The 134,744-nt window shown below is 55.3% G+C and overlaps 52 non-coding genes across 52 annotated transcripts; all 52 read left to right on the top strand.

Moving 5' to 3' along the window:
• The first annotated feature begins 34,591 nt into the window (after window positions 1-34,591).
• Window positions 34,592-34,665, top strand: TRNAI-AAU (transfer RNA isoleucine (anticodon AAU)). Its single transcript has one exon. It is a non-coding gene; the product is annotated as a tRNA-Ile (tRNA).
• Window positions 34,666-36,218: 1,553 nt separating this feature from the next.
• TRNAI-AAU (transfer RNA isoleucine (anticodon AAU)) lies at window positions 36,219-36,292 on the top strand. Its single transcript has one exon. It is a non-coding gene; the product is annotated as a tRNA-Ile (tRNA).
• Window positions 36,293-37,865: 1,573 nt separating this feature from the next.
• TRNAI-AAU (transfer RNA isoleucine (anticodon AAU)) lies at window positions 37,866-37,939 on the top strand. Its single transcript has one exon. It is a non-coding gene; the product is annotated as a tRNA-Ile (tRNA).
• A 1,554-nt stretch (window positions 37,940-39,493) lies between these two features.
• Window positions 39,494-39,567, top strand: TRNAI-AAU (transfer RNA isoleucine (anticodon AAU)). The gene has a single exon. It is a non-coding gene; the product is annotated as a tRNA-Ile (tRNA).
• Window positions 39,568-41,120: 1,553 nt separating this feature from the next.
• On the top strand, window positions 41,121-41,194 carry TRNAI-AAU (transfer RNA isoleucine (anticodon AAU)). The gene has a single exon. It is a non-coding gene; the product is annotated as a tRNA-Ile (tRNA).
• Window positions 41,195-42,752: 1,558 nt separating this feature from the next.
• On the top strand, window positions 42,753-42,826 carry TRNAI-AAU (transfer RNA isoleucine (anticodon AAU)). Its single transcript has one exon. It is a non-coding gene; the product is annotated as a tRNA-Ile (tRNA).
• A 1,554-nt stretch (window positions 42,827-44,380) lies between these two features.
• On the top strand, window positions 44,381-44,454 carry TRNAI-AAU (transfer RNA isoleucine (anticodon AAU)). Its single transcript has one exon. It is a non-coding gene; the product is annotated as a tRNA-Ile (tRNA).
• A 1,563-nt stretch (window positions 44,455-46,017) lies between these two features.
• Window positions 46,018-46,091, top strand: TRNAI-AAU (transfer RNA isoleucine (anticodon AAU)). Its single transcript has one exon. It is a non-coding gene; the product is annotated as a tRNA-Ile (tRNA).
• A 1,546-nt stretch (window positions 46,092-47,637) lies between these two features.
• Window positions 47,638-47,711, top strand: TRNAI-AAU (transfer RNA isoleucine (anticodon AAU)). The gene has a single exon. It is a non-coding gene; the product is annotated as a tRNA-Ile (tRNA).
• Window positions 47,712-49,274: 1,563 nt separating this feature from the next.
• TRNAI-AAU (transfer RNA isoleucine (anticodon AAU)) lies at window positions 49,275-49,348 on the top strand. The gene has a single exon. It is a non-coding gene; the product is annotated as a tRNA-Ile (tRNA).
• Window positions 49,349-50,907: 1,559 nt separating this feature from the next.
• Window positions 50,908-50,981, top strand: TRNAI-AAU (transfer RNA isoleucine (anticodon AAU)). Its single transcript has one exon. It is a non-coding gene; the product is annotated as a tRNA-Ile (tRNA).
• A 1,549-nt stretch (window positions 50,982-52,530) lies between these two features.
• TRNAI-AAU (transfer RNA isoleucine (anticodon AAU)) lies at window positions 52,531-52,604 on the top strand. Its single transcript has one exon. It is a non-coding gene; the product is annotated as a tRNA-Ile (tRNA).
• A 1,563-nt stretch (window positions 52,605-54,167) lies between these two features.
• TRNAI-AAU (transfer RNA isoleucine (anticodon AAU)) lies at window positions 54,168-54,241 on the top strand. Its single transcript has one exon. It is a non-coding gene; the product is annotated as a tRNA-Ile (tRNA).
• Window positions 54,242-55,800: 1,559 nt separating this feature from the next.
• On the top strand, window positions 55,801-55,874 carry TRNAI-AAU (transfer RNA isoleucine (anticodon AAU)). The gene has a single exon. It is a non-coding gene; the product is annotated as a tRNA-Ile (tRNA).
• A 1,549-nt stretch (window positions 55,875-57,423) lies between these two features.
• Window positions 57,424-57,497, top strand: TRNAI-AAU (transfer RNA isoleucine (anticodon AAU)). The gene has a single exon. It is a non-coding gene; the product is annotated as a tRNA-Ile (tRNA).
• Window positions 57,498-59,060: 1,563 nt separating this feature from the next.
• Window positions 59,061-59,134, top strand: TRNAI-AAU (transfer RNA isoleucine (anticodon AAU)). The gene has a single exon. It is a non-coding gene; the product is annotated as a tRNA-Ile (tRNA).
• Window positions 59,135-60,697: 1,563 nt separating this feature from the next.
• Window positions 60,698-60,771, top strand: TRNAI-AAU (transfer RNA isoleucine (anticodon AAU)). The gene has a single exon. It is a non-coding gene; the product is annotated as a tRNA-Ile (tRNA).
• Window positions 60,772-62,329: 1,558 nt separating this feature from the next.
• TRNAI-AAU (transfer RNA isoleucine (anticodon AAU)) lies at window positions 62,330-62,403 on the top strand. The gene has a single exon. It is a non-coding gene; the product is annotated as a tRNA-Ile (tRNA).
• Window positions 62,404-63,952: 1,549 nt separating this feature from the next.
• Window positions 63,953-64,026, top strand: TRNAI-AAU (transfer RNA isoleucine (anticodon AAU)). The gene has a single exon. It is a non-coding gene; the product is annotated as a tRNA-Ile (tRNA).
• A 1,539-nt stretch (window positions 64,027-65,565) lies between these two features.
• Window positions 65,566-65,639, top strand: TRNAI-AAU (transfer RNA isoleucine (anticodon AAU)). Its single transcript has one exon. It is a non-coding gene; the product is annotated as a tRNA-Ile (tRNA).
• Window positions 65,640-67,202: 1,563 nt separating this feature from the next.
• On the top strand, window positions 67,203-67,276 carry TRNAI-AAU (transfer RNA isoleucine (anticodon AAU)). The gene has a single exon. It is a non-coding gene; the product is annotated as a tRNA-Ile (tRNA).
• Window positions 67,277-68,844: 1,568 nt separating this feature from the next.
• On the top strand, window positions 68,845-68,918 carry TRNAI-AAU (transfer RNA isoleucine (anticodon AAU)). The gene has a single exon. It is a non-coding gene; the product is annotated as a tRNA-Ile (tRNA).
• A 1,549-nt stretch (window positions 68,919-70,467) lies between these two features.
• On the top strand, window positions 70,468-70,541 carry TRNAI-AAU (transfer RNA isoleucine (anticodon AAU)). Its single transcript has one exon. It is a non-coding gene; the product is annotated as a tRNA-Ile (tRNA).
• A 1,563-nt stretch (window positions 70,542-72,104) lies between these two features.
• TRNAI-AAU (transfer RNA isoleucine (anticodon AAU)) lies at window positions 72,105-72,178 on the top strand. Its single transcript has one exon. It is a non-coding gene; the product is annotated as a tRNA-Ile (tRNA).
• Window positions 72,179-73,722: 1,544 nt separating this feature from the next.
• Window positions 73,723-73,796, top strand: TRNAI-AAU (transfer RNA isoleucine (anticodon AAU)). The gene has a single exon. It is a non-coding gene; the product is annotated as a tRNA-Ile (tRNA).
• A 1,568-nt stretch (window positions 73,797-75,364) lies between these two features.
• TRNAI-AAU (transfer RNA isoleucine (anticodon AAU)) lies at window positions 75,365-75,438 on the top strand. The gene has a single exon. It is a non-coding gene; the product is annotated as a tRNA-Ile (tRNA).
• Window positions 75,439-76,996: 1,558 nt separating this feature from the next.
• Window positions 76,997-77,070, top strand: TRNAI-AAU (transfer RNA isoleucine (anticodon AAU)). The gene has a single exon. It is a non-coding gene; the product is annotated as a tRNA-Ile (tRNA).
• A 1,563-nt stretch (window positions 77,071-78,633) lies between these two features.
• Window positions 78,634-78,707, top strand: TRNAI-AAU (transfer RNA isoleucine (anticodon AAU)). Its single transcript has one exon. It is a non-coding gene; the product is annotated as a tRNA-Ile (tRNA).
• Window positions 78,708-80,251: 1,544 nt separating this feature from the next.
• Window positions 80,252-80,325, top strand: TRNAI-AAU (transfer RNA isoleucine (anticodon AAU)). Its single transcript has one exon. It is a non-coding gene; the product is annotated as a tRNA-Ile (tRNA).
• Window positions 80,326-81,893: 1,568 nt separating this feature from the next.
• On the top strand, window positions 81,894-81,967 carry TRNAI-AAU (transfer RNA isoleucine (anticodon AAU)). The gene has a single exon. It is a non-coding gene; the product is annotated as a tRNA-Ile (tRNA).
• Window positions 81,968-83,525: 1,558 nt separating this feature from the next.
• On the top strand, window positions 83,526-83,599 carry TRNAI-AAU (transfer RNA isoleucine (anticodon AAU)). Its single transcript has one exon. It is a non-coding gene; the product is annotated as a tRNA-Ile (tRNA).
• Window positions 83,600-85,157: 1,558 nt separating this feature from the next.
• Window positions 85,158-85,231, top strand: TRNAI-AAU (transfer RNA isoleucine (anticodon AAU)). Its single transcript has one exon. It is a non-coding gene; the product is annotated as a tRNA-Ile (tRNA).
• A 1,554-nt stretch (window positions 85,232-86,785) lies between these two features.
• Window positions 86,786-86,859, top strand: TRNAI-AAU (transfer RNA isoleucine (anticodon AAU)). Its single transcript has one exon. It is a non-coding gene; the product is annotated as a tRNA-Ile (tRNA).
• Window positions 86,860-88,427: 1,568 nt separating this feature from the next.
• TRNAI-AAU (transfer RNA isoleucine (anticodon AAU)) lies at window positions 88,428-88,501 on the top strand. Its single transcript has one exon. It is a non-coding gene; the product is annotated as a tRNA-Ile (tRNA).
• A 1,544-nt stretch (window positions 88,502-90,045) lies between these two features.
• Window positions 90,046-90,119, top strand: TRNAI-AAU (transfer RNA isoleucine (anticodon AAU)). Its single transcript has one exon. It is a non-coding gene; the product is annotated as a tRNA-Ile (tRNA).
• A 1,568-nt stretch (window positions 90,120-91,687) lies between these two features.
• TRNAI-AAU (transfer RNA isoleucine (anticodon AAU)) lies at window positions 91,688-91,761 on the top strand. The gene has a single exon. It is a non-coding gene; the product is annotated as a tRNA-Ile (tRNA).
• Window positions 91,762-93,329: 1,568 nt separating this feature from the next.
• Window positions 93,330-93,403, top strand: TRNAI-AAU (transfer RNA isoleucine (anticodon AAU)). The gene has a single exon. It is a non-coding gene; the product is annotated as a tRNA-Ile (tRNA).
• Window positions 93,404-94,957: 1,554 nt separating this feature from the next.
• On the top strand, window positions 94,958-95,031 carry TRNAI-AAU (transfer RNA isoleucine (anticodon AAU)). Its single transcript has one exon. It is a non-coding gene; the product is annotated as a tRNA-Ile (tRNA).
• Window positions 95,032-96,594: 1,563 nt separating this feature from the next.
• Window positions 96,595-96,668, top strand: TRNAI-AAU (transfer RNA isoleucine (anticodon AAU)). The gene has a single exon. It is a non-coding gene; the product is annotated as a tRNA-Ile (tRNA).
• Window positions 96,669-98,207: 1,539 nt separating this feature from the next.
• On the top strand, window positions 98,208-98,281 carry TRNAI-AAU (transfer RNA isoleucine (anticodon AAU)). Its single transcript has one exon. It is a non-coding gene; the product is annotated as a tRNA-Ile (tRNA).
• Window positions 98,282-99,844: 1,563 nt separating this feature from the next.
• On the top strand, window positions 99,845-99,918 carry TRNAI-AAU (transfer RNA isoleucine (anticodon AAU)). Its single transcript has one exon. It is a non-coding gene; the product is annotated as a tRNA-Ile (tRNA).
• Window positions 99,919-101,491: 1,573 nt separating this feature from the next.
• On the top strand, window positions 101,492-101,565 carry TRNAI-AAU (transfer RNA isoleucine (anticodon AAU)). The gene has a single exon. It is a non-coding gene; the product is annotated as a tRNA-Ile (tRNA).
• Window positions 101,566-103,114: 1,549 nt separating this feature from the next.
• On the top strand, window positions 103,115-103,188 carry TRNAI-AAU (transfer RNA isoleucine (anticodon AAU)). The gene has a single exon. It is a non-coding gene; the product is annotated as a tRNA-Ile (tRNA).
• Window positions 103,189-104,751: 1,563 nt separating this feature from the next.
• Window positions 104,752-104,825, top strand: TRNAI-AAU (transfer RNA isoleucine (anticodon AAU)). The gene has a single exon. It is a non-coding gene; the product is annotated as a tRNA-Ile (tRNA).
• A 1,553-nt stretch (window positions 104,826-106,378) lies between these two features.
• Window positions 106,379-106,452, top strand: TRNAI-AAU (transfer RNA isoleucine (anticodon AAU)). Its single transcript has one exon. It is a non-coding gene; the product is annotated as a tRNA-Ile (tRNA).
• Window positions 106,453-108,020: 1,568 nt separating this feature from the next.
• Window positions 108,021-108,094, top strand: TRNAI-AAU (transfer RNA isoleucine (anticodon AAU)). Its single transcript has one exon. It is a non-coding gene; the product is annotated as a tRNA-Ile (tRNA).
• Window positions 108,095-109,662: 1,568 nt separating this feature from the next.
• Window positions 109,663-109,736, top strand: TRNAI-AAU (transfer RNA isoleucine (anticodon AAU)). Its single transcript has one exon. It is a non-coding gene; the product is annotated as a tRNA-Ile (tRNA).
• Window positions 109,737-111,275: 1,539 nt separating this feature from the next.
• Window positions 111,276-111,349, top strand: TRNAI-AAU (transfer RNA isoleucine (anticodon AAU)). Its single transcript has one exon. It is a non-coding gene; the product is annotated as a tRNA-Ile (tRNA).
• Window positions 111,350-112,902: 1,553 nt separating this feature from the next.
• TRNAI-AAU (transfer RNA isoleucine (anticodon AAU)) lies at window positions 112,903-112,976 on the top strand. Its single transcript has one exon. It is a non-coding gene; the product is annotated as a tRNA-Ile (tRNA).
• Window positions 112,977-114,539: 1,563 nt separating this feature from the next.
• Window positions 114,540-114,613, top strand: TRNAI-AAU (transfer RNA isoleucine (anticodon AAU)). The gene has a single exon. It is a non-coding gene; the product is annotated as a tRNA-Ile (tRNA).
• Window positions 114,614-116,176: 1,563 nt separating this feature from the next.
• On the top strand, window positions 116,177-116,250 carry TRNAI-AAU (transfer RNA isoleucine (anticodon AAU)). Its single transcript has one exon. It is a non-coding gene; the product is annotated as a tRNA-Ile (tRNA).
• A 1,538-nt stretch (window positions 116,251-117,788) lies between these two features.
• TRNAT-AGU (transfer RNA threonine (anticodon AGU)) lies at window positions 117,789-117,862 on the top strand. Its single transcript has one exon. It is a non-coding gene; the product is annotated as a tRNA-Thr (tRNA).
• The last annotated feature ends 16,882 nt before the right edge of the window (window positions 117,863-134,744 follow it).

The raw sequence follows: 134,744 nt of genomic DNA, 5'->3' as shown, positions 1-134,744 counted from the left end.
AAGAATTCGCTTGCTATGGTCATCAACCAGACCTTGGAGCACAATGGATCATAGAAACCACAGGATCATAGGAAGCTAGGGCTGGAAGAGACCTCACAAGGTCATCTAGTTCAGATTCCTGTTCATCCCTGACTAAGCCATCCCCACCAAGTGTCTATCTAACCTGCTCTTCAAAAGTTTCTAAGGACAGAGCTTCCACAACTTCTCTAGGTACCTTGTTCCAATCTTTGACTACTCTCATTACCAGAAAGTTCCTCTTAATCTCCAACCTAAACTTCCCCTGCAGCAGCTTGAGGCCCTGTAGCAGCCTGAGGCCATTGCTTCTATTCATGTCCATACAACCAAAGCAAAAAGCCTGGATCCATCTGTATAGTTGCCCTTCAGGTACTTGAAGACTGATATCAAATCCCCCCTCAGTCTTCTCTCCTTCAGGCTAAATAACCCTAGTTCTTTCAGACTTCCCTCGTAAGTATGGTCTTCAAGTCCCTTAAGCATTTTTGTTGCTCTGTGCTGGACTTTTCCCAAACTATACATTTTGGGGAGGCCCAAAACTAAGGCCTCACCAGTGCTAAACAGAGCAGAAGAATCTCTTCCCTTGATTTGCAAACAACACTCTTGTTAATACAACAAGTATGATTTTGGCTTTCTTCTTCCCCCCAACCCCCCCAACAAGAGTACACAGTTGACTCATATTCAGCTTATGGTCCACTGTGACTTCCAGGTACTTCTCTGCAGTACTGAAGCCTACCCATTTATTCTCCAGCCTGCATTTGTGCATGCAGTTATTCCATCCCAAGTGCAGATCTCTGCACTTGAATCTTATCCAATTGATTGTGGACCATTGCTGTAGTCTATACAAGTCATTCTGGATTGTAGCCCGAGCCTCCAGAGTATCTGCAGCTCCACCCAACTTGTTGTCATCCACAACTTTGCTAAAAGTGCACTTGATCCCATCATACTAATCGTTAACGAAGAGGGTGAACAATATCAGACTCAGAACAGACACCTGGGAAACCCCTCTTCATACCTCCTCCCAACTAGACACTGAGCCATTGACAATCCAACCAGTTATGTATCCACCTTAGAGTTCTCTCATCTAATCTGTATTTGCTTATTAATGAGAATGTCAAGGAAAACAGTGGAGAAGTACCTCTCTATTTGTGAATGTCACGGCTTTATTGGAGGTGAGAGTAGGTCCAGCTTCCATTAGCTGTTCTAATGCAGCTGGAGACCCCAGGATACAAAGCCTGCAGTTGCCACCTGAGGATTTGAGACCTATAAGTGCATGAAGAAACTACTTATTTAATGGCAATGCTCACCTTCTGCACAACAGCCGCAATGATAAATTTGTCTATGCCAAAGTGGTTTGCAACTAGAGGTAACAGTCAAGGGTGGCAAGCTCCAGATGGCTATCGCTGTATTGATTTTGATGGAGAAGGGATGTCTTATATTGATATTTCCAGAAATGTACCCTTAGTCATCCTGAAGTTCTTCTGCCTCTGCTGGTTATCTCAGATTTGATGCAGAATCCTCTCTCTATCACTAGCTCATGCTTGTTCATCAGGTCCAGAAGCAGCAATCTAAAGTGTATAGATTTTCCAGGAACAGTCCTACTACCAAGATGCTTATGATAAAAATGAGGAGGAGGTAAATGACTTTTGTCCTTCTGCCAAACTAGGTTCAGATAATAGTCATGTCATAAGAAGTATCTGCATCAAAATATTTTTTCCTGCTGGCATTACATACATGCTGTCACAGCTGTACATTATCACACTGGAGAGATTCCCAAGTGGCAGCAGAATGCCATGAACACCAGTACAATCCACTGCATGATCTTGGTGCAATTGTGTCAAAATAGTTGCATCAGATACTAAAAAAAGTTTTGATGTTCATCTCAAAGAACTGTTATACAGCTGTTTAGAATAGCTTTTTCCTAGTTGACTTTTTAGTTAGTTTGTCCTGAGCGAATTACAGGTTTTCACTGAAACCCAAAATTCACATGCACTAAAAAGGCAAATACTGGGCATGCCTACAGGAGACATTTACCATGGAGTAGACTAATTAGCTCCATAGTAAAGATCTTGCATTTACACCTGCGGCCTTATTAGGCCATAGGAAATAAATGAACTCCTGGGAGCACTTGACAGAACACACGTTACCATCCTAAACCGATTCCAGGACAACCATTCATTCATAAACAGAAAGGGGCCTCCTTCTGTGATTCTCCAAGCTGTCATGGACCACAGAGGCAGATTTACAAACATTTACAAGGGATAGGCAGGAAGCACACATGATGCTCTTGTGTTTTGAAACTCGCCGCTGCCTAAGATGATGGACAAGGGCCAATATGCCCCAGGACTGGAGGAGGTTGTTGTCTGAGGTGTTTCAGTGCCCCACCTGATACTAGCTGATATTGCCTACCCACTCCTGCCATTGCTCATGAAGCCATATGTGGGACAAGTGAGTGATCCAGAGGAACTGCTGCTCAGCCAGCAGCTAAGCAACTGCCGCATGAGCATAGACTGTGCATTTGGGCACTTGAAAGCCCGTTGGAGTTCACCAGTGGCGACGCGTAGGTCGCGCACGGGGATGCACATGCACCCCTTAAGAGCACTGGTGCATCCCAACAGGCTGCATTCCCCACTTAGGCAATGGGGGGCGGGGGGGAGGCAGGAGCGCCAGTGCCCCCCCCTCCCCCCATGAGTGCCAGCTGGGGAGTGCCATCTGGGAGTGCCAGGTGAAGCACTGTGGCCACGTCCAGAAGCACTGCGGCTGCTTCCTGGTTGGTGAGATTGGCTGCGGGGGCAACCCCCTCTCGGTCGCTGACTGGTCATTGTGGGGGCTTGTACCCCCCCCAACTAAGGTGGCACCAGTTGCCCATGGAGAGCACTCAATTACAGGCTAGAAGTTCATGCTGACAACATTACCCCTTATGTAGTGGCAGCATGCGTCCTGCATAATATCTGTGAAACCAGGGGCAAGGTCTTCAGTGACACTTGGAGAGATCAGTTAAGATAATTGACACAAGCCACGACCTTCACTAGCAGAGAAGCAGTTGAGCGTGGGGAGCTAGAGATACAGGCAAATAGTGGGAAGGGTGCTATGATCAGAAATTGTCTGGCTGCACACATAGGTGCTGTTCTGTGGGGGGAATGTGCTCTGTAATTGTGTAAATTGATCTTTTTTATCTTTAATGTTCCATTTCATATTAATTTCTCCTTGAAAAAAGTCTGTCTGATAACAAGTTGTCCCATCCTGCATCCCACACAGAGACCTCAGGGAGGTCTCTGTGTGGGATGCAGGATGGAAGGGAGGGGGTGCGTTGGGTGGGTGGCAGGGGGGATGGGTTTGTGGTGGTGGGTGACATGAGAAGATAAGCAGGGCCTAAAACCAGTTTGGGGACATGACTGCAAACTGTAATAGGATTCACATGCAAATATACTAATTGATTCAGCAATAACCTGGTAACCACCACTCCCCTCCCCCACAGTGCAGCCTCTTGATTCTGGTCACTGTGTATGTGGTGATTGAAGGGGAAAGGGAGGAAATTCATTATGCCTGGCTAGTTTTTTCTTTCTTCACCTCGGTGGGAGTGTTAGGTCATGCTGGCCATTTGTGTTGATTGCAGGGGGGGAGGGGGAGGGGGAGGGGGAGTTGAAGGAGACTGATCGCGGCCCCCAACACCTCTTTGGGGGCAGTTGTCCTGGGCAGGGGGATCCCCAGTAACCAAGGAATATTGATGTTCCTTGAAAACAACCTCTGCCCAACCACTACAAAAATTCTTTACAGTTTGACACAATACAAATGAGAGAAGACACAGGATTCTTTCTGTTTACATACAAATTTACATAGTACTGTTTCCATTGAGGCTTTAGATAAACCATGAGTTACTTTTGTACATTTACATTTTTGCATTACATTTTTATAAGTCCAAGCATTGACAATTATGTTTTTTACATACATGGGGGAAGCAGCAGGGGGAAGAGGCTAGGAGGGCCTGTCCAAGGAGGAGAGGGCATGTAGGCCAGTGTAAGAGCCTGGAGGGCACTCACTGGGGGTGTACCCCCAGCCAGGGACATGAACCACCTCACGCAGCAACGTCTATTCTACGGCGAGAACTCCCAATCTGCACCGGCACAACTTTACCTCCACATCAGGTGAACCAACTTGGGGCCAATCCGCAGCACAGGCTATATCCAGAGGCCGGGGGTGGACCCAAAAGAGGGTTGAAGGAGCAGGGGCAAGTAGCCGAGGAACCAGAAGCATGAGTAAGCTGCTGGGCTGAGGCTGAAGAGGCTGTGGCACCCTCACCGCAGGAGTGAAGCGGAGGGTGGAAGAGGTCAGGCACTGGAGGGGAATCTGGGGATAGCCCCTGGGGGCAGCGAAGGTGGTGGATCTACCTGTACCACCCACGTTGGTGGGGTTTTTTTCTCTTTTTCTTTTGCCTCCCGTGGACATTCCGCAGCCGGTCAGAGAGTTCCAACCAAGGCCAGGCGCCTGCCCAAGGGAAAAGGGGAGCAGGGCTCACCCCCCCAGAAGCCTTCATAGCTGAGGCTGGGCAGGCAAGATCCTGAGCTGCAAAGACTGCATCCGCCTCAGCTTATTACGTCCGAGGGAATCCCCTGCCGCTTGAGTGGCACAGGCTCCCTGCAGTGCAATTTGCAAGTCCCGGGGGAGAGACCTGGGCAGGGAAGGCGGGTCATGGAAGAGTCTGGGGCAGCAGCCCCAGGCAAGAGAGCACCAGACCTTGAAGACCCCTGAGGAAGAGAGGAACAAAGGTCAAGGGCTTTTTAAAAATAAATAAATAAAAGGAGAAGAGGGCATTAGAAAGTTGGCTCCAAGCTAGTCCTTCCTTCACTCTCAGATTTGGGCAGCCCATTGTGACTGAGCTGGGCAGGAGACAGGAAGTCACCACCTCCCTTTTACAGCTCTCTTATATCATCAAAGTCATGGCAGGCAGGAAAAGAAGGGGTGGCAGACCTCACCCAGCTCAGCCATAGGGGCACAGCCACCCTGAGGGGCCGGTGAATGTCAGCAGGACATCAGGGTGTATGCCTTCACACGGTGACTGCCTGACAGCCAGCACCAACCAGTGGTGCTAAGAGAGAGCCCCCCCAGCCATGGGGGAAACAGCTGTTGGTATTCAAATGGTGAAGCTGGCTGAAAAACTTTTTTATTTGTGAAGAGAATAATATTATATCACAAAGCTGTTTATATATATATAAAATCACAAATATATCACAAAGTTGTTATATTATATTACATCACAGACAGAGCCCCAGACAGAGCCCCAGCCAGGAGGCAAGAGGCAGGGAGAAAGCTTGTCAATTGCCAACTGCTCCTGTAAGGAGTGACCTAGAAACCACTACTCAGAGATGAAGCAAAAGAGAATGTTATGTGACAAATGCCCATCTGCAATGATAAGGAGGAGACAGTCTTAGATAAAGGAGGCTTGAAAACAAAATAAGAAACAGAATACTGGGTTATAGGGCTCATTAAAATACTAAAAATCACGCCCCTAGGTGGGGAAGAAGTATGCTAATGAAACATACATGTATGTAAATGAGATACATGGCTAAAACACAGGTATAGAGACATGCTCAGTAAAGAACTCCTTGCGTCACTCCTTTATAACCAATCAGCAAACAAGGATGCTTATGAAGGTTCAAAAACTTCTGTATAAAAGATGCTTAGAAATAGTAATCTAGCGTGCTTGTTACGTGAAATTATTCCGCTCGCACCTTTTATTGCTAGCAATAAACTTTCTTTGTACTTTCACCCCTGGTATCTTTATTGGCCTTTGCATACCGGGCACGATCCCAGACTCAACACTCCCAGGAAAGTTAATACACTATGATGTGGAGAAGCTGAGTCAGAACAAGCTGCCCAGCTTGAACTCCTACATCAACAGGACTGGCTGAGTGTGTGTGGGTGGGTGGGTGGGTGCTTGGTTGTATTGGAAGGTGCATCATGGAGTGGGGAAGCTTGGATGCCCTTGGGAGTGAAAAACTGTCTGAAAAACTTTTTTTTTGTGAAAAAAATAACTTTCTATCACCAAGTTTACTTTCAACTAACACTCTTCAAACCTGCATGTAATCTTGGTCTTGATTTTTAGAGAAAACCTTTTTTTTAGATTTTACCCCAAAAAAATTAAAAAGAAAGCTGCTCTCTGTACTGAAAGAACTGAGCATTTTTAGCACCCATTTTTCATCAGCATGAAACAAGGTGGGGTGTGTGTGTGTGTGTGTGTGTGTGTAAGCTGGGATGCCTTTGGTCTACAACTGGTGAAGCACAGGCAAGATGAGGGAGGGAGGCTATTAAGCTTTAGGCATCTATTCTATTCCCACCCACCACACTGGCAGGCAGCAGATGCCCTTTCATCCGGGACACTGAAACTGGCTCCAGGACTATATTTCAGTTCACCATTCTTGCTTTGTAAATAGCATGCAAGTGTGTGTGCGTGCACGTGTGCGTGTTAGTGAAAAACTGGCTGAAAATCTTTTTTGTGTGTGTGATTTTGCAGGAAGAAGACCTAAGTAATATTTTCATTACAGCAGAAAGTGTGCTAGACACAATGAAAAATTAAATCATGAATGTTGTAATCCTAAAGCCTGAAGCCCCTAGCCGTGGGGTATGGAGGGTGGGGGAAAGACTATTTTCCCCAAGAAGCCCCCTGGCCATGGGGGAAAGTGTGTGGAAAGACTATATTGCCCCAGAAGCCCCCCAGATATTGAGGAAGGTGTGTGGAAAGAGTATTTTCCCCTAGAAGCCACCACCGTGAGGCAGTGAAGGTGTGTAGAAAGACTATTTTGCCCAAGAAGCCCCAGCAGGGCAGAATTTTACCACAGCCAACAAACTGCCCAGTTTGAACTCCTACATCAACAGGACTGGCTAGATTTATCAAGCCTTTTTTTTTTTAAAAAAGGGCTCTATCTAAAAAGCCACCATGCCACAGGTAAGACTCAGGGAGAGAGGAAAGGTGGGGTGGGGGGGGGGGGTATATGTGGATGGAGAGTACACAAGTAAGGTAAAAATATTGGGGCTACATAGTTTCATAGTTCATAGTTTCATAGTAGCTAGGGTCAGGAGGGACCTGAACAGATCATCTAGCCTGACCCCCTGCCACAGGCAGGAATGAATGCTGGGTTCACAAGACCCCAGACAGGTGATCATCCAACCACCTCTTGAATTTGCCCAAGGTAAGGGCTCTGCCTATTTGCTGTTGATCTCCCCTGATGAGCTTCTAGGCAGCCACCAGGTCCCCCCTCAGGCTGTTCAGCCTCTTGCTGAAGCTGAACAGGTTCAGGTCCTTCAGTCTCTCCTCATAGGGCCTGTCCTGCTGCCCTCTCACCAAGTGGGTGGCCCTCCTCTGAACCCTCTCCAGGCCAGCCACATCCCTTTTGAAGTGTGGCGCCCAGTACTGGACGCAGTACTCCAACTGCGGCCTGACCAAAGTCACATAGAGGGGAAGTATCACTTCTCTGGACCGGCTTGAGATGCACTTTTGGATGCATGACAAGGTATGGCTGGCCTTGCTGCCTGTGGTCTGGCATTGGCGGCTCATGTTCATCTTGGAGTCAATAATGACTCCAAGATCCCTTTCCACCTTTGTTCTTTCTAGAGGGGTACTCCCCAGCCTGTATGTATGCTGTGGATTCCTTCTCCCAAGGTGCAGCACCCTGCATTTGTCTACGTTGAACCCCATCCTATTCTCATCTGCCCACTTTTGTAGTCTGTCTAAATCTATTTGAAGCCTCTCTCTCCCTTCAAGTGTGTCCACCTTGCCCCACATCTTAGTGTCATCAGCAAATTTGGACAGCGTGCTTTCCACCCCCTCCAAGTCGCTAATGAAGATGTTAAACAGTGCGGGCCTGAGGACCAAGCCCTGGGGTACCCCACTGCTCACATCTCGCCAGGTTGAGTACAACCCGCTCAAGGGGAAGAGCTAGACCGGGAATTCTTAAGTCAGCTCACGGAGGTAGTTAGGTCAAAAGATGTGGTCAGCATGGGTGACCTGAACTTTTCAGACATCTTCTGGGAAGAGCAGTCAGCCAGGTCTGACCTCTCACGTAGGTTCCTAGCCGAGATACAGGACCTCCATCTAACTCAGGAGGTGCACAGCCCCACCAGGGGAGACGCCTTGTTGGATCTGGTGCTGGCCACAGGTGATGACCTCATGAGGGGGCTGCAGGTGCTCAACCACCTGAGTGACAGCGATCATCGCCTGCTGGAATTCACCATCCAGTGCAAGGTGGCAAAAGCCTGCAGCAAACCAGTAGCCCTGGACTTCAGGAGGGCAGATTTCAGTGAGGTAAGAAGAATAGTTGGGGAAGTACTGAGGTCCCAGAGGGGAGGGGAGTCAGTTGTCCAAGAAGAGTGGTCGTTCCTTAAGGAGATGATCTTCTGTGCCCAAAGGAAGGTAACCCCAACAAGGATCAAAGGGGACAAGAGGGCGCCAAAGCCCCTATGGCTCACCAAAAGCATACGGGAACATCTCCTAGCTAAAAGGGAGGCGTACACCCAATGGAAGGGAGGGACCATCACCAGGGAGGACTATACCTCAGTTGCTTGGGGCTGCAGGGTGGTGGTCAGGAAGGCCAAGGAGGAGATGGAACTGGGACTAGCTACCCAGATCAAGGACAACAAGAAGTCCTTTTTTAAATACATAGGGGGAAAACAGAAGGTACCGGGTAATGTGGGGCCTCTGCAAGACACGCTAGGAAATCTGGTTGTCGCACCAGACAACAAGGCTAACCTATTTAATGATTTCTTTGCCCCCATTTTCCTGAGCAGGGACCAGATCAGTCCGTCCGCCGGGACCCCCTCAGGCCCCGAGGGAAGCACACCCAGGCCTAGGGTCAGTGAGGATCTAGTCAGGGAACTTCTGGAGGGACTGGATGTATTTAAATCAGCTGGTCCTGACGACCTCCACCCCAGAGTGCTGAGGGAATTAGCAGAGGTCATTGCGGGACCCTTGGCACAGCTTTATGAGCACTCGTGGTGCTCTGGTGTGGTGCCAGAGAACTGGAAAAGGGCCAATGTGGTTCCCATTTTCAAAAAAGGGAGGAAGGAGGACCCAGGGAACTATAGGCCAGTTAGTCTTACCTCGATCCTGGGTAAGCTTTTTGAGATAATTATCGTGGCGCATGTCCACGAGGGGCCAGCAGGGGAGGTTATGCTTAGGGGCAACCAACATGTGTTCATTAGAGACAGGTCCTGTCAGACCAATCTGGTGGCCTTCTATGACCAGGTCACAAAATCCTTAGACGCAGGGGTAGCAGTGGACGTAGTCTTTCTGGACTTCAGGAAGGCCTTCAACACTGTCTCTCACCCCATTCTCATTAAAAAACTAGGGGACTGTGGTGTCGACACCTACACAGTCAAATGGGTTGCTAACTGGCTGGAGGGCTGCACCCAGAGAGTGGTGATGGATGGGTTGTTTTTGACCTGGAGAGATGTGGGCAGTGGGGTCCCCCAGGGCTTGGTCCTCGGACTCACGCTGTTCAACATCTTCATCAGTGACTTGGATGAGGGGGTAAAAAGCACCCTATTTAAATTTGCTGATGACACTAAGACATGGGGGGATGTGGGCACACTAGAAGGGAGGAATAGACGCAATTGGACCTGGACAGGTTACAGGGGTGGGTAGATGAGAACAGGATGGGTTTCAACACTGACAAATGCAAGGTGCTGCACCTGGGGAGGAAGAACCAGCAGCATACCTACAGGCTGGGGAACTCCCTTCTTGTCAGTGCAGAAGCAGAAAAGGATCTTGAAATCATTATTGATGCCAAAATGAACATGGGCCGACAGTGTGGGGGAAGGCCAACCACACCTTGCCATGCATCCACAGATGCATCTTGAGCAGGTCCAAGGAGGTGATCCTCCCCCTCTATGAGACACTGGTCAGGCCGCAGTTGGAGTACTGCATCCCGTTCTGGGTACCACACTTCAGGAGAGACGTGGACAGCATTGAGAGGGTCCAGAGGAGGGCCACCCACATGATCAGGGGGCAGCAGGGCAGGCCCTATGAGGAGAGGCTAAGGGACCTGAACCTGTTCAGCCTCCACAAGAGAAGGCTGAGGGGGGATCTAGTGGCCTGTTACAAACTAGTCAGAGTGGACCAGCAGGTATTGGGGGAATCCCTGTTTCCCTGAGCACTACCAGGAGTGACTAGAAATAATGGTCACAGGCTGGCAGAGGGTAGATTCACACTAGACATCAGGAGGCACTACTTCACAGTCAGGGAAGCTAGGACCTGGAACCAACTTCCAAGCGAAGTGGTGCTGGCTCCTATCCTGGGGGTCTTTAAGAGGAGGTTAGACGAACACCTTGCTGGGGTCGTTTGACCCCAGTACTTTTTCCTGTCATGGCAGGGGGTCAGATTTGATGATCTGCCTCCAAGAGCTGACATGAACAAAGACAAACAGCAGGTCTACAAACAGCAGCTTGTAGAATGGTGTCTACGAGGAGTACTGCTAGGGCCTCTGCCCAGGGGGACAAGGCTACCAGGGGCAGGTCTGAGGCCTCCACCCAGACCGAGCCCATGGGGGAGCCGGTGTCCCCCTACCTCCTGGCCTGTGGGGTATCCCCAGCAGGGCCGGGGGGAGCAGAGATTGGGGGCCCCCACACCTGTCCAGCAGGTGCCTGTCTTAGGGCCCTGGAGGCGCAGGTGAGGGAGCTCCGGGAGGAGGTTAGCAGGCTGAGGGGGATCAGGGAGGCGGAGGATGAAATTGACAGTTATTTCCTTTCCCTGCAGGCCCAGGCACCCAAGGAAGAAGCACCCCGGGGAATACCCTCCACAGCAGAGTGGCAGACGGTCACAGCCAGGACCGGAGCGGCACGCAGTGAACCGGTACCAGCTTCTCCAGTCCGACTGGTGAACAGGTACGAGGCCCTGGCGACCCTGCAGGAGATGGAAGGGGAGGAGGACACCCTTGGGCAAGAAGAAACACCACGTTCTTCACACTCCAAACAGATCAAGAGATCCACGATGACCCAGAGGAGGAGGCGACGAGTGCTCGTCATAGGAGACTCCATCCTGAGAGGTACGGAAGGACCCATCTGTCGCCAAGACCCCTCGGCACGAGAGGTATGCTGCCTCCCTGGAGCAAAGATTCGGGATGTGACAGAGGTAATCCAGGCCAGGATCAAGCCCACCGATTATTACCCCATGGTCCTAGTCCATGTGGGTACTAATGATGCGGCCAGGAGAACCCCTGATCACTTGATGGCGGACTACTGTGCTCTGGGCGGCGTGCTGAAGGAGTTCGGTGCCCAGGTGGTTTTCTCTTTCATCCTACCAGTGACCGGACGAGGAAGACGGCAGGAGAACTGCATCAGAGAGACCAACTGGCGGCTTCGGCAGTGGTGTCTCGAGGCAGGCTTCGGCTTCCTGGACCATGACCCGCACATCACGACGAGGGACATGCTCAGCTGGGATGGGCTTCACCTGTCCCCCAAAGGTAAGCGTGTGTTTTCTTCTAGGTTGGCGGATCTCCTCCGGCGGGCTTTAAACTAGGCTCGTCGGGGGGAGGGGAGTACGAGGGCAGGGGAAGCTGTGGACCACCAAACCATGTGGCACCCACAAGGACAGCCCAGCCTGAAGAAGGAGAACATTGGGAACCTGAAAGCCATGGGGAGGCCAGCACAACAGAACAGGTAAGGAACAAGAAGGTAAGAAACAATGGGCCCCATGGGACTGGGAGTGGGGGGGCAGCAAAGGCGCCAGTCGCAGGGCTCAAGTGCCTATATACTAATGCAAGGAGCATGGGGAACAAGCAGGATGAACTAGCGCTCCTGCTTGCACTAAACACCTATGACTTAGTGGGGCTAACAGAGACCTGGTGGGATTCATCCCATGACTGGGCGGTACATATTGAGGGCTATAGATTGTATAGAAAGGACAGGTCGGGGAAGAAAGGGGGGGGGGTTGCACTTTATGTCAGTGAGCAATATACATCAGCCCTCATCAAGACAGAATCCGAGGCTGAGGAAGTAGAAGGATTGTGGGTTAGGCTACATGGGGGGCAAGGAGAAAGGGATTTGGTGGTAGGGGTCTGTTACAGACCCCCACACCAAGGGGAAGAAATAGATGCGGGGCTCCTGAGGCAACTCTCGGAGACCATAAAAGCTAAAGAGGTGGTAGTCATGGGGGACCTAAACTACCCGGACATCTGCTGGGAGACGCAGACAGCAAGGTCCCATCGCTCACGCAAGTTTCTAACCTGTATACAGGACCTCCACCTGACACAGGAGGTGCATGGTCCCACTAGGGGGAATGCCATACTGGATCTGGTATTGGCAACGGGAGATGACATGATAGGGGACTTCCAGATCGGTAGCTATCTGGGAGACAGTGATCACCTTATAATAGAATTCAACATAAGACGGCGAGTGGGTAAGGTAACTAGTAGGGTAAAAGTGCTAGACTTTAGGAAAGCTGATCTCATTGCACTCAGGCGATTAGTCAAGGAAGCACTGCAGAGTAGGAGTTTTGATGGGATGGGTGCCCAAGAAGGGTGGCTGTGCCTAAAGGAAACGATCCTTTGGGCACAAAGCAAGACGATCCCCGAGCTAGGCAAAAGAGGGAAAGGGGCCAGGAGGCTTCCATGGCTGACCAGAGAAATCCAGGGCAGCCTAAGGGCCAAAAGGGGAGCACATAAAAAGTGGAAACAGGGTGAGATCACTAAAGATGAATATACCTCCTCTGCTCGTGCTTGTAGGGAGGCAGTTAGGCGGGCCAAAGCTACCATGGAGCTGAGGATGGCAACCCAAGTAAAGGACAACAAGAAATTGTTTTTTAGATATATAGGGAGTAAAAGGAAGGCCCAGGGAGGAATAGGACCCCTGCTAAATGGGCAGAAGCAATTGGTGACAGATAGGGGGGACAAGGCTGAACTCCTCAACGAGTTCTTTGCCTCAGTGTTCCTAAGTGAGGGGCACGACAAGTCTCTCACTGGGGTTGTAGAGAGGCAGCAGCAAGGCGCCAGACTTCCATGCGTAGATCCTGAGGTGGTGCAGAGTCACTTGGAAGAACTGGATGCCTTTAAGTTGGCAGGCCCGGATGGGCTCCATCCGAGGGTGCTGAAGGCACTGGCCGACATCATTGCAGAGCCACTGGCGGGAATATTCGAATGCTCGTGGAGCACAGGCCAAGTCCCGGAGGACTGGAAAAGGGCTAACGTGGTCCCCATTTTCAAAAAGGGGAGGAAGGAGGACCCGGGCAACTATAGGCCGGTCAGTCTCACCTCCATCCTTGGTAAAGTATTTGAAAAAATTATCAAGGCTCACATTTGTGAGAGCCCGGCAGGACAAATTATGCTGAGGGGAAACCAGCATGGGTTTGTGGCGGGCAGATCGTGCCTGACCAACCTAGTCTCTTTCTATGACCAGGTTACGAAACGCCTGGACACAGGAGGAGGGGTGGATGTCGTATACTTGGACTTCAGGAAGACCTTCGATACGGTATCCCACCCCATACTGGTGAACAAATTAAGAGGCTGTGATGTGGATGACTGCACAGTCCGGTGGGTGGCGAATTGGCTAGAGGGTCGCACCCAAAGAGTCGTGGTAGATGGGTCGGTCTCGACCTGGAAGGGTGTGGGCAGTGGGGTCCCGCAGGGTTCGGTCCTTGGACCGATACTCTTTAATGTCTTCATCAGCGACTTGGACGTGGGAGTGAAATGTACTCTGTCCAAGTTTGCAGATGACACAAAGCTATGGGGAGAAGTGGACACGCCGGAGGGCAGGGAACAGCTGCAGGCAGACCTGGATAGGCTGGACAAGTGGGCAGAAAACAACAGGATGCAGTTCAACAAGGAGAAATGCAAAGTGCTGCACCTAGGGAGGAAAAATGTCCAGCACACCTACAGCCTAGGGAATGACCTGCTGGGTGGCACAGAGGTGGAAAGGGATCTTGGAGTCCTAGTGGACTCCAAGATGAACATGAGCCGGCAGTGTGACGAAGCCATCAGAAAAGCCAATGGCACTTTATCGTGCATCAGCAGATGCATGACAAATAGGTCCAGGGAGGTGATACTTCCCCTCTATAGGGCGTTGGTCAGACCACAGTTGGAGTACTGCGTGCAATTCTGGGCGCCACGCTTCAAGAAGGATGCGGATAACCTGGAGAGGGTACAGCGAAGGGCAACTCGTATGGTCAAGGGCCTGCAGACCAAGCCCTACGAGGAGAGACTAGAGAAACTGGACCTTTTCAGCCTCCGCAAGAGAAGGTTGAGAGGCGACCTTGTGGCTGCCTATAAGTTCATCACGGGGGCACAGAAGGGAATTGGTGAGGATTTATTCACCAAGGCGCCCCCAGGGGTTACAAGAAACAATGGCCACAAGCTAGCAGAGAGCAGATTTAGACTGGACATTAGGAAGAACTTCTTCACAGTTCGAGTGGCCAAGGTCTGGAATGGGCTCCCAAGGGAGGTGGTGCTCTCCCCTACCCTGGGGGTCTTCAAGAGGAGGTTAGATGAGTATCTAGCTGGGGTCATCTAGACCCAGCACTCTTTCCTGCTTATGCAGGGGGTCGGACTTGATGATCTATTGAGGTCCCTTCCGACCCTAACATCTATGAATCTATGAATCTATAAAACAAAGAAAAAGGGTGCTGTGCATGCACGGAAGCTGGGAAGCCATTAATCTACAAGTGGTGAAATATAGGCAAGAGGGAGGGAAGCTATTAAGCATTAGGCATCTATTCTGTTCCCACCCACCACACTGGCAGGCAGCAGACACCTTTTCATCCCAGACATTGAAACTGACTCCAGGACTATATTTCAGTTCAGCACTGTTGCTATTGTAAATAGTGTGTGCGTGTGTGTGTGTGTGTGTGTGTTGCTCTTGGTAGCAAAAACCTGGCTGAAAAACTTTTTTTGTGAAAAGAATAACATTATATCACAAAGTTTACTTTCAACCAACACTGTTCAAACCTGCATGTAGCCTTGGTCTGGATTTTTAGGGAAACTACCCCCCCCTTTTTATTACCCCAAAAAACAAAAAGAAAGCTGCTCTCTGCAGTGAAAAAACTGAGCATTTTTAGCACCCACTAAGCAGAGTGCTCTGTGTGTGTGGGTGTCTGCAGCTAGAGGAAGAGGAAGTGAGACCCTTTCCTGACAGAGATTTACTAGGCTTCAGACCTGAGGAAAGCATTTCTTGCAGTGCAAGAAAGCATGTGTGTGTGTGTGCACACAAGCTGGGATGCTGTTGGTCTACAAGTGGTGAAGCATAGGCAAGAGGGAGGGGGAGGGAGGGAGGTAGCACCTGTAGCCCACAAGTTAACCTTCCTGGTGGAATAGAGCCAAGTCTACCACTCTAGGCCCATGCCTATATAGGCAGGGGACCTTTTAAAAACAATGATAATAGCATGTATGTATGAATGTATATATATGTGTGTGTGTGTAAATGTATGTGTTAGAATAAATAAATACCTGGTAGTCAAGTGGTTAGGAGGCTTGGAGGGACTGTGCAAGTTGTGTTCCAAGTTGTTGGAAAAACTGCACTGTAGCAGCAGTGAGAGGAGAGGGCACATCAGCCAGCACCAAGCAGGAGTGCTGAGAGGGAGCCACCAGCCATGGGGAAAGCACCCGGGGGAATAAGCTAGAATGGGTGTTCTTAAAGAAGCTGCACTATAGCAAGAGTGAGGGGAGGCATGAAGGCCAGCACCAACCAGGGGTGCTGAAAGGGAGCCACCAGCCATGGGAAAAGCATAATTATTTGAGATAATTAGCTGGTCTACATGAAAAGTCAAACAAAGAAAAAGGAACATTACATACATGACCCTTGAAATGAGCTAATGAAACATATTTCAGTAAGTAGCTGCTTGGAATAGTTTGATCATTTGTAAGTTTTTTGCATTTTTCAATCTTGCACACTGCACTGCAGACCAGGGCACGTAGAATCAGCAGGCAAAGCAGGAGGAAGGAGGGAAGGCTGGAAGCAGGGCAAAAAAGGGACAAAAAAGATATTCCTTGGTAAATACTGGCATATTCATATATGAAACAGAAATATTAATTTTTAAATTATGATGGGATTATTTAAAATGCAAGCTTAGATGCTCATGTATTCACACAATACGAAGACTTGTCTACAGTGAGGCAGAGAGAGGTTAATGGTGAATTCCCATAGACTTTTTTTGGAGTCTAAAAAGATATTAACAGTATTGAATAGGCACTGGGCAGTGACATTGCCATCCTTTTTTTGGAGACAAAAGTGGCATCAGGCAACTTTCCCAGGCTTGTGTTCTTCTCTTCTGCCTGCTGTGCCTGACGGTAGTAGCAGAATATAAAGCACAGCATTCAGGAACTAGAAATAGGAGGGAGGGAGAAGTTAAGAGCATAAAAATTTGTATTATAAAATCACTATGCAGTGCCTCCAGCTCTGAAATGGGGGTAGCCCTCCTGTGCATGAGTGGGGGAGCAGGGGGGGGTGGAGAAAGGCAGCTGAGGGGTGAGGAAGGGTAATGAGAAGGTTTTCCCACCCCCACCTCAAGAATTGCCCTGCTACTACAGGATGCTGTCAGATACGGATACCTAGCAACTTCCTTCACGGCAATTAAACTCCATTTACATGAAAGATAAAGTAAACAATGCAAGCCACCCTCCATCAGGGCACAGCCAAGTGCTTATTCTCATTTACCTATGCATAAACATCCCGTTTGGTTGTGAAATAAGCCAAGGTGTCCTTTCAAGTGTCACAAAAACCTGTCTCACCCTGCATGGAAAGGCAATACTGCATGTGACATGAGCAGCAAGCAGCAGGCTGCACTCTTATGGAAAAGGTGCTGTGCCACCCAGGAGCAAGCATCCCGCAGGGCTGAGTCCTTGTGCCTCTGGTGTGTTGCCATATCTCATACACCTCAAAAGCCTACAGCATATGCACCCCAGTCAGTCACTGCTCCACGAATTTATAGGTACTCAAGGGGATAGACACCCACCACCACCACCACCTGCCTTGTTCTGGTGTAAAAAAACCCAGACAGTCTGGCCTGGTGAGTATGCAAAAATTTCACATCAAAACATGTGGAGCTTTGCATGGAAAGGTTTGGTGCCAAAAAAAAGTGCCCAAGTGCCCCGTGCAACTTGCATCCAGGGAAAGCGAAGGGCACTGGGGTAGAGCAAGGAGTGATGCCCTTTGGGACCCCGGAGCCAGGGAAGAGACAACGCTTTGAGCACACTTGGGGATAGCGGGAAGGGTACCCCACACCCAGTGCCCTGTGGAAACAGTGTGCCGCCTGAAGGTTGCCCCGCCTTCACTGAGCCTTGGGAGATGCTTGTATATACCTTGGGAGCCCTGCGGGGCTTTGCACAGAAAGGTTTGGCGCCAAAAAAAAAAGCGCCCAAGCACCCCGTGCTTGGGGGTTAGCTTTGCATGGAAAGATTTCGTGCTTCAGCCCCACAAGCGCCCCATGCAACTTGCACCCAGGAAAAGAGAGTGGCAGAAGTGCTGCAGCTGGGCATTTCTTGTCCTAAAGTGCCGCCTGGCAGTAAGGGAGGACTGAAAGGCCATGAGGGTAAAATTGTTCTGACATGCCCTCTAGCGGTTTTTACTAGTCATAGCATAATAAGCCCTTACGTGGTAAATCACGTCCACGTTACTTATTTAGCCATCTTAAACTAAGAAAGAAAAAGTAAACCAGGAACATTTTTAGCGACTAAATGCCAAGTACGTGTACAAGGGCTCCAAGAGACCAGGGAGAACAGGCAGATTTCCCCAGTTGCAGGGTAGCTGTCACATTTTGTTGCATTGGCCAGGAAATTGGCTAAACCAAGACTGACACAAATAGAAGACAGCGGAACCTTCCACCCATGGGACAATAACAGCGAGATGGACCCAGACAAGTTGCTACAGTTGTTGGTGCAACAGCAAGAAGTCAACCAACATATGCAAAATTTGATGGTCCAATTAATTCAGGGACAACAGACAAAAGCTCCCAAGAGTTTCTCCTGGGGGAACGTCTGTACATGCTGAGAGTCAGCACCTCCAGGATACGTTTTGTGGAAAGCAGCTGCAAATGTGTCTTTGCTTATTTCTGATGTTCTGTTTTGTTTGGCTTTTTTACATTTTAACAATGCCCTTAGGAAATATGGGTGTAGTTTTAAAATGTGCTCAGCATAAACCTAAATCTGTTCCTGTCAAAAAAAAAAAGGAAATCTTTCCATTCACTATGATGGAGCAGGTGCTTTTGAAAATATTAACCTGCATCAGGGGCATATTTTAAAAATCATGGGACACTGGCAGATTGGCAGAAGGATGGCAGAAGTGTTGTTTCATTTTTTTAAGTATTCATGCTTTACAAGATTTCAGCATCAGCATTTCTGAAGATTAAGTGATAAAAGAGTGACTGCTGAACAGCAGCCTGTTTCCTGAAAGTAATGATATGTGTGGGTCTACAACATATTTCCTATCTGCACAAAATTGTTTCATTTGACCTTTAGCTTAAATTATGCTACTAATAAATCATTCAGTACAATCTTGTTTATGCATGAATCCCTGATGAAGCTGGGATCTTTGCAGGCAGATTTGCTATACAGTACATGTGTAGGAAATAGTAATTCATTTTATTTCTGTGTGATTGATGGCTGTTTAATGCTACAGCCAATTAGGGCAATTTTTAAGCAGAGACATCTTATAGCTGTTTTATAAAGTCCTGATGACGGAATCTGGTAGAGACAAATAAACCAAAGTTAGAGCTGACTTGGACAGCATGTGTCATCTACTAGCCAACTTTATGATGGGAAGTTACAGGGAATATTTATATTTTTACAGACAACTAAGGCTGTATAGGAAGTCTGATGAATGAGAATATTCTGACAGAGGTGCCTGAAGTGTATATAGTGCAATGGTTTTTCAAACCGTGTTCTGCAGAATCCTGGGATCCCACAATAAGTCTTTAGGGATTCCACAAAGAATGGGCCGGGAAGTGGTGCACAGCCATTTTTGGGCCAGGTTGCCTGGCTCTGCATCACCTCACAGCATAGGGGTCAGGGTTCTGTGACAAAAGTGATATGAAAGGAAGTTTGAAAGCCACTGATATAGTAGATACAGCACACATGAGTATGTTACCAATTTGTTTAACTTGTTAAAGATTCTGATACCAAGAACTGGGGCAAACGTGCATTGAAAATTTATTAAAACTGACCACCCGCATGTATAGGCAGTAAAAAGGACACTAAAGCAGGATTTCTACAGTACTAAAATCCTGGCCCCATTTAAATTGGTATTATACATCTAAACATTGCAGCCTTAAGAATGCTTACATCAGTAGGACAACTGTTGCAACATGTATAGTCTTCTGCAAGCAGTAAATCTCAACAGCATTATATACTGCACTTGGTAACTATAGAGAGCACATCAGAAACTAGGGCTGTGCAAAGCTTCAGTCCCTGATTCAATTTGGCCTCATTGGGTGGCCAAATCTCCAAATTCAGATTGAATCAGGAGACCCTTTAATCTCTCTGAATCGAATCAGAACCCTCCAAATCAATTCAGAGAGATTTGGAAAGATTTGGCGATTTGAACATAGACACAGCTTTAAATGTTTTTTCTACATACCTCAAGGTACCAGGTGCAGGTCATGTGGCACACTCCATCTGCCCCAGCATCACAGCATTCACGAGGCATACTAGTACCTCAAGGTATGTGGAAAAAACATTTGAAGCTGAGTCTATGACCAAATCAATGATTGTCTGAATCAGTATCCAATATTCAGATTCGGATTCGGCCAAATCAAATCGGGGACACTGATCGAAATCAATTAATCAAATCACTGTCCCTGATTCAAGCCAAATCTGAATCCGAACCAAATAGGGCCCATTTCACACAGCCCTATCAGAAAGCCATCTAATCGATCAGTAGGATTCTCCTACCACTTAGGATAGAAAGGAAGTAGGAAAACCCAAACCTACCCTACTCCAGTAGGTTCCAGCCTAGGACCCTACCTGTCTGGGGATATCACCACACCAGCCACCTCCAACAAGTTCCATACTTGACTCATTCCAATATGCAGGTCCTTCTTTCTACTTCTGCTCACTGTCTCAAACTGGAAAGACCTTCAGGAAATCAGGCTCCCCAGCACTGCAAGTCTCTAGCTGCTGGAAGCAGTCCATTACCTCGGAGTGTTCTTTACCTACTTTACTGCTACCCTCAAGTACTGTAATTTAAGGAGGGTTAGGGGAAACTCCTAACATGAAGGTTAAAGGGTTTGAAGGTGTACTGGTTGAAGGCAGAGGTACAAATTAACAATGTGGTGTAAGAACATATTTATGTGCCTTCTATTTTGTCCTGTGACCAGGACCATACTGTCAGTTTTATACAGTAGTGTATACAATTCTATCATGTACCTGAATGCCCCTTATATTTTCTAAGACAAGGTCCTTTCTTCCAGAAGTTGTGCCACAACACCAAGAAATGACCTAATCTGATGTTACTGTATGCAGGTGCATGAGGCAGAAAAAGGGCAAAGTACATTTATATATGTGGGAAAGAAAAAAATAAATCACTAACAATTAATACACTAAAGAGTTGACATCTGATCCCCAGTACTCTTTTGCAGGAATGAGATGACTGATAACCATGGATCCAGGTTTTCCATTTCCCATGGAAAAATGGGGTAAAACCCAGATTTTCTCATTTTAAGAGGGGTGAGGGGGCTGGATCCCCACCACTGCACATACTCCTGGCAGGGCATGGGGAGCACATGCCCCCCTATTTGTGCATGGGGTGGGGGTAGTCTGCCCACTGTGGGCTCAGGCTTCCCACCCTGCTGCCCACCCCTGGGGCCTCCAGGGCCAAACGGGTGGGACCCGGCACAGCAGGGCAGAATGGGGCTGGGTGGGGAAGCTTGGTGCCACCACTGGGAGCTCCACTTGGCTATGGCGAGGTGCCCCCTGCCTGCCCTGCAGCAGCAGGGGTGGCAGCCTGGAGTTGTGACCCATGCTGCTGCCAGGTGGGCAGAGGGAGACTCACCATGGTGATGTGGAGTTCTCAGCCGCACCGAGGTTTCCCACCCAGCCCCGCACTGCCCTGCTGTGCCACATTCTGCATGCTGGGCTGCAGAGGCCCCAAGGCCAAGGCAGCATGGCGGGGAGCCCAAGCCCTCAATGGGCAGCCTACTTCTGCCCTACCCCCCTTGATGGGCTCTGCTCCAGCCATGCTGTCTGTCTGCGAGGGAGTGGGGAGCCAGGCTCCACCCTCCCACAGCAGCCAACACGTGCCATGGGCAGTAGCTGGGGCTCAGATGCTGCTGCGAGGGGCAGGGGGCTGAGGACCCAGGTCCCTGGCCTTGTAGCCCTGGCAGCTAGGGGCCAGCCCCCTCTGGTAGGGCTTGGAAAGGCAGAAGGCTGTAGGTGGGGAGTGAGGGGCCTGGACCTGCATCCTGGCGAGCAAAAGAGGCAAGGGGGCACTCTGATTTTCCATGATAACCCAAAATCAAATGCCACAATGTACAGGTATTTAGAATGTATTTGATTATAGTGATTGAGGCACTGGTAGTCTTCCAAATTGCTTTAGAATAGTAAACATATCAATAAAACATTGTGTTCAACTGATACCTATATATATAGATATAGATATATAGATAGTGGGGTTTCATTTTAATCACAGATTTTGGCTGTTTTTAATCAGAGAATTTGTGATTTTTAAACAGAGGAAGTCAGGGCCCCTGCTGATAACTGAATCTTAATATCCAGAAGAGCTCAAGAGAAAGCAGCAGCAGATGTTTATGAAGGACTTTGTAACCAAGCATAAAAGTCAATTTTTGTATTGTTTTAAAGCTTTAGTAGGAAATAAGTCATCCATTATATTTCAACTTAATGAGACCATATCTTGCCATGTCAGTGGCTGACATGTTGAAAATGCTAGAATCAATATGCACAGTGGCAAGCTAAATCCACTATGACGTTCCAAGCTATACAATGCAGTAGTTAAATTTTTTTAAAAGATATTGGTGTTTTGATCATCTTTTATGAGTGTGATTTCCTTTGCTTATATTCGCATGACGATTTAAAGAGAGGCAGGAAATACCAAAGAATGATTCTGTTCTGGGACTAAAATGATGTCATAGATACACCTTTTCTGTAAAAGCAACAATGTCCAAATCTTAATTTTCTTAAAGTCCTAGACTGTTTCCTATGGATCTTAATTGCTTTCCCATGTATATCAAACATTTGATAAATATGTTTTAAGCAAACATAGCTAAAAATAATGTCAGCTGACTAAAACATTTAATTTAAACTGTCTTCCTTAATAAAAAATGTAGGTGTATCAAAACTGAAACTTGTCCGAGTGTGTCAATTTTTCAATGACATTTTTAAAGGAAGGTTCCCAAACAAACCATTTCAACTTTCTCATTTCAGTTACATCAGTGTTTTGTTAATTGCATCATTTGATTTCATTTTCTTTCAGTTTTTATACTATGCTATCATATTCATGTTAAGATCATTAGCTGTACATTTTATATTTAACATTGCTTTAAAATGTTTAAATATTAAACATGAAATGTCTTGAATGTAGTGAAACCAAATACTTCTTTAACTCTAAAGGGACCCTACTATCTGCATGGAGATCTGTTTGGAATATTTGGAGATGTGACAACACACAAAACCCCCCCAGCAATTCCTCTTACCCTGGACTAGAAGAGAAGATCCACCAATAGACTCTCTACTCCATGTATGTACATAGAGAATGAACTCCAGGCTAAAACAAGAAGTTTCCCTTGATTTCATTTGTGAAAGTCTTTTCTTCTTCTTCTTCTTTTTTTAAATCAAAAAGACTATTTTCTAGTATTCAGGGATGTATTTGGTAGCCATGTTGGTCTGAAACAAAAAGAAATGCAAAATTCTAGAGCTCTTGGTTCAGAGGCGATACCTTTTATTAGACCAACTAAGAAATCACCCAAAACTGGACGCAGTACTCCAACTGTGGTCTGACCAATGCCACATAGAGGGGAAGTATCACCTCCTCGGTTCTATTTGTCATGCATCTGCTGATGCGTGATAAAGTGCGGTTAACTTTGCTGATGATTTCGTCACACTGACGACTCACGTTCATCTTGGAGTCCACTATAACTCTGAGACCCCTTTCTGCTTCTATGCTGCTGAGAGGGTCACTTCCTAGCCAGTAGGTGTGCTGGATATTTTTGTGCCCTAGGTGAAACACTCTGCACTTGTCCTTGTTGTACTGCATCCTATTGTGTACTGCCCACTTTTCTAACCTGTTCAGGTCTGCTTGCAATCGTTCCCTACCCTCTGGAGTGTGCACTTCACTCCACAATTTAGTATTGTCCACAAACTTGGACAGAGTACACTTCACACCCACATCCAAGTCACTGATGAAGATACTGAAGAGTACAGGTCCAAGGACTGAACCCTGTGGGACCCCACTACCCACATCCTTCCAGGTCAATACTGACCCGTCTACTACTGCTCTCTGGGTGCAACCACTAAGCCTATTTGCCACTCACTGGACCATGTAAACATCTCTGTCACAGCCTCTTAATTTATTTATGAGAATGGGATGAGATACCTTATCAAAGGCCTTGCTAAAATCCAAGAAAACAACATCCACCTCTACTCCTGCATCTAAGCGTTTTGTGACCCTGTCATAAAATGAAACCAGATTGGTCAGGCATGATCTACCTGTTATGAATCCATGCTGGTTGCCCAGTGTAACAGCACCGTAGCTGCGACACGGTTACTAAAAGAGAGGTAACAGCTGCCGGGAATGAAGACAGCCAGGAAATTGATGGATAACCCCGGGCAGCCAATACAAAGCCTGAAAAGCATAATAAAAAGGGGAGGAAACTTACCAAGGGCGCCTTCGGGCATGCAGTCATGGAAAGTAACCAGAAGGGACACTCCAAGATGGAAATAGGAGTTTTGAGGGGAATTGAGACTTCCTTCCCCGGATCGCGTCCTATCTGATAGAAGACAGTCTCGGCAGTGAGTTATCCACGGAGCGGTGTCGCGGGAGCCACCCACAGCTCCAAGGGGGCTCAGCGTGGGAATTCCCCAAGTGACGGTGGGGAGAAGAGAAAAGAAGAGACAGAGAGAAAAGTGTGAAGAAGCCCTGGCCGTGTCCTGTAGCCCCGGTAACTCCAGGCTCTCTCCAGAGGAAAAAGGGGAAGCCGAGATGGCAGAAAGTGAAAGGAAAAGAAATTGACGAAGCTGGGCTTTAGAAGCCGGCACAAGCTGAGGCCGGGGGGGAATCCCGGTATCGGCGTCAATCAGCCATTAATTGCCTTGTTAACGGCTGATTATTGCAGAAGAGGATAGGAAATTGACTAAGCCGGGCTTTAGAAGCCGGCACAAGCCGCGGCCGAGGGAAATCCTGATGTCAGCGGCAAACAGCCGTTAATTGGCCTTGTTAAGGACTGGTTATTGAGTAACAAGCAAACCAGTGACCCTGCGTTACTCCCAGACGGCAGACCATGGGAACCCCGCGGCAAGACCAAGGAATCCAAGTCAAAAGAAAGAGAGAGAAAGGCAGATTAACTTTAATAAAGCACTTGCAATGAAGATCTGACCCGCGTGGTTATTACCGGGGTACTGGTATCTAACAACTATTCCTCCCCTCCCCCCTCCCCCCAAAATCTCATTTAGATCAAGTCGTGGCAGGCGGGAATTGGGGGGGAGTTACCTGAAAACCGGATACCCAGGACGGGCACACGCTCACACCCTGCTGCATTATTTTTTCCGCTGGACTCTCACCAGAGCTGCTGTTTGCCCTGGGCTGGTATTCAAATCCAAAACTAGTCTCTTTCCCACATGTTGAACGGAGGAAGAAAACCTCATCTTGGATTTGAGTAAATAGAGTTCATAGCATGGTTTTACCATGCATTATCAGCTATGCGACTTTCCTAGACTCTTTTGTCTTGGTGTAACAATACCTGGCACTGTAAAGTATTACTATATACAAAAATATAGAACATATAGAAAAATATTATATGATCATGCAATTGGACAGGGCTCCACACCATTTTTCTCCAGCTCCTTAGAAATAAACAGGGAGATCAGAGAATAAAGATTAAGTTCAAACTGGCATTATGTTACTTTCCTGATGGATTTGTTTAATATTAAATTCAATATTAACTACTCCCCATTAATACACTTTTAAAAAACATGAATCTAAAATGTCTTCTATCACTTTTCCTGGCATGTTGCTTTTCCTCTCCCTTCTCTGTTGGATACAGTGGAGCCCTCATGGCTTCTGTTTTCCATTCATGTTCTTGTTTTTCTGTCAGCTACCATAAGAATGTCACGCTATCCTATAGCTCTTAGACTATGCTACCTCTGCTGAATGGCTCTACATTTGCAGAACCAGAATTCTGTAACACTGTAGGAACAGCGGGTGGCTTTTTATCTGTTTATGAAAGAGCATCCTCACACTTTTACTGCCTTCAGCAAATTGTATCAGAGTGATCCTTGGTGTGCATGTATATCAGTGGTTTGGATAAGACTTAAATATCTGATGCCAGTACCTGTGCTAACCATACATAATTTCAAAAGCCATCACCATTAGTTTTTTGCTTAAGGCATTTCTCCTTCAAAACTGCTAAAATATAAAGTTCACTTCGTGAATATACTGCATGCTTCAAAACGAAATATATTAGATACAGAGGGAAATGGGGGAAGTGTATGATAAGTATAAGTATATACGGGGTGTACATCAGGATCTGAGGGAACACCTGTTCACCAGAGTGCCCCATGGGATGACAAGGTCAAATGGTCACAAATTTCTCCAAGACTGTTTCAGGCTGGACATCAGGAAGAACTTCTTTATAGTCTGAGCCCCCAAGACCTAGAACAGACTGCCACCAGAGGAGGTGCTAGCACCTACTCTGGACTCCTTTTAGAGTCAATTGGATGTTTATCTTGCTGGGATCCTGTGACCCTAGCTGACTTCCTGCCCCTGGGGCAGGGAGCTCAACTCCAAGGTCCCTTCTAGCCTTAATGTCTATGAAACCTATGAAATATGATCCTTCATAACCTTTTCAAAGACTTTTCCAAGGATGGAAGTGAGACTGACTGGACTATAATTACTTGGATCCTCCTTCCTCCCCTTCTCGAAAATAGTGACCACATTAGCCCTTTTCCAGTGCTCTGGGACCTGACCCAAGCACCACGAGTGCTCAAACAGCCATGCCAGTGGTTCTGCTATGACACCAGCCAATTCCTTCAGTACTCTCAGATGCAGCTCATCCGGGCCTGCTGACTTAGACACATCCAGTCCTTGCAAGTGACTCTGCATCAACAGTTGGTGGGCTGGTGTCCCTCTACTGTCCATCTAAGATTAGGAGGCTTATCTTGACCCCTGTTCAAGAACACTGAGGCAAAAAACTCATTGAATAGCTCAGCCTTGTCCCCCCTGTTTGTTACTAATTGCTCCTTCTTGTTCAGTACGGGTTCTATGCTGCCCTGCGCCTTCCTTTTACTCCCTACATACCTAAAAAATACCACACATACCTGGTGTCAGATGGCAGACAGACAGGGAGATGTACAGCCTAAAAGCTTGCACAAAAAGACAACTTTTTTGCGATTTCTTAGTTAGTCTAAAGAAGGTATCATCTTTGAACACTAAATCTTAGGTCCCTGCCACATGTTACATATATCACGCAGTTGAATGGTAAATCACTCAATAAATTTAGACTGGCCATCCCCTGTGAAAAGGCACCACCAACACTGTCAGCGGCACCTGTGAGCAGTGGCCACTCGCCGTCCAACCCCCTCACCAGCTGACACTGCTGGCTGCATCTGCAGGCGGTCCACGATTGCCACTAGCCACTGCCAACACTGCTGGCAGTGTCTGCAGGTGGTCTCCAACCACTAGTCGGCACTTGCCACTCCCACACTGCAGCAGCTCCCCACTTGCCTCCACAACGCTCTCACCACTGACAGGGCCGCTGCTGCCTGCTGGAGCTTGCCATGCCCCCCAGCCTCTGGGGGCACATAGCACTCATGGCCACACCTACAAAATAATTACCACACCATAAAAAGTGTCCATTCAGCTGTAAAAAGAGCCAACCAGCAACAAAGTTAGTGCTTAAAAGTATGTAACAACTTTAAAGCTGGATTGAAACCAGCTTTCATTTGAACATGTGGCAGGGCCCTTAGAAAAAGCCATTTGTGTTCTTCTGTACTTTGAACCCTGAACTTTGAACAAACAAAAGAAAAAGAATTAATCTACCCATCACTCAAAAAGATACAATCTACCAATACTCCAAGACTTTCAATAAAGCTAAAATATACAAGAAAGGCAAGAAAATCATGACCTTGTTTAATTCAGCAAGTATTTAAACATGCACCCACCCCCATAGAATTACAGGGCAATTAGTACAGCAGTTCTATTCAAGTTAAGGAGAAGAAAATATTAAAAATGCATTCATGCCACACTTAAACAGCGGGTAATGTTCAATTAAAGAGTCTGAGTCTGCCATCATTTATGCTACTTTAGGACTTCCCCTTCTCTTTATATATGCTGTCAGTTTCCGGATCAGAACACATCTGCAAGTTGGTAACAGGATCAGTAAGATCTACTTTACTCAGACTGAATGCCCTGCACTTCTCTGGATTTTCTGGAATAGGGAAATCTGTACATTGGCAAGCAAAACAGAGAGTCTGAGTTCTTCAGGAAGAAAACCATGGCCTTATAGGAGTCCTTCCCTTTGCCTTCAGGAAGCATTTGTAAAACCAGATGTAAATTAATTTTGGGTTTTGTTGGGGTGGGGGTTGTTTGTTTGGGATTTTTACACTAAATGTGACTTATTAATTTACCTACTCTGTTGTTTGTTCAATGGATATTCCAGAGCCTTTCCAATATTAAGAGTCTTTCTTTATCTTGAATCTTCCTAGTGTCCCGGGTGCTTTTAAAGCACTTGGAGATTGAGCTACTTAAGAGACATGAAAGCTTCTCTTGTCCACAGGTCCCGTAGAAGCAGGCATGGGGAGAGGGAACTCCCCCTACCCCCATATACACACACACCCACATACCCATTTCCACTGCTGGCACTGTGGCTGTTCCCAGTGGGTGGAGCAGCTTTGAAGCTTCCCCTGCCCCAAGAACAGCAGGGAAATCAGCAGCAAACAAAAGAATAGGGAGGGGAGGGGAGGGGAGGGGATACGCCTTTGAGCATGGAGTGGAAGGTGGAGGGATTTTTACCTGCTTTGGGAACTAAAAGCTCCTGTGGCAGGGTCTGCCTCTACTGCTGGGTGCAAGGAGGTAGAGGCTGAAATGAGGGAAGCTCTTCTTCCCCTTTTGCCAAATCCTGGACTCACTATGTCATGGTCAGCAAGTCATATTTTTGTTTACTTTTCTGTCACTATAGCTACCCAGGTATCTAGCCTGCAGGCGTGTTGCCAAGATGAATGAATAAGTAGTTAAGTGCCAGGGGCTTTACCCTTGAAAATGGTATATATTTCCATGAAATGTCAGACATGAAGCACTTCAAGGCTGCTAAACTATTTTCACTAGCAAGCCCCATAAACCATTCATTCTAAATCTCATTATTATTGCCAATAGGAATTCCGTACAACTGTATCCAATAAAGTTTAGACACAAAGGGTGCATCCAGACGAGCGTGCACGTGCCTCCTGCCCCATCACAAACTCCATTGAGATGGGTTAAGAGGCACGTGTGGGAACAAAAAAACGTTCCCCGTGCCGCAAGTTTGTAGTGCAGGGGCAAAATTAGACCCCTGAATATCCAGGGCTCTAAAAAAATTAAGTTAAAAAAGGCGGTGCAGGACACAGTCCCGGACTGTGCCCAGAGGCAACTGGAGGCTGGGTCCTCCACAGAGACACTGACTGCCAGAGCATCTCTGTGGTTGGCCCTTGTCCTGGTGCTGAAGCACTCTGCCTGACAGGCACCATGCTTCAGCACCAGGACTCCAGTGCTGGTAAGTAAGGGGTCAGGGGGGCTGGAGGAGGGGGGAGAGGACCCCTGCTAGCCCTGCCCACTCCCTCAACCCCCCATCCCTTTCCTACCCAGCCCCATCCCCAGCCTGCCCCCAGACCCCTCCCCCAATCCCTTCCTTGCCCAGCCCCAGCCTCCCCAGTCCCCCAAAGCCCCCAATCCCTGCCCCACCACCCCAGCATACCCACAGTAAAAAAACCACACAAAAAAACCTCCCCTGCACTTACCAGCAGTCTAGCAGCTGTCTCTGTATCACTGGGACCCCACCCGCACAGCACAGGGCAGAGGGACAGCCCCAGCAGCCCCAGCACCGGGTCTTCCTGACCCACACTGCCCTGTGCTGCCCGGGGAGGCTCTGCCAGGAGGCCCTGGAGCCCCCACAGCCCCTGATTCTAGAGTAAGTAGAGGCTTTTTTGGCTTTTTTCTTTTTTTGTTGGGTTTTTTTTTAAGTGATGGTACCTGGGGTTGGGGAGGCAGGTGGGGGTGGAAATGGGGGCTGGGGCCAGGTGGGGCAGCAATCAGGGGGCTGGGGTGGGGCATGTGGGCCTTGCGGGGGGAGGTAGCCCCTGCAGAAGGCCATTTGGCCCCTGTTGGGGGGCTGTAGCCTCTGTGTGGGGGCTGTAGCCCCCGTGGGGGGGCACCAAGATATATATTCATGTATCTATGATTTCATGAAACATGTATTTAGAGTTCACTTTATAATTGTGAGTTCACTATATAATTTATAATAGAGACACTGGTAGGCTTCCACATTGCTTTAACACTGTAGATATATCAATAAAACATTGCCCAACTGATCACTGTCTCTGTCTCACTCTCTCTCTCTCTTTATAGAGGTCTTTTGTTTTACTTGTGGAGGCACATGGATTTGGGATATTTTACAGAGTGACTTCGGGATTTTTTAGTTTTCCAATAGGGAACACCAGAATTCCTGCTAGGGAGGCCAGTGGCAGAACCCTGCCTGCTCAGAGCTAGCATCTTGGACCCAGCTGGCTGTGGCTGCTCTCCTGGCCAAATGGCACCAGGAGGACAGTTCAAAGCAGGCCACCACACTGGGAACATCTGGGCGATAGCTGCCCAGATGGCTGGGCAGGGGGCACACATGGCAGTAGTGCCACACAGAAGCCAACTCTGCAGCCACTGCCCACTGGCAGATGGTCCAGAGGGACAGATGCCTCTACTGGCTGTGCAGTCCCCATCCAGGTCTGGCAGATGTGCAGCAGGTCACGGCCAGGCAGCAGCCCCCACAGCCAGACTGCTGCAGTGGGTAGAGGGTGCAGGGAGCTCTCAGGGCTGCTTCAGTAGTCCAGCTGGCACAAGGGGTAGTGTCCCCAGGTGCCAAGTGGCTGGGCCTCAGAAGCTCCTGAGAGTGAGTAGCCCTGAGCTACTTTCCAGGGCAGCTTTTTGTACTGATGGGGCCAGGACAGGGCAGCTTTTTATACTGCTAGGGACAGCACAGGTGCTGGCCCTGGGGTCTAGCTCCCCCTGGCGGCAGATCTGGGAGGAGCCAGGCAGGGTTATTTTGCCCCAAGTGGCACAATTTGCTCCACAACAAAGTGCATGTCCAAGCATGTGTGCTGAGGTAAAAAGTCCCGGCTCAAATTTGCACTGCTTCTATTTGAGCTGCGGCAAGTGCACATGCTTGCATGTGTGGACGCACCCAAAGAATCCCCAGATGCCCCTCTTCTGCAAATCATTCTCTGCTTCTCAGAAGGAAAGAGGTATCCCTCCAGGGTTAAGATGCTTTTAATTACTAATGAGTCACAAAAGATAATTATCAGCTTTGGTACTCATGGATATTTGTATCAACCTATTTTTGTCACTAGTTTTAAGAGGAAACACTCAAAACAAAGATCAGTGTCTTTGTACAATGGTTCATTTGATGCAACTGGAGCAACTGTTATATTCATAGTTCATGCTAAAAAAAAAAAAAAAACCCCAAAAAACAACCCAAGTGTTGTGCTAGTGTATGTTCACATTTCTATTGGAAGTGTGCTGTGAGGTCATCTTTTCCTTGGCGAAAGAACTTATACATTACTTTTATACCAAATAAATGATGCTTTTTAGAGAAAACAGTGCACATCCATGAAAGCAAGGTGTCTGTCTGTCTATGCAGCCCTTTTGAAAGTCAGGAGACTGACCTTCTTTAGCTAGAGATACAACTGAGACCAGGTGTGAGTTTATACAATTTATTAAAGTTTACATTAAAAAAAATACAGCTAGATAAAAGTAAAATAATGCAAGAGGATGATAGGGCAGTCATAAATTTAATCTTCTGAATTCTGCAACATATGCAATGTTATATTCCAAACTGGAACAGGGTGAGCTATTGAAACATCATATTTCCTGGAAATAACTTATGAAATGAATAAACTAATAAAAATTTCTCTGTGCAGAATAGAATTCACTACACGTTTCAACCTTTTAATTCAGGTCAGTGTTCAACACTTGATTGCCTGATTGAAAAGCTAACACTTGTTTACAACGTGCACATTTATAAAGGTGAGTGAGGTTTATGGAGTGTTGGGCTACAGAGATGCTCAACTCCTTTGAAAAGACTCTTATCTCAGAATTAGAAATAAAAATACAAACTGAGGTAAGCAGCTGGACCCCCATGGGCTAACTGAGCTTAATATTTAAACCTTAATGCTTTCAACATCCCCCCCTCAACTAAATTGATTTTCATCCCAACCAAATTGCATAAGCAACCTCAACTTGCCTTCTAACTTCTATTTCATAAGGGACATGCACCAAGTCACCTGCCATGTTCAACAATTCACACTAACCTAATGCCTCAAAAACTGCAATCACCACAATCTACTACACTTCTACCCTAATATCATTGCTAATTAATTCGACAGAGATCATTGCTGGACAGAGAAATAGCTGTATGTGACTTCCATAACATAAGATTCATCAACATGTGCTTAATTCATCAAACATCCAAACCTGTAAAAACACTTCTGGCAATATGCATAGATGTTTAAAAAAAAAAAAACAAAAAAAAACCCCAACCCCTGAGTGTTCAAATGCAAGTGCAAAGTTAAAATTAAAATGTAGTATAATTTCCCTGGTGTGAAGAACATTTGATATTCTGGAAACAATTAAAGTCCAAATAACATTTCACCTTGTTTTCACAAGGGTGACCAATACTTAACCTTAAAAGTTACATATTATCTGGTGAGAGTGATAAAAATATTTCATTCTTAATTCTTGAAATAGTTTACCCAAAATTAAAAGAAGCTTAGTGCCACATGACATGATGGCTATTGCACTCTGCTGATATCAGAAGAGAATTTCCTTGAGGGTCAAGAGATAGGTAAGAGGATTAATAGCATCTCATGGCTAGAATTTTTTTAGTAGGTTCTTCAAGATGGCCACCACATACTGGTGTTTTTCTTGTACACTTTCCAAATGTTTTTTCTGCCTTTAGCTTCCTCCAGCCAGGAAAGAAGGTGCTTGAGAACTATTCTATCCTGAGAAGTTAAGTGGAGATTCTGATATCTACCCTGCATTAAGGATATGTCGTACAGAGCTTGAACAGAACAGTTGCTGCATGATCAGGCTGGGGCCAGAGCAACCACATACTCTGTGCCCCAGGATGAAGCTGAGGCTGAAGCCATGCTGGAGCCAGAGGGTAAGTGGTGTAGGGTAGGCAAGGGAGGGCAGAGGTTGTGAGAGCAGAAGTGGTGGCAGAGGGGGGCAAGCACTGGTACGGGAAAATATCTGGGTGTGCAGGCGTGGGGGAAAAAGTAGCAGGAGAAAGATGGCAGGCACCATCGAGTAAGGGGCAGGTGCTCTGGTGTGCAGATACTTAGGGGGCAGACTGTGGGGGGACAGGAAGCAAGGGGACAGGCAACTGTCCTTAAAAAAAAAAAAAAAATCACACCTCCCAGGACACATCCTTGTTACATTCACTGGAGGATTGAGAGGGGGAAGAGATCTCACTATTAAGTAATCCATAAGGGCTTTCCTATCATTCCATAAAACCCAGTAATTCTTACATGGTTAGAAGGATCCCCAGTGAAACAGATCTCACATTACAGATCCATTTACAAATACAATTCCATGTCTTATCATTTCTACTATGAATCAGTTCTTCTTCCTTCCTCCCACAGAAGTTACAAAAAAGATGGAGGAAAGGGGCTCAAAAAAACTGTGGTGCATGTTGCATAAGAGTTTAACTACCAGAATCATAGCAAAAATACAAATGCAAAGAAAACCCACATCATTTTTCTAAAACACCACATGCCCCTCTGTGAAGGATTTCCATCCCCGCCTCACCCATTGCTCTTGTACCAGTTTTTTCCTCTTCCTCATTGTCTTCTTACCTGCCTAACACCTCGGGTGCTCTGCCACCAGCTCCGCCAAAGTGAGCTGGCCCAGTTGAGAGGGGGGCGGGGCCCCACATCACTTCATCGTTTTAAGCACGGAGCTCATGGCAGAGGGGCAGGCGCTCGAGAGCTGTCACTCTCTGGGGTGACGGGCGATGCTTTAGAGATTGGTTGCTTAGCCTTCAACAACATCTGCCCTGATTGGACCTGGAAGGTGTGGTGAGAAAAATGGATTGGAGAGCCCCTTCCTCCTGGAGGGGAGAGTGCCATTAGGGGGAACATGTGAGTACGTGAGCATGCAGAGAGTTGGGGATCTCTCTGGAAACTCACTGACACACCACGGACTGCGGGCCTCCACAAGAAAGCCTCAGCCGCCTCTGGATGATGTTTGTGACTACAAGTGACCTAAAAACTACCGAGGTATACAGCTCACTCTGCTACAGATGCGTGCTCAGCGGCTACTTAGGCGCACGGTTTGGTCTTAGGTTGTTCTTTGATTCTCCTGGAACCCGGAGCATTCCCCAGGCCTTCCGTCTTGAAGCAAGAAAGCTGTCCAGCGTGATTAGGGTGGTGGACTGTCTGGGAGAGGGACTGGGCTATGCCTGGGTGCCCCCTTGGTCCGGCTGATTAAGGCAGGCTACTTTTTGTGTTTTGGGCTAAAGGAAGCGCCCCCAGTATTCGCAGCAGAGTAAGCAGCCTCCAGGTGTACGAGGCATGCGTGCCCCAGGGGGCACAAGGACAAAGACAAACCAGAGGGCCAGGGGCGGCGGTACCCCCAGGCTTGAGGGTGTGCTGTGCAAGGGGGTCGGCCGGAGGTGAGGCACCCCCGGGGAGGCACTTGGCGCTTGGCAGGTGGTGGGGCACGCTGAGGTGGGTGGCTCAGAACAGGACCGCTCCCTACTGCTCCGCCACACCTACGACCTGGGCTAGCCTTGGCCCGGAAGCACTAGTCCCACAAGCGGGGCAGACACTACTCTGCCTCTGGAAGGCGAAACTTGCCATCCAGGCCCCGGTAGTACCTCCAGAGGCCACACGAGGCCTGGAAAGCAGCCGTGCTGGGGCTGCGGCCAGGCCACCGTCTCAGCCAAAAGGAGCCAGCAGCCCAGGCCACCCTGGAGAACGCAGGCAACCATCCCGCTACCTCTCGCATGCTAAGCGAGCGCTCTACCACTTCAGCTAGTCTCCCCCTGCTGCTGTGGCTTCTGCTGCTCTTGCTGCTGCTGCTGCTGTGGCTGGGTGGCTAGCCTGCTGCTGCAGTCCAGGAGTCTCATGGGGTGGTGAGTACCTTGCCTGACTTGGGCTGGTCGGAACTGGCTGCAGCGAAGGATCGAGGCTGCGCCCTCGGCCGGCTAGCTCAGCTGGTTAGAGCGTGGTGCTAATAACGCCAAGGCCGTGGGTTCGATCCCCACGCTGGCCACCTTGGGCTTTTACTACTTCAGTTGCCACCGCAGCCAGGCAGGACTGCCCCGCCCCGCCCCGCCCCTGTGAAGCACGCTTGCAAGAAGAGAGTGTCAATCCCTCCTGCAGCCGACTTCTTCAGCGGCTTGCCCTCTCTGTAGGATTTCCATCCCCGCCTCACCCACGTCTCTTGTACCACTTTTTTCTTCTTCCTCATTGTCTTCTTACCTGCCTATCAACTCGGGTGCTCTGCCACCAGCTCGCCTACGTGAGCTGGCCCAGTTGAGACGGGGGCGGGGCCCCACATCACTTCATCATTTTAAGCACGGAGCTCATGGCAGAGGGGCAGGCGCTCGAGAGCTGTCACTCTCTGGGGTGACGGACCACGCTTTAGAGATTGGTTGCTTAACCTTCAACAACACCTGCCCTGATTGGACCTGGAAGGTGTGGTGAGAAAAATGGATTGGAGAGCCCCTTCCTCCTGGAGGGGAGAGTGCCATTAGGGGGAACATGTGAGTACGTGAGCAGGCAGAGAGTTGGGGATCTCTCTGGAAACTCACTGACACACCACGGACTGCCTGCCTCCACAAGAAAGCGTCAGCTGCCTCTGGATGATGTTTGTGACTACAAGTGACCTAAAATCTACCGAGGTATACAGCTCACTGTGCTACAGATGCGTGCTCAGCGGCTACTTAGGCGCACGGTTTGGTCTTAGGTTGTTCTTTGATTCTCCTGGAACCCGGAGCATTCCCCAGGCCTTCCGTCTTGAAGCAAGAAAGCTGTCCAGCGTGATTAGGGTGGTGGACTGGCTGGGAGATGTACTGGGCTATGCCTGGGTGTCCCCTTGGTCTGGCTGACTAAGGCAGGCTACTTTTTGTGCTTTGGGCTAAAGGAAGCGCCCCCAGTATTCGCAGCAGAGTAAGCAGCCTCCAGGTGTACGAGGCCTGCGTGCCCCAGGGGGCACAAGGCCAAAGACAAACCAGATGGCCAGGGGCGGCGGTACCCCCAGGCTTGCGGCTGTGCTGTGCAAGGGGGTCGTCCGGAGGTGAGGCACGCCCGGGGAGGCACTTGGCGCTTGGCAGGTGGTGGGGCACGCTGAGGTGGGTGGCTCAGCCCAGGACCGCCCCCTACTGCTCCGCCACACCTACGACCTGGGCTAGCCTTGCCCTGGAAGCACTAGTCCCACAAGAGGGGCAGACACTACTCTGCCTCTGGCAGGCGAAACTTGCCATCCAGGCCCCAGTAGTACCTCCAGAGGCCACGCGGGGCCTGGAAAGCAGCCGTGCTGGGGCTCTGGCCAGGCCACCGCCTCGGCCAAAAGGAGCCAGTAGCCCAGGCCACCCTGGAGAACGCAGGCATCGATCCCGCTACCTCTCGCATGCTAAGCGAGCGCTCTACCACTTGAGCTAGTCCCCCCTGCTGCTGTGGCTGCTGCTGCTCTTGCTGATGCTGCTGCTGTGGCTGGGTGGCTAGCCTGCTGCTGCAGTCCAGGAGTCTCATGGGGTGGTGAGTACCTTGCCTGACTTGGGCTGGTCGGAACTGGCTGCAGCGAAGGATCGAGGCTGCGCCCTCGGCCGGCTAGCTCAGCTGGTTAGAGCGTGGTGCTAATAACGCCAAGGCCGTGGGTTCGATCCCCACGCTGGCCACCTTGGGCTTTTACTACTTCAGTTGCCACCGCAGCCAGGCAGGACTGCCCCGCCCCGCCCCGCCCCGCCCCGCCCCGCCCCGCCCCTGTGAAGCACGCTTGCAAGAAGAGAGTGTCAATCCCTCCTGCAGCCGACTTCTTCAGCGGCTTGCCCTCTCTGTAGGATTTCCATCCCCGCCTCACCCACGTCTCTTGTACCACTTTTTTCTTCTTCCTCATTGTCTTCTTACCTGCCTATCAACTCGGGTGCTCTGCCACCAGCTCGCCTACGTGAGCTGGCCCAGTTGAGACGGGGGCGGGGCCCCACATCACTTCATCATTTTAAGCACGGAGCTCATGGCAGAGGGGCAGGCGCTCGAGAGCTGTCACTCTCTGGGGTGACGGACCACGCTTTAGAGATTGGTTGCTTAACCTTCAACAACACCTGCCCTGATTGGACCTGGAAGGTGTGGTGAGAAAAATGGATTGGAGAGCCCCTTCCTCCTGGAGGGGAGAGTGCCATTAGGGGGAACATGTGAGTACGTGAGCAGGCAGAGAGTTGGGGATCTCTCTGGAAACTCACTGACACACCACGGACTGCCTGCCTCCACAAGAAAGCGTCAGCTGCCTCTGGATGATGTTTGTGACTACAAGTGACCTAAAATCTACCGAGGTATACAGCTCACTGTGCTACAGATGCGTGCTCAGCGGCTACTTAGGCGCACGGTTTGGTCTTAGGTTGTTCTTTGATTCTCCTGGAACCCGGAGCATTCCCCAGGCCTTCCGTCTTGAAGCAAGAAAGCTGTCCAGCGTGATTAGGGTGGTGGACTGGCTGGGAGATGTACTGGGCTATGCCTGGGTGTCCCCTTGGTCTGGCTGACTAAGGCAGGCTACTTTTTGTGCTTTGGGCTAAAGGAAGCGCCCCCAGTATTCGCAGCAGAGTAAGCAGCCTCCAGGTGTACGAGGCCTGCGTGCCCCAGGGGGCACAAGGCCAAAGACAAACCAGATGGCCAGGGGCGGCGGTACCCCCAGGCTTGCGGCTGTGCTGTGCAAGGGGGTCGTCCGGAGGTGAGGCACGCCCGGGGAGGCACTTGGCGCTTGGCAGGTGGTGGGGCACGCTGAGGTGGGTGGCTCAGCCCAGGACCGCCCCCTACTGCTCCGCCACACCTACGACCTGGGCTAGCCTTGCCCTGGAAGCACTAGTCCCACAAGAGGGGCAGACACTACTCTGCCTCTGGCAGGCGAAACTTGCCATCCAGGCCCCAGTAGTACCTCCAGAGGCCACGCGGGGCCTGGAAAGCAGCCGTGCTGGGGCTCTGGCCAGGCCACCGCCTCGGCCAAAAGGAGCCAGTAGCCCAGGCCACCCTGGAGAACGCAGGCATCGATCCCGCTACCTCTCGCATGCTAAGCGAGCGCTCTACCACTTGAGCTAGTCCCCCCTGCTGCTGTGGCTGCTGCTGCTCTTGCTGATGCTGCTGCTGTGGCTGGGTGGCTAGCCTGCTGCTGCAGTCCAGGAGTCTCATGGGGTGGTGAGTACCTTGCCTGACTTGGGCTGGTCGGAACTGGCTGCAGCGAAGGATCGAGGCTGCGCCCTCGGCCGGCTAGCTCAGCTGGTTAGAGCGTGGTGCTAATAACGCCAAGGCCGTGGGTTCGATCCCCACGCTGGCCACCTTGGGCTTTTACTACTTCAGTTGCCACCGCAGCCAGGCAGGACTGCCCCGCCCCGCCCCGCCCCGCCCCGCCCCGCCCCTGTGAAGCACGCTTGCAAGAAGAGAGTGTCAATCCCTCCTGCAGCCGACTTCTTCAGCGGCTTGCCCTCTCTGTAGGATTTCCATCCCCGCCTCACCCACGTCTCTTGTACCACTTTTTTCTTCTTCCTCATTGTCTTCTTACCTGCCTATCAACTCGGGTGCTCTGCCACCAGCTCGCCTACGTGAGCTGGCCCAGTTGAGACGGGGGCGGGGCCCCACATCACTTCATCATTTTAAGCACGGAGCTCATGGCAGAGGGGCAGGCGCTCGAGAGCTGTCACTCTCTGGGGTGACGGGCGACGCTTTAGAGATTGGTTGCTTAGCCTTCAACAACACCTGCCCTGATTGGACCTGGAAGGTGTGGTGAGAAAAATGGATTGGAGAGCCCCTTCCTCCTGGAGGGGAGAGTGCCATTTGGGAGAACATGTGAGTACTTGAGCAGGCAGAGAGTTGGGGATCTCTCTGGAAACTCACTGACACACCACGGACTGCCTGCCTCCACAAGAAAGCGTCAGCTGCCTCTGGATGATGTTTGTGACTACAAGTGACCTAAAATCTACCGAGGTATACAGCTCACTGTGCTACAGATGCGTGCTCAGCGGCTACTTAGGCGCACGGTTTGGTCTTAGGTTGTTCTTTGATTCTCCTGGAACCCGGAGCATTCCCCAGGCCTTCCGTCTTGAAGCAAGAAAGCTGTCCAGTGTGATTAGGGTGGTGGACTGGCTGGGAGATGTACTGGGCTATGCCTGGGTGTCCCCTTGGTCTGGCTGACTAAGGCAGGCTACTTTTTGTGCTTTGGGCTAAAGGAAGCGCCCCCAGTATTCGCAGCAGAGTAAGCAGCCTCCAGGTGTACGAGGCCTGCGTGCCCAAGGGGGCACAAGGCCAAAGACAAACCAGATGGCCAGGGGCGGCGGTACCCCCAGGCTTGAGGGTGTGCTGTGCAAGGGGGTCATCCGGAGGTGAGGCACCTGGCGCTTGGCAGGTGGTGGGGCACGCTGAGGTGGGTGGCTCAGCCCAGGACCGCCCCCTACTGCTCCGCCACACCTACGACCTGGGCTAGCCTTGCCCTGGAAGCACTAGTCCCACAAGAGGGGCAGACACTACTCTGCCTCTGGCAGGCAAAACTTGCCATCCAGGCCCCTGTAGTACCTCCAGAGGCCACGCGGGGCCTGGAAAGCAGCCGTGCTGGGGCTCTGGCCAGGCCACCGCCTCGGCCAAAAGGAGCCAGTAGCCCAGGCCACCCTGGAGAACGCAGGCATCGATCCCGCTACCTCTCGCATGCTAAGCGAGCGCTCTACCACTTGAGCTAGTCCCCCCTGCTGCTGTGCCTGCTGCTGCTCTTGCTGATGCTGCTGCTGTGGCTGGGTGGCTAGCCTGCTGCTGCAGTCCAGGAGTCTCATGGGGTGGTGAGTACCTTGCCTGACTTGGGCTGGTCGGAACTGGCTGCAGCGAAGGATCGAGGCTGCGCCCTCGGCCGGCTAGCTCAGCTGGTTAGAGCGTGGTGCTAATAACGCCAAGGCCGTGGGTTCGATCCCCACGCTGGCCACCTTGGGCTTTTACTACTTCAGTTGCCACCGCAGCCAGGCAGGACTGCCCCGCCCCGCCCCGCCCCTGTGAAGCACGCTTGCAAGAAGAGAGTGTCAATCCCTCCTGCAGCCGACTTCTTCAGCGGCTTGCCCTCTCTGTAGGATTTCCATCCCCGCCTCACCCACGTCTCTTGTACCACTTTTTTCTTCTTCCTCATTGTCTTCTTACCTGCCTATCAACTCGGGTGCTCTGCCACCAGCTCGCCTACGTGAGCTGGCCCAGTTGAGACGGGGGCGGGGCCCCACATCACTTCATCATTTTAAGCACGGAGCTCATGGCAGAGGGGCAGGCGCTCGAGAGCTGTCACTCTCTGGGGTGACGGACCACGCTTTAGAGATTGGTTGCTTAACCTTCAACAACACCTGCCCTGATTGGACCTGGAAGGTGTGGTGAGAAAAATGGATTGGAGAGCCCCTTCCTCCTGGAGGGGAGAGTGCCATTAGGGGGAACATGTGAGTACGTGAGCAGGCAGAGAGTTGGGGATCTCTCTGGAAACTCACTGACACACCACGGACTGCCTGCCTCCACAAGAAAGCGTCAGCTGCCTCTGGATGATGTTTGTGACTACAAGTGACCTAAAATCTACCGAGGTATACAGCTCACTGTGCTACAGATGCGTGCTCAGCGGCTACTTAGGCGCACGGTTTGGTCTTAGGTTGTTCTTTGATTCTCCTGGAACCCGGAGCATTCCCCAGGCCTTCCGTCTTGAAGCAAGAAAGCTGTCCAGCGTGATTAGGGTGGTGGACTGGCTGGGAGATGTACTGGGCTATGCCTGGGTGTCCCCTTGGTCTGGCTGACTAAGGCAGGCTACTTTTTGTGCTTTGGGCTAAAGGAAGCGCCCCCAGTATTCGCAGCAGAGTAAGCAGCCTCCAGGTGTACGAGGCCTGCGTGCCCCAGGGGGCACAAGGCCAAAGACAAACCAGATGGCCAGGGGCGGCGGTACCCCCAGGCTTGCGGCTGTGCTGTGCAAGGGGGTCGTCCGGAGGTGAGGCACGCCCGGGGAGGCACTTGGCGCTTGGCAGGTGGTGGGGCACGCTGAGGTGGGTGGCTCAGCCCAGGACCGCCCCCTACTGCTCCGCCACACCTACGACCTGGGCTAGCCTTGCCCTGGAAGCACTAGTCCCACAAGAGGGGCAGACACTACTCTGCCTCTGGCAGGCGAAACTTGCCATCCAGGCCCCAGTAGTACCTCCAGAGGCCACGCGGGGCCTGGAAAGCAGCCGTGCTGGGGCTCTGGCCAGGCCACCGCCTCGGCCAAAAGGAGCCAGTAGCCCAGGCCACCCTGGAGAACGCAGGCATCGATCCCGCTACCTCTCGCATGCTAAGCGAGCGCTCTACCACTTGAGCTAGTCCCCCCTGCTGCTGTGGCTGCTGCTGCTCTTGCTGATGCTGCTGCTGTGGCTGGGTGGCTAGCCTGCTGCTGCAGTCCAGGAGTCTCATGGGGTGGTGAGTACCTTGCCTGACTTGGGCTGGTCGGAACTGGCTGCAGCGAAGGATCGAGGCTGCGCCCTCGGCCGGCTAGCTCAGCTGGTTAGAGCGTGGTGCTAATAACGCCAAGGCCGTGGGTTCGATCCCCACGCTGGCCACCTTGGGCTTTTACTACTTCAGTTGCCACCGCAGCCAGGCAGGACTGCCCCGCCCCGCCCCGCCCCGCCCCTGTGAAGCACGCTTGCAAGAAGAGAGTGTCAATCCCTCCTGCAGCCGACTTCTTCAGCGGCTTGCCCTCTCTGTAGGATTTCCATCCCCGCCTCACCCACGTCTCTTGTACCACTTTTTTCTTCTTCCTCATTGTCTTCTTACCTGCCTATCAACTCGGGTGCTCTGCCACCAGCTCGCCTACGTGAGCTGGCCCAGTTGAGACGGGGGCGGGGCCCCACATCACTTCATCATTTTAAGCACGGAGCTCATGGCAGAGGGGCAGGCGCTCGAGAGCTGTCACTCTCTGGGGTGACGGACCACGCTTTAGAGATTGGTTGCTTAACCTTCAACAACACCTGCCCTGATTGGACCTGGAAGGTGTGGTGAGAAAAATGGATTGGAGAGCCCCTTCCTCCTGGAGGGGAGAGTGCCATTAGGGGGAACATGTGAGTACGTGAGCAGGCAGAGAGTTGGGGATCTCTCTGGAAACTCACTGACACACCACGGACTGCCTGCCTCCACAAGAAAGCGTCAGCTGCCTCTGGATGATGTTTGTGACTACAAGTGACCTAAAATCTACCGAGGTATACAGCTCACTGTGCTACAGATGCGTGCTCAGCGGCTACTTAGGCGCACGGTTTGGTCTTAGGTTGTTCTTTGATTCTCCTGGAACCCGGAGCATTCCCCAGGCCTTCCGTCTTGAAGCAAGAAAGCTGTCCAGCGTGATTAGGGTGGTGGACTGGCTGGGAGATGTACTGGGCTATGCCTGGGTGTCCCCTTGGTCTGGCTGACTAAGGCAGGCTACTTTTTGTGCTTTGGGCTAAAGGAAGCGCCCCCAGTATTCGCAGCAGAGTAAGCAGCCTCCAGGTGTACGAGGCCTGCGTGCCCCAGGGGGCACAAGGCCAAAGACAAACCAGATGGCCAGGGGCGGCGGTACCCCCAGGCTTGCGGCTGTGCTGTGCAAGGGGGTCGTCCGGAGGTGAGGCACGCCCGGGGAGGCACTTGGCGCTTGGCAGGTGGTGGGGCACGCTGAGGTGGGTGGCTCAGCCCAGGACCGCCCCCTACTGCTCCGCCACACCTACGACCTGGGCTAGCCTTGCCCTGGAAGCACTAGTCCCACAAGAGGGGCAGACACTACTCTGCCTCTGGCAGGCGAAACTTGCCATCCAGGCCCCAGTAGTACCTCCAGAGGCCACGCGGGGCCTGGAAAGCAGCCGTGCTGGGGCTCTGGCCAGGCCACCGCCTCGGCCAAAAGGAGCCAGTAGCCCAGGCCACCCTGGAGAACGCAGGCATCGATCCCGCTACCTCTCGCATGCTAAGCGAGCGCTCTACCACTTGAGCTAGTCCCCCCTGCTGCTGTGCCTGCTGCTGCTCTTGCTGATGCTGCTGCTGTGGCTGGGTGGCTAGCCTGCTGCTGCAGTCCAGGAGTCTCATGGGGTGGTGAGTACCTTGCCTGACTTGGGCTGGTCGGAACTGGCTGCAGCGAAGGATCGAGGCTGCGCCCTCGGCCGGCTAGCTCAGCTGGTTAGAGCGTGGTGCTAATAACGCCAAGGCCGTGGGTTCGATCCCCACGCTGGCCACCTTGGGCTTTTACTACTTCAGTTGCCACCGCAGCCAGGCAGGACTGCCCCGCCCCGCCCCGCCCCGCCCCGCCCCGCCCCTGTGAAGCACGCTTGCAAGAAGAGAGTGTCAATCCCTCCTGCAGCCGACTTCTTCAGCGCCTTGCCCTCTCTGTAGGATTTCCATCCCCGCCTCACCCACGTCTCTTGTACCACTTTTTTCTTCTTCCTCATTGTCTTCTTACCTGCCTATCAACTCGGGTGCTCTGCCACCAGCTCGCCTACGTGAGCTGGCCCAGTTGAGAGTGGGGCGGGGCGCCACCTCACTTCATCATTTTAAGCACGGAGCTCATGGCAGAGGGGCAGGCGCTCGAGAGCTGTCACTCTCTGGGGTGACGGGCGACGCTTTAGAGATTGGTTGCTTAGCCTTCAACAACACCTGCCCTGATTGGACCTGGAAGGTGTGGTGAGAAAAATGGATTGGAGAGCCCCTTCCTCCTGGAGGGGAGAGTGCCATTTGGGAGAACATGTGAGTACTTGAGCAGGCAGAGAGTTGGGGATCTCTCTGGAAACTCACTGACACACCACGGACTGCCTGCCTCCACAAGAAAGCGTCAGCTGCCTCTGGATGATGTTTGTGACTACAAGTGACCTAAAATCTACCGAGGTATACAGCTCACTGTGCTACAGATGCGTGCTCAGCGGCTACTTAGGCGCACGGTTTGGTCTTAGGTTGTTCTTTGATTCTCCTGGAACCCGGAGCATTCCCCAGGCCTTCCGTCTTGAAGCAAGAAAGCTGTCCAGTGTGATTAGGGTGGTGGACTGGCTGGGAGATGTACTGGGCTATGCCTGGGTGTCCCCTTGGTCTGGCTGACTAAGGCAGGCTACTTTTTGTGCTTTGGGCTAAAGGAAGCGCCCCCAGTATTCGCAGCAGAGTAAGCAGCCTCCAGGTGTACGAGGCCTGCGTGCCCAAGGGGGCACAAGGCCAAAGACAAACCAGATGGCCAGGGGCGGCGGTACCCCCAGGCTTGAGGGTGTGCTGTGCAAGGGGGTCATCCGGAGGTGAGGCACCTGGCGCTTGGCAGGTGGTGGGGCACGCTGAGGTGGGTGGCTCAGCCCAGGACCGCCCCCTACTGCTCCGCCACACCTACGACCTGGGCTAGCCTTGCCCTGGAAGCACTAGTCCCACAAGAGGGGCAGACACTACTCTGCCTCTGGCAGGCGAAACTTGCCATCCAGGCCCCAGTAGTACCTCCAGAGGCCACGCGGGGCCTGGAAAGCAGCCGTGCTGGGGCTCTGGCCAGGCCACCGCCTCGGCCAAAAGGAGCCAGTAGCCCAGGCCACCCTGGAGAACGCAGGCATCGATCCCGCTACCTCTCGCATGCTAAGCGAGCGCTCTACCACTTGAGCTAGTCCCCCCTGCTGCTGTGGCTGCTGCTGCTCTTGCTGATGCTGCTGCTGTGGCTGGGTGGCTAGCCTGCTGCTGCAGTCCAGGAGTCTCATGGGGTGGTGAGTACCTTGCCTGACTTGGGCTGGTCGGAACTGGCTGCAGCGAAGGATCGAGGCTGCGCCCTCGGCCAGCTAGCTCAGCTGGTTAGAGCGTGGTGCTAATAACGCCAAGGCTGTGGGTTCGATCCCCACGCTGGCCACCTTGGGCTTTTACTACTTCAGTTGCCACCGCAGCCAGGCAGGACTGCCCCGCCCCGCCCCGCCCCGCCCCGCCCCTGTGAAGCACGCTTGCAAGAAGAGAGTGTCAATCCCTCCTGCAGCCGACTTCTTCAGCGGCTTGCCCTCTCTGTAGGATTTCCATCCCCGCCTCACCCACGTCTCTTGTACCACTTTTTTCTTCTTCCTCATTGTCTTCTTACCTGCCTATCAACTCGGGTGCTCTGCCACCAGCTCGCCTACGTGAGCTGGCCCAGTTGAGACGGGGGCGGGGCCCCACATCACTTCATCATTTTAAGCACGGAGCTCATGGCAGAGGGGCAGGCGCTCGAGAGCTGTCACTCTCTGGGGTGATGGACCACGCTTTAGAGATTGGTTGCTTAACCTTCAACAACACCTGCCCTGATTGGACCTGGAAGGTGTGGTGAGAAAAATGGATTGGAGAGCCCCTTCCTCCTGGAGGGGAGAGTGCCATTAGGGGGAACATGTGAGTACGTGAGCAGGCAGAGAGTTGGGGATCTCTCTGGAAACTCACTGACACACCACGGACTGCCTGCCTCCACAAGAAAGCGTCAGCTGCCTCTGGATGATGTTTGTGACTACAAGTGACCTAAAATCTACCGAGGTATACAGCTCACTGTGCTACAGATGCGTGCTCAGCGGCTACTTAGGCGCACGGTTTGGTCTTAGGTTGTTCTTTGATTCTCCTGGAACCCGGAGCATTCCCCAGGCCTTCCGTCTTGAAGCAAGAAAGCTGTCCAGCGTGATTAGGGTGGTGGACTGGCTGGGAGATGTACTGGGCTATGCCTGGGTGTCCCCTTGGTCTGGCTGACTAAGGCAGGCTACTTTTTGTGCTTTGGGCTAAAGGAAGCGCCCCCAGTATTCGCAGCAGAGTAAGCAGCCTCCAGGTGTACGAGGCCTGCGTGCCCCAGGGGGCACAAGGCCAAAGACAAACCAGATGGCCAGGGGCGGCGGTACCCCCAGGCTTGCGGCTGTGCTGTGCAAGGGGGTCGTCCGGAGGTGAGGCACGCCCGGGGAGGCACTTGGCGCTTGGCAGGTGGTGGGGCACGCTGAGGTGGGTGGCTCAGCCCAGGACCGCCCCCTACTGCTCCGCCACACCTACGACCTGGGCTAGCCTTGCCCTGGAAGCACTAGTCCCACAAGAGGGGCAGACACTACTCTGCCTCTGGCAGGCGAAACTTGCCATCCAGGCCCCAGTAGTACCTCCAGAGGCCACGCGGGGCCTGGAAAGCAGCCGTGCTGGGGCTCTGGCCAGGCCACCGCCTCGGCCAAAAGGAGCCAGTAGCCCAGGCCACCCTGGAGAACGCAGGCATCGATCCCGCTACCTCTCGCATGCTAAGCGAGCGCTCTACCACTTGAGCTAGTCCCCCCTGCTGCTGTGCCTGCTGCTGCTCTTGCTGATGCTGCTGCTGTGGCTGGGTGGCTAGCCTGCTGCTGCAGTCCAGGAGTCTCATGGGGTGGTGAGTACCTTGCCTGACTTGGGCTGGTCGGAACTGGCTGCAGCGAAGGATCGAGGCTGCGCCCTCGGCCGGCTAGCTCAGCTGGTTAGAGCGTGGTGCTAATAACGCCAAGGCCGTGGGTTCGATCCCCACGCTGGCCACCTTGGGCTTTTACTACTTCAGTTGCCACCGCAGCCAGGCAGGACTGCCCCGCCCCGCCCCGCCCCTGTGAAGCACGCTTGCAAGAAGAGAGTGTCAATCCCTCCTGCAGCCGACTTCTTCAGCGGCTTGCCCTCTCTGTAGGATTTCCATCCCCGCCTCACCCACGTCTCTTGTACCACTTTTTTCTTCTTCCTCATTGTCTTCTTACCTGCCTATCAACTCGGGTGCTCTGCCACCAGCTCGCCTACGTGAGCTGGCCCAGTTGAGACGGGGGCGGGGCCCCACATCACTTCATCATTTTAAGCACGGAGCTCATGGCAGAGGGGCAGGCGCTCGAGAGCTGTCACTCTCTGGGGTGACGGACCACGCTTTAGAGATTGGTTGCTTAACCTTCAACAACACCTGCCCTGATTGGACCTGGAAGGTGTGGTGAGAAAAATGGATTGGAGAGCCCCTTCCTCCTGGAGGGGAGAGTGCCATTAGGGGGAACATGTGAGTACGTGAGCAGGCAGAGAGTTGGGGATCTCTCTGGAAACTCACTGACACACCACGGACTGCCTGCCTCCACAAGAAAGCGTCAGCTGCCTCTGGATGATGTTTGTGACTACAAGTGACCTAAAATCTACCGAGGTATACAGCTCACTGTGCTACAGATGCGTGCTCAGCGGCTACTTAGGCGCACGGTTTGGTCTTAGGTTGTTCTTTGATTCTCCTGGAACCCGGAGCATTCCCCAGGCCTTCCGTCTTGAAGCAAGAAAGCTGTCCAGCGTGATTAGGGTGGTGGACTGGCTGGGAGATGTACTGGGCTATGCCTGGGTGTCCCCTTGGTCTGGCTGACTAAGGCAGGCTACTTTTTGTGCTTTGGGCTAAAGGAAGCGCCCCCAGTATTCGCAGCAGAGTAAGCAGCCTCCAGGTGTACGAGGCCTGCGTGCCCCAGGGGGCACAAGGCCAAAGACAAACCAGATGGCCAGGGGCGGCGGTACCCCCAGGCTTGCGGCTGTGCTGTGCAAGGGGGTCGTCCGGAGGTGAGGCACGCCCGGGGAGGCACTTGGCAGGTGGTGGGGCACGCTGAGGTGGGTGGCTCAGCCCAGGACCGCCCCCTACTGCTCCGCCACACCTACGACCTGGGCTAGCCTTGCCCTGGAAGCACTAGTCCCACAAGAGGGGCAGACACTACTCTGCCTCTGGCAGGCGAAACTTGCCATTCAGGCCCCAGTAGTACCTCCAGAGGCCACGCGGGGCCTGGAAAGCAGCCGTGCTGGGGCTCTGGCCAGGCCACCGCCTCGGCCAAAAGGAGCCAGTAGCCCAGGCCACCCTGGAGAACGCAGGCATCGATCCCGCTACCTCTCGCATGCTAAGCGAGCGCTCTACCACTTGAGCTAGTCCCCCCTGCTGCTGTGGCTGCTGCTGCTCTTGCTGATGCTGCTGCTGTGGCTGGGTGGCTAGCCTGCTGCTGCAGTCCAGGAGTCTCATGGGGTGGTGAGTACCTTGCCTGACTTGGGCTGGTCGGAACTGGCTGCAGCGAAGGATCGAGGCTGCGCCCTCGGCCGGCTAGCTCAGCTGGTTAGAGCGTGGTGCTAATAACGCCAAGGCCGTGGGTTCGATCCCCACGCTGGCCACCTTGGGCTTTTACTACTTCAGTTGCCACCGCAGCCAGGCAGGACTGCCCCGCCCCGCCCCGCCCCGCCCCGCCCCTGTGAAGCACGCTTGCAAGAAGAGAGTGTCAATCCCTCCTGCAGCCGACTTCTTCAGCGGCTTGCCCTCTCTGTAGGATTTCCATCCCCGCCTCACCCACGTCTCTTGTACCACTTTTTTCTTCTTCCTCATTGTCTTCTTACCTGCCTATCAACTCGGGTGCTCTGCCACCAGCTCGCCTACGTGAGCTGGCCCAGTTGAGACGGGGGCGGGGCCCCACATCACTTCATCATTTTAAGCACGGAGCTCATGGCAGAGGGGCAGGCGCTCGAGAGCTGTCACTCTCTGGGGTGACGGACCACGCTTTAGAGATTGGTTGCTTAACCTTCAACAACACCTGCCCTGATTGGACCTGGAAGGTGTGGTGAGAAAAATGGATTGGAGAGCCCCTTCCTCCTGGAGGGGAGAGTGCCATTAGGGGGAACATGTGAGTACGTGAGCAGGCAGAGAGTTGGGGATCTCTCTGGAAACTCACTGACACACCACGGACTGCCTGCCTCCACAAGAAAGCGTCAGCTGCCTCTGGATGATGTTTGTGACTACAAGTGACCTAAAATCTACCGAGGTATACAGCTCACTGTGCTACAGATGCGTGCTCAGCGGCTACTTAGGCGCACGGTTTGGTCTTAGGTTGTTCTTTGATTCTCCTGGAACCCGGAGCATTCCCCAGGCCTTCCGTCTTGAAGCAAGAAAGCTGTCCAGCGTGATTAGGGTGGTGGACTGGCTGGGAGATGTACTGGGCTATGCCTGGGTGTCCCCTTGGTCTGGCTGACTAAGGCAGGCTACTTTTTGTGCTTTGGGCTAAAGGAAGCGCCCCCAGTATTCGCAGCAGAGTAAGCAGCCTCCAGGTGTACGAGGCCTGCGTGCCCCAGGGGGCACAAGGCCAAAGACAAACCAGATGGCCAGGGGCGGCGGTACCCCCAGGCTTGCGGCTGTGCTGTGCAAGGGGGTCGTCCGGAGGTGAGGCACGCCCGGGGAGGCACTTGGCGCTTGGCAGGTGGTGGGGCACGCTGAGGTGGGTGGCTCAGCCCAGGACCGCCCCCTACTGCTCCGCCACACCTACGACCTGGGCTAGCCTTGCCCTGGAAGCACTAGTCCCACAAGAGGGGCAGACACTACTCTGCCTCTGGCAGGCGAAACTTGCCATCCAGGCCCCAGTAGTACCTCCAGAGGCCACGCGGGGCCTGGAAAGCAGCCGTGCTGGGGCTCTGGCCAGGCCACCGCCTCGGCCAAAAGGAGCCAGTAGCCCAGGCCACCCTGGAGAACGCAGGCATCGATCCCGCTACCTCTCGCATGCTAAGCGAGCGCTCTACCACTTGAGCTAGTCCCCCCTGCTGCTGTGCCTGCTGCTGCTCTTGCTGATGCTGCTGCTGTGGCTGGGTGGCTAGCCTGCTGCTGCAGTCCAGGAGTCTCATGGGGTGGTGAGTACCTTGCCTGACTTGGGCTGGTCGGAACTGGCTGCAGCGAAGGATCGAGGCTGCGCCCTCGGCCGGCTAGCTCAGCTGGTTAGAGCGTGGTGCTAATAACGCCAAGGCCGTGGGTTCGATCCCCACGCTGGCCACCTTGGGCTTTTACTACTTCAGTTGCCACCGCAGCCAGGCAGGACTGCCCCGCCCCGCCCCGCCCCGCCCCGCCCCGCCCCGCCCCTGTGAAGCACGCTTGCAAGAAGAGAGTGTCAATCCCTCCTGCAGCCGACTTCTTCAGCGGCTTGCCCTCTCTGTAGGATTTCCATCCCCGCCTCACCCACGTCTCTTGTACCACTTTTTTCTTCTTCCTCATTGTCTTCTTACCTGCCTATCAACTCGGGTGCTCTGCCACCAGCTCGCCTACGTGAGCTGGCCCAGTTGAGACGGGGGCGGGGCCCCACATCACTTCATCATTTTAAGCACGGAGCTCATGGCAGAGGGGCAGGCGCTCGAGAGCTGTCACTCTCTGGGGTGACGGACCACGCTTTAGAGATTGGTTGCTTAACCTTCAACAACACCTGCCCTGATTGGACCTGGAAGGTGTGGTGAGAAAAATGGATTGGAGAGCCCCTTCCTCCTGGAGGGGAGAGTGCCATTAGGGGGAACATGTGAGTACGTGAGCAGGCAGAGAGTTGGGGATCTCTCTGGAAACTCACTGACACACCACGGACTGCCTGCCTCCACAAGAAAGCGTCAGCTGCCTCTGGATGATGTTTGTGACTACAAGTGACCTAAAATCTACCGAGGTATACAGCTCACTGTGCTACAGATGCGTGCTCAGCGGCTACTTAGGCGCACGGTTTGGTCTTAGGTTGTTCTTTGATTCTCCTGGAACCCGGAGCATTCCCCAGGCCTTCCGTCTTGAAGCAAGAAAGCTGTCCAGCGTGATTAGGGTGGTGGACTGGCTGGGAGATGTACTGGGCTATGCCTGGGTGTCCCCTTGGTCTGGCTGACTAAGGCAGGCTACTTTTTGTGCTTTGGGCTAAAGGAAGCGCCCCCAGTATTCGCAGCAGAGTAAGCAGCCTCCAGGTGTACGAGGCCTGCGTGCCCAAGGGGGCACAAGGCCAAAGACAAACCAGATGGCCAGGGGCGGCGGTACCCCCAGGCTTGAGGGTGTGCTGTGCAAGGGGGTCATCCGGAGGTGAGGCACCTGGCGCTTGGCAGGTGGTGGGGCACGCTGAGGTGGGTGGCTCAGCCCAGGACCGCCCCCTACTGCTCCGCCACACCTACGACCTGGGCTAGCCTTGCCCTGGAAGCACTAGTCCCACAAGAGGGGCAGACACTACTCTGCCTCTGGCAGGCGAAACTTGCCATCCAGGCCCCAGTAGTACCTCCAGAGGCCACGCGGGGCCTGGAAAGCAGCCGTGCTGGGGCTCTGGCCAGGCCACCGCCTCGGCCAAAAGGAGCCAGTAGCCCAGGCCACCCTGGAGAACGCAGGCATCGATCCCGCTACCTCTCGCATGCTAAGCGAGCGCTCTACCACTTGAGCTAGTCCCCCCTGCTGCTGTGCCTGCTGCTGCTCTTGCTGATGCTGCTGCTGTGGCTGGGTGGCTAGCCTGCTGCTGCAGTCCAGGAGTCTCATGGGGTGGTGAGTACCTTGCCTGACTTGGGCTGGTCGGAACTGGCTGCAGCGAAGGATCGAGGCTGCGCCCTCGGCCGGCTAGCTCAGCTGGTTAGAGCGTGGTGCTAATAACGCCAAGGCCGTGGGTTCGATCCCCACGCTGGCCACCTTGGGCTTTTACTACTTCAGTTGCCACCGCAGCCAGGCAGGACTGCCCCGCCCCGCCCCGCCCCGCCCCGCCCCTGTGAAGCACGCTTGCAAGAAGAGAGTGTCAATCCCTCCTGCAGCCGACTTCTTCAGCGGCTTGCCCTCTCTGTAGGATTTCCATCCCCGCCTCACCCACGTCTCTTGTACCACTTTTTTCTTCTTCCTCATTGTCTTCTTACCTGCCTATCAACTCGGGTGCTCTGCCACCAGCTCGCCTACGTGAGCTGGCCCAGTTGAGAGTGGGGCGGGGCCCCACATCACTTCATCATTTTAAGCACGGAGCTCATGGCAGAGGGGCAGGCGCTCGAGAGCTGTCACTCTCTGGGGTGACGGGCGACGCTTTAGAGATTGGTTGCTTAGCCTTCAACAACACCTGCCCTGATTGGACCTGGAAGGTGTGGTGAGAAAAATGGATTGGAGAGCCCCTTCCTCCTGGAGGGGAGAGTGCCATTTGGGAGAACATGTGAGTACTTGAGCAGGCAGAGAGTTGGGGATCTCTCTGGAAACTCACTGACACACCACGGACTGCCTGCCTCCACAAGAAAGCGTCAGCTGCCTCTGGATGATGTTTGTGACTACAAGTGACCTAAAATCTACCGAGGTATACAGCTCACTGTGCTACAGATGCGTGCTCAGCGGCTACTTAGGCGCACGGTTTGGTCTTAGGTTGTTCTTTGATTCTCCTGGAACCCGGAGCATTCCCCAGGCCTTCCGTCTTGAAGCAAGAAAGCTGTCCAGTGTGATTAGGGTGGTGGACTGGCTGGGAGATGTACTGGGCTATGCCTGGGTGTCCCCTTGGTCTGGCTGACTAAGGCAGGCTACTTTTTGTGCTTTGGGCTAAAGGAAGCGCCCCCAGTATTCGCAGCAGAGTAAGCAGCCTCCAGGTGTACGAGGCCTGCGTGCCCAAGGGGGCACAAGGCCAAAGACAAACCAGATGGCCAGGGGCGGCGGTACCCCCAGGCTTGAGGGTGTGCTGTGCAAGGGGGTCATCCGGAGGTGAGGCACCTGGCGCTTGGCAGGTGGTGGGGCACGCTGAGGTGGGTGGCTCAGCCCAGGACCGCCCCCTACTGCTCCGCCACACCTACGACCTGGGCTAGCCTTGCCCTGGAAGCACTAGTCCCACAAGAGGGGCAGACACTACTCTGCCTCTGGCAGGCGAAACTTGCCATCCAGGCCCCAGTAGTACCTCCAGAGGCCACGCGGGGCCTGGAAAGCAGCCGTGCTGGGGCTCTGGCCAGGCCACCGCCTCGGCCAAAAGGAGCCAGTAGCCCAGGCCACCCTGGAGAACGCAGGCATCGATCCCGCTACCTCTCGCATGCTAAGCGAGCGCTCTACCACTTGAGCTAGTCCCCCCTGCTGCTGTGGCTGCTGCTGCTCTTGCTGATGCTGCTGCTGTGGCTGGGTGGCTAGCCTGCTGCTGCAGTCCAGGAGTCTCATGGGGTGGTGAGTACCTTGCCTGACTTGGGCTGGTCGGAACTGGCTGCAGCGAAGGATCGAGGCTGCGCCCTCGGCCGGCTAGCTCAGCTGGTTAGAGCGTGGTGCTAATAACGCCAAGGCCGTGGGTTCGATCCCCACGCTGGCCACCTTGGGCTTTTACTACTTCAGTTGCCACCGCAGCCAGGCAGGACTGCCCCGCCCCGCCCCGCCCCGCCCCGCCCCTGTGAAGCACGCTTGCAAGAAGAGAGTGTCAATCCCTCCTGCAGCCGACTTCTTCAGCGGCTTGCCCTCTCTGTAGGATTTCCATCCCCGCCTCACCCACGTCTCTTGTACCACTTTTTTCTTCTTCCTCATTGTCTTCTTACCTGCCTATCAACTCGGGTGCTCTGCCACCAGCTCGCCTACGTGAGCTGGCCCAGTTGAGACGGGGGCGGGGCCCCACATCACTTCATCATTTTAAGCACGGAGCTCATGGCAGAGGGGCAGGCGCTCGAGAGCTGTCACTCTCTGGGGTGACGGACCACGCTTTAGAGATTGGTTGCTTAACCTTCAACAACACCTGCCCTGATTGGACCTGGAAGGTGTGGTGAGAAAAATGGATTGGAGAGCCCCTTCCTCCTGGAGGGGAGAGTGCCATTAGGGGGAACATGTGAGTACGTGAGCAGGCAGAGAGTTGGGGATCTCTCTGGAAACTCACTGACACACCACGGACTGCCTGCCTCCACAAGAAAGCGTCAGCTGCCTCTGGATGATGTTTGTGACTACAAGTGACCTAAAATCTACCGAGGTATACAGCTCACTGTGCTACAGATGCGTGCTCAGCGGCTACTTAGGCGCACGGTTTGGTCTTAGGTTGTTCTTTGATTCTCCTGGAACCCGGAGCATTCCCCAGGCCTTCCGTCTTGAAGCAAGAAAGCTGTCCAGCGTGATTAGGGTGGTGGACTGGCTGGGAGATGTACTGGGCTATGCCTGGGTGTCCCCTTGGTCTGGCTGACTAAGGCAGGCTACTTTTTGTGCTTTGGGCTAAAGGAAGCGCCCCCAGTATTCGCAGCAGAGTAAGCAGCCTCCAGGTGTACGAGGCCTGCGTGCCCCAGGGGGCACAAGGCCAAAGACAAACCAGATGGCCAGGGGCGGCGGTACCCCCAGGCTTGCGGCTGTGCTGTGCAAGGGGGTCGTCCGGAGGTGAGGCACGCCCGGGGAGGCACTTGGCGCTTGGCAGGTGGTGGGGCACGCTGAGGTGGGTGGCTCAGCCCAGGACCGCCCCCTACTGCTCCGCCACACCTACGACCTGGGCTAGCCTTGCCCTGGAAGCACTAGTCCCACAAGAGGGGCAGACACTACTCTGCCTCTGGCAGGCGAAACTTGCCATCCAGGCCCCAGTAGTACCTCCAGAGGCCACGCGGGGCCTGGAAAGCAGCCGTGCTGGGGCTCTGGCCAGGCCACCGCCTCGGCCAAAAGGAGCCAGTAGCCCAGGCCACCCTGGAGAACGCAGGCATCGATCCCGCTACCTCTCGCATGCTAAGCGAGCGCTCTACCACTTGAGCTAGTCCCCCCTGCTGCTGTGGCTGCTGCTGCTCTTGCTGATGCTGCTGCTGTGGCTGGGTGGCTAGCCTGCTGCTGCAGTCCAGGAGTCTCATGGGGTGGTGAGTACCTTGCCTGACTTGGGCTGGTCGGAACTGGCTGCAGCGAAGGATCGAGGCTGCGCCCTCGGCCGGCTAGCTCAGCTGGTTAGAGCGTGGTGCTAATAACGCCAAGGCCGTGGGTTCGATCCCCACGCTGGCCACCTTGGGCTTTTACTACTTCAGTTGCCACCGCAGCCAGGCAGGACTGCCCCGCCCCGCCCCGCCCCGCCCCGCCCCGCCCCGCCCCTGTGAAGCACGCTTGCAAGAAGAGAGTGTCAATCCCTCCTGCAGCCGACTTCTTCAGCGGCTTGCCCTCTCTGTAGGATTTCCATCCCCGCCTCACCCACGTCTCTTGTACCACTTTTTTCTTCTTCCTCATTGTCTTCTTACCTGCCTATCAACTCGGGTGCTCTGCCACCAGCTCGCCTACGTGAGCTGGCCCAGTTGAGACGGGGGCGGGGCCCCACATCACTTCATCATTTTAAGCACGGAGCTCATGGCAGAGGGGCAGGCGCTCGAGAGCTGTCACTCTCTGGGGTGACGGACCACGCTTTAGAGATTGGTTGCTTAACCTTCAACAACACCTGCCCTGATTGGACCTGGAAGGTGTGGTGAGAAAAATGGATTGGAGAGCCCCTTCCTCCTGGAGGGGAGAGTGCCATTAGGGGGAACATGTGAGTACGTGAGCAGGCAGAGAGTTGGGGATCTCTCTGGAAACTCACTGACACACCACGGACTGCCTGCCTCCACAAGAAAGCGTCAGCTGCCTCTGGATGATGTTTGTGACTACAAGTGACCTAAAATCTACCGAGGTATACAGCTCACTGTGCTACAGATGCGTGCTCAGCGGCTACTTAGGCGCACGGTTTGGTCTTAGGTTGTTCTTTGATTCTCCTGGAACCCGGAGCATTCCCCAGGCCTTCCGTCTTGAAGCAAGAAAGCTGTCCAGCGTGATTAGGGTGGTGGACTGGCTGGGAGATGTACTGGGCTATGCCTGGGTGTCCCCTTGGTCTGGCTGACTAAGGCAGGCTACTTTTTGTGCTTTGGGCTAAAGGAAGCGCCCCCAGTATTCGCAGCAGAGTAAGCAGCCTCCAGGTGTACGAGGCCTGCGTGCCCAAGGGGGCACAAGGCCAAAGACAAACCAGATGGCCAGGGGCGGCGGTACCCCCAGGCTTGAGGGTGTGCTGTGCAAGGGGGTCATCCGGAGGTGAGGCACCTGGCGCTTGGCAGGTGGTGGGGCACGCTGAGGTGGGTGGCTCAGCCCAGGACCGCCCCCTACTGCTCCGCCACACCTACGACCTGGGCTAGCCTTGCCCTGGAAGCACTAGTCCCACAAGAGGGGCAGACACTACTCTGCCTCTGGCAGGCGAAACTTGCCATCCAGGCCCCAGTAGTACCTCCAGAGGCCACGCGGGGCCTGGAAAGCAGCCGTGCTGGGGCTCTGGCCAGGCCACCGCCTCGGCCAAAAGGAGCCAGTAGCCCAGGCCACCCTGGAGAACGCAGGCATCGATCCCGCTACCTCTCGCATGCTAAGCGAGCGCTCTACCACTTGAGCTAGTCCCCCCTGCTGCTGTGCCTGCTGCTGCTCTTGCTGATGCTGCTGCTGTGGCTGGGTGGCTAGCCTGCTGCTGCAGTCCAGGAGTCTCATGGGGTGGTGAGTACCTTGCCTGACTTGGGCTGGTCGGAACTGGCTGCAGCGAAGGATCGAGGCTGCGCCCTCGGCCGGCTAGCTCAGCTGGTTAGAGCGTGGTGCTAATAACGCCAAGGCCGTGGGTTCGATCCCCACGCTGGCCACCTTGGGCTTTTACTACTTCAGTTGCCACCGCAGCCAGGCAGGACTGCCCCGCCCCGCCCCGCCCCGCCCCGCCCCTGTGAAGCACGCTTGCAAGAAGAGAGTGTCAATCCCTCCTGCAGACGACTTCTTCAGCGGCTTGCCCTCTCTGTAGGATTTCCATCCCCGCCTCACCCACGTCTCTTGTACCACTTTTTTCTTCTTCCTCATTGTCTTCTTACCTGCCTATCAACTCGGGTGCTCTGCCACCAGCTCGCCTACGTGAGCTGGCCCAGTTGAGAGTGGGGCGGGGCCCCACATCACTTCATCATTTTAAGCACGGAGCTCATGGCAGAGGGGCAGGCGCTCGAGAGCTGTCACTCTCTGGGGTGACGGGCGACGCTTTAGAGATTGGTTGCTTAGCCTTCAACAACACCTGCCCTGATTGGACCTGGAAGGTGTGGTGAGAAAAATGGATTGGAGAGCCCCTTCCTCCTGGAGGGGAGAGTGCCATTTGGGAGAACATGTGAGTACTTGAGCAGGCAGAGAGTTGGGGATCTCTCTGGAAACTCACTGACACACCACGGACTGCCTGCCTCCACAAGAAAGCGTCAGCTGCCTCTGGATGATGTTTGTGACTACAAGTGACCTAAAATCTACCGAGGTATACAGCTCACTGTGCTACAGATGCGTGCTCAGCGGCTACTTAGGCGCACGGTTTGGTCTTAGGTTGTTCTTTGATTCTCCTGGAACCCGGAGCATTCCCCAGGCCTTCCGTCTTGAAGCAAGAAAGCTGTCCAGTGTGATTAGGGTGGTGGACTGGCTGGGAGATGTACTGGGCTATGCCTGGGTGTCCCCTTGGTCTGGCTGACTAAGGCAGGCTACTTTTTGTGCTTTGGGCTAAAGGAAGCGCCCCCAGTATTCGCAGCAGAGTAAGCAGCCTCCAGGTGTACGAGGCCTGCGTGCCCAAGGGGGCACAAGGCCAAAGACAAACCAGATGGCCAGGGGCGGCGGTACCCCCAGGCTTGAGGGTGTGCTGTGCAAGGGGGTCATCCGGAGGTGAGGCACCTGGCGCTTGGCAGGTGGTGGGGCACGCTGAGGTGGGTGGCTCAGCCCAGGACCGCCCCCTACTGCTCCGCCACACCTACGACCTGGGCTAGCCTTGCCCTGGAAGCACTAGTCCCACAAGAGGGGCAGACACTACTCTGCCTCTGGCAGGCGAAACTTGCCATCCAGGCCCCAGTAGTACCTCCAGAGGCCACGCGGGGCCTGGAAAGCAGCCGTGCTGGGGCTCTGGCCAGGCCACCGCCTCGGCCAAAAGGAGCCAGTAGCCCAGGCCACCCTGGAGAACGCAGGCATCGGTCCCGCTACCTCTCGCATGCTAAGCGAGCGCTCTACCACTTGAGCTAGTCCCCCCTGCTGCTGTGGCTGCTGCTGCTCTTGCTGATGCTGCTGCTGTGGCTGGGTGGCTAGCCTGCTGCTGCAGTCCAGGAGTCTCATGGGGTGGTGAGTACCTTGCCTGACTTGGGCTGGTCGGAACTGGCTGCAGCGAAGGATCGAGGCTGCGCCCTCGGCCGGCTAGCTCAGCTGGTTAGAGCGTGGTGCTAATAACGCCAAGGCCGTGGGTTCGATCCCCACGCTGGCCACCTTGGGCTTTTACTACTTCAGTTGCCACCGCAGCCAGGCAGGACTGCCCCGCCCCGCCCCGCCCCGCCCCGCCCCTGTGAAGCACGCTTGCAAGAAGAGAGTGTCAATCCCTCCTGCAGCCGACTTCTTCAGCGGCTTGCCCTCTCTGTAGGATTTCCATCCCCGCCTCACCCACGTCTCTTGTACCACTTTTTTCTTCTTCCTCATTGTCTTCTTACCTGCCTATCAACTCGGGTGCTCTGCCACCAGCTCGCCTACGTGAGCTGGCCCAGTTGAGACGGGGGCGGGGCCCCACATCACTTCATCATTTTAAGCACGGAGCTCATGGCAGAGGGGCAGGCGCTCGAGAGCTGTCACTCTCTGGGGTGACGGACCACGCTTTAGAGATTGGTTGCTTAACCTTCAACAACACCTGCCCTGATTGGACCTGGAAGGTGTGGTGAGAAAAATGGATTGGAGAGCCCCTTCCTCCTGGAGGGGAGAGTGCCATTAGGGGGAACATGTGAGTACGTGAGCAGGCAGAGAGTTGGGGATCTCTCTGGAAACTCACTGACACACCACGGACTGCCTGCCTCCACAAGAAAGCGTCAGCTGCCTCTGGATGATGTTTGTGACTACAAGTGACCTAAAATCTACCGAGGTATACAGCTCACTGTGCTACAGATGCGTGCTCAGCGGCTACTTAGGCGCACGGTTTGGTCTTAGGTTGTTCTTTGATTCTCCTGGAACCCGGAGCATTCCCCAGGCCTTCCGTCTTGAAGCAAGAAAGCTGTCCAGCGTGATTAGGGTGGTGGACTGGCTGGGAGATGTACTGGGCTATGCCTGGGTGTCCCCTTGGTCTGGCTGACTAAGGCAGGCTACTTTTTGTGCTTTGGGCTAAAGGAAGCGCCCCCAGTATTCGCAGCAGAGTAAGCAGCCTCCAGGTGTACGAGGCCTGCGTGCCCCAGGGGGCACAAGGCCAAAGACAAACCAGATGGCCAGGGGCGGCGGTACCCCCAGGCTTGCGGCTGTGCTGTGCAAGGGGGTCGTCCGGAGGTGAGGCACGCCCGGGGAGGCACTTGGCGCTTGGCAGGTGGTGGGGCACGCTGAGGTGGGTGGCTCAGCCCAGGACCGCCCCCTACTGCTCCGCCACACCTACGACCTGGGCTAGCCTTGCCCTGGAAGCACTAGTCCCACAAGAGGGGCAGACACTACTCTGCCTCTGGCAGGCGAAACTTGCCATCCAGGCCCCAGTAGTACCTCCAGAGGCCACGCGGGGCCTGGAAAGCAGCCGTGCTGGGGCTCTGGCCAGGCCACCGCCTCGGCCAAAAGGAGCCAGTAGCCCAGGCCACCCTGGAGAACGCAGGCATCGATCCCGCTACCTCTCGCATGCTAAGCGAGCGCTCTACCACTTGAGCTAGTCCCCCCTGCTGCTGTGGCTGCTGCTGCTCTTGCTGATGCTGCTGCTGTGGCTGGGTGGCTAGCCTGCTGCTGCAGTCCAGGAGTCTCATGGGGTGGTGAGTACCTTGCCTGACTTGGGCTGGTCGGAACTGGCTGCAGCGAAGGATCGAGGCTGCGCCCTCGGCCGGCTAGCTCAGCTGGTTAGAGCGTGGTGCTAATAACGCCAAGGCCGTGGGTTCGATCCCCACGCTGGCCACCTTGGGCTTTTACTACTTCAGTTGCCACCGCAGCCAGGCAGGACTGCCCCGCCCCGCCCCGCCCCGCCCCGCCCCTGTGAAGCACGCTTGCAAGAAGAGAGTGTCAATCCCTCCTGCAGCCGACTTCTTCAGCGGCTTGCCCTCTCTGTAGGATTTCCATCCCCGCCTCACCCACGTCTCTTGTACCACTTTTTTCTTCTTCCTCATTGTCTTCTTACCTGCCTATCAACTCGGGTGCTCTGCCACCAGCTCGCCTACGTGAGCTGGCCCAGTTGAGACGGGGGCGGGGCCCCACATCACTTCATCATTTTAAGCACGGAGCTCATGGCAGAGGGGCAGGCGCTCGAGAGCTGTCACTCTCTGGGGTGACGGACCACGCTTTAGAGATTGGTTGCTTAACCTTCAACAACACCTGCCCTGATTGGACCTGGAAGGTGTGGTGAGAAAAATGGATTGGAGAGCCCCTTCCTCCTGGAGGGGAGAGTGCCATTAGGGGGAACATGTGAGTACGTGAGCAGGCAGAGAGTTGGGGATCTCTCTGGAAACTCACTGACACACCACGGACTGCCTGCCTCCACAAGAAAGCGTCAGCTGCCTCTGGATGATGTTTGTGACTACAAGTGACCTAAAATCTACCGAGGTATACAGCTCACTGTGCTACAGATGCGTGCTCAGCGGCTACTTAGGCGCACGGTTTGGTCTTAGGTTGTTCTTTGATTCTCCTGGAACCCGGAGCATTCCCCAGGCCTTCCGTCTTGAAGCAAGAAAGCTGTCCAGCGTGATTAGGGTGGTGGACTGGCTGGGAGATGTACTGGGCTATGCCTGGGTGTCCCCTTGGTCTGGCTGACTAAGGCAGGCTACTTTTTGTGCTTTGGGCTAAAGGAAGCGCCCCCAGTATTCGCAGCAGAGTAAGCAGCCTCCAGGTGTACGAGGCCTGCGTGCCCCAGGGGGCACAAGGCCAAAGACAAACCAGATGGCCAGGGGCGGCGGTACCCCCAGGCTTGCGGCTGTGCTGTGCAAGGGGGTCGTCCGGAGGTGAGGCACGCCCGGGGAGGCACTTGGCGCTTGGCAGGTGGTGGGGCACGCTGAGGTGGGTGGCTCAGCCCAGGACCGCCCCCTACTGCTCCGCCACACCTACGACCTGGGCTAGCCTTGCCCTGGAAGCACTAGTCCCACAAGAGGGGCAGACACTACTCTGCCTCTGGCAGGCGAAACTTGCCATCCAGGCCCCAGTAGTACCTCCAGAGGCCACGCGGGGCCTGGAAAGCAGCCGTGCTGGGGCTCTGGCCAGGCCACCGCCTCGGCCAAAAGGAGCCAGTAGCCCAGGCCACCCTGGAGAACGCAGGCATCGATCCCGCTACCTCTCGCATGCTAAGCGAGCGCTCTACCACTTGAGCTAGTCCCCCCTGCTGCTGTGGCTGCTGCTGCTCTTGCTGATGCTGCTGCTGTGGCTGGGTGGCTAGCCTGCTGCTGCAGTCCAGGAGTCTCATGGGGTGGTGAGTACCTTGCCTGACTTGGGCTGGTCGGAACTGGCTGCAGCGAAGGATCGAGGCTGCGCCCTCGGCCGGCTAGCTCAGCTGGTTAGAGCGTGGTGCTAATAACGCCAAGGCCGTGGGTTCGATCCCCACGCTGGCCACCTTGGGCTTTTACTACTTCAGTTGCCACCGCAGCCAGGCAGGACTGCCCCGCCCCGCCCCGCCCCGCCCCTGTGAAGCACGCTTGCAAGAAGAGAGTGTCAATCCCTCCTGCAGCCGACTTCTTCAGCGGCTTGCCCTCTCTGTAGGATTTCCATCCCCGCCTCACCCACGTCTCTTGTACCACTTTTTTCTTCTTCCTCATTGTCTTCTTACCTGCCTATCAACTCGGGTGCTCTGCCACCAGCTCGCCTACGTGAGCTGGCCCAGTTGAGACGGGGGCGGGGCCCCACATCACTTCATCATTTTAAGCACGGAGCTCATGGCAGAGGGGCAGGCGCTCGAGAGCTGTCACTCTCTGGGGTGACGGACCACGCTTTAGAGATTGGTTGCTTAACCTTCAACAACACCTGCCCTGATTGGACCTGGAAGGTGTGGTGAGAAAAATGGATTGGAGAGCCCCTTCCTCCTGGAGGGGAGAGTGCCATTAGGGGGAACATGTGAGTACGTGAGCAGGCAGAGAGTTGGGGATCTCTCTGGAAACTCACTGACACACCACGGACTGCCTGCCTCCACAAGAAAGCGTCAGCTGCCTCTGGATGATGTTTGTGACTACAAGTGACCTAAAATCTACCGAGGTATACAGCTCACTGTGCTACAGATGCGTGCTCAGCGGCTACTTAGGCGCACGGTTTGGTCTTAGGTTGTTCTTTGATTCTCCTGGAACCCGGAGCATTCCCCAGGCCTTCCGTCTTGAAGCAAGAAAGCTGTCCAGCGTGATTAGGGTGGTGGACTGGCTGGGAGATGTACTGGGCTATGCCTGGGTGTCCCCTTGGTCTGGCTGACTATGGCAGGCTACTTTTTGTGCTTTGGGCTAAAGGAAGCGCCCCCAGTATTCGCAGCAGAGTAAGCAGCCTCCAGGTGTACGAGGCCTGCGTGCCCCAGGGGGCACAAGGCCAAAGACAAACCAGATGGCCAGGGGCGGCGGTACCCCCAGGCTTGCGGCTGTGCTGTGCAAGGGGGTCGTCCGGAGGTGAGGCACGCCCGGGGAGGCACTTGGCGCTTGGCAGGTGGTGGGGCACGCTGAGGTGGGTGGCTCAGCCCAGGACCGCCCCCTACTGCTCCGCCACACCTACGACCTGGGCTAGCCTTGCCCTGGAAGCACTAGTCCCACAAGAGGGGCAGACACTACTCTGCCTCTGGCAGGCGAAACTTGCCATCCAGGCCCCAGTAGTACCTCCAGAGGCCACGCGGGGCCTGGAAAGCAGCCGTGCTGGGGCTCTGGCCAGGCCACCGCCTCGGCCAAAAGGAGCCAGTAGCCCAGGCCACCCTGGAGAACGCAGGCATCGATCCCGCTACCTCTCGCATGCTAAGCGAGCGCTCTACCACTTGAGCTAGTCCCCCCTGCTGCTGTGCCTGCTGCTGCTCTTGCTGATGCTGCTGCTGTGGCTGGGTGGCTAGCCTGCTGCTGCAGTCCAGGAGTCTCATGGGGTGGTGAGTACCTTGCCTGACTTGGGCTGGTCGGAACTGGCTGCAGCGAAGGATCGAGGCTGCGCCCTCGGCCGGCTAGCTCAGCTGGTTAGAGCGTGGTGCTAATAACGCCAAGGCCGTGGGTTCGATCCCCACGCTGGCCACCTTGGGCTTTTACTACTTCAGTTGCCACCGCAGCCAGGCAGGACTGCCCCGCCCCGCCCCGCCCCGCCCCGCCCCTGTGAAGCACGCTTGCAAGAAGAGAGTGTCAATCCCTCCTGCAGCCGACTTCTTCAGCGGCTTGCCCTCTCTGTAGGATTTCCATCCCCGCCTCACCCACGTCTCTTGTACCACTTTTATCTTCTTCCTCATTGTCTTCTTACCTGCCTATCAACTCGGGTGCTCTGCCACCAGCTCGCCTACGTGAGCTGGCCCAGTTGAGACGGGGGCGGGGCCCCACATCACTTCATCATTTTAAGCACGGAGCTCATGGCAGAGGGGCAGGCGCTCGAGAGCTGTCACTCTCTGGGGTGACGGGCGACGCTTTAGAGATTGGTTGCTTAGCCTTCAACAACACCTGCCCTGATTGGACCTGGAAGGTGTGGTGAGAAAAATGGATTGGAGAGCCCCTTCCTCCTGGAGGGGAGAGTGCCATTTGGGAGAACATGTGAGTACTTGAGCAGGCAGAGAGTTGGGGATCTCTCTGGAAACTCACTGACACACCACGGACTGCCTGCCTCCACAAGAAAGCGTCAGCTGCCTCTGGATGATGTTTGTGACTACAAGTGACCTAAAATCTACCGAGGTATACAGCTCACTGTGCTACAGATGCGTGCTCAGCGGCTACTTAGGCGCACGGTTTGGTCTTAGGTTGTTCTTTGATTCTCCTGGAACCCGGAGCATTCCCCAGGCCTTCCGTCTTGAAGCAAGAAAGCTGTCCAGTGTGATTAGGGTGGTGGACTGGCTGGGAGATGTACTGGGCTATGCCTGGGTGTCCCCTTGGTCTGGCTGACTAAGGCAGGCTACTTTTTGTGCTTTGGGCTAAAGGAAGCGCCCCCAGTATTCGCAGCAGAGTAAGCAGCCTCCAGGTGTACGAGGCCTGCGTGCCCAAGGGGGCACAAGGCCAAAGACAAACCAGATGGCCAGGGGCGGCGGTACCCCCAGGCTTGAGGGTGTGCTGTGCAAGGGGGTCATCCGGAGGTGAGGCACCTGGCGCTTGGCAGGTGGTGGGGCACGCTGAGGTGGGTGGCTCAGCCCAGGACCGCCCCCTACTGCTCCGCCACACCTACGACCTGGGCTAGCCTTGCCCTGGAAGCACTAGTCCCACAAGAGGGGCAGACACTACTCTGCCTCTGGCAGGCGAAACTTGCCATCCAGGCCCCAGTAGTACCTCCAGAGGCCACGCGGGGCCTGGAAAGCAGCCGTGCTGGGGCTCTGGCCAGGCCACCGCCTCGGCCAAAAGGAGCCAGTAGCCCAGGCCACCCTGGAGAACGCAGGCATCGATCCCGCTACCTCTCGCATGCTAAGCGAGCGCTCTACCACTTGAGCTAGTCCCCCCTGCTGCTGTGCCTGCTGCTGCTCTTGCTGATGCTGCTGCTGTGGCTGGGTGGCTAGCCTGCTGCTGCAGTCCAGGAGTCTCATGGGGTGGTGAGTACCTTGCCTGACTTGGGCTGGTCGGAACTGGCTGCAGCGAAGGATCGAGGCTGCGCCCTCGGCCGGCTAGCTCAGCTGGTTAGAGCGTGGTGCTAATAACGCCAAGGCCGTGGGTTCGATCCCCACGCTGGCCACCTTGGGCTTTTACTACTTCAGTTGCCACCGCAGCCAGGCAGGACTGCCCCTCCCCGCCCCGCCCCTGTGAAGCACGCTTGCAAGAAGAGAGTGTCAATCCCTCCTGCAGACGACTTCTTCAGCGGCTTGCCCTCTCTGTAGGATTTCCATCCCAGCCTCACCCATGTCTCTTGTAAAACTTTTTTCTTCTTCCTCATTGTCTTCTTACCTGCCTATCAACTCGGGTGCTCTGCCACCAGCTCGCCTACGTGAGCTGGCCCAGTTGAGAGTGGGGCGGGGCGCCACCTCACTTCATCATTTTAAGCACGGAGCTCATGGCAGAGGGGCAGGCGCTCGAGAGCTGTCACTCTCTGGGGTGACGGGCGACGCTTTAGAGATTGGTTGCTTAGCCTTCAACAACACCTGCCCTGATTGGACCTGGAAGGTGTGGTGAGAAAAATGGATTGGAGAGCCCCTTCCTCCTGGAGGGGAGAGTGCCATTTGGGAGAACATGTGAGTACTTGAGCAGGCAGAGAGTTGGGGATCTCTCTGGAAACTCACTGACACACCACGGACTGCCTGCCTCCACAAGAAAGCGTCAGCTGCCTCTGGATGATGTTTGTGACTACAAGTGACCTAAAATCTACCGAGGTATACAGCTCACTGTGCTACAGATGCGTGCTCAGCGGCTACTTAGGCGCACGGTTTGGTCTTAGGTTGTTCTTTGATTCTCCTGGAACCCGGAGCATTCCCCAGGCCTTCCGTCTTGAAGCAAGAAAGCTGTCCAGTGTGATTAGGGTGGTGGACTGGCTGGGAGATGTACTGGGCTATGCCTGGGTGTCCCCTTGGTCTGGCTGACTAAGGCAGGCTACTTTTTGTGCTTTGGGCTAAAGGAAGCGCCCCCAGTATTCGCAGCAGAGTAAGCAGCCTCCAGGTGTACGAGGCCTGCGTGCCCAAGGGGGCACAAGGCCAAAGACAAACCAGATGGCCAGGGGCGGCGGTACCCCCAGGCTTGAGGGTGTGCTGTGCAAGGGGGTCATCCGGAGGTGAGGCACCTGGCGCTTGGCAGGTGGTGGGGCACGCTGAGGTGGGTGGCTCAGCCCAGGACCGCCCCCTACTGCTCCGCCACACCTACGACCTGGGCTAGCCTTGCCCTGGAAGCACTAGTCCCACAAGAGGGGCAGACACTACTCTGCCTCTGGCAGGCGAAACTTGCCATCCAGGCCCCAGTAGTACCTCCAGAGGCCACGCGGGGCCTGGAAAGCAGCCGTGCTGGGGCTCTGGCCAGGCCACCGCCTCGGCCAAAAGGAGCCAGTAGCCCAGGCCACCCTGGAGAACGCAGGCATCGATCCCGCTACCTCTCGCATGCTAAGCGAGCGCTCTACCACTTGAGCTAGTCCCCCCTGCTGCTGTGCCTGCTGCTGCTCTTGCTGATGCTGCTGCTGTGGCTGGGTGGCTAGCCTGCTGCTGCAGTCCAGGAGTCTCATGGGGTGGTGAGTACCTTGCCTGACTTGGGCTGGTCGGAACTGGCTGCAGCGAAGGATCGAGGCTGCGCCCTCGGCCGGCTAGCTCAGCTGGTTAGAGCGTGGTGCTAATAACGCCAAGGCCGTGGGTTCGATCCCCACGCTGGCCACCTTGGGCTTTTACTACTTCAGTTGCCACCGCAGCCAGGCAGGACTGCCCCGCCCCGCCCCGCCCCGCCCCGCCCCTGTGAAGCACGCTTGCAAGAAGAGAGTGTCAATCCCTCCTGCAGCCGACTTCTTCAGCGGCTTGCCCTCTCTGTAGGATTTCCATCCCCGCCTCACCCACGTCTCTTGTACCACTTTTATCTTCTTCCTCATTGTCTTCTTACCTGCCTATCAACTCGGGTGCTCTGCCACCAGCTCGCCTACGTGAGCTGGCCCAGTTGAGACGGGGGCGGGGCCCCACATCACTTCATCATTTTAAGCACGGAGCTCATGGCAGAGGGGCAGGCGCTCGAGAGCTGTCACTCTCTGGGGTGACGGACCACGCTTTAGAGATTGGTTGCTTAACCTTCAACAACACCTGCCCTGATTGGACCTGGAAGGTGTGGTGAGAAAAATGGATTGGAGAGCCCCTTCCTCCTGGAGGGGAGAGTGCCATTAGGGGGAACATGTGAGTACGTGAGCAGGCAGAGAGTTGGGGATCTCTCTGGAAACTCACTGACACACCACGGACTGCCTGCCTCCACAAGAAAGCGTCAGCTGCCTCTGGATGATGTTTGTGACTACAAGTGACCTAAAATCTACCGAGGTATACAGCTCACTGTGCTACAGATGCGTGCTCAGCGGCTACTTAGGCGCACGGTTTGGTCTTAGGTTGTTCTTTGATTCTCCTGGAACCCGGAGCATTCCCCAGGCCTTCCGTCTTGAAGCAAGAAAGCTGTCCAGCGTGATTAGGGTGCTGGACTGGCTGGGAGATGTACTGGGCTATGCCTGGGTGTCCCCTTGGTCTGGCTGACTAAGGCAGGCTACTTTTTGTGCTTTGGGCTAAAGGAAGCGCCCCCAGTATTCGCAGCAGAGTAAGCAGCCTCCAGGTGTACGAGGCCTGCGTGCCCCAGGGGGCACAAGGCCAAAGACAAACCAGATGGCCAGGGGCGGCGGTACCCCCAGGCTTGCGGCTGTGCTGTGCAAGGGGGTCGTCCGGAGGTGAGGCACGCCCGGGGAGGCACTTGGCGCTTGGCAGGTGGTGGGGCACGCTGAGGTGGGTGGCTCAGCCCAGGACCGCCCCCTACTGCTCCGCCACACCTACGACCTGGGCTAGCCTTGCCCTGGAAGCACTAGTCCCACAAGAGGGGCAGACACTACTCTGCCTCTGGCAGGCGAAACTTGCCATCCAGGCCCCAGTAGTACCTCCAGAGGCCACGCGGGGCCTGGAAAGCAGCCGTGCTGGGGCTCTGGCCAGGCCACCGCCTCGGCCAAAAGGAGCCAGTAGCCCAGGCCACCCTGGAGAACGCAGGCATCGATCCCGCTACCTCTCGCATGCTAAGCGAGCGCTCTACCACTTGAGCTAGTCCCCCCTGCTGCTGTGGCTGCTGCTGCTCTTGCTGATGCTGCTGCTGTGGCTGGGTGGCTAGCCTGCTGCTGCAGTCCAGGAGTCTCATGGGGTGGTGAGTACCTTGCCTGACTTGGGCTGGTCGGAACTGGCTGCAGCGAAGGATCGAGGCTGCGCCCTCGGCCGGCTAGCTCAGCTGGTTAGAGCGTGGTGCTAATAACGCCAAGGCCGTGGGTTCGATCCCCACGCTGGCCACCTTGGGCTTTTACTACTTCAGTTGCCACCGCAGCCAGGCAGGACTGCCCCGCCCCGCCCCGCCCCGCCCCGCCCCGCCCCTGTGAAGCACGCTTGCAAGAAGAGAGTGTCAATCCCTCCTGCAGCCGACTTCTTCAGCGGCTTGCCCTCTCTGTAGGATTTCCATCCCCGCCTCACCCACGTCTCTTGTACCACTTTTTTCTTCTTCCTCATTGTCTTCTTACCTGCCTATCAACTCGGGTGCTCTGCCACCAGCTCGCCTACGTGAGCTGGCCCAGTTGAGACGGGGGCGGGGCCCCACATCACTTCATCATTTTAAGCACGGAGCTCATGGCAGAGGGGCAGGCGCTCGAGAGCTGTCACTCTCTGGGGTGACGGACCACGCTTTAGAGATTGGTTGCTTAACCTTCAACAACACCTGCCCTGATTGGACCTGGAAGGTGTGGTGAGAAAAATGGATTGGAGAGCCCCTTCCTCCTGGAGGGGAGAGTGCCATTAGGGGGAACATGTGAGTACGTGAGCAGGCAGAGAGTTGGGGATCTCTCTGGAAACTCACTGACACACCACGGACTGCCTGCCTCCACAAGAAAGCGTCAGCTGCCTCTGGATGATGTTTGTGACTACAAGTGACCTAAAATCTACCGAGGTATACAGCTCACTGTGCTACAGATGCGTGCTCAGCGGCTACTTAGGCGCACGGTTTGGTCTTAGGTTGTTCTTTGATTCTCCTGGAACCCGGAGCATTCCCCAGGCCTTCCGTCTTGAAGCAAGAAAGCTGTCCAGCGTGATTAGGGTGCTGGACTGGCTGGGAGATGTACTGGGCTATGCCTGGGTGTCCCCTTGGTCTGGCTGACTAAGGCAGGCTACTTTTTGTGCTTTGGGCTAAAGGAAGCGCCCCCAGTATTCGCAGCAGAGTAAGCAGCCTCCAGGTGTACGAGGCCTGCGTGCCCCAGGGGGCACAAGGCCAAAGACAAACCAGATGGCCAGGGGCGGCGGTACCCCCAGGCTTGCGGCTGTGCTGTGCAAGGGGGTCGTCCGGAGGTGAGGCACGCCCGGGGAGGCACTTGGCGCTTGGCAGGTGGTGGGGCACGCTGAGGTGGGTGGCTCAGCCCAGGACCGCCCCCTACTGCTCCGCCACACCTACGACCTGGGCTAGCCTTGCCCTGGAAGCACTAGTCCCACAAGAGGGGCAGACACTACTCTGCCTCTGGCAGGCGAAACTTGCCATCCAGGCCCCAGTAGTACCTCCAGAGGCCACGCGGGGCCTGGAAAGCAGCCGTGCTGGGGCTCTGGCCAGGCCACCGCCTCGGCCAAAAGGAGCCAGTAGCCCAGGCCACCCTGGAGAACGCAGGCATCGATCCCGCTACCTCTCGCATGCTAAGCGAGCGCTCTACCACTTGAGCTAGTCCCCCCTGCTGCTGTGCCTGCTGCTGCTCTTGCTGATGCTGCTGCTGTGGCTGGGTGGCTAGCCTGCTGCTGCAGTCCAGGAGTCTCATGGGGTGGTGAGTACCTTGCCTGACTTGGGCTGGTCGGAACTGGCTGCAGCGAAGGATCGAGGCTGCGCCCTCGGCCGGCTAGCTCAGCTGGTTAGAGCGTGGTGCTAATAACGCCAAGGCCGTGGGTTCGATCCCCACGCTGGCCACCTTGGGCTTTTACTACTTCAGTTGCCACCGCAGCCAGGCAGGACTGCCCCGCCCCGCCCCGCCCCGCCCCGCCCCTGTGAAGCACGCTTGCAAGAAGAGAGTGTCAATCCCTCCTGCAGCCGACTTCTTCAGCGGCTTGCCCTCTCTGTAGGATTTCCATCCCCGCCTCACCCACGTCTCTTGTACCACTTTTATCTTCTTCCTCATTGTCTTCTTACCTGCCTATCAACTCGGGTGCTCTGCCACCAGCTCGCCTACGTGAGCTGGCCCAGTTGAGACGGGGGCGGGGCCCCACATCACTTCATCATTTTAAGCACGGAGCTCATGGCAGAGGGGCAGGCGCTCGAGAGCTGTCACTCTCTGGGGTGACGGGCGACGCTTTAGAGATTGGTTGCTTAGCCTTCAACAACACCTGCCCTGATTGGACCTGGAAGGTGTGGTGAGAAAAATGGATTGGAGAGCCCCTTCCTCCTGGAGGGGAGAGTGCCATTTGGGAGAACATGTGAGTACTTGAGCAGGCAGAGAGTTGGGGATCTCTCTGGAAACTCACTGACACACCACGGACTGCCTGCCTCCACAAGAAAGCGTCAGCTGCCTCTGGATGATGTTTGTGACTACAAGTGACCTAAAATCTACCGAGGTATACAGCTCACTGTGCTACAGATGCGTGCTCAGCGGCTACTTAGGCGCACGGTTTGGTCTTAGGTTGTTCTTTGATTCTCCTGGAACCCGGAGCATTCCCCAGGCCTTCCGTCTTGAAGCAAGAAAGCTGTCCAGTGTGATTAGGGTGGTGGACTGGCTGGGAGATGTACTGGGCTATGCCTGGGTGTCCCCTTGGTCTGGCTGACTAAGGCAGGCTACTTTTTGTGCTTTGGGCTAAAGGAAGCGCCCCCAGTATTCGCAGCAGAGTAAGCAGCCTCCAGGTGTACGAGGCCTGCGTGCCCAAGGGGGCACAAGGCCAAAGACAAACCAGATGGCCAGGGGCGGCGGTACCCCCAGGCTTGAGGGTGTGCTGTGCAAGGGGGTCATCCGGAGGTGAGGCACCTGGCGCTTGGCAGGTGGTGGGGCACGCTGAGGTGGGTGGCTCAGCCCAGGACCGCCCCCTACTGCTCCGCCACACCTACGACCTGGGCTAGCCTTGCCCTGGAAGCACTAGTCCCACAAGAGGGGCAGACACTACTCTGCCTCTGGCAGGCGAAACTTGCCATCCAGGCCCCAGTAGTACCTCCAGAGGCCACGCGGGGCCTGGAAAGCAGCCGTGCTGGGGCTCTGGCCAGGCCACCGCCTCGGCCAAAAGGAGCCAGTAGCCCAGGCCACCCTGGAGAACGCAGGCATCGATCCCGCTACCTCTCGCATGCTAAGCGAGCGCTCTACCACTTGAGCTAGTCCCCCCTGCTGCTGTGCCTGCTGCTGCTCTTGCTGATGCTGCTGCTGTGGCTGGGTGGCTAGCCTGCTGCTGCAGTCCAGGAGTCTCATGGGGTGGTGAGTACCTTGCCTGACTTGGGCTGGTCGGAACTGGCTGCAGCGAAGGATCGAGGCTGCGCCCTCGGCCGGCTAGCTCAGCTGGTTAGAGCGTGGTGCTAATAACGCCAAGGCCGTGGGTTCGATCCCCACGCTGGCCACCTTGGGCTTTTACTACTTCAGTTGCCACCGCAGCCAGGCAGGACTGCCCCGCCCCGCCCCGCCCCGCCCCGCCCCTGTGAAGCACGCTTGCAAGAAGAGAGTGTCAATCCCTCCTGCAGCCGACTTCTTCAGCGGCTTGCCCTCTCTGTAGGATTTCCATCCCCGCCTCACCCACGTCTCTTGTACCACTTTTTTCTTCTTCCTCATTGTCTTCTTACCTGCCTATCAACTCGGGTGCTCTGCCACCAGCTCGCCTACGTGAGCTGGCCCAGTTGAGACGGGGGCGGGGCCCCACATCACTTCATCATTTTAAGCACGGAGCTCATGGCAGAGGGGCAGGCGCTCGAGAGCTGTCACTCTCTGGGGTGACGGACCACGCTTTAGAGATTGGTTGCTTAACCTTCAACAACACCTGCCCTGATTGGACCTGGAAGGTGTGGTGAGAAAAATGGATTGGAGAGCCCCTTCCTCCTGGAGGGGAGAGTGCCATTAGGGGGAACATGTGAGTACGTGAGCAGGCAGAGAGTTGGGGATCTCTCTGGAAACTCACTGACACACCACGGACTGCCTGCCTCCACAAGAAAGCGTCAGCTGCCTCTGGATGATGTTTGTGACTACAAGTGACCTAAAATCTACCGAGGTATACAGCTCACTGTGCTACAGATGCGTGCTCAGCGGCTACTTAGGCGCACGGTTTGGTCTTAGGTTGTTCTTTGATTCTCCTGGAACCCGGAGCATTCCCCAGGCCTTCCGTCTTGAAGCAAGAAAGCTGTCCAGCGTGATTAGGGTGGTGGACTGGCTGGGAGATGTACTGGGCTATGCCTGGGTGTCCCCTTGGTCTGGCTGACTAAGGCAGGCTACTTTTTGTGCTTTGGGCTAAAGGAAGCGCCCCCAGTATTCGCAGCAGAGTAAGCAGCCTCCAGGTGTACGAGGCCTGCGTGCCCCAGGGGGCACAAGGCCAAAGACAAACCAGATGGCCAGGGGCGGCGGTACCCCCAGGCTTGCGGCTGTGCTGTGCAAGGGGGTCGTCCGGAGGTGAGGCACGCCCGGGGAGGCACTTGGCGCTTGGCAGGTGGTGGGGCACGCTGAGGTGGGTGGCTCAGCCCAGGACCGCCCCCTACTGCTCCGCCACACCTACGACCTGGGCTAGCCTTGCCCTGGAAGCACTAGTCCCACAAGAGGGGCAGACACTACTCTGCCTCTGGCAGGCGAAACTTGCCATCCAGGCCCCAGTAGTACCTCCAGAGGCCACGCGGGGCCTGGAAAGCAGCCGTGCTGGGGCTCTGGCCAGGCCACCGCCTCGGCCAAAAGGAGCCAGTAGCCCAGGCCACCCTGGAGAACGCAGGCATCGATCCCGCTACCTCTCGCATGCTAAGCGAGCGCTCTACCACTTGAGCTAGTCCCCCCTGCTGCTGTGGCTGCTGCTGCTCTTGCTGATGCTGCTGCTGTGGCTGGGTGGCTAGCCTGCTGCTGCAGTCCAGGAGTCTCATGGGGTGGTGAGTACCTTGCCTGACTTGGGCTGGTCGGAACTGGCTGCAGCGAAGGATCGAGGCTGCGCCCTCGGCCGGCTAGCTCAGCTGGTTAGAGCGTGGTGCTAATAACGCCAAGGCCGTGGGTTCGATCCCCACGCTGGCCACCTTGGGCTTTTACTACTTCAGTTGCCACCGCAGCCAGGCAGGACTGCCCCGCCCCGCCCCGCCCCGCCCCTGTGAAGCACGCTTGCAAGAAGAGAGTGTCAATCCCTCCTGCAGCCGACTTCTTCAGCGGCTTGCCCTCTCTGTAGGATTTCCATCCCCGCCTCACCCACGTCTCTTGTACCACTTTTTTCTTCTTCCTCATTGTCTTCTTACCTGCCTATCAACTCGGGTGCTCTGCCACCAGCTCGCCTACGTGAGCTGGCCCAGTTGAGACGGGGGCGGGGCCCCACATCACTTCATCATTTTAAGCACGGAGCTCATGGCAGAGGGGCAGGCGCTCGAGAGCTGTCACTCTCTGGGGTGACGGACCACGCTTTAGAGATTGGTTGCTTAGCCTTCAACAACACCTGCCCTGATTGGACCTGGAAGGTGTGGTGAGAAAAATGGATTGGAGAGCCCCTTCCTCCTGGAGGGGAGAGTGCCATTTGGGAGAACATGTGAGTACTTGAGCAGGCAGAGAGTTGGGGATCTCTCTGGAAACTCACTGACACACCACGGACTGCCTGCCTCCACAAGAAAGCGTCAGCTGCCTCTGGATGATGTTTGTGACTACAAGTGACCTAAAATCTACCGAGGTATACAGCTCACTGTGCTACAGATGCGTGCTCAGCGGCTACTTAGGCGCACGGTTTGGTCTTAGGTTGTTCTTTGATTCTCCTGGAACCCGGAGCATTCCCCAGGCCTTCCGTCTTGAAGCAAGAAAGCTGTCCAGCGTGATTAGGGTGCTGGACTGGCTGGGAGATGTACTGGGCTATGCCTGGGTGTCCCCTTGGTCTGGCTGACTAAGGCAGGCTACTTTTTGTGCTTTGGGCTAAAGGAAGCGCCCCCAGTATTCGCAGCAGAGTAAGCAGCCTCCAGGTGTACGAGGCCTGCGTGCCCCAGGGGGCACAAGGCCAAAGACAAACCAGATGGCCAGGGGCGGCGGTACCCCCAGGCTTGAGGGTGTGCTGTGCAAGGGGGTCATCCGGAGGTGAGGCACCTGGCGCTTGGCAGGTGGTGGGGCACGCTGAGGTGGGTGGCTCAGCCCAGGACCGCCCCCTACTGCTCCGCCACACCTACGACCTGGGCTAGCCTTGCCCTGGAAGCACTAGTCCCACAAGAGGGGCAGACACTACTCTGCCTCTGGCAGGCGAAACTTGCCATCCAGGCCCCAGTAGTACCTCCAGAGGCCACGCGGGGCCTGGAAAGCAGCCGTGCTGGGGCTCTGGCCAGGCCACCGCCTCGGCCAAAAGGAGCCAGTAGCCCAGGCCACCCTGGAGAACGCAGGCATCGATCCCGCTACCTCTCGCATGCTAAGCGAGCGCTCTACCACTTGAGCTAGTCCCCCCTGCTGCTGTGCCTGCTGCTGCTCTTGCTGATGCTGCTGCTGTGGCTGGGTGGCTAGCCTGCTGCTGCAGTCCAGGAGTCTCATGGGGTGGTGAGTACCTTGCCTGACTTGGGCTGGTCGGAACTGGCTGCAGCGAAGGATCGAGGCTGCGCCCTCGGCCGGCTAGCTCAGCTGGTTAGAGCGTGGTGCTAATAACGCCAAGGCCGTGGGTTCGATCCCCACGCTGGCCACCTTGGGCTTTTACTACTTCAGTTGCCACCGCAGCCAGGCAGGACTGCCCCGCCCCGCCCCGCCCCGCCCCGCCCCGCCCCTGTGAAGCACGCTTGCAAGAAGAGAGTGTCAATCCCTCCTGCAGCCGACTTCTTCAGCGGCTTGCCCTCTCTGTAGGATTTCCATCCCCGCCTCACACACGTCTCTTGTACCACTTTTTTCTTCTTCCTCATTGTCTTCTTACCTGCCTATCAACTCGGGTGCTCTGCCACCAGCTCGCCTACGTGAGCTGGCCCAGTTGAGACGGGGGCGGGGCCCCACATCACTTCATCATTTTAAGCACGGAGCTCATGGCAGAGGGGCAGGCGCTCGAGAGCTGTCACTCTCTGGGGTGACGGACCACGCTTTAGAGATTGGTTGCTTAACCTTCAACAACACCTGCCCTGATTGGACCTGGAAGGTGTGGTGAGAAAAATGGATTGGAGAGCCCCTTCCTCCTGGAGGGGAGAGTGCCATTAGGGGGAACATGTGAGTACGTGAGCAGGCAGAGAGTTGGGGATCTCTCTGGAAACTCACTGACACACCACGGACTGCCTGCCTCCACAAGAAAGCGTCAGCTGCCTCTGGATGATGTTTGTGACTACAAGTGACCTAAAATCTACCGAGGTATACAGCTCACTGTGCTACAGATGCGTGCTCAGCGGCTACTTAGGCGCACGGTTTGGTCTTAGGTTGTTCTTTGATTCTCCTGGAACCCGGAGCATTCCCCAGGCCTTCCGTCTTGAAGCAAGAAAGCTGTCCAGCGTGATTAGGGTGGTGGACTGGCTGGGAGATGTACTGGGCTATGCCTGGGTGTCCCCTTGGTCTGGCTGACTAAGGCAGGCTACTTTTTGTGCTTTGGGCTAAAGGAAGCGCCCGCAGTATTCGCAGCAGAGTAAGCAGCCTCCAGGTGTACGAGGCCTGCGTGCCCCAGGGGGCACAAGGCCAAAGACAAACCAGATGGCCAGGGGCGGCGGTACCCCCAGGCTTGCGGCTGTGCTGTGCAAGGGGGTCGTCCGGAGGTGAGGCACGCCCGGGGAGGCACTTGGCGCTTGGCAGGTGGTGGGGCACGCTGAGGTGGGTGGCTCAGCCCAGGACCGCCCCCTACTGCTCCGCCACACCTACGACCTGGGCTAGCCTTGCCCTGGAAGCACTAGTCCCACAAGAGGGGCAGACACTACTCTGCCTCTGGCAGGCGAAACTTGCCATCCAGGCCCCAGTAGTACCTCCAGAGGCCACGCGGGGCCTGGAAAGCAGCCGTGCTGGGGCTCTGGCCAGGCCACCGCCTCGGCCAAAAGGAGCCAGTAGCCCAGGCCACCCTGGAGAACGCAGGCATCGATCCCGCTACCTCTCGCATGCTAAGCGAGCGCTCTACCACTTGAGCTAGTCCCCCCTGCTGCTGTGGCTGCTGCTGCTCTTGCTGATGCTGCTGCTGTGGCTGGGTGGCTAGCCTGCTGCTGCAGTCCAGGAGTCTCATGGGGTGGTGAGTACCTTGCCTGACTTGGGCTGGTCGGAACTGGCTGCAGCGAAGGATCGAGGCTGCGCCCTCGGCCGGCTAGCTCAGCTGGTTAGAGCGTGGTGCTAATAACGCCAAGGCCGTGGGTTCGATCCCCACGCTGGCCACCTTGGGCTTTTACTACTTCAGTTGCCACCGCAGCCAGGCAGGACTGCCCCGCCCCGCCCCGCCCCGCCCCTGTGAAGCACGCTTGCAAGAAGAGAGTGTCAATCCCTCCTGCAGCCGACTTCTTCAGCGGCTTGCCCTCTCTGTAGGATTTCCATCCCCGCCTCACCCACGTCTCTTGTACCACTTTTTTCTTCTTCCTCATTGTCTTCTTACCTGCCTATCAACTCGGGTGCTCTGCCACCAGCTCGCCTACGTGAGCTGGCCCAGTTGAGACGGGGGCGGGGCCCCACATCACTTCATCATTTTAAGCACGGAGCTCATGGCAGAGGGGCAGGCGCTCGAGAGCTGTCACTCTCTGGGGTGACGGACCACGCTTTAGAGATTGGTTGCTTAGCCTTCAACAACACCTGCCCTGATTGGACCTGGAAGGTGTGGTGAGAAAAATGGATTGGAGAGCCCCTTCCTCCTGGAGGGGAGAGTGCCATTTGGGAGAACATGTGAGTACTTGAGCAGGCAGAGAGTTGGGGATCTCTCTGGAAACTCACTGACACACCACGGACTGCCTGCCTCCACAAGAAAGCGTCAGCTGCCTCTGGATGATGTTTGTGACTACAAGTGACCTAAAATCTACCGAGGTATACAGCTCACTGTGCTACAGATGCGTGCTCAGCGGCTACTTAGGCGCACGGTTTGGTCTTAGGTTGTTCTTTGATTCTCCTGGAACCCGGAGCATTCCCCAGGCCTTCCGTCTTGAAGCAAGAAAGCTGTCCAGCGTGATTAGGGTGGTGGACTGGCTGGGAGATGTACTGGGCTATGCCTGGGTGTCCCCTTGGTCTGGCTGACTAAGGCAGGCTACTTTTTGTGCTTTGGGCTAAAGGAAGCGCCCCCAGTATTCGCAGCAGAGTAAGCAGCCTCCAGGTGTACGAGGCCTGCGTGCCCCAGGGGGCACAAGGCCAAAGACAAACCAGATGGCCAGGGGCGGCGGTACCCCCAGGCTTGCGGCTGTGCTGTGCAAGGGGGTCGTCCGGAGGTGAGGCACGCCCGGGGAGGCACTTGGCGCTTGGCAGGTGGTGGGGCACGCTGAGGTGGGTGGCTCAGCCCAGGACCGCCCCCTACTGCTCCGCCACACCTACGACCTGGGCTAGCCTTGCCCTGGAAGCACTAGTCCCACAAGAGGGGCAGACACTACTCTGCCTCTGGCAGGCGAAACTTGCCATCCAGGCCCCAGTAGTACCTCCAGAGGCCACGCGGGGCCTGGAAAGCAGCCGTGCTGGGGCTCTGGCCAGGCCACCGCCTCGGCCAAAAGGAGCCAGTAGCCCAGGCCACCCTGGAGAACGCAGGCATCGATCCCGCTACCTCTCGCATGCTAAGCGAGCGCTCTACCACTTGAGCTAGTCCCCCCTGCTGCTGTGCCTGCTGCTGCTCTTGCTGATGCTGCTGCTGTGGCTGGGTGGCTAGCCTGCTGCTGCAGTCCAGGAGTCTCATGGGGTGGTGAGTACCTTGCCTGACTTGGGCTGGTCGGAACTGGCTGCAGCGAAGGATCGAGGCTGCGCCCTCGGCCGGCTAGCTCAGCTGGTTAGAGCGTGGTGCTAATAACGCCAAGGCCGTGGGTTCGATCCCCACGCTGGCCACCTTGGGCTTTTACTACTTCAGTTGCCACCGCAGCCAGGCAGGACTGCCCCGCCCCGCCCCGCCCCGCCCCGCCCCTGTGAAGCACGCTTGCAAGAAGAGAGTGTCAATCCCTCCTGCAGCCGACTTCTTCAGCGGCTTGCCCTCTCTGTAGGATTTCCATCCCCGCCTCACCCACGTCTCTTGTACCACTTTTTTCTTCTTCCTCATTGTCTTCTTACCTGCCTATCAACTCGGGTGCTCTGCCACCAGCTCGCCTACGTGAGCTGGCCCAGTTGAGACGGGGGCGGGGCCCCACATCACTTCATCATTTTAAGCACGGAGCTCATGGCAGAGGGGCAGGCGCTCGAGAGCTGTCACTCTCTGGGGTGACGGACCACGCTTTAGAGATTGGTTGCTTAACCTTCAACAACACCTGCCCTGATTGGACCTGGAAGGTGTGGTGAGAAAAATGGATTGGAGAGCCCCTTCCTCCTGGAGGGGAGAGTGCCATTAGGGGGAACATGTGAGTACGTGAGCAGGCAGAGAGTTGGGGATCTCTCTGGAAACTCACTGACACACCACGGACTGCCTGCCTCCACAAGAAAGCGTCAGCTGCCTCTGGATGATGTTTGTGACTACAAGTGACCTAAAATCTACCGAGGTATACAGCTCACTGTGCTACAGATGCGTGCTCAGCGGCTACTTAGGCGCACGGTTTGGTCTTAGGTTGTTCTTTGATTCTCCTGGAACCCGGAGCATTCCCCAGGCCTTCCGTCTTGAAGCAAGAAAGCTGTCCAGCGTGATTAGGGTGGTGGACTGGCTGGGAGATGTACTGGGCTATGCCTGGGTGTCCCCTTGGTCTGGCTGACTAAGGCAGGCTACTTTTTGTGCTTTGGGCTAAAGGAAGCGCCCCCAGTATTCGCAGCAGAGTAAGCAGCCTCCAGGTGTACGAGGCCTGCGTGCCCCAGGGGGCACAAGGCCAAAGACAAACCAGATGGCCAGGGGCGGCGGTACCCCCAGGCTTGCGGCTGTGCTGTGCAAGGGGGTCGTCCGGAGGTGAGGCACGCCCGGGGAGGCACTTGGCGCTTGGCAGGTGGTGGGGCACGCTGAGGTGGGTGGCTCAGCCCAGGACCGCCCCCTACTGCTCCGCCACACCTACGACCTGGGCTAGCCTTGCCCTGGAAGCACTAGTCCCACAAGAGGGGCAGACACTACTCTGCCTCTGGCAGGCGAAACTTGCCATCCAGGCCCCAGTAGTACCTCCAGAGGCCACGCGGGGCCTGGAAAGCAGCCGTGCTGGGGCTCTGGCCAGGCCACCGCCTCGGCCAAAAGGAGCCAGTAGCCCAGGCCACCCTGGAGAACGCAGGCATCGATCCCGCTACCTCTCGCATGCTAAGCGAGCGCTCTACCACTTGAGCTAGTCCCCCCTGCTGCTGTGGCTGCTGCTGCTCTTGCTGATGCTGCTGCTGTGGCTGGGTGGCTAGCCTGCTGCTGCAGTCCAGGAGTCTCATGGGGTGGTGAGTACCTTGCCTGACTTGGGCTGGTCGGAACTGGCTGCAGCGAAGGATCGAGGCTGCGCCCTCGGCCGGCTAGCTCAGCTGGTTAGAGCGTGGTGCTAATAACGCCAAGGCCGTGGGTTCGATCCCCACGCTGGCCACCTTGGGCTTTTACTACTTCAGTTGCCACCGCAGCCAGGCAGGACTGCCCCGCCCCGCCCCGCCCCGCCCCTGTGAAGCACGCTTGCAAGAAGAGAGTGTCAATCCCTCCTGCAGCCGACTTCTTCAGCGGCTTGCCCTCTCTGTAGGATTTCCATCCCCGCCTCACCCACGTCTCTTGTACCACTTTTTTCTTCTTCCTCATTGTCTTCTTACCTGCCTATCAACTCGGGTGCTCTGCCACCAGCTCGCCTACGTGAGCTGGCCCAGTTGAGACGGGGGCGGGGCCCCACATCACTTCATCATTTTAAGCACGGAGCTCATGGCAGAGGGGCAGGCGCTCGAGAGCTGTCACTCTCTGGGGTGACGGACCACGCTTTAGAGATTGGTTGCTTAGCCTTCAACAACACCTGCCCTGATTGGACCTGGAAGGTGTGGTGAGAAAAATGGATTGGAGAGCCCCTTCCTCCTGGAGGGGAGAGTGCCATTTGGGAGAACATGTGAGTACTTGAGCAGGCAGAGAGTTGGGGATCTCTCTGGAAACTCACTGACACACCACGGACTGCCTGCCTCCACAAGAAAGCGTCAGCTGCCTCTGGATGATGTTTGTGACTACAAGTGACCTAAAATCTACCGAGGTATACAGCTCACTGTGCTACAGATGCGTGCTCAGCGGCTACTTAGGCGCACGGTTTGGTCTTAGGTTGTTCTTTGATTCTCCTGGAACCCGGAGCATTCCCCAGGCCTTCCGTCTTGAAGCAAGAAAGCTGTCCAGCGTGATTAGGGTGCTGGACTGGCTGGGAGATGTACTGGGCTATGCCTGGGTGTCCCCTTGGTCTGGCTGACTAAGGCAGGCTACTTTTTGTGCTTTGGGCTAAAGGAAGCGCCCCCAGTATTCGCAGCAGAGTAAGCAGCCTCCAGGTGTACGAGGCCTGCGTGCCCCAGGGGGCACAAGGCCAAAGACAAACCAGATGGCCAGGGGCGGCGGTACCCCCAGGCTTGAGGGTGTGCTGTGCAAGGGGGTCATCCGGAGGTGAGGCACCTGGCGCTTGGCAGGTGGTGGGGCACGCTGAGGTGGGTGGCTCAGCCCAGGACCGCCCCCTACTGCTCCGCCACACCTACGACCTGGGCTAGCCTTGCCCTGGAAGCACTAGTCCCACAAGAGGGGCAGACACTACTCTGCCTCTGGCAGGCGAAACTTGCCATCCAGGCCCCAGTAGTACCTCCAGAGGCCACGCGGGGCCTGGAAAGCAGCCGTGCTGGGGCTCTGGCCAGGCCACCGCCTCGGCCAAAAGGAGCCAGTAGCCCAGGCCACCCTGGAGAACGCAGGCATCGATCCCGCTACCTCTCGCATGCTAAGCGAGCGCTCTACCACTTGAGCTAGTCCCCCCTGCTGCTGTGCCTGCTGCTGCTCTTGCTGATGCTGCTGCTGTGGCTGGGTGGCTAGCCTGCTGCTGCAGTCCAGGAGTCTCATGGGGTGGTGAGTACCTTGCCTGACTTGGGCTGGTCGGAACTGGCTGCAGCGAAGGATCGAGGCTGCGCCCTCGGCCGGCTAGCTCAGCTGGTTAGAGCGTGGTGCTAATAACGCCAAGGCCGTGGGTTCGATCCCCACGCTGGCCACCTTGGGCTTTTACTACTTCAGTTGCCACCGCAGCCAGGCAGGACTGCCCCGCCCCGCCCCGCCCCGCCCCGCCCCGCCCCTGTGAAGCACGCTTGCAAGAAGAGAGTGTCAATCCCTCCTGCAGCCGACTTCTTCAGCGGCTTGCCCTCTCTGTAGGATTTCCATCCCCGCCTCACCCACGTCTCTTGTACCACTTTTTTCTTCTTCCTCATTGTCTTCTTACCTGCCTATCAACTCGGGTGCTCTGCCACCAGCTCGCCTACGTGAGCTGGCCCAGTTGAGACGGGGGCGGGGCCCCACATCACTTCATCATTTTAAGCACGGAGCTCATGGCAGAGGGGCAGGCGCTCGAGAGCTGTCACTCTCTGGGGTGACGGACCACGCTTTAGAGATTGGTTGCTTAACCTTCAACAACACCTGCCCTGATTGGACCTGGAAGGTGTGGTGAGAAAAATGGATTGGAGAGCCCCTTCCTCCTGGAGGGGAGAGTGCCATTAGGGGGAACATGTGAGTACGTGAGCAGGCAGAGAGTTGGGGATCTCTCTGGAAACTCACTGACACACCACGGACTGCCTGCCTCCACAAGAAAGCGTCAGCTGCCTCTGGATGATGTTTGTGACTACAAGTGACCTAAAATCTACCGAGGTATACAGCTCACTGTGCTACAGATGCGTGCTCAGCGGCTACTTAGGCGCACGGTTTGGTCTTAGGTTGTTCTTTGATTCTCCTGGAACCCGGAGCATTCCCCAGGCCTTCCGTCTTGAAGCAAGAAAGCTGTCCAGCGTGATTAGGGTGGTGGACTGGCTGGGAGATGTACTGGGCTATGCCTGGGTGTCCCCTTGGTCTGGCTGACTAAGGCAGGCTACTTTTTGTGCTTTGGGCTAAAGGAAGCGCCCGCAGTATTCGCAGCAGAGTAAGCAGCCTCCAGGTGTACGAGGCCTGCGTGCCCCAGGGGGCACAAGGCCAAAGACAAACCAGATGGCCAGGGGCGGCGGTACCCCCAGGCTTGCGGCTGTGCTGTGCAAGGGGGTCGTCCGGAGGTGAGGCACGCCCGGGGAGGCACTTGGCGCTTGGCAGGTGGTGGGGCACGCTGAGGTGGGTGGCTCAGCCCAGGACCGCCCCCTACTGCTCCGCCACACCTACGACCTGGGCTAGCCTTGCCCTGGAAGCACTAGTCCCACAAGAGGGGCAGACACTACTCTGCCTCTGGCAGGCGAAACTTGCCATCCAGGCCCCAGTAGTACCTCCAGAGGCCACGCGGGGCCTGGAAAGCAGCCGTGCTGGGGCTCTGGCCAGGCCACCGCCTCGGCCAAAAGGAGCCAGTAGCCCAGGCCACCCTGGAGAACGCAGGCATCGATCCCGCTACCTCTCGCATGCTAAGCGAGCGCTCTACCACTTGAGCTAGTCCCCCCTGCTGCTGTGGCTGCTGCTGCTCTTGCTGATGCTGCTGCTGTGGCTGGGTGGCTAGCCTGCTGCTGCAGTCCAGGAGTCTCATGGGGTGGTGAGTACCTTGCCTGACTTGGGCTGGTCGGAACTGGCTGCAGCGAAGGATCGAGGCTGCGCCCTCGGCCGGCTAGCTCAGCTGGTTAGAGCGTGGTGCTAATAACGCCAAGGCCGTGGGTTCGATCCCCACGCTGGCCACCTTGGGCTTTTACTACTTCAGTTGCCACCGCAGCCAGGCAGGACTGCCCCGCCCCGCCCCGCCCCGCCCCTGTGAAGCACGCTTGCAAGAAGAGAGTGTCAATCCCTCCTGCAGCCGACTTCTTCAGCGGCTTGCCCTCTCTGTAGGATTTCCATCCCCGCCTCACCCACGTCTCTTGTACCACTTTTTTCTTCTTCCTCATTGTCTTCTTACCTGCCTATCAACTCGGGTGCTCTGCCACCAGCTCGCCTACGTGAGCTGGCCCAGTTGAGACGGGGGCGGGGCCCCACATCACTTCATCATTTTAAGCACGGAGCTCATGGCAGAGGGGCAGGCGCTCGAGAGCTGTCACTCTCTGGGGTGACGGACCACGCTTTAGAGATTGGTTGCTTAGCCTTCAACAACACCTGCCCTGATTGGACCTGGAAGGTGTGGTGAGAAAAATGGATTGGAGAGCCCCTTCCTCCTGGAGGGGAGAGTGCCATTTGGGAGAACATGTGAGTACTTGAGCAGGCAGAGAGTTGGGGATCTCTCTGGAAACTCACTGACACACCACGGACTGCCTGCCTCCACAAGAAAGCGTCAGCTGCCTCTGGATGATGTTTGTGACTACAAGTGACCTAAAATCTACCGAGGTATACAGCTCACTGTGCTACAGATGCGTGCTCAGCGGCTACTTAGGCGCACGGTTTGGTCTTAGGTTGTTCTTTGATTCTCCTGGAACCCGGAGCATTCCCCAGGCCTTCCGTCTTGAAGCAAGAAAGCTGTCCAGCGTGATTAGGGTGGTGGACTGGCTGGGAGATGTACTGGGCTATGCCTGGGTGTCCCCTTGGTCTGGCTGACTAAGGCAGGCTACTTTTTGTGCTTTGGGCTAAAGGAAGCGCCCCCAGTATTCGCAGCAGAGTAAGCAGCCTCCAGGTGTACGAGGCCTGCGTGCCCCAGGGGGCACAAGGCCAAAGACAAACCAGATGGCCAGGGGCGGCGGTACCCCCAGGCTTGCGGCTGTGCTGTGCAAGGGGGTCGTCCGGAGGTGAGGCACGCCCGGGGAGGCACTTGGCGCTTGGCAGGTGGTGGGGCACGCTGAGGTGGGTGGCTCAGCCCAGGACCGCCCCCTACTGCTCCGCCACACCTACGACCTGGGCTAGCCTTGCCCTGGAAGCACTAGTCCCACAAGAGGGGCAGACACTACTCTGCCTCTGGCAGGCGAAACTTGCCATCCAGGCCCCAGTAGTACCTCCAGAGGCCACGCGGGGCCTGGAAAGCAGCCGTGCTGGGGCTCTGGCCAGGCCACCGCCTCGGCCAAAAGGAGCCAGTAGCCCAGGCCACCCTGGAGAACGCAGGCATCGATCCCGCTACCTCTCGCATGCTAAGCGAGCGCTCTACCACTTGAGCTAGTCCCCCCTGCTGCTGTGGCTGCTGCTGCTCTTGCTGATGCTGCTGCTGTGGCTGGGTGGCTAGCCTGCTGCTGCAGTCCAGGAGTCTCATGGGGTGGTGAGTACCTTGCCTGACTTGGGCTGGTCGGAACTGGCTGCAGCGAAGGATCGAGGCTGCGCCCTCGGCCGGCTAGCTCAGCTGGTTAGAGCGTGGTGCTAATAACGCCAAGGCCGTGGGTTCGATCCCCACGCTGGCCACCTTGGGCTTTTACTACTTCAGTTGCCACCGCAGCCAGGCAGGACTGCCCCGCCCCGCCCCGCCCCGCCCCTGTGAAGCACGCTTGCAAGAAGAGAGTGTCAATCCCTCCTGCAGCCGACTTCTTCAGCGGCTTGCCCTCTCTGTAGGATTTCCATCCCCGCCTCACCCACGTCTCTTGTACCACTTTTTTCTTCTTCCTCATTGTCTTCTTACCTGCCTATCAACTCGGGTGCTCTGCCACCAGCTCGCCTACGTGAGCTGGCCCAGTTGAGACGGGGGCGGGGCCCCACATCACTTCATCATTTTAAGCACGGAGCTCATGGCAGAGGGGCAGGCGCTCGAGAGCTGTCACTCTCTGGGGTGACGGACCACGCTTTAGAGATTGGTTGCTTAACCTTCAACAACACCTGCCCTGATTGGACCTGGAAGGTGTGGTGAGAAAAATGGATTGGAGAGCCCCTTCCTCCTGGAGGGGAGAGTGCCATTAGGGGGAACATGTGAGTACGTGAGCAGGCAGAGAGTTGGGGATCTCTCTGGAAACTCACTGACACACCACGGACTGCCTGCCTCCACAAGAAAGCGTCAGCTGCCTCTGGATGATGTTTGTGACTACAAGTGACCTAAAATCTACCGAGGTATACAGCTCACTGTGCTACAGATGCGTGCTCAGCGGCTACTTAGGCGCACGGTTTGGTCTTAGGTTGTTCTTTGATTCTCCTGGAACCCGGAGCATTCCCCAGGCCTTCCGTCTTGAAGCAAGAAAGCTGTCCAGCGTGATTAGGGTGGTGGACTGGCTGGGAGATGTACTGGGCTATGCCTGGGTGTCCCCTTGGTCTGGCTGACTAAGGCAGGCTACTTTTTGTGCTTTGGGCTAAAGGAAGCGCCCCCAGTATTCGCAGCAGAGTAAGCAGCCTCCAGGTGTACGAGGCCTGCGTGCCCCAGGGGGCACAAGGCCAAAGACAAACCAGATGGCCAGGGGCGGCGGTACCCCCAGGCTTGCGGCTGTGCTGTGCAAGGGGGTCGTCCGGAGGTGAGGCACGCCCGGGGAGGCACTTGGCGCTTGGCAGGTGGTGGGGCACGCTGAGGTGGGTGGCTCAGCCCAGGACCGCCCCCTACTGCTCCGCCACACCTACGACCTGGGCTAGCCTTGCCCTGGAAGCACTAGTCCCACAAGAGGGGCAGACACTACTCTGCCTCTGGCAGGCGAAACTTGCCATCCAGGCCCCAGTAGTACCTCCAGAGGCCACGCGGGGCCTGGAAAGCAGCCGTGCTGGGGCTCTGGCCAGGCCACCGCCTCGGCCAAAAGGAGCCAGTAGCCCAGGCCACCCTGGAGAACGCAGGCATCGATCCCGCTACCTCTCGTATGCTAAGCGAGCGCTCTACCACTTGAGCTAGTCCCCCCTGCTGCTGTGCCTGCTGCTGCTCTTGCTGATGCTGCTGCTGTGGCTGGGTGGCTAGCCTGCTGCTGCAGTCCAGGAGTCTCATGGGGTGGTGAGTACCTTGCCTGACTTGGGCTGGTCGGAACTGGCTGCAGCGAAGGATCGAGGCTGCGCCCTCGGCCGGCTAGCTCAGCTGGTTAGAGCGTGGTGCTAATAACGCCAAGGCCGTGGGTTCGATCCCCACGCTGGCCACCTTGGGCTTTTACTACTTCAGTTGCCACCGCAGCCAGGCAGGACTGCCCCGCCCCGCCCCGCCCCGCCCCGCCCCGCCCCTGTGAAGCACGCTTGCAAGAAGAGAGTGTCAATCCCTCCTGCAGCCGACTTCTTCAGCGGCTTGCCCTCTCTGTAGGATTTCCATCCCCGCCTCACCCACGTCTCTTGTACCACTTTTATCTTCTTCCTCATTGTCTTCTTACCTGCCTATCAACTCGGGTGCTCTGCCACCAGCTCGCCTACGTGAGCTGGCCCAGTTGAGACGGGGGCGGGGCCCCACATCACTTCATCATTTTAAGCACGGAGCTCATGGCAGAGGGGCAGGCGCTCGAGAGCTGTCACTCTCTGGGGTGACGGGCGACGCTTTAGAGATTGGTTGCTTAGCCTTCAACAACACCTGCCCTGATTGGACCTGGAAGGTGTGGTGAGAAAAATGGATTGGAGAGCCCCTTCCTCCTGGAGGGGAGAGTGCCATTTGGGAGAACATGTGAGTACTTGAGCAGGCAGAGAGTTGGGGATCTCTCTGGAAACTCACTGACACACCACGGACTGCCTGCCTCCACAAGAAAGCGTCAGCTGCCTCTGGATGATGTTTGTGACTACAAGTGACCTAAAATCTACCGAGGTATACAGCTCACTGTGCTACAGATGCGTGCTCAGCGGCTACTTAGGCGCACGGTTTGGTCTTAGGTTGTTCTTTGATTCTCCTGGAACCCGGAGCATTCCCCAGGCCTTCCGTCTTGAAGCAAGAAAGCTGTCCAGTGTGATTAGGGTGGTGGACTGGCTGGGAGATGTACTGGGCTATGCCTGGGTGTCCCCTTGGTCTGGCTGACTAAGGCAGGCTACTTTTTGTGCTTTGGGCTAAAGGAAGCGCCCCCAGTATTCGCAGCAGAGTAAGCAGCCTCCAGGTGTACGAGGCCTGCGTGCCCAAGGGGGCACAAGGCCAAAGACAAACCAGATGGCCAGGGGCGGCGGTACCCCCAGGCTTGAGGGTGTGCTGTGCAAGGGGGTCATCCGGAGGTGAGGCACCTGGCGCTTGGCAGGTGGTGGGGCACGCTGAGGTGGGTGGCTCAGCCCAGGACCGCCCCCTACTGCTCCGCCACACCTACGACCTGGGCTAGCCTTGCCCTGGAAGCACTAGTCCCACAAGAGGGGCAGACACTACTCTGCCTCTGGCAGGCGAAACTTGCCATCCAGGCCCCAGTAGTACCTCCAGAGGCCACGCGGGGCCTGGAAAGCAGCCGTGCTGGGGCTCTGGCCAGGCCACCGCCTCGGCCAAAAGGAGCCAGTAGCCCAGGCCACCCTGGAGAACGCAGGCATCGGTCCCGCTACCTCTCGCATGCTAAGCGAGCGCTCTACCACTTGAGCTAGTCCCCCCTGCTGCTGTGGCTGCTGCTGCTCTTGCTGATGCTGCTGCTGTGGCTGGGTGGCTAGCCTGCTGCTGCAGTCCAGGAGTCTCATGGGGTGGTGAGTACCTTGCCTGACTTGGGCTGGTCGGAACTGGCTGCAGCGAAGGATCGAGGCTGCGCCCTCGGCCGGCTAGCTCAGCTGGTTAGAGCGTGGTGCTAATAACGCCAAGGCCGTGGGTTCGATCCCCACGCTGGCCACCTTGGGCTTTTACTACTTCAGTTGCCACCGCAGCCAGGCAGGACTGCCCCGCCCCGCCCCGCCCCGCCCCGCCCCGCCCCTGTGAAGCACGCTTGCAAGAAGAGAGTGTCAATCCCTCCTGCAGCCGACTTCTTCAGCGGCTTGCCCTCTCTGTAGGATTTCCATCCCCGCCTCACCCACGTCTCTTGTACCACTTTTTTCTTCTTCCTCATTGTCTTCTTACCTGCCTATCAACTCGGGTGCTCTGCCACCAGCTCGCCTACGTGAGCTGGCCCAGTTGAGACGGGGGCGGGGCCCCACATCACTTCATCATTTTAAGCACGGAGCTCATGGCAGAGGGGCAGGCGCTCGAGAGCTGTCACTCTCTGGGGTGACGGACCACGCTTTAGAGATTGGTTGCTTAACCTTCAACAACACCTGCCCTGATTGGACCTGGAAGGTGTGGTGAGAAAAATGGATTGGAGAGCCCCTTCCTCCTGGAGGGGAGAGTGCCATTAGGGGGAACATGTGAGTACGTGAGCAGGCAGAGAGTTGGGGATCTCTCTGGAAACTCACTGACACACCACGGACTGCCTGCCTCCACAAGAAAGCGTCAGCTGCCTCTGGATGATGTTTGTGACTACAAGTGACCTAAAATCTACCGAGGTATACAGCTCACTGTGCTACAGATGCGTGCTCAGCGGCTACTTAGGCGCACGGTTTGGTCTTAGGTTGTTCTTTGATTCTCCTGGAACCCGGAGCATTCCCCAGGCCTTCCGTCTTGAAGCAAGAAAGCTGTCCAGCGTGATTAGGGTGGTGGACTGGCTGGGAGATGTACTGGGCTATGCCTGGGTGTCCCCTTGGTCTGGCTGACTAAGGCAGGCTACTTTTTGTGCTTTGGGCTAAAGGAAGCGCCCGCAGTATTCGCAGCAGAGTAAGCAGCCTCCAGGTGTACGAGGCCTGCGTGCCCCAGGGGGCACAAGGCCAAAGACAAACCAGATGGCCAGGGGCGGCGGTACCCCCAGGCTTGCGGCTGTGCTGTGCAAGGGGGTCGTCCGGAGGTGAGGCACGCCCGGGGAGGCACTTGGCGCTTGGCAGGTGGTGGGGCACGCTGAGGTGGGTGGCTCAGCCCAGGACCGCCCCCTACTGCTCCGCCACACCTACGACCTGGGCTAGCCTTGCCCTGGAAGCACTAGTCCCACAAGAGGGGCAGACACTACTCTGCCTCTGGCAGGCGAAACTTGCCATCCAGGCCCCAGTAGTACCTCCAGAGGCCACGCGGGGCCTGGAAAGCAGCCGTGCTGGGGCTCTGGCCAGGCCACCGCCTCGGCCAAAAGGAGCCAGTAGCCCAGGCCACCCTGGAGAACGCAGGCATCGATCCCGATACCTCTCGCATGCTAAGCGAGCGCTCTACCACTTGAGCTAGTCCCCCCTGCTGCTGTGCCTGCTGCTGCTCTTGCTGATGCTGCTGCTGTGGCTGGGTGGCTAGCCTGCTGCTGCAGTCCAGGAGTCTCATGGGGTGGTGAGTACCTTGCCTGACTTGGGCTGGTCGGAACTGGCTGCAGCGAAGGATCGAGGCTGCGCCCTCGGCCGGCTAGCTCAGCTGGTTAGAGCGTGGTGCTAATAACGCCAAGGCCGTGGGTTCGATCCCCACGCTGGCCACCTTGGGCTTTTACTACTTCAGTTGCCACCGCAGCCAGGCAGGACTGCCCCGCCCCGCCCCGCCCCGCCCCTGTGAAGCACGCTTGCAAGAAGAGAGTGTCAATCCCTCCTGCAGCCGACTTCTTCAGCGGCTTGCCCTCTCTGTAGGATTTCCATCCCCGCCTCACCCACGTCTCTTGTACCACTTTTATCTTCTTCCTCATTGTCTTCTTACCTGCCTATCAACTCGGGTGCTCTGCCACCAGCTCGCCTACGTGAGCTGGCCCAGTTGAGACGGGGGCGGGGCCCCACATCACTTCATCATTTTAAGCACGGAGCTCATGGCAGAGGGGCAGGCGCTCGAGAGCTGTCACTCTCTGGGGTGACGGGCGACGCTTTAGAGATTGGTTGCTTAGCCTTCAACAACACCTGCCCTGATTGGACCTGGAAGGTGTGGTGAGAAAAATGGATTGGAGAGCCCCTTCCTCCTGGAGGGGAGAGTGCCATTTGGGAGAACATGTGAGTACTTGAGCAGGCAGAGAGTTGGGGATCTCTCTGGAAACTCACTGACACACCACGGACTGCCTGCCTCCACAAGAAAGCGTCAGCTGCCTCTGGATGATGTTTGTGACTACAAGTGACCTAAAATCTACCGAGGTATACAGCTCACTGTGCTACAGATGCGTGCTCAGCGGCTACTTAGGCGCACGGTTTGGTCTTAGGTTGTTCTTTGATTCTCCTGGAACCCGGAGCATTCCCCAGGCCTTCCGTCTTGAAGCAAGAAAGCTGTCCAGTGTGATTAGGGTGGTGGACTGGCTGGGAGATGTACTGGGCTATGCCTGGGTGTCCCCTTGGTCTGGCTGACTAAGGCAGGCTACTTTTTGTGCTTTGGGCTAAAGGAAGCGCCCCCAGTATTCGCAGCAGAGTAAGCAGCCTCCAGGTGTACGAGGCCTGCGTGCCCAAGGGGGCACAAGGCCAAAGACAAACCAGATGGCCAGGGGCGGCGGTACCCCCAGGCTTGAGGGTGTGCTGTGCAAGGGGGTCATCCGGAGGTGAGGCACCTGGCGCTTGGCAGGTGGTGGGGCACGCTGAGGTGGGTGGCTCAGCCCAGGACCGCCCCCTACTGCTCCGCCACACCTACGACCTGGGCTAGCCTTGCCCTGGAAGCACTAGTCCCACAAGAGGGGCAGACACTACTCTGCCTCTGGCAGGCGAAACTTGCCATCCAGGCCCCAGTAGTACCTCCAGAGGCCACGCGGGGCCTGGAAAGCAGCCGTGCTGGGGCTCTGGCCAGGCCACCGCCTCGGCCAAAAGGAGCCAGTAGCCCAGGCCACCCTGGAGAACGCAGGCATCGATCCCGCTACCTCTCGCATGCTAAGCGAGCGCTCTACCACTTGAGCTAGTCCCCCCTGCTGCTGTGCCTGCTGCTGCTCTTGCTGATGCTGCTGCTGTGGCTGGGTGGCTAGCCTGCTGCTGCAGTCCAGGAGTCTCATGGGGTGGTGAGTACCTTGCCTGACTTGGGCTGGTCGGAACTGGCTGCAGCGAAGGATCGAGGCTGCGCCCTCGGCCGGCTAGCTCAGCTGGTTAGAGCGTGGTGCTAATAACGCCAAGGCCGTGGGTTCGATCCCCACGCTGGCCACCTTGGGCTTTTACTACTTCAGTTGCCACCGCAGCCAGGCAGGACTGCCCCGCCCCGCCCCGCCCCGCCCCGCCCCGCCCCTGTGAAGCACGCTTGCAAGAAGAGAGTGTCAATCCCTCCTGCAGCCGACTTCTTCAGCGGCTTGCCCTCTCTGTAGGATTTCCATCCCCGCCTCACCCACGTCTCTTGTACCACTTTTTTCTTCTTCCTCATTGTCTTCTTACCTGCCTATCAACTCGGGTGCTCTGCCACCAGCTCGCCTACGTGAGCTGGCCCAGTTGAGACGGGGGCGGGGCCCCACATCACTTCATCATTTTAAGCACGGAGCTCATGGCAGAGGGGCAGGCGCTCGAGAGCTGTCACTCTCTGGGGTGACGGACCACGCTTTAGAGATTGGTTGCTTAACCTTCAACAACACCTGCCCTGATTGGACCTGGAAGGTGTGGTGAGAAAAATGGATTGGAGAGCCCCTTCCTCCTGGAGGGGAGAGTGCCATTAGGGGGAACATGTGAGTACGTGAGCAGGCAGAGAGTTGGGGATCTCTCTGGAAACTCACTGACACACCACGGACTGCCTGCCTCCACAAGAAAGCGTCAGCTGCCTCTGGATGATGTTTGTGACTACAAGTGACCTAAAATCTACCGAGGTATACAGCTCACTGTGCTACAGATGCGTGCTCAGCGGCTACTTAGGCGCACGGTTTGGTCTTAGGTTGTTCTTTGATTCTCCTGGAACCCGGAGCATTCCCCAGGCCTTCCGTCTTGAAGCAAGAAAGCTGTCCAGCGTGATTAGGGTGGTGGACTGGCTGGGAGATGTACTGGGCTATGCCTGGGTGTCCCCTTGGTCTGGCTGACTAAGGCAGGCTACTTTTTGTGCTTTGGGCTAAAGGAAGCGCCCCCAGTATTCGCAGCAGAGTAAGCAGCCTCCAGGTGTACGAGGCCTGCGTGCCCCAGGGGGCACAAGGCCAAAGACAAACCAGATGGCCAGGGGCGGCGGTACCCCCAGGCTTGCGGCTGTGCTGTGCAAGGGGGTCGTCCGGAGGTGAGGCACGCCCGGGGAGGCACTTGGCGCTTGGCAGGTGGTGGGGCACGCTGAGGTGGGTGGCTCAGCCCAGGACCGCCCCCTACTGCTCCGCCACACCTACGACCTGGGCTAGCCTTGCCCTGGAAGCACTAGTCCCACAAGAGGGGCAGACACTACTCTGCCTCTGGCAGGCGAAACTTGCCATCCAGGCCCCAGTAGTACCTCCAGAGGCCACGCGGGGCCTGGAAAGCAGCCGTGCTGGGGCTCTGGCCAGGCCACCGCCTCGGCCAAAAGGAGCCAGTAGCCCAGGCCACCCTGGAGAACGCAGGCATCGATCCCGCTACCTCTCGCATGCTAAGCGAGCGCTCTACCACTTGAGCTAGTCCCCCCTGCTGCTGTGCCTGCTGCTGCTCTTGCTGATGCTGCTGCTGTGGCTGGGTGGCTAGCCTGCTGCTGCAGTCCAGGAGTCTCATGGGGTGGTGAGTACCTTGCCTGACTTGGGCTGGTCGGAACTGGCTGCAGCGAAGGATCGAGGCTGCGCCCTCGGCCGGCTAGCTCAGCTGGTTAGAGCGTGGTGCTAATAACGCCAAGGCCGTGGGTTCGATCCCCACGCTGGCCACCTTGGGCTTTTACTACTTCAGTTGCCACCGCAGCCAGGCAGGACTGCCCCGCCCCGCCCCGCCCCGCCCCGCCCCGCCCCTGTGAAGCACGCTTGCAAGAAGAGAGTGTCAATCCCTCCTGCAGCCGACTTCTTCAGCGGCTTGCCCTCTCTGTAGGATTTCCATCCCCGCCTCACCCACGTCTCTTGTACCACTTTTTTCTTCTTCCTCATTGTCTTCTTACCTGCCTATCAACTCGGGTGCTCTGCCACCAGCTCGCCTACGTGAGCTGGCCCAGTTGAGACGGGGGCGGGGCCCCACATCACTTCATCATTTTAAGCACGGAGCTCATGGCAGAGGGGCAGGCGCTCGAGAGCTGTCACTCTCTGGGGTGACGGACCACGCTTTAGAGATTGGTTGCTTAACCTTCAACAACACCTGCCCTGATTGGACCTGGAAGGTGTGGTGAGAAAAATGGATTGGAGAGCCCCTTCCTCCTGGAGGGGAGAGTGCCATTAGGGGGAACATGTGAGTACGTGAGCAGGCAGAGAGTTGGGGATCTCTCTGGAAACTCACTGACACACCACGGACTGCCTGCCTCCACAAGAAAGCGTCAGCTGCCTCTGGATGATGTTTGTGACTACAAGTGACCTAAAATCTACCGAGGTATACAGCTCACTGTGCTACAGATGCGTGCTCAGCGGCTACTTAGGCGCACGGTTTGGTCTTAGGTTGTTCTTTGATTCTCCTGGAACCCGGAGCATTCCCCAGGCCTTCCGTCTTGAAGCAAGAAAGCTGTCCAGCGTGATTAGGGTGGTGGACTGGCTGGGAGATGTACTGGGCTATGCCTGGGTGTCCCCTTGGTCTGGCTGACTAAGGCAGGATACTTTTTGTGCTTTGGGCTAAAGGAAGCGCCCCCAGTATTCGCAGCAGAGTAAGCAGCCTCCAGGTGTACGAGGCCTGCGTGCCCCAGGGGGCACAAGGCCAAAGACAAACCAGATGGCCAGGGGCGGCGGTACCCCCAGGCTTGCGGCTGTGCTGTGCAAGGGGGTCGTCCGGAGGTGAGGCACGCCCGGGGAGGCACTTGGCGCTTGGCAGGTGGTGGGGCACGCTGAGGTGGGTGGCTCAGCCCAGGACCGCCCCCTACTGCTCCGCCACACCTACGACCTGGGCTAGCCTTGCCCTGGAAGCACTAGTCCCACAAGAGGGGCAGACACTACTCTGCCTCTGGCAGGCGAAACTTGCCATCCAGGCCCCAGTAGTACCTCCAGAGGCCACGCGGGGCCTGGAAAGCAGCCGTGCTGGGGCTCTGGCCAGGCCACCGCCTCGGCCAAAAGGAGCCAGTAGCCCAGGCCACCCTGGAGAACGCAGGCATCGATCCCGCTACCTCTCGCATGCTAAGCAAGCGCTCTACCACTTGAGCTAGTCCCCCCTGCTGCTGTGCCTGCTGCTGCTCCTGCTGATGCTGCTGCTGTGGCTGGGTGGCTAGCCTGCTGCTGCAGTCCAGGAGTCTCATGGGGTGGTGAGTACCTTGCCTGACTTGGGCTGGTCGGAACTGGCTGCAGCGAAGGATCGAGGCTGCGCCCTCGGCCGGCTAGCTCAGCTGGTTAGAGCGTGGTGCTAATAACGCCAAGGCCGTGGGTTCGATCCCCACGCTGGCCACCTTGGGCTTTTACTACTTCAGTTGCCACCGCAGCCAGGCAGGACTGCCCCGCCCCGCCCCGCCCCGCCCCGCCCCGCCCCTGTGAAGCACGCTTGCAAGAAGAGAGTGTCAATCCCTCCTGCAGCCGACTTCTTCAGCGGCTTGCCCTCTCTGTAGGATTTCCATCCCCGCCTCACCCACGTCTCTTGTACCACTTTTATCTTCTTCCTCATTGTCTTCTTACCTGCCTATCAACTCGGGTGCTCTGCCACCAGCTCGCCTACGTGAGCTGGCCCAGTTGAGACGGGGGCGGGGCCCCACATCACTTCATCATTTTAAGCACGGAGCTCATGGCAGAGGGGCAGGCGCTCGAGAGCTGTCACTCTCTGGGGTGACGGGCGACGCTTTAGAGATTGGTTGCTTAGCCTTCAACAACACCTGCCCTGATTGGACCTGGAAGGTGTGGTGAGAAAAATGGATTGGAGAGCCCCTTCCTCCTGGAGGGGAGAGTGCCATTTGGGAGAACATGTGAGTACTTGAGCAGGCAGAGAGTTGGGGATCTCTCTGGAAACTCACTGACACACCACGGACTGCCTGCCTCCACAAGAAAGCGTCAGCTGCCTCTGGATGATGTTTGTGACTACAAGTGACCTAAAATCTACCGAGGTATACAGCTCACTGTGCTACAGATGCGTGCTCAGCGGCTACTTAGGCGCACGGTTTGGTCTTAGGTTGTTCTTTGATTCTCCTGGAACCCGGAGCATTCCCCAGGCCTTCCGTCTTGAAGCAAGAAAGCTGTCCAGTGTGATTAGGGTGGTGGACTGGCTGGGAGATGTACTGGGCTATGCCTGGGTGTCCCCTTGGTCTGGCTGACTAAGGCAGGCTACTTTTTGTGCTTTGGGCTAAAGGAAGCGCCCCCAGTATTCGCAGCAGAGTAAGCAGCCTCCAGGTGTACGAGGCCTGCGTGCCCAAGGGGGCACAAGGCCAAAGACAAACCAGATGGCCAGGGGCGGCGGTACCCCCAGGCTTGAGGGTGTGCTGTGCAAGGGGGTCATCCGGAGGTGAGGCACCTGGCGCTTGGCAGGTGGTGGGGCACGCTGAGGTGGGTGGCTCAGCCCAGGACCGCCCCCTACTGCTCCGCCACACCTACGACCTGGGCTAGCCTTGCCCTGGAAGCACTAGTCCCACAAGAGGGGCAGACACTACTCTGCCTCTGGCAGGCGAAACTTGCCATCCAGGCCCCAGTAGTACCTCCAGAGGCCACGCGGGGCCTGGAAAGCAGCCGTGCTGGGGCTCTGGCCAGGCCACCGCCTCGGCCAAAAGGAGCCAGTAGCCCAGGCCACCCTGGAGAACGCAGGCATCGATCCCGCTACCTCTCGCATGCTAAGCGAGCGCTCTACCACTTGAGCTAGTCCCCCCTGCTGCTGTGCCTGCTGCTGCTCTTGCTGATGCTGCTGCTGTGGCTGGGTGGCTAGCCTGCTGCTGCAGTCCAGGAGTCTCATGGGGTGGTGAGTACCTTGCCTGACTTGGGCTGGTCGGAACTGGCTGCAGCGAAGGATCGAGGCTGCGCCCTCGGCCGGCTAGCTCAGCTGGTTAGAGCGTGGTGCTAATAACGCCAAGGCCGTGGGTTCGATCCCCACGCTGGCCACCTTGGGCTTTTACTACTTCAGTTGCCACCGCAGCCAGGCAGGACTGCCCCGCCCCGCCCCGCCCCGCCCCGCCCCTGTGAAGCACGCTTGCAAGAAGAGAGTGTCAATCCCTCCTGCAGCCGACTTCTTCAGCGGCTTGCCCTCTCTGTAGGATTTCCATCCCCGCCTCACCCACGTCTCTTGTACCACTTTTTTCTTCTTCCTCATTGTCTTCTTACCTGCCTATCAACTCGGGTGCTCTGCCACCAGCTCGCCTACGTGAGCTGGCCCAGTTGAGACGGGGGCGGGGCCCCACATCACTTCATCATTTTAAGCACGGAGCTCATGGCAGAGGGGCAGGCGCTCGAGAGCTGTCACTCTCTGGGGTGACGGACCACGCTTTAGAGATTGGTTGCTTAACCTTCAACAACACCTGCCCTGATTGGACCTGGAAGGTGTGGTGAGAAAAATGGATTGGAGAGCCCCTTCCTCCTGGAGGGGAGAGTGCCATTAGGGGGAACATGTGAGTACGTGAGCAGGCAGAGAGTTGGGGATCTCTCTGGAAACTCACTGACACACCACGGACTGCCTGCCTCCACAAGAAAGCGTCAGCTGCCTCTGGATGATGTTTGTGACTACAAGTGACCTAAAATCTACCGAGGTATACAGCTCACTGTGCTACAGATGCGTGCTCAGCGGCTACTTAGGCGCACGGTTTGGTCTTAGGTTGTTCTTTGATTCTCCTGGAACCCGGAGCATTCCCCAGGCCTTCCGTCTTGAAGCAAGAAAGCTGTCCAGCGTGATTAGGGTGGTGGACTGGCTGGGAGATGTACTGGGCTATGCCTGGGTGTCCCCTTGGTCTGGCTGACTAAGGCAGGCTACTTTTTGTGCTTTGGGCTAAAGGAAGCGCCCCCAGTATTCGCAGCAGAGTAAGCAGCCTCCAGGTGTACGAGGCCTGCGTGCCCCAGGGGGCACAAGGCCAAAGACAAACCAGATGGCCAGGGGCGGCGGTACCCCCAGGCTTGCGGCTGTGCTGTGCAAGGGGGTCGTCCGGAGGTGAGGCACGCCCGGGGAGGCACTTGGCGCTTGGCAGGTGGTGGGGCACGCTGAGGTGGGTGGCTCAGCCCAGGACCGCCCCCTACTGCTCCGCCACACCTACGACCTGGGCTAGCCTTGCCCTGGAAGCACTAGTCCCACAAGAGGGGCAGACACTACTCTGCCTCTGGCAGGCGAAACTTGCCATCCAGGCCCCAGTAGTACCTCCAGAGGCCACGCGGGGCCTGGAAAGCAGCCGTGCTGGGGCTCTGGCCAGGCCACCGCCTCGGCCAAAAGGAGCCAGTAGCCCAGGCCACCCTGGAGAACGCAGGCATCGATCCCGCTACCTCTCGCATGCTAAGCGAGCGCTCTACCACTTGAGCTAGTCCCCCCTGCTGCTGTGCCTGCTGCTGCTCTTGCTGATGCTGCTGCTGTGGCTGGGTGGCTAGCCTGCTGCTGCAGTCCAGGAGTCTCATGGGGTGGTGAGTACCTTGCCTGACTTGGGCTGGTCGGAACTGGCTGCAGCGAAGGATCGAGGCTGCGCCCTCGGCCGGCTAGCTCAGCTGGTTAGAGCGTGGTGCTAATAACGCCAAGGCCGTGGGTTCGATCCCCACGCTGGCCACCTTGGGCTTTTACTACTTCAGTTGCCACCGCAGCCAGGCAGGACTGCCCCTCCCCGCCCCGCCCCTGTGAAGCACGCTTGCAAGAAGAGAGTGTCAATCCCTCCTGCAGACGACTTCTTCAGCGGCTTGCCCTCTCTGTAGGATTTCCATCCCAGCCTCACCCATGTCTCTTGTAAAACTTTTTTCTTCTTCCTCATTGTCTTCTTACCTGCCTATCAACTCGGGTGCTCTGCCACCAGCTCGCCTACGTGAGCTGGCCCAGTTGAGAGTGGGGCGGGGCGCCACCTCACTTCATCATTTTAAGCACGGAGCTCATGGCAGAGGGGCAGGCGCTCGAGAGCTGTCACTCTCTGGGGTGACGGGCGACGCTTTAGAGATTGGTTGCTTAGCCTTCAACAACACCTGCCCTGATTGGACCTGGAAGGTGTGGTGAGAAAAATGGATTGGAGAGCCCCTTCCTCCTGGAGGGGAGAGTGCCATTTGGGAGAACATGTGAGTACTTGAGCAGGCAGAGAGTTGGGGATCTCTCTGGAAACTCACTGACACACCACGGACTGCCTGCCTCCACAAGAAAGCGTCAGCTGCCTCTGGATGATGTTTGTGACTACAAGTGACCTAAAATCTACCGAGGTATACAGCTCACTGTGCTACAGATGCGTGCTCAGCGGCTACTTAGGCGCACGGTTTGGTCTTAGGTTGTTCTTTGATTCTCCTGGAACCCGGAGCATTCCCCAGGCCTTCCGTCTTGAAGCAAGAAAGCTGTCCAGTGTGATTAGGGTGGTGGACTGGCTGGGAGATGTACTGGGCTATGCCTGGGTGTCCCCTTGGTCTGGCTGACTAAGGCAGGCTACTTTTTGTGCTTTGGGCTAAAGGAAGCGCCCCCAGTATTCGCAGCAGAGTAAGCAGCCTCCAGGTGTACGAGGCCTGCGTGCCCAAGGGGGCACAAGGCCAAAGACAAACCAGATGGCCAGGGGCGGCGGTACCCCCAGGCTTGAGGGTGTGCTGTGCAAGGGGGTCATCCGGAGGTGAGGCACCTGGCGCTTGGCAGGTGGTGGGGCACGCTGAGGTGGGTGGCTCAGCCCAGGACCGCCCCCTACTGCTCCGCCACACCTACGACCTGGGCTAGCCTTGCCCTGGAAGCACTAGTCCCACAAGAGGGGCAGACACTACTCTGCCTCTGGCAGGCGAAACTTGCCATCCAGGCCCCAGTAGTACCTCCAGAGGCCACGCGGGGCCTGGAAAGCAGCCGTGCTGGGGCTCTGGCCAGGCCACCGCCTCGGCCAAAAGGAGCCAGTAGCCCAGGCCACCCTGGAGAACGCAGGCATCGATCCCGCTACCTCTCGCATGCTAAGCGAGCGCTCTACCACTTGAGCTAGTCCCCCCTGCTGCTGTGCCTGCTGCTGCTCTTGCTGATGCTGCTGCTGTGGCTGGGTGGCTAGCCTGCTGCTGCAGTCCAGGAGTCTCATGGGGTGGTGAGTACCTTGCCTGACTTGGGCTGGTCGGAACTGGCTGCAGCGAAGGATCGAGGCTGCGCCCTCGGCCGGCTAGCTCAGCTGGTTAGAGCGTGGTGCTAATAACGCCAAGGCCGTGGGTTCGATCCCCACGCTGGCCACCTTGGGCTTTTACTACTTCAGTTGCCACCGCAGCCAGGCAGGACTGCCCCGCCCCGCCCCGCCCCGCCCCGCCCCTGTGAAGCACGCTTGCAAGAAGAGAGTGTCAATCCCTCCTGCAGCCGACTTCTTCAGCGGCTTGCCCTCTCTGTAGGATTTCCATCCCCGCCTCACCCACGTCTCTTGTACCACTTTTTTCTTCTTCCTCATTGTCTTCTTACCTGCCTATCAACTCGGGTGCTCTGCCACCAGCTCGCCTACGTGAGCTGGCCCAGTTGAGACGGGGGCGGGGCCCCACATCACTTCATCATTTTAAGCACGGAGCTCATGGCAGAGGGGCAGGCGCTCGAGAGCTGTCACTCTCTGGGGTGACGGACCACGCTTTAGAGATTGGTTGCTTAACCTTCAACAACACCTGCCCTGATTGGACCTGGAAGGTGTGGTGAGAAAAATGGATTGGAGAGCCCCTTCCTCCTGGAGGGGAGAGTGCCATTAGGGGGAACATGTGAGTACGTGAGCAGGCAGAGAGTTGGGGATCTCTCTGGAAACTCACTGACACACCACGGACTGCCTGCCTCCACAAGAAAGCGTCAGCTGCCTCTGGATGATGTTTGTGACTACAAGTGACCTAAAATCTACCGAGGTATACAGCTCACTGTGCTACAGATGCGTGCTCAGCGGCTACTTAGGCGCACGGTTTGGTCTTAGGTTGTTCTTTGATTCTCCTGGAACCCGGAGCATTCCCCAGGCCTTCCGTCTTGAAGCAAGAAAGCTGTCCAGCGTGATTAGGGTGGTGGACTGGCTGGGAGATGTACTGGGCTATGCCTGGGTGTCCCCTTGGTCTGGCTGACTAAGGCAGGCTACTTTTTGTGCTTTGGGCTAAAGGAAGCGCCCCCAGTATTCGCAGCAGAGTAAGCAGCCTCCAGGTGTACGAGGCCTGCGTGCCCCAGGGGGCACAAGGCCAAAGACAAACCAGATGGCCAGGGGCGGCGGTACCCCCAGGCTTGCGGCTGTGCTGTGCAAGGGGGTCGTCCGGAGGTGAGGCACGCCCGGGGAGGCACTTGGCGCTTGGCAGGTGGTGGGGCACGCTGAGGTGGGTGGCTCAGCCCAGGACCGCCCCCTACTGCTCCGCCACACCTACGACCTGGGCTAGCCTTGCCCTGGAAGCACTAGTCCCACAAGAGGGGCAGACACTACTCTGCCTCTGGCAGGCGAAACTTGCCATCCAGGCCCCAGTAGTACCTCCAGAGGCCACGCGGGGCCTGGAAAGCAGCCGTGCTGGGGCTCTGGCCAGGCCACCGCCTCGGCCAAAAGGAGCCAGTAGCCCAGGCCACCCTGGAGAACGCAGGCATCGATCCCGCTACCTCTCGCATGCTAAGCGAGCGCTCTACCACTTGAGCTAGACCCCCCTGCTGCTGTGGCTGCTGCTGCTCTTGCTGATGCTGCTGCTGTGGCTGGGTGGCTAGCCTGCTGCTGCAGTCCAGGAGTCTCATGGGGTGGTGAGTACCTTGCCTGACTTGGGCTGGTCGGAACTGGCTGCAGCGAAGGATCGAGGCTGCGCCCTCGGCCGGCTAGCTCAGCTGGTTAGAGCGTGGTGCTAATAACGCCAAGGCCGTGGGTTCGATCCCCACGCTGGCCACCTTGGGCTTTTACTACTTCAGTTGCCACCGCAGCCAGGCAGGACTGCCCCGCCCCGCCCCGCCCCGCCCCGCCCCGCCCCGCCCCTGTGAAGCACGCTTGCAAGAAGAGAGTGTCAATCCCTCCTGCAGCCGACTTCTTCAGCGGCTTGCCCTCTCTGTAGGATTTCCATCCCCGCCTCACCCACGTCTCTTGTACCACTTTTTTCTTCTTCCTCATTGTCTTCTTACCTGCCTATCAACTCGGGTGCTCTGCCACCAGCTCGCCTACGTGAGCTGGCCCAGTTGAGACGGGGGCGGGGCCCCACATCACTTCATCATTTTAAGCACGGAGCTCATGGCAGAGGGGCAGGCGCTCGAGAGCTGTCACTCTCTGGGGTGACGGACCACGCTTTAGAGATTGGTTGCTTAACCTTCAACAACACCTGCCCTGATTGGACCTGGAAGGTGTGGTGAGAAAAATGGATTGGAGAGCCCCTTCCTCCTGGAGGGGAGAGTGCCATTAGGGGGAACATGTGAGTACGTGAGCAGGCAGAGAGTTGGGGATCTCTCTGGAAACTCACTGACACACCACGGACTGCCTGCCTCCACAAGAAAGCGTCAGCTGCCTCTGGATGATGTTTGTGACTACAAGTGACCTAAAATCTACCGAGGTATACAGCTCACTGTGCTACAGATGCGTGCTCAGCGGCTACTTAGGCGCACGGTTTGGTCTTAGGTTGTTCTTTGATTCTCCTGGAACCCGGAGCATTCCCCAGGCCTTCCGTCTTGAAGCAAGAAAGCTGTCCAGCGTGATTAGGGTGGTGGACTGGCTGGGAGATGTACTGGGCTATGCCTGGGTGTCCCCTTGGTCTGGCTGACTAAGGCAGGCTACTTTTTGTGCTTTGGGCTAAAGGAAGCGCCCCCAGTATTCGCAGCAGAGTAAGCAGCCTCCAGGTGTACGAGGCCTGCGTGCCCCAGGGGGCACAAGGCCAAAGACAAACCAGATGGCCAGGGGCGGCGGTACCCCCAGGCTTGCGGCTGTGCTGTGCAAGGGGGTCGTCCGGAGGTGAGGCACGCCCGGGGAGGCACTTGGCGCTTGGCAGGTGGTGGGGCACGCTGAGGTGGGTGGCTCAGCCCAGGACCGCCCCCTACTGCTCCGCCACACCTACGACCTGGGCTAGCCTTGCCCTGGAAGCACTAGTCCCACAAGAGGGGCAGACACTACTCTGCCTCTGGCAGGCGAAACTTGCCATCCAGGCCCCAGTAGTACCTCCAGAGGCCACGCGGGGCCTGGAAAGCAGCCGTGCTGGGGCTCTGGCCAGGCCACCGCCTCGGCCAAAAGGAGCCAGTAGCCCAGGCCACCCTGGAGAACGCAGGCATCGATCCCGCTACCTCTCGCATGCTAAGCGAGCGCTCTACCACTTGAGCTAGTCCCCCCTGCTGCTGTGCCTGCTGCTGCTCTTGCTGATGCTGCTGCTGTGGCTGGGTGGCTAGCCTGCTGCTGCAGTCCAGGAGTCTCATGGGGTGGTGAGTACCTTGCCTGACTTGGGCTGGTCGGAACTGGCTGCAGCGAAGGATCGAGGCTGCGCCCTCGGCCGGCTAGCTCAGCTGGTTAGAGCGTGGTGCTAATAACGCCAAGGCCGTGGGTTCGATCCCCACGCTGGCCACCTTGGGCTTTTACTACTTCAGTTGCCACCGCAGCCAGGCAGGACTGCCCCGCCCCGCCCCGCCCCGCCCCGCCCCTGTGAAGCACGCTTGCAAGAAGAGAGTGTCAATCCCTCCTGCAGACGACTTCTTCAGCGGCTTGCCCTCTCTGTAGGATTTCCATCCCAGCCTCACCCATGTCTCTTGTAAAACTTTTTTCTTCTTCCTCATTGTCTTCTTACCTGCCTATCAACTCGGGTGCTCTGCCACCAGCTCGCCTACGTGAGCTGGCCCAGTTGAGAGTGGGGCGGGGCGCCACCTCACTTCATCATTTTAAGCACGGAGCTCATGGCAGAGGGGCAGGCGCTCGAGAGCTGTCACTCTCTGGGGTGACGGGCGACGCTTTAGAGATTGGTTGCTTAGCCTTCAACAACACCTGCCCTGATTGGACCTGGAAGGTGTGGTGAGAAAAATGGATTGGAGAGCCCCTTCCTCCTGGAGGGGAGAGTGCCATTTGGGAGAACATGTGAGTACTTGAGCAGGCAGAGAGTTGGGGATCTCTCTGGAAACTCACTGACACACCACGGACTGCCTGCCTCCACAAGAAAGCGTCAGCTGCCTCTGGATGATGTTTGTGACTACAAGTGACCTAAAATCTACCGAGGTATACAGCTCACTGTGCTACAGATGCGTGCTCAGCGGCTACTTAGGCGCACGGTTTGGTCTTAGGTTGTTCTTTGATTCTCCTGGAACCCGGAGCATTCCCCAGGCCTTCCGTCTTGAAGCAAGAAAGCTGTCCAGTGTGATTAGGGTGGTGGACTGGCTGGGAGATGTACTGGGCTATGCCTGGGTGTCCCCTTGGTCTGGCTGACTAAGGCAGGCTACTTTTTGTGCTTTGGGCTAAAGGAAGCGCCCCCAGTATTCGCAGCAGAGTAAGCAGCCTCCAGGTGTACGAGGCCTGCGTGCCCAAGGGGGCACAAGGCCAAAGACAAACCAGATGGCCAGGGGCGGCGGTACCCCCAGGCTTGCGGCTGTGCTGTGCAAGGGGGTCATCCGGAGGTGAGGCACCTGGCGCTTGGCAGGTGGTGGGGCACGCTGAGGTGGGTGGCTCAGCCCAGGACCGCCCCCTACTGCTCCGCCACACCTACGACCTGGGCTAGCCTTGCCCTGGAAGCACTAGTCCCACAAGAGGGGCAGACACTACTCTGCCTCTGGCAGGCGAAACTTGCCATCCAGGCCCCAGTAGTACCTCCAGAGGCCACGCGGGGCCTGGAAAGCAGCCGTGCTGGGGCTCTGGCCAGGCCACCGCCTCGGCCAAAAGGAGCCAGTAGCCCAGGCCACCCTGGAGAACGCAGGCATCGATCCCGCTACCTCTCGCATGCTAAGCGAGCGCTCTACCACTTGAGCTAGTCCCCCCTGCTGCTGTGGCTGCTGCTGCTCTTGCTGATGCTGCTGCTGTGGCTGGGTGGCTAGCCTGCTGCTGCAGTCCAGGAGTCTCATGGGGTGGTGAGTACCTTGCCTGACTTGGGCTGGTCGGAACTGGCTGCAGCGAAGGATCGAGGCTGCGCCCTCGGCCGGCTAGCTCAGCTGGTTAGAGCGTGGTGCTAATAACGCCAAGGCCGTGGGTTCGATCCCCACGCTGGCCACCTTGGGCTTTTACTACTTCAGTTGCCACCGCAGCCAGGCAGGACTGCCCCGCCCCGCCCCGCCCCGCCCCGCCCCTGTGAAGCACGCTTGCAAGAAGAGAGTGTCAATCCCTCCTGCAGCCGACTTCTTCAGCGGCTTGCCCTCTCTGTAGGATTTCCATCCCCGCCTCACCCACGTCTCTTGTACCACTTTTTTCTTCTTCCTCATTGTCTTCTTACCTGCCTATCAACTCGGGTGCTCTGCCACCAGCTCGCCTACGTGAGCTGGCCCAGTTGAGACGGGGGCGGGGCCCCACATCACTTCATCATTTTAAGCACGGAGCTCATGGCAGAGGGGCAGGCGCTCGAGAGCTGTCACTCTCTGGGGTGACGGACCACGCTTTAGAGATTGGTTGCTTAACCTTCAACAACACCTGCCCTGATTGGACCTGGAAGGTGTGGTGAGAAAAATGGATTGGAGAGCCCCTTCCTCCTGGAGGGGAGAGTGCCATTAGGGGGAACATGTGAGTACGTGAGCAGGCAGAGAGTTGGGGATCTCTCTGGAAACTCACTGACACACCACGGACTGCCTGCCTCCACAAGAAAGCGTCAGCTGCCTCTGGATGATGTTTGTGACTACAAGTGACCTAAAATCTACCGAGGTATACAGCTCACTGTGCTACAGATGCGTGCTCAGCGCCTACTTAGGCGCACGGTTTGGTCTTAGGTTGTTCTTTGATTCTCCTGGAACCCGGAGCATTCCCCAGGCCTTCCGTCTTGAAGCAAGAAAGCTGTCCAGCGTGATTAGGGTGGTGGACTGGCTGGGAGATGTACTGGGCTATGCCTGGGTGTCCCCTTGGTCTGGCTGACTAAGGCAGGCTACTTTTTGTGCTTTGGGCTAAAGGAAGCGCCCCCAGTATTCGCAGCAGAGTAAGCAGCCTCCAGGTGTACGAGGCCTGCGTGCCCCAGGGGGCACAAGGCCAAAGACAAACCAGATGGCCAGGGGCGGCGGTACCCCCAGGCTTGCGGCTGTGCTGTGCAAGGGGGTCGTCCGGAGGTGAGGCACGCCCAGGGAGGCACTTGGCGCTTGGCAGGTGGTGGGGCACGCTGAGGTGGGTGGCTGAGCCCAGGACCGCCCCCTACTGCTCCGCCACACCTACGACCTGGGCTAGCCTTGCCCTGGAAGCACTAGTCCCACAAGAGGGGCAGACACTACTCTGCCTCTGGCAGGCGAAACTTGCCATCCAGGCCCCAGTAGTACCTCCAGAGGCCACGCGGGGCCTGGAAAGCAGCCGTGCTGGGGCTCTGGCCAGGCCACCGCCTCGGCCAAAAGGAGCCAGTAGCCCAGGCCACCCTGGAGAACGCAGGCATCGATCCCGCTACCTCTCGCATGCTAAGCGAGCGCTCTACCACTTGAGCTAGACCCCCCTGCTGCTGTGCCTGCTGCTGCTCTTGCTGATGCTGCTGCTGTGGCTGGGTGGCTAGCCTGCTGCTGCAGTCCAGGAGTCTCATGGGGTGGTGAGTACCTTGCCTGACTTGGGCTGGTCGGAACTGGCTGCAGCGAAGGATCGAGGCTGCGCCCTCGGCCGGCTAGCTCAGCTGGTTAGAGCGTGGTGCTAATAACGCCAAGGCCGTGGGTTCGATCCCCACGCTGGCCACCTTGGGCTTTTACTACTTCAGTTGCCACCGCAGCCAGGCAGGACTGCCCCTCCCCGCCCCGCCCCTGTGAAGCACGCTTGCAAGAAGAGAGTGTCAATCCCTCCTGCAGACGACTTCTTCAGCGGCTTGCCCTCTCTGTAGGATTTCCATCCCAGCCTCACCCATGTCTCTTGTACAACTTTTTTCTTCTTCCTCATTGTCTTCTTACCTGCCTATCAACTCGGGTGCTCTGCCACCAGCTCGCCTACGTGAGCTGGCCCAGTTGAGAGTGGGGCGGGGCGCCACCTCACTTCATCATTTTAAGCACGGAGCTCATGGCAGAGGGGCAGGCGCTCGAGAGCTGTCACTCTCTGGGGTGACGGGCGACGCTTTAGAGATTGGTTGCTTAGCCTTCAACAACACCTGCCCTGATTGGACCTGGAAGGTGTGGTGAGAAAAATGGATTGGAGAGCCCCTTCCTCCTGGAGGGGAGAGTGCCATTTGGGAGAACATGTGAGTACGTGAGCAGGCAGAGAGTTGGGGATCTCTCTGGAAACTCACTGACACACCACGGACTGCCTGCCTCCACAAGAAAGCGTCAGCTGCCTCTGGATGATGTTTGTGACTACAAGTGACCTAAAATCTACCGAGGTATACAGCTCACTGTGCTACAGATGCGTGCTCAGCGGCTACTTAGGCGCACGGTTTGGTCTTAGGTTGTTCTTTGATTCTCCTGGAACCCGGAGCATTCCCCAGGCCTTCCGTCTTGAAGCAAGAAAGCTGTCCAGCGTGATTAGGGTGGTGGACTGGCTGGGAGATGTACTGGGCTATGCCTGGGTGTCCCCTTGGTCTGGCTGACTAAGGCAGGCTACTTTTTGTGCTTTGGGCTAAAGGAAGCGCCCCCAGTATTCGCAGCAGAGTAAGCAGCCTCCAGGTGTACGAGGCCTGCGTGCCCCAGGGGGCACAAGGCCAAAGACAAACCAGATGGCCAGGGGCGGCGGTACCCCCAGGCTTGCGGCTGTGCTGTGCAAGGGGGTCGTCCGGAGGTGAGGCACGCCCGGGGAGGCACTTGGCGCTTGGCAGGTGGTGGGGCACGCTGAGGTGGGTGGCTCAGCCCAGGACCGCCCCCTACTGCTCCGCCACACCTACGACCTGGGCTAGCCTTGCCCTGGAAGCACTAGTCCCACAAGAGGGGCAGACACTACTCTGCCTCTGGCAGGCGAAACTTGCCATCCAGGCCCCAGTAGTACCTCCAGAGGCCACGCGGGGCCTGGAAAGCAGCCGTGCTGGGGCTCTGGCCAGGCCACCGCCTCGGCCAAAAGGAGCCAGTAGCCCAGGCCACCCTGGAGAACGCAGGCATCGATCCCGCTACCTCTCGCATGCTAAGCGAGCGCTCTACCACTTGAGCTAGTCCCCCCTGCTGCTGTGCCTGCTGCTGCTCTTGCTGATGCTGCTGCTGTGGCTGGGTGGCTAGCCTGCTGCTGCAGTCCAGGAGTCTCATGGGGTGGTGAGTACCTTGCCTGACTTGGGCTGGTCGGAACTGGCTGCAGCGAAGGATCGAGGCTGCGCCCTCGGCCGGCTAGCTCAGCTGGTTAGAGCGTGGTGCTAATAACGCCAAGGCCGTGGGTTCGATCCCCACGCTGGCCACCTTGGGCTTTTACTACTTCAGTTGCCACCGCAGCCAGGCAGGACTGCCCCGCCCCGCCCCGCCCCGCCCCGCCCCGCCCCTGTGAAGCACGCTTGCAAGAAGAGAGTGTCAATCCCTCCTGCAGCCGACTTCTTCAGCGGCTTGCCCTCTCTGTAGGATTTCCATCCCCGCCTCACCCACGTCTCTTGTACCACTTTTTTCTTCTTCCTCATTGTCTTCTTACCTGCCTATCAACTCGGGTGCTCTGCCACCAGCTCGCCTACGTGAGCTGGCCCAGTTGAGACGGGGGCGGGGCCCCACATCACTTCATCATTTTAAGCACGGAGCTCATGGCAGAGGGGCAGGCGCTCGAGAGCTGTCACTCTCTGGGGTGACGGACCACGCTTTAGAGATTGGTTGCTTAACCTTCAACAACACCTGCCCTGATTGGACCTGGAAGGTGTGGTGAGAAAAATGGATTGGAGAGCCCCTTCCTCCTGGAGGGGAGAGTGCCATTAGGGGGAACATGTGAGTACGTGAGCAGGCAGAGAGTTGGGGATCTCTCTGGAAACTCACTGACACACCACGGACTGCCTGCCTCCACAAGAAAGCGTCAGCTGCCTCTGGATGATGTTTGTGACTACAAGTGACCTAAAATCTACCGAGGTATACAGCTCACTGTGCTACAGATGCGTGCTCAGCGGCTACTTAGGCGCACGGTTTGGTCTTAGGTTGTTCTTTGATTCTCCTGGAACCCGGAGCATTCCCCAGGCCTTCCGTCTTGAAGCAAGAAAGCTGTCCAGCGTGATTAGGGTGGTGGACTGGCTGGGAGATGTACTGGGCTATGCCTGGGTGTCCCCTTGGTCTGGCTGACTAAGGCAGGCTACTTTTTGTGCTTTGGGCTAAAGGAAGCGCCCCCAGTATTCGCAGCAGAGTAAGCAGCCTCCAGGTGTACGAGGCCTGCGTGCCCCAGGGGGCACAAGGCCAAAGACAAACCAGATGGCCAGGGGCGGCGGTACCCCCAGGCTTGCGGCTGTGCTGTGCAAGGGGGTCGTCCGGAGGTGAGGCACGCCCGGGGAGGCACTTGGCGCTTGGCAGGTGGTGGGGCACGCTGAGGTGGGTGGCTCAGCCCAGGACCGCCCCCTACTGCTCCGCCACACCTACGACCTGGGCTAGCCTTGCCCTGGAAGCACTAGTCCCACAAGAGGGGCAGACACTACTCTGCCTCTGGCAGGCGAAACTTGCCATCCAGGCCCCAGTAGTACCTCCAGAGGCCACGCGGGGCCTGGAAAGCAGCCGTGCTGGGGCTCTGGCCAGGCCACCGCCTCGGCCAAAAGGAGCCAGTAGCCCAGGCCACCCTGGAGAACGCAGGCATCGATCCCGCTACCTCTCGCATGCTAAGCGAGCGCTCTACCACTTGAGCTAGTCCCCCCTGCTGCTGTGGCTGCTGCTGCTCTTGCTGATGCTGCTGCTGTGGCTGGGTGGCTAGCCTGCTGCTGCAGTCCAGGAGTCTCATGGGGTGGTGAGTACCTTGCCTGACTTGGGCTGGTCGGAACTGGCTGCAGCGAAGGATCGAGGCTGCGCCCTCGGCCGGCTAGCTCAGCTGGTTAGAGCGTGGTGCTAATAACGCCAAGGCCGTGGGTTCGATCCCCACGCTGGCCACCTTGGGCTTTTACTACTTCAGTTGCCACCGCAGCCAGGCAGGACTGCCCCGCCCCGCCCCGCCCCGCCCCGCCCCGCCCCTGTGAAGCACGCTTGCAAGAAGAGAGTGTCAATCCCTCCTGCAGCCGACTTCTTCAGCGGCTTGCCCTCTCTGTAGGATTTCCATCCCCGCCTCACCCACGTCTCTTGTACCACTTTTTTCTTCTTCCTCATTGTCTTCTTACCTGCCTATCAACTCGGGTGCTCTGCCACCAGCTCGCCTACGTGAGCTGGCCCAGTTGAGACGGGGGCGGGGCCCCACATCACTTCATCATTTTAAGCACGGAGCTCATGGCAGAGGGGCAGGCGCTCGAGAGCTGTCACTCTCTGGGGTGACGGACCACGCTTTAGAGATTGGTTGCTTAACCTTCAACAACACCTGCCCTGATTGGACCTGGAAGGTGTGGTGAGAAAAATGGATTGGAGAGCCCCTTCCTCCTGGAGGGGAGAGTGCCATTAGGGGGAACATGTGAGTACGTGAGCAGGCAGAGAGTTGGGGATCTCTCTGGAAACTCACTGACACACCACGGACTGCCTGCCTCCACAAGAAAGCGTCAGCTGCCTCTGGATGATGTTTGTGACTACAAGTGACCTAAAATCTACCGAGGTATACAGCTCACTGTGCTACAGATGCGTGCTCAGCGGCTACTTAGGCGCACGGTTTGGTCTTAGGTTGTTCTTTGATTCTCCTGGAACCCGGAGCATTCCCCAGGCCTTCCGTCTTGAAGCAAGAAAGCTGTCCAGCGTGATTAGGGTGGTGGACTGGCTGGGAGATGTACTGGGCTATGCCTGGGTGTCCCCTTGGTCTGGCTGACTAAGGCAGGCTACTTTTTGTGCTTTGGGCTAAAGGAAGCGCCCCCAGTATTCGCAGCAGAGTAAGCAGCCTCCAGGTGTACGAGGCCTGCGTGCCCCAGGGGGCACAAGGCCAAAGACAAACCAGATGGCCAGGGGCGGCGGTACCCCCAGGCTTGCGGCTGTGCTGTGCAAGGGGGTCGTCCGGAGGTGAGGCACGCCCGGGGAGGCACTTGGCGCTTGGCAGGTGGTGGGGCACGCTGAGGTGGGTGGCTCAGCCCAGGACCGCCCCCTACTGCTCCGCCACACCTACGACCTGGGCTAGCCTTGCCCTGGAAGCACTAGTCCCACAAGAGGGGCAGACACTACTCTGCCTCTGGCAGGCGAAACTTGCCATCCAGGCCCCAGTAGTACCTCCAGAGGCCACGCGGGGCCTGGAAAGCAGCCGTGCTGGGGCTCTGGCCAGGCCACCGCCTCGGCCAAAAGGAGCCAGTAGCCCAGGCCACCCTGGAGAACGCAGGCATCGATCCCGCTACCTCTCGCATGCTAAGCGAGCGCTCTACCACTTGAGCTAGTCCCCCCTGCTGCTGTGGCTGCTGCTGCTCTTGCTGATGCTGCTGCTGTGGCTGGGTGGCTAGCCTGCTGCTGCAGTCCAGGAGTCTCATGGGGTGGTGAGTACCTTGCCTGACTTGGGCTGGTCGGAACTGGCTGCAGCGAAGGATCGAGGCTGCGCCCTCGGCCGGCTAGCTCAGCTGGTTAGAGCGTGGTGCTAATAACGCCAAGGCCGTGGGTTCGATCCCCACGCTGGCCACCTTGGGCTTTTACTACTTCAGTTGCCACCGCAGCCAGGCAGGACTGCCCCTCCCCGCCCCGCCCCTGTGAAGCACGCTTGCAAGAAGAGAGTGTCAATCCCTCCTGCAGACGACTTCTTCAGCGGCTTGCCCTCTCTGTAGGATTTCCATCCCAGCCTCACCCATGTCTCTTGTACAACTTTTTTCTTCTTCCTCATTGTCTTCTTACCTGCCTATCAACTCGGGTGCTCTGCCACCAGCTCGCCTACGTGAGCTGGCCCAGTTGAGAGTGGGGCGGGGCGCCACCTCACTTCATCATTTTAAGCACGGAGCTCATGGCAGAGGGGCAGGCACTCGAGAGCTGTCACTCTCTGGGGTGACGGGCGACGCTTTAGAGATTGGTTGCTTAGCCTTCAACAACACCTGCCCTGATTGGACCTGGAAGGTGTGGTGAGAAAAATGGATTGGAGAGCCCCTTCCTCCTGGAGGGGAGAGTGCCATTTGGGAGAACATGTGAGTACTTGAGCAGGCAGAGAGTTGGGGATCTCTCTGGAAACTCACTGACACACCACGGACTGCCTGCCTCCACAAGAAAGCGTCAGCTGCCTCTGGATGATGTTTGTGACTACAAGTGACCTAAAATCTACCGAGGTATACAGCTCACTGTGCTACAGATGCGTGCTCAGCGGCTACTTAGGCGCACGGTTTGGTCTTAGGTTGTTCTTTGATTCTCCTGGAACCCGGAGCATTCCCCAGGCCTTCCGTCTTGAAGCAAGAAAGCTGTCCAGTGTGATTAGGGTGGTGGACTGGCTGGGAGATGTACTGGGCTATGCCTGGGTGTCCCCTTGGTCTGGCTGACTAAGGCAGGCTACTTTTTGTGCTTTGGGCTAAAGGAAGCGCCCCCAGTATTCGCAGCAGAGTAAGCAGCCTCCAGGTGTACGAGGCCTGCGTGCCCAAGGGGGCACAAGGCCAAAGACAAACCAGATGGCCAGGGGCGGCGGTACCCCCAGGCTTGAGGGTGTGCTGTGCAAGGGGGTCATCCGGAGGTGAGGCACCTGGCGCTTGGCAGGTGGTGGGGCACGCTGAGGTGGGTGGCTCAGCCCAGGACCGCCCCCTACTGCTCCGCCACACCTACGACCTGGGCTAGCCTTGCCCTGGAAGCACTAGTCCCACAAGAGGGGCAGACACTACTCTGCCTCTGGCAGGCGAAACTTGCCATCCAGGCCCCAGTAGTACCTCCAGAGGCCACGCGGGGCCTGGAAAGCAGCCGTGCTGGGGCTCTGGCCAGGCCACCGCCTCGGCCAAAAGGAGCCAGTAGCCCAGGCCACCCTGGAGAACGCAGGCATCGATCCCGCTACCTCTCGCATGCTAAGCGAGCGCTCTACCACTTGAGCTAGTCCCCCCTGCTGCTGTGCCTGCTGCTGCTCTTGCTGATGCTGCTGCTGTGGCTGGGTGGCTAGCCTGCTGCTGCAGTCCAGGAGTCTCATGGGGTGGTGAGTACCTTGCCTGACTTGGGCTGGTCGGAACTGGCTGCAGCGAAGGATCGAGGCTGCGCCCTCGGCCGGCTAGCTCAGCTGGTTAGAGCGTGGTGCTAATAACGCCAAGGCCGTGGGTTCGATCCCCACGCTGGCCACCTTGGGCTTTTACTACTTCAGTTGCCACCGCAGCCAGGCAGGACTGCCCCGCCCCGCCCCGCCCCTGTGAAGCACGCTTGCAAGAAGAGAGTGTCAATCCCTCCTGCAGCCGACTTCTTCAGCGGCTTGCCCTCTCTGTAGGATTTCCATCCCCGCCTCACCCACGTCTCTTGTACCACTTTTTTCTTCTTCCTCATTGTCTTCTTACCTGCCTATCAACTCGGGTGCTCTGCCACCAGCTCGCCTACGTGAGCTGGCCCAGTTGAGACGGGGGCGGGGCCCCACATCACTTCATCATTTTAAGCACGGAGCTCATGGCAGAGGGGCAGGCGCTCGAGAGCTGTCACTCTCTGGGGTGACGGACCACGCTTTAGAGATTGGTTGCTTAACCTTCAACAACACCTGCCCTGATTGGACCTGGAAGGTGTGGTGAGAAAAATGGATTGGAGAGCCCCTTCCTCCTGGAGGGGAGAGTGCCATTAGGGGGAACATGTGAGTACGTGAGCAGGCAGAGAGTTGGGGATCTCTCTGGAAACTCACTGACACACCACGGACTGCCTGCCTCCACAAGAAAGCGTCAGCTGCCTCTGGATGATGTTTGTGACTACAAGTGACCTAAAATCTACCGAGGTATACAGCTCACTGTGCTACAGATGCGTGCTCAGCGGCTACTTAGGCGCACGGTTTGGTCTTAGGTTGTTCTTTGATTCTCCTGGAACCCGGAGCATTCCCCAGGCCTTCCGTCTTGAAGCAAGAAAGCTGTCCAGCGTGATTAGGGTGGTGGACTGGCTGGGAGATGTACTGGGCTATGCCTGGGTGTCCCCTTGGTCTGGCTGACTAAGGCAGGCTACTTTTTGTGCTTTGGGCTAAAGGAAGCGCCCCCAGTATTCGCAGCAGAGTAAGCAGCCTCCAGGTGTACGAGGCCTGCGTGCCCCAGGGGGCACAAGGCCAAAGACAAACCAGATGGCCAGGGGCGGCGGTACCCCCAGGCTTGCGGCTGTGCTGTGCAAGGGGGTCGTCCGGAGGTGAGGCACGCCCGGGGAGGCACTTGGCGCTTGGCAGGTGGTGGGGCACGCTGAGGTGGGTGGCTCAGCCCAGGACCGCCCCCTACTGCTCCGCCACACCTACGACCTGGGCTAGCCTTGCCCTGGAAGCACTAGTCCCACAAGAGGGGCAGACACTACTCTGCCTCTGGCAGGCGAAACTTGCCATCCAGGCCCCAGTAGTACCTCCAGAGGCCACGCGGGGCCTGGAAAGCAGCCGTGCTGGGGCTCTGGCCAGGCCACCGCCTCGGCCAAAAGGAGCCAGTAGCCCAGGCCACCCTGGAGAACGCAGGCATCGATCCCGCTACCTCTCGCATGCTAAGCGAGCGCTCTACCACTTGAGCTAGTCCCCCCTGCTGCTGTGGCTGCTGCTGCTCTTGCTGATGCTGCTGCTGTGGCTGGGTGGCTAGCCTGCTGCTGCAGTCCAGGAGTCTCATGGGGTGGTGAGTACCTTGCCTGACTTGGGCTGGTCGGAACTGGCTGCAGCGAAGGATCGAGGCTGCGCCCTCGGCCGGCTAGCTCAGCTGGTTAGAGCGTGGTGCTAATAACGCCAAGGCCGTGGGTTCGATCCCCACGCTGGCCACCTTGGGCTTTTACTACTTCAGTTGCCACCGCAGCCAGGCAGGACTGCCCCGCCCCGCCCCGCCCCGCCCCGCCCCTGTGAAGCACGCTTGCAAGAAGAGAGTGTCAATCCCTCCTGCAGCCGACTTCTTCAGCGGCTTGCCCTCTCTGTAGGATTTCCATCCCAGCCTCACCCATGTCTCTTGTACAACTTTTTTCTTCTTCCTCATTGTCTTCTTACCTGCCTATCAACTCGGGTGCTCTGCCACCAGCTCGCCTACGTGAGCTGGCCCAGTTGAGAGTGGGGCGGGGCGCCACCTCACTTCATCATTTTAAGCACGGAGCTCATGGCAGAGGGGCAGGCGCTCGAGAGCTGTCACTCTCTGGGGTGACGGGCGACGCTTTAGAGATTGGTTGCTTAGCCTTCAACAACACCTGCCCTGATTGGACCTGGAAGGTGTGGTGAGAAAAATGGATTGGAGAGCCCCTTCCTCCTGGAGGGGAGAGTGCCATTTGGGAGAACATGTGAGTACTTGAGCAGGCAGAGAGTTGGGGATCTCTCTGGAAACTCACTGACACACCACGGACTGACTGCCTCCACAAGAAAGCGTCAGCTGCCTCTGGATGATGTTTGTGACTACAAGTGACCTAAAATCTACCGAGGTATACAGCTCACTGTGCTACAGATGCGTGCTCAGCGGCTACTTAGGCGCACGGTTTGGTCTTAGGTTGTTCTTTGATTCTCCTGGAACCCGGAGCATTCCCCAGGCCTTCCGTCTTGAAGCAAGAAAGCTGTCCAGCGTGATTAGGGTGGTGGACTGGCTGGGAGATGTACTGGGCTATGCCTGGGTGTCCCCTTGGTCTGGCTGACTAAGGCAGGCTACTTTTTGTGCTTTGGGCTAAAGGAAGCGCCCCCAGTATTCGCAGCAGAGTAAGCAGCCTCCAGGTGTACGAGGCCTGCGTGCCCCAGGGGGCACAAGGCCAAAGACAAACCAGATGGCCAGGGGCGGCGGTACCCCCAGGCTTGCGGCTGTGCTGTGCAAGGGGGTCGTCCGGAGGTGAGGCACGCCCGGGGAGGCACTTGGCGCTTGGCAGGTGGTGGGGCACGCTGAGGTGGGTGGCTCAGCCCAGGACCGCCCCCTACTGCTCCGCCACACCTACGACCTGGGCTAGCCTTGCCCTGGAAGCACTAGTCCCACAAGAGGGGCAGACACTACTCTGCCTCTGGCAGGCGAAACTTGCCATCCAGGCCCCAGTAGTACCTCCAGAGGCCACGCGGGGCCTGGAAAGCAGCCGTGCTGGGGCTCTGGCCAGGCCACCGCCTCGGCCAAAAGGAGCCAGTAGCCCAGGCCACCCTGGAGAACGCAGGCATCGATCCCGCTACCTCTCGCATGCTAAGCGAGCGCTCTACCACTTGAGCTAGTCCCCCCTGCTGCTGTGCCTGCTGCTGCTCTTGCTGATGCTGCTGCTGTGGCTGGGTGGCTAGCCTGCTGCTGCAGTCCAGGAGTCTCATGGGGTGGTGAGTACCTTGCCTGACTTGGGCTGGTCGGAACTGGCTGCAGCGAAGGATCGAGGCTGCGCCCTCGGCCGGCTAGCTCAGCTGGTTAGAGCGTGGTGCTAATAACGCCAAGGCCGTGGGTTCGATCCCCACGCTGGCCACCTTGGGCTTTTACTACTTCAGTTGCCACCGCAGCCAGGCAGGACTGCCCCGCCCCGCCCCGCCCCGCCCCGCCCCTGTGAAGCACGCTTGCAAGAAGAGAGTGTCAATCCCTCCTGCAGCCGACTTCTTCAGCGGCTTGCCCTCTCTGTAGGATTTCCATCCCCGCCTCACCCACGTCTCTTGTACCACTTTTTTCTTCTTCCTCATTGTCTTCTTACCTGCCTATCAACTCGGGTGCTCTGCCACCAGCTCGCCTACGTGAGCTGGCCCAGTTGAGACGGGGGCGGGGCCCCACATCACTTCATCATTTTAAGCACGGAGCTCATGGCAGAGGGGCAGGCGCTCGAGAGCTGTCACTCTCTGGGGTGACGGACCACGCTTTAGAGATTGGTTGCTTAACCTTCAACAACACCTGCCCTGATTGGACCTGGAAGGTGTGGTGAGAAAAATGGATTGGAGAGCCCCTTCCTCCTGGAGGGGAGAGTGCCATTAGGGGGAACATGTGAGTACGTGAGCAGGCAGAGAGTTGGGGATCTCTCTGGAAACTCACTGACACACCACGGACTGCCTGCCTCCACAAGAAAGCGTCAGCTGCCTCTGGATGATGTTTGTGACTACAAGTGACCTAAAATCTACCGAGGTATACAGCTCACTGTGCTACAGATGCGTGCTCAGCGGCTACTTAGGCGCACGGTTTGGTCTTAGGTTGTTCTTTGATTCTCCTGGAACCCGGAGCATTCCCCAGGCCTTCCGTCTTGAAGCAAGAAAGCTGTCCAGCGTGATTAGGGTGGTGGACTGGCTGGGAGATGTACTGGGCTATGCCTGGGTGTCCCCTTGGTCTGGCTGACTAAGGCAGGCTACTTTTTGTGCTTTGGGCTAAAGGAAGCGCCCCCAGTATTCGCAGCAGAGTAAGCAGCCTCCAGGTGTACGAGGCCTGCGTGCCCCAGGGGGCACAAGGCCAAAGACAAACCAGATGGCCAGGGGCGGCGGTACCCCCAGGCTTGCGGCTGTGCTGTGCAAGGGGGTCGTCCGGAGGTGAGGCACGCCCGGGGAGGCACTTGGCGCTTGGCAGGTGGTGGGGCACGCTGAGGTGGGTGGCTCAGCCCAGGACCGCCCCCTACTGCTCCGCCACACCTACGACCTGGGCTAGCCTTGCCCTGGAAGCACTAGTCCCACAAGAGGGGCAGACACTACTCTGCCTCTGGCAGGCGAAACTTGCCATCCAGGCCCCAGTAGTACCTCCAGAGGCCACGCGGGGCCTGGAAAGCAGCCGTGCTGGGGCTCTGGCCAGGCCACCGCCTCGGCCAAAAGGAGCCAGTAGCCCAGGCCACCCTGGAGAACGCAGGCATCGATCCCGCTACCTCTCGCATGCTAAGCGAGCGCTCTACCACTTGAGCTAGTCCCCCCTGCTGCTGTGGCTGCTGCTGCTCTTGCTGATGCTGCTGCTGTGGCTGGGTGGCTAGCCTGCTGCTGCAGTCCAGGAGTCTCATGGGGTGGTGAGTACCTTGCCTGACTTGGGCTGGTCGGAACTGGCTGCAGCGAAGGATCGAGGCTGCGCCCTCGGCCGGCTAGCTCAGCTGGTTAGAGCGTGGTGCTAATAACGCCAAGGCCGTGGGTTCGATCCCCACGCTGGCCACCTTGGGCTTTTACTACTTCAGTTGCCACCGCAGCCAGGCAGGACTGCCCCTCCCCGCCCCGCCCCTGTGAAGCACGCTTGCAAGAAGAGAGTGTCAATCCCTCCTGCAGACGACTTCTTCAGCGGCTTGCCCTCTCTGTAGGATTTCCATCCCAGCCTCACCCATGTCTCTTGTACAACTTTTTTCTTCTTCCTCATTGTCTTCTTACCTGCCTATCAACCCGGGTGCTCTGCCACCAGCTCGCCTACGTGAGCTGGCCCAGTTGAGAGTGGGGCGGGGCGCCACCTCACTTCATCATTTTAAGCACGGAGCTCATGGCAGAGGGGCAGGCGCTCGAGAGCTGTCACTCTCTGGGGTGACGGGCGACGCTTTAGAGATTGGTTGCTTAGCCTTCAACAACACCTGCCCTGATTGGACCTGGAAGGTGTGGTGAGAAAAATGGATTGGAGAGCCCCTTCCTCCTGGAGGGGAGAGTGCCATTTGGGAGAACATGTGAGTACTTGAGCAGGCAGAGAGTTGGGGATCTCTCTGGAAACTCACTGACACACCACGGACTGCCTGCCTCCACAAGAAAGCGTCAGCTGCCTCTGGATGATGTTTGTGACTACAAGTGACCTAAAATCTACCGAGGTATACAGCTCACTGTGCTACAGATGCGTGCTCAGCGGCTACTTAGGCGCACGGTTTGGTCTTAGGTTGTTCTTTGATTCTCCTGGAACCCGGAGCATTCCCCAGGCCTTCCATCTTGAAGCAAGAAAGCTGTCCAGTGTGATTAGGGTGGTGGACTGGCTGGGAGATGTACTGGGCTATGCCTGGGTGTCCCCTTGGTCTGGCTGACTAAGGCAGGCTACTTTTTGTGCTTTGGGCTAAAGGAAGCGCCCCCAGTATTCGCAGCAGAGTAAGCAGCCTCCAGGTGTACGAGGCCTGCGTGCCCAAGGGGGCACAAGGCCAAAGACAAACCAGATGGCCAGGGGCGGCGGTACCCCCAGGCTTGAGGGTGTGCTGTGCAAGGGGGTCGTCCGGAGGTGAGGCACCTGGCGCTTGGCAGGTGGTGGGGCACGCTGAGGTGGGTGGCTCAGCCCAGGACCGCCCCCTTCTGCTCCGCCACACCTACGACCTGGGCTAGCCTTCCCCGGCAGCACTAGTCCCACAAGCGGGGCAGACACTACTCTGCCTCTGGCAGGTGAAACTTGCCATCCAGGCCCCAGTAGTACCTCCAGAGGCCACGCGGGGCCTGGAAAGCAGCCGTGCTGGGGCTGCGGCCAGGCCACCGCCTCGGCCAAAAGGAGCCAGCAGCCCAGGCCACCCTGGAGAACGCAGGCATCAATCCCGCTACCTCTCGCATGCTAAGCGAGCGCTCTACCACTTGAGCTAGTCCCCCCTGCTGCTATGGCTGCTGCTGCTCTTGCTGATGCTGCTGCTGTGGCTGGGTGGCTAGCCTGCTGCTGCAGTCCAGGGGTCTCATGGGGTGGTGAGTACCTTGCCTGACTTGGTCTGGTTGGAACCGGCTGCAGCAAAGGATTTAGCTTTCACCTTTGGCTGGCTAGCTCAGTTGGTTAGAGCGTGGTGCTAGTAACGCCAAGGCTGTGGGTTCAATCCCCATGCTGGCCACCTTGGCCTTTTACTACTTCAGTTGCCACCACAGCCAGGCAGGACTGCCCCGCTCCGCCCCACCCCGCCCCTGTGAAGCACTCTTGCAAGAAAAGAGTGTGAATCCCTCCTGCTGCCTCTTACCTTCCAGAGCTGCTGGTGACTTCTTCAGCCGCTTGCCCCTCTCTGAAGGATTTCCATCCCCAGCTCGCCCATGTCTCATCATATCTCATTCATTGGATCCCCAATGAAACAGCTCTCACCATACAGATCCCTTTACAAATACAGTTCTGTCTTATCATTTTTTCAATGAATCAGTTTCTTCCTCCCTCAGATGCTACAAAAAAGATGGAGGAAAGGGGCTTAAAAAAAACTGTGGTGCATGTTCCTTATGTGTTTAAGTACCAGAATCATAGTGAAAATAGAAATGGAAAGAAGATCTACATCATTTTTCCAAAGCAGTGTGAAAACACTTCGCCTAACAAAGTTGGCAGGCACAAGGGCAAAGAATTGTATGGCTTTTACACAGAGGTTGCTTAAGCTACCCTGTTCAGGAAATACTTCACAAGAAGGAGAGAGGGAAGAGACCTGCTTGTTGCAAAAAATATCTTTTCTTGCTATTCTGGAGCACTCCAAGATGCAAGGCACATCCCAGCTCAAGCCACCAGAAAGAAATCCCCATATACTCAGAACCCACCCCACAGTAGATCGTTAGTTCCCATCACTTAGTCTCCCAATTCACCAAAGTGTGGGAGAGGGGCACAGTCTCTAGCTCCCATGGAGGCAGACACCACCAGAGTGCCCTGGGCAGAAGTGGCCTGCCCTGTCCTGCCTTGCCCATAAGGCTGAAGTTGTCTCCTTCTTAGACCCTTGTTCCTCCTTCAAAGAATTAAAAAGTGTTCATAAATCATTCATCTGAACAAAAGTATTATTTAACGATATGTTTCAAGCATTTGTTCAATTTGTTCATAAACAGTTGATAAATATGCTATTATGGAGCAGCCATTGAACTATTCATTTTGTTAGAAATAATCCAGAGACAGTAAACAAAATAAGAATAATATATAGTTGGAAAATAACTCACAAGAAATTTGCTACATTTCACCTTTCACCTGTCCAACCACAAACCAAGATTCCCCCAAATTTCTATGCAGATAGCTTACATACAACTTGGAGAAGGAGAATGTGGAAATTCCCAACTGCAGCATCTGTTTGAGTTCTACATGTTTTTCCTTCATTTATAGCAAACATATCCAGTAGGGAATGAGGTATAATATTTTTCAGTGTGTAAACAGGGGGAAAAATAAGCTGCATGCCACTGAAAAATAATTTTTTCCAGTGGGCAGGGATTGGGCCCCATTTATATTAGTTACTGTTACATGTTATGGTGATATTTAAGCTTATATTAGCTTTTTTTTTCTTTTTTTTAAACCAAACGAAAAAAATTAAAAACTAAAAACTAAAATTAACTAAAACTAAAAATTAAAAACTAAAAACTAAAACTAAAATTAAAAATTAAAAAATTAAATTTGAGGATCCAGGAACTCCTTTAAGTAGGAACTCAGAACTCTGGTTATGCCTATTGTGAGATTAAAAAGAAGGATGGCCCTCAACCCTACACAAAACCTGAGTTAACATGACTGAACAAGAATTGTCACTGGGCATTAGGAGAGGTCAATCAATTATTCACAGTCATTGATTGATGGTGCCATATAGTGCAGAAATACGAAATAAAGGATCTGGTTTGTTCAGTGCCAATACCATGCTCTGAACAGAAAAGTATCAAGTACCAGGGCAGACTTTAAAAATAAAGTATGAAAGGTGGAAGTGTTAGATCATTTATTTTGGAGGAGTTATTTTTGGATTTGGAGGAGAGGGTTTTTTTTCTGGTTTTACATTTTAAAACTCTGCTGCATTCTCTTTCACAACAAAAAGCTTTGCAGAATAAAACAAAAAGTGACAACTTGATTACATAACTAAACAAATAACCCTGGAGAAACGGAAATGTGTCCAATCTGTTTAAGCATTCCTTCACATCTATTGTACCTACAATAGTTTAGCCATTAAAATATTAAAACAGTTTGTGTCTACAAAGGACAAAAACTATTTTCATTTTCTTTCTTACTGAACAATATATTATAACAAGAACCTGCATTCATATGCATATAATGCTATACCTCTAATAGGTACAAGACTTCCCTCAGTTTGTGCTACTGATTGTACAGCATTGCTATTACTGAGATTTCAGCTAGGGACAGAAGTTACAGATGAACTGGTTTAAGTGATCAGAAACTGGCTTAAACCTATAACAGAACAGAAATTCAGTGCACATAAACCAGTTTCAAGATGGCCAAAACTGATTTAAGATAAGTCTGAGACTACCTTCAACCAGGTTTAACTGATTTTAAGACAAACTAGTCTATGAAAGTTCTGTCCCAGACCCCTTCCTGGTTCAAGTTAATTAGAGTCCCCCAGTATCCCATCATGCCCTGCAGTCCTGGGCTGGGTTGTACTATCTGCTCCAGAGAGCATGGCTAGCCCCACCCCTCTGCTCCCTAGTTGTAACAGCAAGGGCTGGCTACCCCCCACCCCACCCCACCCCAGGCAAACCCTGGTTGGGGCCTGAGGCCAGGGACGGAGGAGATTAAACCCCCCTCCGCGAGTATGGGGCTCCCCTGCTGGCTGTGACTGTGGACTACAAATCCCACAAGCACCTGGAAGAAGAAAGAGGAAGTGATGAACAATCCTTCAGAGTCCTGCTGCTGTAATTGTGGATTACAAATCCCAAAGACCTCAGGGGCAGCAGGAAGAGGAAGAAAACATACAGCCCATGCTGGCTATGTGCCAGAGAGCCATGCTTTAGCACCCCCAGCTTCTGGCTTGAGCCACTGCAGGCATGTGACTGCATTTCCTGAATCAAAAGCTAATGTCTGTTCTTTTGCTTATTGGTTCAATCTTTGCAGCTTAGACTAACCTGCAAAGACTGAATCAATTCAGCCTTGGGCTTTTTGACCATCTGTGCTTAACCATAATGTATGTCTTTGTAAACGTGATGTCCATTTTCATCCAGATTAATTTCCGAATGAAAATTATTTAAGTACTATATATACCTTAGTCTCAAAATAATAGTCTAGTGAAAAGTTTTGTTTATTTTTTCAAAGATAAAGTTCTTTTCTATAGTCCAAAAGCTCAGTGTAAATCACTATGCAACATCAATTCACTGGCAGAGAAGGGTTTTTCGTTACTGATCAAAGCTTTCCTGCTGTGAAAATTTTGTACTTTTCTAACATTATTATGCAGTCAAGGTGATCCATTCTTCTGTGGGGGAAGCAGCCACCCTACATGGATAACAGCAGTCAAAATAGGTGTTCATTCCAAGAGTTATCTAAAATAGTTACTAACACAAGCATCTGATGAGAAGCACAAACAAAGTTGCTGCATTTCAATTGCTAATGTGGATTGTTTTCTTCTTGAGTACCTGAAACCATAGGTACCTGTAGATTCACTAATAAGGCACCTAAAGGGATATTTCTCTTCTGCTTGTCTCTTTCACTACCTGCATCCCCAAGTCCTGCTCCAATATGTGTCTGCCTAATCCTGTTGTGTGACACAAGCCCTTCTTAGGCTGATCTAGGCAATTGTTGGTGCAAAGTCAGCACTGCATCAAAGCCCTTCAGAACAGGCCACACAGAGCAGTTAGCTGTGCCACACCATACAGCCAGACACTATTGCAAAGCCAGCCCAGTGCAACTGCCACTGCTTTGCAGTAGGGTACAACTACCACTGTTTCAAATTCTGCCAGTCTAGTCATACAGAGCCACTGCATATATCAGCAGTAACATAACTGAAAGTGGGTAACTGGGCCATCAGGCTTAATTCCCATCACTGTTTGGCCAGCAGGCACACAGCCTTTTGGGCCTCCCTCATGCCTTCATCCAAGTGGCTGCCAGGCAGTTTGCCAAACTGAGGCTGACTTTACTGCACACCCCGCTCACCAGGGGGCTGGGACTCACTGGGATCTTCCACCCCCACCATCCCCATAGGCTCAGGTCCCTGCCTTGACATGCCTGGCCCACAAGTTCTAATTTATAAAAAGCCCACTGAATGGTAGAAGCTAGGGTTTAGGTGCCCTTCCCTACCTTTCACTGCAGAAGCAACTGGCCTAGCATTTCTTGGGCACTCCCACACCACCAGGCCATCCTTCCCCAGCAAGGTGCAGTTCTAGGTCATACCCAGGACCAATGAAGCCTCCTCCTCCTCCCCTTTACTTATAAGTGTTCCAGGAACAGTTCTATCCAATGTTGCCTCCTTGGCTGCTATGCACAGACTGTTGTTTCTCTGGCCTATGTTTGAAAATGGCCACCCTCATCAGGCACCTGGCAGCTGCCTGCTCCAGCCCTTAAAGTGACAGGCACCAAGAAAAGAGACAGGTTGGACTCCACCTAGTGGAGGACAATGGATAAAAGCTAGGAGAAGAAAGAACTTCTGCACAAGGATCTCCAAAAGGTAAGGGTTTTGCTCAGGTGTTTTGAAGGTAGAGATGACTTGTCTAGATTTCAGCAGGCTGATACTGCAGAGGCATTGAAGATTTAGGTGGAGCAAAACCCCCAGTTTTTCTTTTTGTTTTCTTTTAAAATGCATTCCCTCCCCTTCCCCAACCATTTCTGACTTTTTCTTTCCCTCTCTATTCCCTATAGATAAGTATAAGTGAGCTAAGACATAGGATAAGCTTCAGCATTTTATTTTGGTAACAAGCTGTATTTGTTTTGTTTTTTCTCCTTCTTTATATTGTATAATTATTATGTTTATATTGATTTTTACTGTTCTATATTACTATTTTACTGGTACTATATGATTTATGCCTACATATGTAAGTTAGCATAAGTCATGTCAAGTTTCCATTTTGTTTGTCAAGTCTCCATCCTGTCCCCAGGCCCAGTTGTGTAACCCATGATTCACACCTACCCTTCCTATGTAACTTGGTTCCTGAATGAATGGGGATGAATGAGGGTGCTTGAGAGACAATGGCAGTAGGTCTAAACATAGCTCCCTCTGAATGACCGAACCATCAACACCAATACTTGGACTAACAACCCAGCCTTTGGAACCACCCTCAGCATTCAAGAAACAAAAGATGAGGCAACCCACCATTGTGCCAAGGCTGCACATGCTCAGTAAGAACACCTGGAGCCCTCTGGAACAGGACTGGCACTGCCTAGACAGGCCTTCCCCATAGGAGATCAGAGGTAGTCTGCCCCATAAAAGGGGTAGTGAAGACTGACTCCTTGGGATGCCCTCTCCATCTGGACCAGCACTATGCCACACCACCTATCCACCCAGAGGCCCTGCCTGTGACCCCGCTCTGGACAACACCTGCTGGACAAAGACCCCTTTCCAGTCTGGATAGGTAGCTACCACCCCCCACCCTCTCTTCAACCAAGGACCTGGACTCTGTTTCTCTTCCCTACCTGGACTCCAGCCCTTCCACTGAGTCTCTCTCTCCTGCTGCCATTGTGAGTGCTTGTATGTGTGTGTGTGTGTGTGTGTGTGTGTGAACCAATAACATCATGGAGTTGTGTAGCATGTTGTCTGTTTAATAAACCTGTTATTTGGACCCCTAAGTTGGGTTTTGTTTTACTATGTTTCAGCCCTGCTCCAATCTCTGCTCCTCGCCCCTCTAACTTCTGTCTCATTTCTCCCTCTCCTGCTTCTGGCTCACTGCCATCTCCAACACCTGTCCTGAGTCTCTCTCTGCCTCCAACCCCCCTGTTTCTTTGCCACTTTCTTATCCCCACTTTCTTTTCCTCTGAGAAACCAGGTTTCTGCCTCAGTTTCTTTCCTGGCTGTCTCCTCCTTGCCACCACTTATCTGCCCCCCCCCACCAATATCTCAGCTGTCTCCCTCAGTTTCCAGCCCCAAGATCCCAGGTTTCTGTCTCTCTCTCTCTTTCCTGGCTGTCTCCTCCTTGCCACCAGGCTTCTTTTTTTTTTTCCCCCCTCCCATGCACCAGTGACCTCAAGTAACCCTGGGCCCACTTGATCTTAAGTAAACCCAAGCCTCAGTTCCTCAGTCAGCTTCTCTCTAGTCCACTGGTTCTAGCAACTTTAACTCTCTCTCTCACCTTAATTTTCCCCCCAAGTATCTCAGGCACACACGTACATACCATCCAAGTTAGGAACTTACCTATGTGTAGGTGGGTTGTATGTGTGTGAACTGGTGAGTGAGTGTGTGTGTGTGTATATATATATATATATCACTGTGTGCATGATATATGAATTAGTGATCTGTGTATGTGTACTGAGTGTGCGGGTATTGACAATTGATTTTTGTCTAATTTTTAGTGTGTAGTGTGTATGTGCTTGAATTGGTGATAGATATGCATGTGCCTAGGCTGGTTTGGATATGTATGTGCCTGAGCTGGTAGTGTGTGTATGTATGCACCTAATTGATTTGTGTGTTTGTATATGTGCAATTGTGTCACACCCTCCTGTCTAAGAGTGCAATATTGAGATCCTGAGAGTTGGCCTGACCCCACAGGGCAACATAGGCACTTGTTATGAATTGCCTAATCCAGATACTGGGCAACTTGAACTGGAAGGTAATGTTTAGGGATAAGACAGCATACTGAAAATTCTGATGAACCTACAAGGAATGTTGGGAAGACCCCGTCCTAGCACATTTTGATATTGGGGCTGTTGAGGACACCAGAGGCCGAGTAGTCATAATGAAGATGTATACAGACTTTATTGAAGAGGAGAATATAAGATTTTGGCTACCAAGGCACCGGAAGAGAGTCGGGTACATGGACAAGGTCCAAGACCTGGATGGGGTATGGACTGGAGCCTGGAGAGTGCAGGTATTACTCTGGGAGGATTCTGTGGAGGCAAGTGGGGTACAACAACTGCCTCTGGGAATCATCTTAGGACTCCTGTGGTGGCGAGACACCCCCAACAGGCTCCCGAAGGGGAGGGGGCAGTCCCCACAGACCCCAAGCCACACAAGCAGCCCCCCTGCCCCGCACTAGGGAAACTCACCTCCAGGGGCTCACCCAGAGCTGGAGCAGGAGCTGTGGCTGCCACGGCACAAGCTGGCATTATACCGGCTATTTTAATCAGCTGTTCCCTGGGCAGGGAAAAGCCGAGTTGGTGGGGAAGATTTAAAAGCCCCACCGGGACCTGGAGGGAGGGAGAAGTGAGGGAGCATGCTGGCGTGGAGTGTGCCAGACGTGCTGAGGCTCTTGTGACCGGCAGGAGCAGTGCAGCTGGCTCAGTGCCAGCATTCAGAGCAGGGGGGGAAGTTGAGCCCCCTGTAGCAGGCTGGGAGGAAGGAGGCAATTCCACACCCCTCTCATCTCCAGCAGTCTACTTTTTTTGATAAAAGAACAAACTAGAGGTGCCCTGCCCAGAAGCAGTGAAGAGAACACCAGCCTACTTGAGCCCAGCCTGCCAGTTTCCACAGCGGAGATGCTATCTGTCAAGACAGCCAGACTGGCCCCAACAGGACCCACATTGACACTGGTTCCCCTAGGCAAAAGGAGGTCGACTGAGCATGATCAAACCACACAGGTGGCACCTATCTGGTTGATAAGTGGATGGGGTGTAGGGGAGGCAGAGCCTCGCAGAACATTGCGCCCGAACCATGAGTACTACCATGAGTACTACCATCCCCGGGGTCCCCCAGGAAGAGGATCTCCACTGAACCCTTCCCTTTATCCAATAATGCCAAGTTGTGGCAGGATAGTTGAGGGGAGGGCCCCCACGCCAGACAGATAGTATGTCACACCTAAGACGCCTTCCATCACACCTCCACAAAGCACTGGTGATTTACTATGGACAGCCAAAATTATGCTTGAAGTGCCAGGAGGATGGGCATTTGGCAATGGCCTGCCCATATGAGATTTGCACAGTGTGTAAAGAGAAAGGTCACAAGGTGTGGGAGTGTAAGAAGGAATGGATATGTAATTTGTGTGGCCAGGTCATGTGTTTCACACATGTCCCAGTTCATTTGCAAATACAGTTAAAAGAAGACAAGGCAGAGAGAGTACAGGAGGGGAAAGCAGGCAGGAAGAGGGCAGGGTGCAACTACAGTGGGCATGGATGAGGGAAGAGGAAGCAGATGAGGCAGGGAAAAATAGGCAGCAGGGGGAGGGAGGGATGGGTCCCATGGAGGAGGAGTCTGGAGGGAGAGGAGAGGAGGATAAAGGGAAAAGAAATGGGAATGGGAATGAGGAAGAAGGGAGGACAGAAGGAACAGGAGGAGGAAAGAAGAGGTGGGGATGAATGAAGTAGAGAACATGAGTGACTAGTGCTTCCTGAATCTGGGGGGGCACCCACCAAAGCTGCCTCCTGTCAGGGGGGGTAGTATAGTATCAGCCACCGGGGGGGCACCAGCCCCACCAGGCGGGGCACATGCACCCCTATGCACCCCCTACCAATTGCCTATGGTATAGAAGATGGAGGGAGGGAAAGAATCAGAGGGAAATTCTAGGGGAAGAATAGGAAGAATAGGGGAGAGGAAGACTGCTGAAGAATAGGGGAAAGGAGAATGGAGGCAAGAAGGGCTAAGGAAAAGAGTAGGGAGTGGAAGGAAACATGAGAAAAAGAGAAAGATGATACTATGAAGTGGTCCAAAGGATGCATGAAGCAGAAACTGGAGAGGTAGGTGTTTGAGAGGAGAAGGAGATGCAAAAGGGAAGAAAAAGAGACAAACAGACAACAGGAGTCTCCCTTCAAGTCCCCACCTGATTCTTTCCTAGCCCCATGGCTCTCAGGTTCATCAGGGCCTGCAGAGAGAAGCCAAAGCCCTGCCAGGGTAGAGTTCTTAGAGAAAGGCAAAATGCAACGTTTATTAGGTGCAAAGGAAAAGGTGGAGGAGGAAGAACACAAGAGAAGGAAGGATGGGTCTTGAGTTTGGAATCAGAAGCAGTCATGCCACAAACTGCGTGCGCTGAACATTAAAATATTCGGCGTGCTGCTTATTTGGTGCATGGAGGCAAAATTTGCTACTGGGATTTCCCAGTAACACAAAATAGCACCACAAAAAAAGTGGTGTAAAGCATGCCAAAATAGCATGAGCTGACACAAACAGAAGCCTGGTCCTCCAGAGTGATGCCCTGGCTGCAAGCCAGGCCTCTCTACTGGCCTCTTTGCACTCCTGCTGCTCCAGCAGGCTGCAAGGCATGCAGGGAGCAACCAGGAGCATAGCAGGGCTAACAGCTGCCTGCTTCTGAGCCTGCAGCACATCCAGGGCCTGTTCTGGCCTAATAGCGGCACCCAGGGCCATCTGAGCTGCATTACAGCTGGGTACATGGGACATCTATACATGAGACTGCTCCAGAGGCCTAGCCACTGAGGCCTGGGCTCTGGCAAGAAGCTCCAGGAATTTTGCATGAGGGCCACCCAGACCACAGCTGCAGGCACCACTGAATGGCAGGAGGCACCAGAGTCCACTGCAGGCAACATGAATAACTGTGGTGAGACAGGTGTGGGGACCCAGCTGCAGGAGTCTGCCCATGCCAGGCACTAGGGACCCAGCTGGAGGCCCAAGGAGATTAATGAACTCCTGGCCATTTGGGACCAAGAGGCTACACTGCAGCAGTTCACCCAGGGACACTGAAACAAGCACATTTACCGGGTGACTGCTGCACAGATGGCTGAGCCAAGGCATTCCAAAATATCTCAGCAGTGCAGGAGCAAGGCCAAGGCACTGTACAGGAAATTTCATGCTGTGCACAATACCAATCAGTGCTCAGGGACAGGGCAATTCAACATGGCCTACTATAAGGAGCTAACCCAAATCATTGGCCTTACAGCCATGGAGCTCCTCTGCTACTCCTTCACCAGGAAAGGAGTGGAGCCTGCAGCAACCAGCCCTGTGACCTGGCCAGAGTCCCCAGAAGCAGGGCCCTCCTCCAGGCTTGCAACAGCATGCCTGCCCAGCCATGCCAAGAGCAACAGCAAGGAGGGACTCATGACATAGCCAAAATCTGCTGCCACAGGAAGGCCCAAGGTGATGCCAAAGTGGCAGGTCCCCTGGCTCCTGTGTGACACCAGTGAGAGTAGGCAGGAGACATAGGTATGGGCCAGGGCATCACACATGTCGACAGAGTCCACACAGAATTGGCCTCGCTGCCAGGCCTTCCCCCCCACCTGAGGCTAGGTCCAGTTCTTGCTCCCCTCCCCCAATTCAGAACCCAGGAACCACAGTCTCCCAACCAAGGTGACAGCCTGTCACCACAGCCTGATAAGTTGTGCACAGGGTGTGGGCAACTAGGAGCCTCTCCCTTTTCCCCTGAGCCGCTCCTCCTTGTGCCATGTATGTGCCCCACGCCTGCCTCCACTATCTCTCTCCCTCCTCTTCCGACCCCCACTCTCTGCCAACAAGGGCAAGACAGCCTCCCTACCTTGCCAGCAGTCCCAACTAGATGGATCTGGTCCCAGCCATGAGGACTGGGGAGAGGTGGTGGCATCGCCAGGGCCATGTGCCTATCAAGCCACAGCTCCACACCCACTAGAGCCAGTGGCTGAGTGCCTGGGGGTCATGGAATGAAACATCAATCCTGGTAGTGGGAGAAACTGGGTGCCACAGGATGGGCCAGTTGTGACGTTTGTCTCTGGGAGGATCCCTCCAGGTAGGTCCCTGTGAAAGCTGTGGGCAAGGAGGCTCCCCCTTTGGGCAGCAGGCCACCCAGACACAGAATTAATTTTTTAGTGGGTGAAGATTGATGATGATAATAATTTGAGTGTCTTTGTTTGAATTTTCTTGAACAATATTCCATGAAGTTCCCTGTGATCAGGTTTTGTCATACTGTTCAGTCCATCATTGGACTGAGCATTATATACATATAATATAATTATAATACATATATATATAATATATACATATACATATAATTATAATTATGCATGTAATGTTCAGTCATATATTTATATATAACATATCAAGTCAAATCTTGGCTTTGAACCCTATGGATCACCTATTGTCAAGTTTGTTTTTTTATAGAGGTGCACCGATAATCAGTGGCAAATCAGATTGGCACTGATAAAAGGAAAATTAACATTATCAGCAATCAGATTTTTTTGTCTGGTGTAGCCAATAATGTCACCAATAAATACCATATGCATATGCACAGCTGCAGCATGCACACAGCCAGGAATGCAGTCCAGTCATTTAGAGAGGTTTGTCTGGCCGGTAAGTCTGTGGGGAGGAAAGGGTATGGCGGGGACAGACCGAGCCCCGCATGGTGAAGGAGGAGCTGAGGCAGGGGCAGGGGCAGGGGCAGGGGCAGGCGCTGCCCAGCCAGGGTGGTGAATGTGACCCTGCCAGGACTAGGATGGAGCCATGAGCGGCTCATCTTGGGGATGTGGAAGGTGGTGGAGGTGCTCCCCACTGCTGAGAGCACCCTCAGGGGAGGCATGGGGGGCATGTACCCCCCAGATTTCTGTACAGGGCAAAGGCAGGCTGCCTGCTGCAGGCTCAGGACCGGGGCCTGCTCCAGCCTCTTCTCAATTAGGGCTGGGCCGGGGCTGTGCTCAGATTGGGTGGGGGAGGGGCAGGCAGTGGCAGCCCTGGACGGGTAGCTATGGGGAATTTCAGGGTGGCTGTAGTCCATCCCATAGCCACCCCTCCTAGCACCACCACCTGCCTTACCCCTGCCCACCCCAAGCACAGTCCCAGCCCAGCCTCCACACTGAGAAGAAGCTGGTGCAGCCCCTGGCCCCAAGCCCACAGTGGGCAGCACTCCACACACAAATCCAGGGGGCACATGCCCCCCATGCCTCCCCCAGGGATGTGCACAGCAGCAGGAAGCTGCCTCCCCCCCACCTCCCTATGCCCCCTGAACAAGTCACCTGCAGCTCCACCCCACTCCCAGTGGGGTTGCATTCACCGCCCTGGCTGGGCAGCACCAGCGCCTGCCCCTTCCCCTCTCTCTCCCTCACTGTAGGGCCCTCAATCTCCCTCCCTCATGCTCCTTCCCCCCAACCCAGACTTACAAGTAGATTGCTGCTCTCCAAGCTGCTGGGCTGCATATCCGCTATGATATTGGTATTGCCAGATATGTCTGGTTAATAATTGGCCATCAGCCAAAACAAATCTTTAATTGATGCACCCCTACTTTTTTATCATCCTAAAACATTGTTCCTGGCTTCCATAAATTAAAAATTAGCGATGCAGTAGTCATAAGTTGTTAAAAAGTAAATATTTACATTGCCCCATCAAAAAATTCAAAATGCATAAACTAACTTGCTATTAAGCTCAGAAGCACCATTCAAAACTCTGTTCATCTTTGGATAAGAAGGATCTACATTATATTCTTCATTTCCCCTTCACTCAGCCTTTTTTAGTTCAAATTTTTTTTAAATTATTTAACTTAGTAAAGTACCCTTTTCAACCATAGGTGGTGGAAGGCCAGGTGTAACAGGGTTCTGGTAAACCCTGTTATGTAGGGAGATAGTGCCATGGCTGCCCAAGAACAGAGGTGGAATGGCAGCAGGATGACATTATTTAAACAAAGCCAGCTAGGAAGAGACAAGATCCACCTAACACAGAATTGCTAGGAAGAGACAGGTCTATCTGACGAAGAGAAGGAAAAGCATCTTCACAGACAGGCTTCCTGACCTAGCGGAGAGCTTTAGACTAGGTTCGCTAGGGGATGGAGACCGGAGCCCTGGAGTAAGTGGGGAAGTGGGTGCCCTGAAGGAAGCACAAGCAGGAGGCGGTAACAAGGGAGTCCTTCTCATTCTTCCTGAGAAAGCACAATCAGCTAATTACTTCAAGTGCCTGTACAAAATGCATGGAGTCTGGGAAACAAGGAGGAAAAATTGGAAGTCCTCCCAGAGTCAAGGAACTATGATGTGATTGGAATAACAGAGACTTGGTGGGATGTTTCGCATGACTGGGCCACTGTCATGGATGGTTATTAACTGTTCAGGAAGGACAGGCAGGGGAGAAAAGGAGGAGGAGTTGTGCTTTGTGTAAAAGAGTGTTATGATTGCTCAGAGCTTCAGTATGAAACTGGAAGTAGACCTGTTGAAGGTCTCTGGGTTAAAGTGTTAAAGAGGTCAACTAGGGGCTGTGCTCTTCTTGACTTGCTGATCACAAACAGGGAAGAATTGATGAGCAATTGTTGGCTACAAAGGAACAACTCATGGGATCATAATTAATTCTAGTTTATTGGATGGGATGTGAAGTTACCAATAAAATCATAAATGTAAACTTTGGGTTATGGGTGGTACTGGTCACCTTGGCACATATACACACTCATTCAAACCCATGTAGCATAGTGTGTAGTGACTGCTGTAGTGATTGTGAGCACTGGTGTCAGTATATCTACCTATCCAAGGCCCTGGAGTCTGCTGTTGATGGTCAGCTTCCTTCAAGGTGATGTCTTCTCCAGAAGGGGATCACCTGCTTGGCCTTCTGTCTCAGTAGGTCAGGTGCTGGACGAGATGGCGCCACTGAGGGTCACACTTCGCTGCCTTTTATCCCTTTCTGGCAGACTTGTGTGTTCCCCCAGCATCATCTTGGCTAACCAACCCAGAAGTTGCTGTCCCGTCAGGGTCTTGTGTAGTACCTGACAGCTGTTAGTCACAGGGGTCTCTGTCTGCTGGTTCCTGAAGTTTTGGGATGCCACCCTTGACTTATTGACTTAATGGCTGTATTGTCATGGGTTACAGGAATAGTCCATAGGGTGAGTGCTCAGTTCCAGGAATCGGTTCTTTAGCTTGATTAGCTTAAAATAGAGTTCCTTTGGCTAGGCTCTTGTCTACTGATGATCATCATTCACTCACATTCACTCAATACATTTTATCACTTTACAATTACAATTTCAATGCAATTTTAACAATCGTCCAGGGTGTAACTTCATTCTACAGGGAGTACATTCCTTAAAAGTTTAAACGTATAACATATAAAATATAAAATGCCATGGTAAAGATGAGACAGATGAAATATGAAAATGCACTGTGAGAAATATATAAAAATGCAATGTGAGGTAGTGGGGATCAAAGGCTACTTTGGTTAGCACAGGATATATTTACAGACCTTGCAGTGGAATTTTAGTTCTTTTGTTTTCTATAGTGACACTGAACTTAATTGATATGTAGATGTAGTTTCTCGGTTTCTCCTACAGAAAGCCACTTCAGCTTTCTGGCTTGTTCTGAGTCTTGCCACACCCATGCAATGAATATGCTAGGTCTCTGCCAATACTGAGAAGGAAAAGAAATGCCCAAAATTGGGGTGGGGGGGAGGCATTGCAGGCAAGAAGGGACTTCTGTTATATCCATGTCCAAAAGGGAAATGTACAAAGGGGACTTTCTGCTACACAAAGTAGTAGTGGGGGGCAAGTTGGGCAGCGGTGACCGCAAGATGATTGAGTTCAGGATCCTTGAGGAAAGGAAGGAAGGAGAGCATCAGAGTAAGGACCCTGGACGTCAGAAAAGCAGACTTTGATCCACTCAGAGAACTAATGGGCAGGATCCCCCTGTCTGAGGGGAAAAGGAGTCCAGGAGAACTGACTGTACTTTAAAGAAATCTTAGAGGGCACAAGAACAAGCCATCCTGATGTGCAACACTGGCAAGTATGGCAGAAGCCCAGCTTGGCTTAGCAGGTAACTCTTCAGTAAGTTAAAATACAAAATGGAAGCTTACAAGAAGTGGAAACTTGGACAAACAAGTAGGGAGGAGTATAAGAGTATTGCTCGGGCATGCAGGGACAAAATCAGGAAAACCAAAATGCAACTGGAGTTGCAGCTAGCAAGGCACATGGGGCACATCCAGATGAGCATGAGTGTTTGGTTCCCCGTGGACAAGTAGCAGTGGCATACCTTGCCTGCTGCTACTTGTCTCTAGGGAAAGTCTGTGCCACATATGCTTTGGCGTGCGGCAAGTTACCCCGGGTAGGATAGGGGAGACTGGGGCCAGCAACTGTGCTGGCCCCCGCAGTCTTACCAGGGGTCCTCTGCAGCAGTGGCAATTCTGCCACGCAGAGCCTGACCAGCAGCTGCAGCCCGGCTCTGGGTGGCCTAGCTCTGCGGCCTGGCTCTCAAAAGAGTGGTGCATGCTACCTGTACTTGCGCTGGTCCACTCTTTTTGCCATGGGTTTCCCACTTCCATGGGGAAAAAAAGTAGACTAGCTCACGCACAGGCAGAAGAACATCTAAATGGGCAGTATGTAGTGTTGCAGACGTGTTTGCAGCACCACATACTGCACAACCACGCTCGTCTGGATGCAGCCATAAGGGGCAACAAGAAAGGCTTCTACAAGTATGTGAGAAACAAGAGAAAGATCAGGAAAGTGTGGCTCCCTCACTAAATGGGGGAAGCCACCTAGTAACAGAGCATGCAGAAAAGGCTGAAGTACTCAATGCCTTTTTCAGCAGTCTTCCCAGACAAAAAAATGCATAAGGATATACATCCTAAGGTGTCCATTTAGTTTTCTCACACAAATACTAATTCATTGATTTCAGTAGGAGTCTTATCTGAATAACACACAAGGAGTTGTTGCTGAGAGTAGATTGGATTAGTAAAAGGACAATATTATACACTGTTTTCATGAAGTGAAAAAAATTATTGTACATCTTCACTTTTAGGATGTTAGAAAGTGAACAGGCTGATGAAAGCAAAGCAGCGCTAGACCAGAGTGGAATTTTCCAGTGCCTATTTATTAGTAACATCAACAAAGCTGCAATTTCCCATGGGTTTCTCCCTGTAACAAAGGGATTACATGTTTTGTTGGTGGTTTAAATTTAAAACTAAACATATTATTTTAAATTTAATAAAAATAAATCCAGAAAGGATTAATTAATTTATATTGCAAAACATGAGTTATGGAAAAGAGAACAAAATAATTGTGGTAGTGACATATGTTTACTGCATATATACCATATTCTTCAGATTGCAAACTGACGCTGCCTAGAAGTCAGTCCCATATTTTCAGGTTCAATTTTAGAGGGGGAAAAATGTTTCTTCCTTGAATATGAGTCAATAGCTATAGCTAAAGACCTTGAACTGCTACTGCCCTTACAAAATCCCATAGGAGAATCAGATAACTAAGGAAAGAACAAAGAATTAAAAGTACAAACAATACCAAAATAAAAAATGCACTGAAAATATATCAAACAATAGATTTATTTTGCATGTACAAAAATACTGAAAATACAAAAGTTAAAGCTGATTATATGTTGGAATAGCATGTAAATTGAGTGTGACTGTTTTCACAAAGAATCGTAACAAATTTTTATTCAGAATAATACAGTAGTAAGTTCTGATTAAAAAAGCTGTAACTGATCCCGAAGCTCTTTGAATATTTCTATTGAAGTCAGGGATTTTCCTTTCAAATTGGTTTTTACCATTTTAATTGTACTCGAGGAAGATGCTCGTGATTTTTGAGAAATCTGAGTGGCCCTGAGCATGATTAACTACAGTAAGATAGCAGGTTTGGGTTCATGATTTATAAAAGTCCAGGTGTATTTATTTTATCAAATTCAATGTGTTGAGCACATCTCCTATTGCTTTTATGGCTTTTAGAAGAGAATACTGTGATCTTCTAATCTGACATACTGTAAAGTACAGGCCAAGAAATTCCTGCAGTGGAGAAAATTGTTGTTCCTTATTATCCAATTGAAGTTTATAAAGGCCATAGTTTTTACTAATTCTAGAGATGATCTGCAGTTGAACTAGAATATTAGTAGTCTAATAAAAGATACTGATATTTAAATATATCCACTTCTGCAAAAGGAATTCCTACTCTAGCAAAAATAAAATAACATTTTCCTGACTCTCCACATCACCACTACATATAATCTCTTTGACCCATGGCAGAATGCACAGAAGACTAGATGACACCTACAGCACAGGCAGATGGTTAGCAGCACTAGGATCTGCAGAAGGAGATATCTTATTA

Source organism: Alligator mississippiensis, chromosome 2 (assembly GCF_030867095.1).
Source record: "Alligator mississippiensis isolate rAllMis1 chromosome 2, rAllMis1, whole genome shotgun sequence".
Taxonomy (NCBI): domain Eukaryota; kingdom Metazoa; phylum Chordata; order Crocodylia; family Alligatoridae; genus Alligator; species Alligator mississippiensis.
The sequence above is the reverse complement of the archived record's forward strand: the minus strand, read 5'-3'. Positions and strand labels throughout refer to the sequence as shown.